Consider the following 104,866-nt stretch of genomic DNA (forward strand, 5'->3'; position numbering starts at 1 on the left):
TTCACTTAAAGGGTAAACGCGCACTACTGCGGCTGCGGCCACGACCAACGGCTGGTCGTGGCTGTACTGAATACGGCCAGACATGCGGCCGGCCGGTGCGGCCAGCAATGTAGTGGCCGCGCCTGGCCGTATCGTCGACCTCTCCACTCACAGTCACTAGATGGATGTCACCGAGGTAGCCGCTGTCGCGTATCTGTATGTTAATCGTGTAAAACGCAAGAGGAAACACTGGGTACATCCTATTTTACGATCTCGGTTGTCAAAAGGAATGTTTTTCTTTTTTTTGCGATATGCGATAACATGAAAAAGAATTTTTCAATTTTATTTCAATTTTATTAGAAAAATGACAGTAAAAAGTATTGATTATTTATTACATAAAATTGGTAATACTATAAGAGGCATAGAGACAGCAATGCGCCTGTGCATAGGAAATGAAGAAAAACTAATTGTAACTTTGAGGTAAGTTTTATTTTTCATAATAACATGACAATATTACTGAACAGACTAATTCAATATCAATTATCTATCGTACACAATATTAATTAAAGAACAGTGGCTTTAACCGCTAGTAAAATTTGTCGTATTAGTTTTAATAAAATTAAAATTAGTTTTTATTTGTAAAGTTACTGGTCTTGAGACTCATCAAAACAGGTAATTAAAGGCGACCTTCCTTCATCAAGAACATAGTTACGTTCACTAGAAACCGAAGTAGACTTAATGATGCCTCAAAAGACTGCATCGTAGGATACGGTTGAGTTGAATATCCTTAACTGTAAGTTTTTGAATTTGAGGTACCAGGTTGGTATCTGTATTGGCTTGAATAACCCTGCGGAGAAGGCGCATTTGACGCGTGAGAGGCTTGCACTTGAGCCTCTTTCAGAACATTGATTAATTGTCGCTTCACACGTAAATTAAGCATTAGAGGAATTTTTTTCAATTCGTTAATTAATGACATCATGAACAATCTATCCTCGTCATTTAATAATTTCATTTCAAGATTAATTTTAGATTCCGAAGATTCTTTCATCACTTCCACTAGTTTTCCGCCTACTTCGTCACGCGGTTTTCTTTTTTTGGTAAGCATGTCTGGTAAGGTCTCGCAGGTGTATCTTGTGTGTTGTGTGAATCTTGAGGGTCCGGTTCTAAACTAGAGTGAGTTGTGGTTGGTAGATTGGTGGAATTTTTAAAAGATGAATTAAAATACACGTAAGGAGTTTTTCTGGCAGCCGCAGAACCAATCTTAACCCCACTTAACCTTCTTTTTTCTCTGTAGTAAGAGACCTTTATGTTCCGCCGCTTGTTCTGTAAACAAAATAGATAAGTATATTTAAAAGTAATTTTTTTCAAGAACATACAAAAATCCACCTTTATAATAACATCATTTTACTCAGGGTTTATTCTTTACAAATTTTCTCTGCGAAATTTTGCTAAATTTTTGGCAATAAATGTACAAAAAAATTCAAATCGAAAATAAAAAAGTGTGTTTTATTCCGACTTTGTAAAAAATTATTGAAGATATAATTTAAATATTTCTTTTTTTTTTTAATTTTACGGGCACAAAATACATAGGGACTAAAACTATCAAATTTATAGTAAATTTTTTAACTAAGTTATAGTACAGTAAGTTATGTAGTAATAGTTTAAGTATAGTAATTTTGTACATTTTTAGTGATTTGTGAATCAGCTACATTAATTTTTCAATAAAATTATTCTATCAATACCGAATTACAGTTATTGAACTAATTTTACAAATTAATGTTTTTGTTTTCAGGTATCTGGCATCAGGAAACTCATTCGTTGATTTGCACCATGCTTTTCGCCTTGGAGAGACAACTATCAGGGAAATTGTAAGAAGAGTTTTGGTGTACGTTAAAAGAAGGATTTGGTGTACCTTAGAAGAATTTTTACCAATACCTACGAAAGAGGACTGGTTACGAATAGCAAAAGGGTTCGAATCTTCAGCAAATTTCCCGAACTGCCTTGGCGCAATATACGGCAAGCACGTAAGAATTATGAAACCACCAAACAGTGCGTCAATTTACCTTAACTATAAAAAATATGTTTCGATCGTATTAATGGCCATTGCTGACGCAAACTATAAGTTTACTTACATAGATGTAAGTTCTTAGGGAAATGTGCCGATTCAACAATATTTGAACAGTCAACTTTTTATAAAAGGTTACTAAATAATCAAGCCGATCTTCCTGAAGATAGGCCAATCTCACATGTAAATTCAACACCTTTGCCGTTTGTATTTGTTGCAGATGATGCGTTTTCCAATTCTCACAGAATTATGTGTCCATATGTTGGCAATCGACTTGATAATGAAAAAAAAAAAAAATTAATTATCGCCAAACTAGAGGTAGACGTTTCGGTAGAGTGTACACTTGGGATAATGGCGAATAAATGGAGGATTTTTTACAGGCCCATAAATGTAGACGTTGACTTCACTATAGACATTGTAAAGGCTTGCTGCTTATTACGTAATTATGTCAGAGTAGGGATGGTGTGAGATTTCGGGAAACGCTCTGTGGATATCCTACCGTACAGGATAATTCGCCACAAATACAAACGAACCGGCGTAGATGCACTTCAAATAACAGAAAGATTTTGCCAGTTACTTTGTAAATGAAGCTGCTTTCGAGTAACAAAAGAGATTTATATGATGAAAAAATGTATTTAAAAATAATAACAAATTGTAAATTTATGAAAATAAACTTATATTCGAATACTCATCTACTGCATTTTTCTCCTTTGGTGTTCTGCATTCGCTGCCGCCAAAAACCATTGCTATTTCTTCCCACATCTTTTTCTTTACATTTTTGTTTGCGTATTCATCAGAAGACAAATCCCATAAAGCAGGCCTTTCTTTCACCTCGAGAATGAATTTTTCAGTATCGAATTCAAGTGATGACATGATTCAATAGTTTTTAAAAATCACAGCAACGCGTACTTCACAGATAGCTGTCTGATCGCAAACTGGCCGTCTAGCGTGCGCGTTGTCCTATAAGATTACATAAAACCTTTGGTCGTAACGACCAGCTGGTCGGTAGTTGGTCGCATAAACAAGGAGTGGCCGTTACGGCCAGATGGCCGCAACAGCCACGTGCGCGTTGATTCATGTTTACTCTATATATTTGTGGCCGCATTCGACCAGCCGCAGTAGTGCGCGTTTGCACTTTCAACTTTCAAATTTGAACTTTTGAACTTTCAAATCACCACATATGTTCCAGCTATGTTTTTTATAATTTATTTTTTCAAGAACGTCTTTCATCACATCGTATGTCTCTTTCAAATTAATACCATAACAGTTAATATCGAAGGATATTTGTTACCGGTGTATAGTAGAACCACTTTTAAACTATACTTGGACGAATCTACGAAAAGGCGCCAGTCCTCAGGTTTATGAACTTGCCCTTATTGCAATATAAACTCATCAATATTTGTGCAATAAACCAAATTATTTTCATCCATAAAGTACTGAGACAGTTCATTTTGTCGGTTTTGAAAGCCCGAAATTTTCATATTTTTTTGAAGTAAATTGCAACCTTGCACTCTTGATCCTAACAGTTCAGCTTGATTTTTTGATAGATTTAAATCCGTAACCAAGTCATTTAATTTACCTTGTCATATAAGATGTGGGTTATTGGAAGATAATTGGAAGATGTGGCTCAAAAACTGGAATAATTTCATTGTGAGGTACAGACCTGATTGCGGATTGCAATAAAGGATATTTTACGGTATGTTTAGATTTTTTAGAAATTCCAGATACACTTGTTAAACAAAGGTAACAATTGGTTACATGATCCTTTGGTTCACGTCAAACCATAGGTATATGATATGATTTAATTCTTTGTCTAGTATTGTTTATTTTTAACTTACAAATTATGTTAAACAAAAAATGAGCTAACAAAAACAACATAGGAGCTTAAAATGCTAACTATTCCTAGAAAAATGAAAAAAATTCCTTTAATTAAATTTGTTTAATTTTTCGTAATTGGTGGGTGACAGAAAGATTCTAGTTCATATTCGTTTTAGCATCAATAAACTGATTAAAATCATGTTTCGCATGTTAGGAAACAAAAATGATGTAATACCTGAAGCCGGATTTATTTATTTTATTTTATTTATATTTCTTGAAAGTATAAGGTTTTTTTTAAGTATGCTAAAATAAGGTTTTGCTATAAATAAACGGTAATAATGACGTTAAAAAATGACGAAATGAGTTATTTATTTATTATAAGCTATAATGATATGATTTTTTTTAACCTGTCGTATTTATTTACGAAAACTATTTTCAAATAGCACGTACGCATTACTTTTGTGGCAACCAGTAGCACGTGTTCCGCATCATGGGTTATCGGAGTGGGGTAGAGGAGGCAACTAGAGGTAGCTTGTAAGGAGGATCCGCCTTTAAATCTTATATAAACTACAGTGCCTCTTCGTTCAAGTTATTTACATTTATTTTAAATATATAACCTCAGGTAAAGACCATTGTTCGCAAAGTTGCTGCAAAAATGACGGATGGCAGACCGGTCACACCAGATACATTTTTTTTCCCTACTCTCCCCGACCGGATATCCAATTAAGTATACTCAGTCGGGGAGAGTGTCCTTTTACTCTCAAAGGAGGCGTCCCCCACCCGCCGGCTATATGTCGGGCACGGCAGGTTGGCCTCCCCGGTCACGGATCTTTTGTTTTATATTGCCTGCCTCTAATCCCCCGCTTTAGAGCCATGGTCCGGCTATGCCGTCCCCCAGCGCCTCAGCAGGGAACCGGGACTCGGTCTTTACGCCTTTGGCCTCTAATCGACAGCGCCGACCCCACAAAGAGCCTAGGCTCCCGCAGGGACGACCCCGCCGACCGGGACTTGGTCTTTTATTTTAACCCAAACTCAAACTCCCCTGGAGTTCACCCCCTTCTCAGGTACCCGCACACCAAGGCGTACAGGCCCTCCATGGAGTGACTGTCCGCCCTACCCTACTGTTTATACTCCCATTCTTCTGTCTTCATCCTCTTTGGCACGCAGGACCTCCCCGGCGAACCTGCGGAACCATTCCCAGTTCTCATTGTTGTACCCCAACCAGTTTATGAGATTTTCTGGTGTAAGACCATTAATTACTATTTGACCTCTATTAACGGCTCATCTTGGACATATGAACAACGTATGTTCGGCATCGTCGTTCTCTGGACAATAGATGCACTGCGGGGTTGCTCTCTTCCCGATCCTATACAGATTCTGACCGAAAGAGCCGTGCCCCGACTGTAATTGTGTCATGCAAAAATTGACATCTGCGAGTCTATTGTTATTCCAGGTTTTAATATTAGGGATTATCTGAAGGTCTATGGGTAGGACCCCGGTCAGTACGCACAGCGCGTAATACGATACCCTACAGTAACTAGCAGCTACACTCAGCAATGCCAGTCTATGGACACTTCTCAACTTCTTTTTATTTCGCTGTATGTTCATTGCCGCCCCCCATATGGGAGCCGCATACAGTACCGCCGAAGTGATAGCCGCGGTTATCAATCTTCGAATAACCATTTTAGGTGTGCCGTGGTTTTGAAATAATCCTCTTAATCCCTTTACAGCAGGAGTAACTCTCCCACAAATCATATCAATATGCTTGCTGAACCTTAAACTTTTGTCCAGAAGTACCCCCAAGTATTTTGTTTCTTTTACTTCATCAATTCTCTGTCCTCTGATATTTAGATTCACACTTCTTAATGGTCTTCTACCCGAGAGGACCAGGCAACAGGATTTATTAGGAGCTATTTCTAATTTGTTATCCTCCATCCACTCATCTATTGTTCTAAGCGCTTGGTTTGCCTTGTTCTCCAGTTCATTAATATCTCTGTCTTCTACTAATATTGCGATATCATCCGCGTATCCTACTATCGATACCCCTTCGGGGTAGTTCAGCCTGAAGATTTTATCGTAGAAAACATTCCATAAGGTTGGGCCAAGGACAGATCCCTGCGGCACCTCTCCGAATATCTGAAATATGGCTTTCCTTTCTAGGGTTTTGACCTCTATGAACCTATTTTGCAGATATTGATCTATCTGATTTACTAAGTATTTACTTATTTGCATGGCTTGAAGCGCCTCAATGATGGCTGTCCAGGGGACCGTACCAAATGCGTTTTTAACATCAAGCATTATGATCATGGGGATTTTTCTAGTCCTCCATGTACCGCTTCTGCAATTTAATGCCCAGTTTTTTACCTTCTCGACTGCGGTCACCGTGGACCGTCCCTTTCTAAATCCGTATTGTTCCGGATGTAGACATTGTTTTTCCTCTATTTCCTCTCTAAGTCTATTTTCTAACAACCTTTCAACTACTTTTCCCATATTATTTATGAGCGTAATCGGTCTATATGCTGTGTTCTCTTGAATTTGTCCTGCCTTTGGGAGGAAGACTGTTCTTGCTTCCTTCCAGCATTCAGGCAAGCTTCTATTTTGTAGGCCGTAGCTGGCTACATCGACTATTTCCCAAGGTAAGATCCTAGCTATTATATTAATGATGGCCGCTGGGATGCCATCTGGGCCGGGGCTTTTCTTATTTTTTAATTTATTTATAGCTTCCATGACCTCATTTTGTGTAAATCTTCCTCCCTGGCATTCTATCACCTCTCTATTATATTGCTCCTCCGTTCTGGGGAATAACTTTCTGATCTGCAACGCAGCCGTTTCTTCATTCAGTGTCGGAGCTTGTCTCCCAAGCCGCTTGGTTACTATTTTGAAAGCCTTATACATTACACCAGATACATTACAACAGATCATGATTACTGAGCTGGTCAGGCTCCCCGAAAGATCTACCAGACATCACCCTGTCTATTGGTGGTCCTCCCTCCGATATTGCGGATCAACGCAGGGTTCTGTAATCCATGAAGAGGCGCGTGCAGAGGCTTAGAACGAGAACATACGGAGCTGATCAAGACCTGAACACGGCGATTACACAATACCGAGCAGCAAGAAAACAGTTAAACTTCATGATTAAGCATACAAAAAGGCAGAACTGGAGGGAGCTATGCAGTGAACTAGATGCTAACCCCTGGGGACGGGCGTACCAGGTAGTCATGAAGAGACTGGGAAGACGGTAGCCCGTCCTTAATAAGGTCGAAGCTACACGACACATTGAAGCGCTTTTCCCGCGGGTTGACACGGGCATCACAGAGCTAATACCTGGTCAACGCGGCAGGTTCACCCAGGATGAAGTGGCGACTGCGGTTAAAAGAATAAAAAGTAAAAAGGATCCAGGATCCGATGGTCTGCCAGCTGCAGTCATAAAGGGTCTGATGTCCGTCATCCCGTGGGAGATGACAGATATTGCTAGCTATGAGGTTTAACATTGCTTGTTTCCTGCTTGCTGGAAAGTATCAAGAACTGTTTTCTTGCCCAAACAACAGTCAGATCCAGGGGATCTCGAATATCGCCCTGTAAGTCTGATTAATAATATGGGCAAAGTCGTGGAGAGGCTCATCGCTAATAGACTAATTGAGGAGTTGGAAAACAACAACCTCCTCCATGAGAATCAGTTTGGCTTCAGGCGGGGGCAGTCAACTATTAACGCCAATGATGAATGTCGTAGGATACGCCGACGACATGTCGCTGCTAGTGGAGGCCAGTACCGTAGATGAAGTGTGGGACAAGGGGAATGTTACTTTAGAATTAGTGAATGAATGGCTTGTCAACAACAGTTTGGAAGTCTCTCCTTTCAAATGCAAGAGTATGCTCTTCACGGGTAGGAGGATACTCAGAAGATTAAATCTGCGCCTGAGAGGAGAGGCAATTGTCGAGATGGAAAGAACTAAATATCTAGGGGTGTTGCTAGATAAACACCTCAGATACTCCAGTCATGTGGCTATGATCTGCGACCGAGTGAAAAAATAGCAATCCGTGCCTTGCGAAGTCTCTTTGCGGGACAAGAAATTCCACGTGCGTCGAAGAGGCGACTTATCGGTTATAACGTCGTCTCTGTTGCACGCAGTCTCGGTATGGGCCGATGCGGTTAATGTTAAGCGCATTAATTAATGTTAAGTCGCTACTGGGCGTAGTTTCGGGGTACCGAACTTTATCGTATGATGCACTGGACGTGCTTTCTTCGATGTCCTCGATTGAATTGCTGATCAAAGGGCAAAAAGTAAAGGCGTCAGGTGTAGCCAAAGATGAGGCCAATTCTATAATACGGGAACAATGGAAAGTGGCATGAGCGGGTTCAGCAATGGCCGCAAGCGCAAGGACCAGAAGAATTATCCCGGATGCTTGGCTGGTTCACTGTCATGGCGAATTAGATTACCACACAACGCAACTCATGTCGGGACATATTGCGTTTGAACAATACCTGCATAGGTTTGGCAGGAAAGAATCACCCATCTGCTGTTATTGCGATGCGGTTGACGATGCCGAACACACTATTTTCGTGTGCAAGCGATAGGAGGAACATCGTGTAAATGCAGGACTGATACATACCCGACCGGAGCAGCTCTCGGAGTGGCTCTTGGCTATGTCCAGGAACTGGCATAATTTTACAATATTTGCAAGAGCAGTCCTTAAAATAAAAGAAGATGATGCAAGACGACTGGGATACTGAGGGTTTTAGTTTATAGCAGGGCTGGGCGGACAGGCCCGTTGCTGAGGGCTCACATGCCCTGGCGTGTGGGTTCCCGTGATGAAGCGGGGACTCCTGGGATCCGTTAGGTGTGGATTAATGAAAAGACCGAGTCCCGGCCGACAGTTTGAGGCTGGCAAAAGGAAAGACCGAGACCCGGTCCCGGCTGGTGGGGGGGGGGGGGGCTGGGAACGACATAGCCGGGCCTGGTTTCTTCCGTCAGAGATTAGAGGCAGGCAGTTAAAAGATCCGGAACCGGGGGGCTGACCTGCTGTGCCGGATTGATAACTGGTGAATGTGGAGGCCCTCTTAGAGTCGCAAGGACACGACCCGAGCCGAGTATACTTAACTGGATGTCCGGCTCGGGGAAGTAGGGGAAAAAAAAAAAATATATATATATATATATATATACAACTTCACATGATAGAGAACGTTTACGCACTTCCATTTATTACATTTGTGGAAATGTTATCCTTCAACAAAATAAGATCAGCATAGATTGTGTTTTTTTTTTTTTTTGTATTTCCCATTCCGGCGTAATTATGTTATTATTATCTATAATTATATTGCGATCTGAATAAAATATATATTAGTTAATTAATTTAATACCTAATAATCAGCATCGTAGATTACATACTAATTAATTTTACAGTAAAACTCGATAAGAATTTAGAAAAAACCATATTTACGTTAAAATTATTATCACTTATCAGTTTCTGAAATTTTAGTCCACTCTGAATCATGTTTGTAACTGAAACAGAAGTAAGACAAAATATTGATGAATTTCAATGGTTTACTTATTATTATATCCATTGTTTTATATAATAATATAATGAGAATAGTGAACAATATAAATTAAAACGGAGAGCAGGTGTGTGTGTGTGCATCTGTGTGTGTGCGCGTGCGTGTATTATAAATAATTAATTTAATATAAGAGAATGATTTCCTAAAACAAGAGAAAATGAATAGAAAGGAAACTGTAAATGATAATATTGAAAAAATAAAATAAAAAAATTAAATGCTAACTAAATTTAAACATCAAAAAGTTGACAAAGTTGCGTTTTCTAAATTTGTTAAGTGTTAAGAGGAACGATTGGCTTCAGAGGTATATCGAGGGATTCAAGGCTGGAATGGGTGAGCGAGAGAGGAAATAGTCCGCCCACATCCGATGCGAGATGGGCTTCCGAGATGGTTTCTACTACTATAGTTCGAAAATCGAATCCGAACGTGTTGTTAAAAGACAAGCCTTCTGGTATCTCATCTGCGGCTTTTAACGGTTAGGTGGTTAAGAAATTGGATGCTAGAAATAAAAGTTTGAGGATTGTCAGTCTTAAAGATAATTCGAAAGATATACGGATTGTGGCCAGTAATATTGATACTGAAGTATTGGTGAATTTGAGGGAATGAGTAAATATCCTATAAAGGTGGTTGCTTTTAAGCCTCTAGCTTCGAATAATAATATATGATGTACCACGTAACTTGAGGAGGATGGTTTTCTAGATGCGATTTGGAATCAAAATGTGATATTGAGGTTTCATGATTATGATGATTTTCGTGATAGATAATTTTTCGGGCTGGCAAAAGAGACAGCGGTTTCATGCATTTTGGAGTGTGAAATGAAGGTATGCATAAGACTTCTTGTGGATGGTTGTGTTTTTGTTGATTTTCAATCGTGTAAGGTGAAAGATTATCTGCAGGTGAGTAGGAGTGTCAGGTGGCTCGAGTTGGGGTATGTAGTCAAAATTTGCAAGGGGAAGAAGCTATGTTCACTTTGCTGTAAAGAGGGTCACCATCCTAAAGATTGTGCAATTAAGAAACCAGGGGGCTTTGTTGTATGTACAAATTGTTCTCGCGTTGGGAAGCTGTCTGATATAATGATTGTCCTGCGTACAAGCGTGTGTGGGATCTATTTCTTGGTAGGATTGATTTATAGGTATATTTAAATGATAGTTGTAATTATGTGTTTGATTAGGTTGTGTTTTTGTTGCAATTCTTTCTTCACTGATTAATGATTTGTAGTATTTTGATGTTGTTAAATGTATGTTTTGATTTTGTGGTGTGGGTGCTTTCGATTTAATACTACTGTGTTTGTTTTAGTGTTTTTGTTTTCATTTGTAGATTATTTTGACCTGTGTACTGTTATTCGTGTTATTTATTATTTATGTTTTAGGTATTTGCCTAGTTTTTTAATTGGTTGTGTTAGTTATTCTGTTGATGAAAGTTGTTTTTGGTTTATGTTTTTGTTGTTTTGTTTGATTTTGTTTTCTTCCTTGTGTATAGTTATTGTTTTTATAGGTTATGTAATTATTTAATATTTTATAGGTTATTACTATTTTTACGACCAGTTAATTATTGGAAAAATAATACTGTTTTATGATTTTTAGGGCTTACGATTTCAATATCGTGAATTATCTACCTTATTGCTTACTTATTTTAAGTAATATATTATAAGTAATAAAACAAACGTACGACGGATAGAGTGTTGGATCTGTGTTTAGAGAACTAACGTTATATTCTTTCGGGTCAAATTCAATAGACCTGAAATTAAAACAAATATAATAATATTAAATGTTATAAACAAGAGAATTTATTATTATAAACTTTTATTTAGGTGGCTTAATATTATTAACACGAGACCGTCTGAACCGAATACGCCCGGACCGAACCAGCTGCCTGGACAAAAACAAAAAAAAATCTTTATAGTGGATTTTTTGGTTTAATAATATTTGCAATATATTAGTGTTAGGCTTAAATTTAATATTTTTAAGAAAACACGTTATCCTAAATAGATATTTAGAAATTAATCAAGCGTATAAAAGTGTCGTTAGAATAACGTCAGAATTTTATCTCAATTTTTTAACATCAAAAAATCATTTTTAAAAGTTGCCAGAAGTAAATGTTTTACAAATACATTTTTTTAAAAGATAAAGATAAATAAAATGAAAATGTATTAAAACGAAAAATAATCTTTTTTTTTAAATGCAGATTTTATAAGGGGAAAAAACGGAAATTATCCATTATATTTTACGGTTCAGTTATAATTCACTTGTGTTTGTTATAACTAATTTAAAAAAATTATTTTATTAAGTTTTAAGTTATTGTAAATGTCTAATATTCAATATTTAACGTTAATAAAGTTGTAAAGAAATTATTTTCTGAAAAAGTTTGTAGATTTTGGTAGGAGATAAGTGCATCAAAAAAAATTATAATGAAATAATAAACCGTACGGTAAGAGGCTCCCATATATCATTTCTTAAGGGTCTCGGCCTTTCACCCGGAGGTCCCGGGTTCGAATCCCGGTCAGGCATGGCATTTTTCACACACGCTACAAATCATTCATCTCTCATCCTCTGTACAGTAGTGCTTAACTGCGGCCCCGGAGGTTAAAAAAAAAAAGATATCATTTCTTGTCAAATTTATTCTTGTCATTTATTCACAAATTTATTCAGTTTCTATCTATTGCAAGGGTGGTTTTTATATTTTTCTTTTTTCGATGCGACTGCGACTGCTCATACTGCAGTAAACCGCACATTTCTATTGCACAAATCCGGCTACACAATTTTTTTTCTGAAATAGCCAAAAGATTCATTTTTTAAATTATTTATCTAAAAATAATTATTTAGCCAAATAATAATTATATGTTTTCGATCGTTATTTAAAGATTTTAAAATTTCTGTTTTTTTTTTTAAATGGAATATCATATAAACATTGAAATTCAGGACAATGATAAATTTCGATTTTTAGGAACTTTTGAAGATTTTACATCACTGCCATAAGTTCATCGCGGCGAATGCAAATATTTGTTTTCTTAAAATATTTCAATAAAATACTTAATATTCTAATAAACACGAGTATACGAACGTGTCAAGCTTCCAGGAGGCAGAGCCCCCTTGGTAGACGGTCGGGCGTGCGACCTGTTTAACATCACTTTTCCGATCGAGCTTGTGAGTTTTATTTCTAATTTATATAAAGTTGAACTTCTCAAATTTACGTTTAATTGTGTAATAAACCGTATTTGCATCAATTTTTTCAGCCTTAAATACTCTACAAAGTCAACTAGAAAATCTTATTTGTTTATTGGTAAATTAACAAATTTTTTAATTCCAGTCCTAAAACAGTGTATTTTCCGACAAAATGTTTTCGTCTTTTACCCCGATTTTCCTAAAATCTAAGTGATGTAGACGTCTGGGACCACTTTTATTCAAGTTTGTAAATCAACAACCATAAGGAAGCACTAAATTTATCTCTCTCTTTGTTCGCCAAGAATTTTAGTACGGTTTAATTTGACAGAGGAAGCAGAAAGCAAATGTTTCGCAAGCCGAAACTTGCTAACGAACCGTTTTCTGACCTATGTTCATATGAACTTTTTTTATTTTTTTTTTTTACTATAAAATCTTCCCCTGAGAGATTACCTTGCAACAAAACATTCTCTCGTTTCTTTCAGGTTTAATAATTCAAGCTCTTTAAAAAAAGGGTACTGTGGGAATCTCTTCGAGCATCTAAATTAAATCTAACGGCATAATGCGGAACTTGTTAAAATTTATTATTCATGCTTGCTAACCTTGACTAGCGAGCATAGGTTAAGTTTGATTAAATTATATTTATAATCTCTCTGTAAATACCTCCAAATACTCATTTGGAAGAAAAATTACATTTTCTAATTGGCAAATATCAGGCAGTTTTTGCCTTCGGGCCGAATTGGAAAGAAAACTTCTTTTTACGGCCCGAACGTAGTATTAAAATTAAAAAAAATTAAATAAAAAACGACTCTTTTAAGTAAACAAAATTTTATTATGGAATTTGTTGTACTTTTATTTAGATCATTAAAGAAAATATAAGTTGAGATGAACATTACTAAATATTTCTCGGCAAGTTTTTAAATTTCCGTATTTTCCATTATTCATATGCTTATTAAAAAAATCCCTTTTGGCACGCCGGAAGGCGGAGGTAGATTTCACCAGTGCTAAGTAGGGGATAAAAAAGATTTCCACCTTAAAGTTAAGAAAAACTTCAAATTTACTCAATACGACAATGATTGTATGTGAAAAAAGTTTCACATGTTTAGCATACGACAAGCCTCATATTCTTACAATTCCAGCGACATTTTGATCATCCCTTGCCGTATTTCAAACATTATTTCAGGTTATTTAAAACATTGTTTCAGACAAAGGTTTTAGGTAATGTTTAGAGGATTAACGACCACTTTAAACCGATTCGATATTATGCTTATTAAGGGAGGTATGATTCATTTTTGTTTTTGAAACCCCATTTTTCAACCCCCTGGGCCAATGGTTGGATATAAAAAAAAATTTACTTAGTTAAGTTTTAGGCCCTTATTTAAAGAATAGTAGGAATTTTAAACGAATTCGATTTTTTACTTGATAAAAAAGTTATAACGATATTTTGTTTTGGTCATCCCTGGCCATAAGGGTTGGTCATGTCAAAAATTGTTACAGACAAAAGTTTTAGGCAGTGTTTAAAGGACTGACGACCATTTTAAACTGATTTGATACTGTGCCTATTAAGGGAGGTATGATTTTTTTGTCTTCAAAACCTAATTTTTTCAACTCCATGAGCCAATGGTTGTTGATATAAAAAACTTTACTTCCATAGATTTTAGGCCCTTATCTAAAGAATAGTAGGACTTTAAACGAATTAAATGTTTTACTTAATAAGAAAGTTATAGCAATATTTTGTTTCTTCGAAAAAGCTCTCCTATTTCCATCCCTATGGTCCGATTTTGGTCATTAACGAACTTGACCGACATTTTGAGACGAGTTATTTTTAATGAATAACTTGAAAGTGATTGGTGCAAAATTACGGCAGTTATCGTGTCCACAATAAAGTAATATATGTGTCCACATATATATCATTTGTCTTGTGTCAAGAAATATATATGTTTATAAACTTTGGAGCTGACGGTGGTTTTGGGGCCTGGGGAATGTGAAACGCGAAGATATGTCGAAATTTTCCGGAAGTCGAATCATGGTATTCATTACAATACGTAGTTTTCTTATGAAATCTACCTAAAAGCTAATATTGAAAAATGTTTCGCGGGCCGTATGTTGGCCAAGCCTGACCTAGGGCCTAACATACAAAAGGGATATTGAGATATTTCTATCTTCAGTTTTACGGTTTCTTAGAGCCGTCCGCTTACATTTAAGTATTTAAATTACCTAAGATAAAATTTGATGACACTCTGAGTTGAAGGTTTAAATTATTTTGAAATTTTTACATTAAATTTACACTTGCAATTGGATTGCCTAGAATGACAGAAGTTATTTTTTCTTTTACTTTTTTTTGTTCTTTTTAAATTCGTTAAAAATTTTTAATTAATAATTTTAAAAACCCACTTACCAACAATTCTTTATATATACGTTCAAGCGCTTTCGGTATAACATTTCATCATCAGGAACTTAACAAATTTATGTTATAATCTTAATAAAATAAAACTAAAACTTCTTCGTCATGTAAATTTGTTTATGTAACGTAATATAATATAACAATGGTCGTCAAATGTTTGAAATTATGTCGACTTAACGTCCTGTTATTATGAATGTTTCCACCGTTAATAAAGTTGTCACGAGCACTACGTTTTCCATCGGTTAGAAATTATTTTTGTACTCTATAAAATACGAAATGTAATTGTTTCATGTTCTATGCGCCTCTCTGTATATGAAACGTTTCATGACATTTCTACATATTCCTTCGAATACCTATCCGTAAAGAAGTACTAGACTAAACAATAGTATTTTTGACAAGAGAAACAGGTTTCGTTTATCTCGATTGTTTTCCATGGGTCAGCAATTTTGATTAGTTTTCTAAAAAAATAAGTGAAATCTCGGAGATAACTCTTCTAATACGTAGAAGTATTAGGTAAAATTCCGAAATCAATCTTACAAAATTGTTACGTGGTGTATTAATTTACCTATGCGAGAGTAAAATGATTCATTGTCTCCTGTTAAAATTTCGCGCCTTTCAACCAAGAACTTTTCTCAATGACTAATTTGTATGATATCTTTATCTACAACATCGCCAAACCTCTTTCTTGTCGGAACATTGGAAATAATTTTTATGATCTCAACGATACTACAAAGTTTCTTGTGAAATTAATTTGGGTTGTACAAATGCACAACTTTTATGAAAGTTGAAGTAGGTTTTATTTTACAAGTGTAACACTTTAAAAAGCGCTTACACGGCCGTCATGTTAATTAATCCGTTTTTAAATACAGAATATCTACAACTAAATAAAGATATATTGCATCATTACATAGATAATGAACAAGGAAGAATGTATTCAATAAATCAAGTCAATGTGTAATGACAGAACAGAAATACAAACATACTAAATGAAATAAAACAGCGACCCATTAGTTCTCTTATCAAATAGCTAATTTCTTCATAAACTGTTATTATTTTAATTATCGTGAATACTATTCAAAACGAACTTATAAACTACATAACATTTTTTTACTGAATTAATATGTTAGAATGATATGACATATTCGCTAAACAGATAAATTATTGTTCTATTTATTATATAGGACACAAAAGAATTAAATAAGACGATATTTAAAATCATTATTTAACTTTCATTATGGTTATTTAAAAATAAATATTAAAATACTTTCCATCAAATTTATCCCTTAATTTCTTCAATTTGAAAAATTGCACTACGACTTCATGGCTTCCGTACACATTCTTGTATGAACTTTATTTTTATTTTCATTTTAGAACCTGCCCTGTAATTCTTCTCGTTTTTTCGTGAAATAACTTGTATAATTATTAGGGGAGAAATCTCAACCTTTTTTCATCCTCAAGCCAATAATGGGTGTACAAAAAAAGAATACCGTGGTTTTAATTTGTAAAGAAATCACTTGGATGAGGGTACAGTGTTGTTTTAAGGCTAGAATTAAAAATACGAGTAAAAAAAGAACAGTTTTGATTGCACGAATGACCGTAGAATCTTTCCGTTTGACAGCGCTACTAGCAAAGATGGCGACCTCTACACATACAAAACTTTCTGTGTTTTGCAGTTGCCTAAATGTGATTCTGTAGGTATAGTTCACCGTGCGTTCCGTAGAAATAAATTCTAATTCTACGAGGGATAACGACATATGTCGATGACATAATCGGTTTGAAACGACCGGATGTCTGTGTAAACGGAAGAGGGCGGGACAACAGAGGGAGTATGAAGAATGCTAAACGTGTCAGGAAATCTGTCCAGCGTAATCACAAATAGTCTATTAAAAAGCCCGGCCGCGAACTAGCGATGTCGGTAATGATTGTGGAATAATTTAAAGAAACCTGTACTTATGTTTACAGCTGTTTTAGGATTTGATGCCTAGAGACTACGCTTTGCAGATTTCACGATCAAAATGATGCAGCATGAAGATAATGGTATTGTGTTCAGTGATGAGTCAACATTTCATTTTAGTTGAAAGATTAAAACTATTAATGACCGTTTCTGGGGGTTAGAAAATCACCATGAATTCTTACAATGGGAATGGAGCTCCCCAGAAATAAATGTTTTCTGTGCAATATCTCAACGGTAAGTTTACAGGCCTGAAGCGAGTGCAAGAGAGGTTGCATATTGGTATACGGTACGTAAATGGATCCTTTCCCCAACTGTAAGAGGTTCAAAGAATTTTATTGGCAACAAGACAGACTGCCTATTTACTGTGTAAATCTGTGTGCGATCGGTTGAATGATGTTTTCTCCTACCGTTGGACGGGTCGGGTTGGACCCGATGATATAGGTTATTTACAGTGAAACCTAAGATCACCTGATCTGACTGCATGATATTTTTTCTCTGTGCTTTTTACAAGATCTTATGTCTGCCTCTGCTAACATTATTTCTTATTTTTTCAATAAATATACTGCATTAATAAACACCACATAATTGAATTTTGTGAGTACATAACAGTTTAAGAACTTCCCAACCTAAATAGGTGTACCTCAATCTCCATCTCAAACAAAACTTTTTAATAAGCTAATATTTTAAGCAAATATTACGTGTTATTAAAAAAATCATTATGTAAGAAAAGATTTAAATACAGTCACATAAAAAAATGTTGTAAACATTCAGAAAACTTTTGCAACTTATAAGTACAGTCTACAAAAAATAATATCAGGTTAGAAAGCTTTTTAATATTTCTTAACTTTACTATTACACCTACTGAATCTCGAATGAAATGGTGTAAGTCTTAAGTTTTCGCTTACAACTGTTCAATATGAGTATCTTTCAACATGTTTCATGCTTGTAGCAAATAGGAGAGTTTGTCTTGTACTTAACCAACATATCCAGAGTAATAGAAGCGACAGCTTGATCTTTTTTTGCCTCTGCTAACTAATGATTTACCAGTTTTGAGGCAAAGGATTGAAGCAGCTGTCGCTGAAGTAAGAAAAAGCTATTAAGATAACAAAATTGGCCTGTCAGAGTTTTATCTAGAGCCTCTTAAGTATGCATTGTATAATTTTTAATTTTAGAAAATTGAATGTTAAATTATCAATTTGTTTATATTTATTAATGTGCAATTTTTGTTAAAAAGAATGGTCGCTTATTATCATCATCATTTCCTACACTGGGTTACATCAGTGAACTGTTTTCATAATATAACTGCAACAGATAAATATCTCATGATTGCTTTCTCTTTAGTCTGTACATTATACACTGCACATTCTACACATAAGTTGAATACATTTTTAAGGTAAATTCTTGAGAGAGATTCTGCATGTCTGTCAGATCTAACTAGTAATGGTAAAATGTAGGCAATAGTAACAAAAATCATTAAAATAAATTTTAAGTGTAGATTATAGGAGGAGGTTAGAATACAAAGCCTGGTTTTATCTTATGGCTATCTTGGGGAGTGCTTAAGATTTTTGTGCAATTCCTGGATAGGAAATAGACATCCTGGATAAGTCCAAGGGTAAAGATCTCTTCACTAAGTTCCACTAATGAAGTAACTGTCTCAATCTGCTAATAGATATTACTGAAATGGCTCTGCAAATGAATCCTGTACTGAAGCAGATAAAAGTTTCCAGTTACCTGTATAGAAGAGAAAGAATCAATAATAAGATAGTGGTAAATGTAACAATCAACCTAAGGAAAGAATGGAATTTAAATTATTTAGTGAATTGTACAAAAGTACAAGTTTGGTTTATTGGTTTAAACTTCTTTCAGTTTTTTGTTATCAGTTATCAAAAGTGTAAAAGATGAAAGAGTTTCATAAAAAACATTTGGCTACTTAAACCAATTATAAGAACTTTCTCTTCTCACTGAGTTTGTATTGTCTTTTGAAGAATATATTGCAAGCAAAATAGATTCTAATATAGTAGGTTATATAAATAATAAATTTAGATAAAAAAAAGAAAATAACATTATCTGACCTGGATGTTCATAATGATTGTCACAATTATTTGTTGAGTTTTAAGAGACTACAAAAACATTACATTGTTTTACTTTTGACTTTTTATATTAATTGCACTAAATAATTTTATGTACAAAAAGTAGTAAAAGATAGGGATATAGTTTTAAAATTTCTTATTTATTTTATTATTTGTACTAATATTATAAAGATGGCAATGAACTTGATTCTACAACAAAAAAACTAGATTCTGAAACAGTACTAGAAGACTGAAAATTCCCACAGCGTGAAAATATCAGAGCATTTGAGACTTCATTACAAATATATCTGAAAATTTATTGCATTACAGATAAATTTTAAGGTACAGTAGTTAATATATCGGATATGGATTTTGTAGAACAATTTTGATTGAGGAAAATGGCAAAAGAGTTGGTTTGAAATTTTTGAAGAGAACAAAAAAAGCAAACACTATTTGAGTCTTGGCAGCTCTTCATAGTGAGATCAAACTGAAATTGATGCTATACCATCCAAGATTGTTACACAGTTTTCTGAATAACTACTGCAATTCTGTTTGATGATGCTTAATTAATTATTATTAATAAATGAGACTGTGCTTATTGGACAGATGAATGAATATCCTTATTCATATCATAATTGAACCAGTCTTCGCAATAAAAATGTTAGTGATAACAATTACCTAAACATGTTAAATGAAGACATAATGCCACAGCTTAGAACGAGGGACAACTTATCTTGCTTCAAATCCTTCTTGGACAACTCCTCTTGCTTCAATTCTTTTATAATAAATCTTTTATAGGCTTTTAAAATATTCTTAATCTAGTCATTTGGCACAAACCAATAGTCATTGATTTTTGTAAACTCCAATATAATCAAAGAAAATTTTCATTAGATCCTTTAAATTAATGACCCAGTTAAATAGTTTTGTGGTCAATCTCTTGTAAAGAAGAGACAGCTACTTATATGAAAAATATATGAAATTTTTTTATGTTGCCGTTTTTATTGTTCCTGCACGAATCACTGAAGGCAATTGGAGAGTAATTCTTTACTCTTATATAATGTCATCTTCTACACAGTAGAGTTAGAAAAAAGACATAAATTACTCAGTGAATCGTACTGGAACTGCCAGTACGATGGCAATCTTCTCATTATGCTTTTGCCCCCGACGGGGAGTCTTATTCTTTAAGACTTTGGGGGTTAGCGTCCCCACGGGCCTAGCCTCTGCAGCTATTCTTCCCACTATACAGTGAGCTGCAGAACACTTTACATTATACACATATACTACACCAAGAACACTACATCAATTACAACATACACACTTACACAATTACACAACAACATCCTACACTGATATTTCTTACATTAACACTCGGTGGTGTTGCGACATCTTACGAAACGCAACCGTAACCCAAGGTGGGAACAAATCGTGCCGATGGGTGAATGGCTCTACGTAGTGAGTCTTGAACGATGTCCTCTGGGCACCAGGGCGAACCCAGTTGTACTTAGCTCTAGCTCCAGTACGCGTGCGCTCTGCTGGAGTGGTCCATTTTTCGCCGGTACTCGTGGGACCAAAATTTCAGTTCCAACAATAAACACAATGATGGTTGGTGGTCCATCTGAAAAAACCACCAATTCAAGTCTTGCGAAGAGACCTCGATCAGCTTCGTCTGACGAGGATAAAAGTCCTACTGAAGGGAATTTCTTAAAATCGAACTATAAAAATATGAGATTCATTGTTCTCAGAAATAGTCAGGAAGGTGGCTCCCTTCAAAAGGTTTCACCTTTCTTAATTAACAAAACCATAACAGGTGTAAGTGGCTCCCCTAAGAATATCAGGAAATTACGTGACGGATCGATTCTGGTTGAAACATTCAACGATGAACAGAGTCGATCTATCTTACGTCTCCGTAATATGGGTTGCATAAATATAAGCGCAGAATGCCACAAAACGCTAAATACGAGCCGGGGTGTAATTTTTTGTAGAGACCTTCTAGATATAGATATCTCTGAAATAGTTGACGAGCTTTGCCACCAAGATGTTGTTGAAGTGAAACGTATAATGAAACGGCAGAATGGAACAGAAGAACCGACACCGTCTCTTATATTAACATTCAGTCTCCCTGTTCCACCAGAAAAGATTAAAGTGGGTTACCTCTCGGTTCGGGTACGACCATTTATACCCAACCCACGGCGATGTTTCAGATGCCAAGGTTTTGGTCATACTACAACATCTTGCACGAAAACTGAGATCTGTGCTCGATGTGGTAAAGAAGGTCACAACGACACTAACTGCGAAGAAAGTGAAAAATGTGCAAACTGCAGTGGTCCACATACAGCCCGCTCCCGAGATTGCCCAACTTTTAAAGAAGAAAAGGCAATTCTCAAAATCTGTACGGAGCAAAAACTATCTTTTCCGGCTGCACATAGAGAATATAAAAAGATAAACAACTCACGGAACCTGGTTAAACCAGACGTATCTTTTGCCACCGCTACAACTAAACAAATTCCTACAAATGCTAATAATCAGCAGTGCGGATCCTGCAATGAGCTTAAAAAACTTGTTCAGATGCTGTCTGATCAAGTAGCTTCACTTACAGCCACTATCTCAGAGCTGACAAAAATGAATAAAAAGTCCTCCGTCGCAGCTAGTGAATCAAACAGTATGATACATACGAAAGTTCCTATTCCCAAAATCGTACCGCCCCCCGACGGGGAGTCTTATTCTTTAAGACTTTGGGGGTTGGCGTCCCCACGGGCCTAGCCTCCGCAGCTTTTCTTCCCACTATACAATGAGCTGCGGAACACTTTACATTTTACACATATACTACACCAAGAACACTACATAAATTACAACATACACACATACACAATTACACAACAACAACCTACACTGATATTTCTTACATTTACACTCGGTGGTGTTGCGACATCTTACGAAACGCAACCGTAACCCAAGGTGGGACCAAATCGTGCCGATGGGTGAATGGCTCTACGTAGTGAGTCTCGAACGATGTCCTCTGGGCACCAGGGCGAACCCAGTTGTATTTAGCTCTAGCTCCAGTACGCGTGCGCTCTGCTGGAGTGGTCCATTTTTCGCCGGTACTCGTGGGACCAAAATTTCAGTTCCAATAATAAACACTATGATGGTTGGTGGTCCATCTGAAAAAACCACCAATTTAAGTCTTGCGAAGAGACCTCGATCAGCTTCGTCTGACGAGGATAAAAGTCCTACTGAACAGAATTTCTTAAAATCAAAATATAAAAATATCAGATTCATTGTACTCAGAAATAGTCAGGAAGGTGGCTCCCTTCAAAAGGTTTCACCTTTCTTAATTAGCAAAACCATAACAGGTGTAAGTGGCTCCCCTAAGAATATCAGGAAATTACGTGACGGATCGATTCTGGTTGAAACATTCAACGATGAACAGAGTCGATCTATCTTACGGCTCCGTAATATGGGTGGCATAAATATAAGTGCAGAATGCCACAAAACGTTAAATACGAGCCGGGGTGTAATCTTTTGTAGAGACCTTCTAGATATAGATATCTCTGAAATAGTTGACGAGCTTTGCCACCAAGATGTTGTTGAAGTAAAACGTATAATGAAACGGCAGAACGGAACAGAAGAACCGACACCGTCTCTTATATTAACATTCAATCTCCCTGTTCCACCAGAGAAGATTAAAGTGGGTTACCTCTCGGTTCGGGTACGACCATTCATACCCAACTCACGGCGATGTTTTAGATGCCAAGGTTTTGGTCATACCACAACATTTTGTACAAAAACAGAGATCTGTGCTCGATGTTCTAAAGAAGGTCACAATGACACTAACTGCGAAGAAAGTGAAAAATGCGCAAACTGCAGTGGTCCACACACAGCCCGCTCCCGAGATTGCCCAACTTTTAAAGAAGAAAAGGCAATTCTCAAAATCTGTACGGAGCAAAAACTATCTTTTCCGGCTGCACGTAGAGAATATAAAAAGATAAACAACTCACGGAACCTGGTTAAACCAGACGTATCTTTTGCCACCGCTACAACTAAACAAATTCCTATAAATGCTAATAATCAGCAGTGTGGATCCTGCAATGAGCTTAAAAAACTTGTTCAGATGCTATCTGATCAAGTAGCTTCACTTACAGCCACTATCTCAGAGCTGACAAAAATGAATAAAAAGTCCTCCGTCGCAGCTAGTGAATCAAACAGTAGGATACATACGAAAGTTCCTATTCCCAAAGCCGTACCGCCACGAATAGCGACTATCACAGCTGGCAGTAAGCCACCTAATAAGCTCCCCATAAAGGGAACCCACATAACTATCTCTTCTGGGATGTCAACTACAGCATCCCAGTCAAATAAATCTCCTCCACCATCACCTCATATACTGGAGGATATGATTGAAGAACCACCCGACCCTAGGGCATCGGAGTTCTTTAAAATAAAAAATACAAAAAAGAAAAACCGAATCACGTACAACTAATATTTATATAGTTTCTGAAATTTATTTTTTTTTTTTATTTGTTTTTTTACACTTATGAACATTATTCAGTGGAATGTTAGAGGTATTCGGTCCCGCATTGAAGATATCAGAGTACTAGCGCACACACATGATCCACTAATCATGTGTTTCCAAGAAACTCACCTTCTACAACATGACCGAATTACACTTAGAGGATACTTCTGCGAGAGATACGACTGCCTAGTAGACAGTAGGGAGAGTGGTGGAGTAGCGATTTTCATGAAGAATGGGGTGTCAGCTACAAGAATTCAACTAACCACTGTCATTCGTGCTATTGCAGTAAAGGTCTCTATTCCCTTCAAATTGCATATCTGCAATCTGTATCTCTCACCGAACACTGAGTTCAGTGCTTTAGATGTCTCAAATCTCCTCACACAAATACCATCTCCATCGTTAATAGTAGGAGACTTTAATGCCCATCATATTTCCTGGGGCTCAACCTTCTGCTCCACTCGAGGAAATACGATAAACAGATTGAGACAAGATTTTGACCTTTGCCTACTGAATAATGGATCACATACATTCATGTCCTTATCAACTGGTACTGTATCTAACTTGGATCTTTCCATATGCTCACCGAATGTACTCCCTCATTTTAATTGGTCGATTTGTGATGACTTTCACGGCAGTGATCATAGACCAATTATTATTAGTTTCGGTGTAGACTGCGAGATTAAAAGAAGGCCACGGAGATGGATTGTTGAAAAGGCAGATTGGAACGGATACTGTAAAGCATTCCAATCTCAGTATGACGATGGAGCGAACATCCTCGACCAGTATTCTTCTTTTACGTCCATGATACTTGAGAATGCCAACAGATATATCCCACAAACATCGGGTAATCCTAGACGTCCTTTCGTTCCATGGTGGAACGATGAATGCAAAAATGCTATTAGGAATCGATGGCAGGCACTACGTAAATTTAATCGTAGGCCTACAACAGAACATCTAAATTTATACCGCAGGGCTAGAGCGGTGTGCCGTCGAGTATTCTTGGACGCTAAGAGGAATTCATGGACGAAATACGTGAGCACTATCTCGCGCACTACTTCCACGTCTACTGTATGGAAGAAAATTCGTGCAATCTTCGGATCACCGAAACAATCTATTCTTGGTCTTATTGATGAAGGAGAACTCCTTTCATCATCCTCGGAAGTGGCAAATAGTCTAGCAAAATCTTTCCGCTCGGTGTCTCTCACCTCATCATATAATTACGATTTTCAACGGTACAAGATACAAATGGAGGTGTTGTCGTTAAACATTGGTGATTCGGTTGGTGAATTAAACACTCCATTCGTATTTAAAGAATTGTTACATGCACTTAAAAATTCACGGGACACTTCCCCTGGACCGGACAACATTCGCCTTTCCATGCTTTCACACCTTCCTAATTCGGCACTACAACAACTTTTGAATATTTTCAACGGTTTATTCTCCGAACAAGTCTTCCCACCCGGCTGGTCAGAAGCATTTATTATACCAGTACTAAAACCTGGTAAAGACCAGACGAACCCCTCAAGCTACCGCCCTATTTCATTAACAAGCGTTTTGTGTAAAATAATGGAGAGAATGATAAACCGCAGACTTACATGGTACTTGGAGAAACATGGCTTTCTATCTCCAGAACAGTGTGGTTTTCGACAAGGACGATCTTCCATTGACCATTTAGTGTCACTAGAAACAGCCATACAAAACGCTTTCCTCAATCGGCAACACCTCGTCGCTATCTTCTTTGATATAAAAAAGGCGTATGACACAGCCTGGCGACGTGGTATTCTTAACACTCTCCAAAAATGGGGAATCAAGGGCAATATGCTTGCTTTTATCCGGGGATTCTTAAATCACCGAACGGCTCGTGTTCGTGTGGATGATTCGCTCTCAGATAGTGTCATCTTGGAGAATGGAGTGCCCCAAGGTAGTGTATTAAGTGCCACCTTATTTTCTGTAGTCATAAATGATATTACCAAATGTGTTCAGGCTCCTGTCTCATGCTCTCTATTTGCTGACGACTTTGCTATCTACATTGCAAGCCGTTCGGCACCTACAGCAGAGAGACTACTGCAGAACACTATATATCACCTTGAAGCTTGGTCCAGGATTACTGGTTTCACATTTTCATCCGAAAAAACAAAATGTGTAGTTTTTTCTCGGCTACGAAACCCTTCTATTCCGCAAATTTTTCTGAACGGTGAGACTATTACTATCTCTAATTACGTTAAGTTTTTAGGTTTAATTTTTGATAGCCGTCTTACTTGGGTCAAACATTTAAAAGAATTGAAAACAAAATGTTCCAAAATTCTAGATATGATGCGAGTCCTTACTAACACCAACTGGGGAGCCGATAGATCATGTATGATACGTTTTTACTATTCCTTTGTTCGCTCCCGGTTAGATTACGGTTGTGTGGCCTACTCATCAGCTCGTCAAACCGTGCTTAAAATGCTGGATAGTGTACATCATGCTTTCCTTCGGCTTGCTACAGGCGCGTTTAGATCTAGTCCTGTCGCAAGCTTACTGGTAGACTGTGGTGAACCATCACTTTGGGATAGACGAGACCAGCTTTTATTATCATATTTTGCTCGTCTCAGAGGACAGCCAAATCACCCGGCTCTTGAGTCAGTCTTTAGAAATCCTAATCTAAGAAAGTATGAGGACCATCCACGTCGTACTGCACCGGTAGGTATCCGTACCTGGCGTCTGCTGCAGCATATAAATGTTGACAAACCGTCATTCTTTCCTATATATCCTTGCTCATATCCTCCGTGGAGAATAAGCCTTATAAATTTTAATTTTGACCTGGCCACATACAATAAACAATCAACACCATCTATTGTGTTTCAGCAAATGTTTCAGTGTGTTCTCTCCAAGATGAAACCAGACGCGGTTGTTTACACTGATGGATCGAAACAAAATGATACAGTTGGGTGTGCATTTGTTGTTAATGGGAGAACTTATATGTTTGGACTACCCGGTATTACGAGTGTGTTTACCGCTGAACTATATGCTATAAATAAGGCTCTAAACATCATTAACCCTAAATATAGAAAAATTCTTATTTGCAGTGACTCGTGTAGTGCTCTCCAAGCCTTAAAAAACTTTTATTCCAAACATCCTATCGTCATTGAAATTTACAACGCAATCGCTGAGTTGAATAATCGTAACACAGAATTAAGTTTTTGCTGGGTCCCTAGCCACGTAGGGATTCCAGGTAATGAACATGCAGATTCCGCTGCCAAAGAAGCATGTAATCAGCCTCCTTTCACCTCCCGAGTTGCTACTTCTGATTTCATTAACTATGTAAAACAATTATTAAGAGCAAGGTGGCAAGGTGACTGGACGGCTACCGTTGATAATAAACTCAGACAGATTAAAGATTCTGTGTTACCATGGGACACCTCATACAGAAAAACTCGGCGTGAGGAAGTAGTCCTTTGTCGATTGCGTATAGGACACACGAGGATCACACACGATTACCTGATGATAAGAGGACAAGCACCCCTATGCACACGATGCAACTGCCCCATGACTGTGCACCATATACTTGTGGATTGCATATGTTATGCGGCGTTGCGTCGTAAATTTAATCTACCAAGAAACATCCGTGGTGTCTTGTGCAATGATAATAAAATTTTAACCCGGTTGTTTTTATTTCTTCGTAGCGCTGGGTTAATGCAAAAAATTTAATATCGTTGCGTATATTTTTTAATGCTAGAAGAGTTTTTAAATAAGTTTTTGATTTTTTTTTATTGTTTATTTTTTATTTTTTATTTTTATTTTATCCGATTTACACGCCTTTTACACTCCTTATCGGAATTGTTAAATTTTATATAGTTATTTTTTATTTATTTTATTTATTTATTTTTTTTATTTTTAATATTTTAAAGACTGTCTGTGATATTAGTTGTAAGATTTTAGTGATGTTAGTTTTAAGTTTTATTTCAACTTTTTAATTTTTATTTTTAACCTAGTTTTAATTATATAATTTGTGTTAGTTCTAAGTTTTATTTCATTTTGTTGTTTTAGTTTTAAGTTTTATATTAGATCTTTTTAGTCTTTTGTTATCCAAGAATGGGCCCTTTACACCCATCTTGGACTTTGTAAAATTCTATTTATTCTTGATTTTATATTAGTTTTTATCTGTGATATTAGTCGTAAGTTTTATTCATCTTTTAGAATAGGTTTAAATACTTTTATTTTTTATATTAAAAAAAAAAAAAAGACTCCGGGCGATGATAACGCGCAAGCGTTTTTCGCCCTAAAAAAAAAAAAAAAAAAAAAAAAAAAATTATGCTTTTGCAAACAGGAAATATCTTGATTCTATCCATAGCTCAGACAACATGGCATCTTGATATGTATCCACAGCTGAGACAACAAGGCAGCATTGAATGGCAACCATGTTCATCTTATTTTAAACCAATCGGCTCTTTTTTTTTTGAGAAATAATAAAGAAAAATGTTTTTGAGAAGAAGCTCAAGTTAGTGAATGAATAAAAAATGTTTTTCTCAGAAGCATTTATAGACAGAATTGAATATGTCTTATAATTACATTACAGTGTTTTGTAAATGTTAGAGGAATGTTGCAAAGTTGATTGAAGACATTTCTAGTACTTAAATATAATATAATAAAATAACATTTAAATAAACCATATTGTATACCTACTATTGAGCCACCTGCACATTAATGATTGGTTTAGTGTTATGTGGGAAAATTAGATTTAAGAACAGTTGAATAAATAATTAGTAAGCTGATATACCACCTGTATTAATTTGTTTTTGGCATTGAGTTTCCCGTTATCAAAGGTGACTTCTAATCAAATTATTTCTGTTTAAGTAGTTATTCTAACTACATTAAATTTTATACTTTCACAAATTTCTATGTAATTATAAGTTTGTAAAATTTTCTCTTATATTATTATTTGATTGTAAAGGAGTTAACTGTACCGCACTCTGTGTATAGAATGAATAAATATAGAATTTTTTTTTATTCTGGTTCTATGGCCTAAACATGGTTCTATACTATATGTTTTTTCTTTATAAAATATTACATATTGAAATCATATTTATTATTATTACAACCAATAATATTCTAAAGCGATCACTAAATGCCCTTAAAGACACGTTTTAATAAACTTTAATAAACTATAATTTAGAAAAAATTATTTTAATTAAGCTGCAACCTTGACTTTTGTTAAATGTTACATAAATTACTATCTAAGCTATAATTTTTATTATTATCTAACTTATTTTTCATTAATAACAAATTATGATAATAATTATGATTATGATAATAATTTTTGAAAATTATTGTTAGTTTTTTCACCTTTATTATTAACAACATTAAGTACTGCTTGATATTAACAGTTAGCATCAAGCAGAACAATTAACAGTTGAAGTTGTACATACTCTTTCTCTTACTTTTCACTCAATAATACACCCCTTACATATCTTCTGAATTGTGATATTATTTTTGGTGTTAAATTTAATCCAACTTGTAGATCATCAGTTAATTTTTACTGGTATGTAATTTAATTTTCTATAAAATTATATCAACATAAATAATTAATCATATCAATTTGGATAAATGGTATTGGTAATTTCCTGTTAATATTTGTGATGCTCAGAGAAAAAAGCTCGGTCAGGTGACATTCATTTAATTTTGAGAAATATATAATCAAATTGATTATATTTGTAAATATAATAAACAAATAATTCTATATCTGGTAAAAAAATTTAAAGTAATAACATTAAAATTTATTATTATGCAGATTTTTTTTTTCTTTTATATATATATATATATATGTTGATGAAAAATTAACTGAAGCTGGCTGATTGAACATTTTTTGCCCTGCATTCACTTGTACTTTTATTTATACATTTGTTTGGAAAAGAACAAGAACACAAAACAATACTAAAAAATTTTTGTAACTCCATTAATAAGCCAAAGAAAGCCTTCATTATTACACTTGTTAAACGATTGATCTGGTTCAAAAGGTTTGTGGTCAATCACTTGCAAAAAGTCTGCTGCTTGAAGGGAAAAAATGGGAAATTTTACTGTAGATTTAATTTTCCCATCATTGCTTTTGGATAATTTTTACTTGTTTTCTGCACAGAACAACTGGAAAAATTATGTAAATCATTCAGTCAATTCTTTTTCTATGGCAGCATTGAAACATCACTTTATGTTGACACAAAACACCTTGAACTACACACTTGTTCTATCTTTCCTTTAACAAATTGGCAATTTCAAAAACTATTAAAGATACCACCATCATTTGGCTTATTTTTTCCTTAATATATTTTAACATCTAGTTTCAAAAATGCCAACTCAAAATATTTTTAATTTATTACTTGGTTTAGAATTCCTCTGAGCCCATCTTTTGTAAATTATTTTATTGCTAGAATATATCCTGTGTTAATACTGTGTGATACCTTTTTTTTGTTTGGTTATCAAAGGGAATATGGCTTATTACAATCTTGGAATTCTGGACATTATTGTGATTCTTTTTTGTCTTTTATTTGCTGCATTTATTGGAGTATATTATCACTATGTATCTAGAGATATGGAATCATTACAGGTATGTTTTTGAAGTTTAATGTGTAGCAATAATTATAAATATAATTATAAATTTTAGAATAATAATAATCTATAATATTACTAATCTAATTACATATAGAAAGAAATATAAGTTGATCCCCTCATGATTTAAAGCTGGTGCTTTAAATATTTCTTCGTGTAAGATGAAAAAAAAATTTATCAAACTAATGAAAGAAATTTTAAGTAAATTTATTTCTCTTTTATACATTCACGAACACCATTTTTTCCCCAAAACATTCACACTTATTTTTAAAAATTAACAGTATTAATTTTTCTTCAGCAAACAGTACAACTTCTTTTGTATAAATCAACATCATGTTTTGTAATACTTTCTTTCTACATCTCAATATAATTTGTATGTACTTAGTTACGTGCTCAAATAATTTTCATTAATACCTTCCGCATTGTGAAGTATTTTGTAGTTATTTTTTTTATTTAGTGTCATAAAATATTTAATTTACCCTCATTTTATATATTTAAATCTATTCAAAATTATTAATTATAATTTATTATAATACCTGGACTTTAACCATTACTAATTTTATATTTATTAATTAACAGGTACTTTGTGATATTGCTCTGATTAACGTTTTACTATGGATTCCTTTAATCTATTTAGGTAAATGTCGCAAACCTCTCGGTTTGGTCTAGTGGTGAACTCGTCATTGTAAATCAGCTGATTTCAAAGTTGAGAGTTCTAAGGTTCAAATCCTAGTAAAGACAGTTTACTTTTATATGGATTTGAATACTAGATCATGGATACCAGTATAATTTGGTGGTTGGATTTCAATTAACCACATATGAAAGGAAGAGTCAACCTGATATCATCCTCTGAAGTAATACCTTATGGTGGGTCCGGAAGCTAAACAAAAAAAATGGTACTTGTTGCAGGCTTTCTTTTTTGAATTATTATTTACTAATCAGAATAAAATAATTTTATAATTTAATTTGTCTTATAACACTAACTTTTGTTACCTGAAAACTATGTCATTAAACCAATTCTCAAGCTTCGGAATTTTTTTTTAGGAGGAGATTGGGCAACAACCACTTTTTGTTTCTATAGTCCAGTATTTTACCTGTTTTTATATTTTCAAGGTATTAATTGTTTCTTTTTAGTTAATAAAAAAATTATAGCAATAAATTATATTAATTCTAAACAGAGTTAATTTAATAGTTAAATTTAGGTAGAATTAAATTCCTAGAGCCAAATAGTTTTTCTTCCAAAAATCCACCCATTATTTGCAGGCAAATTTTCCAGTCAGCTTTTTATAAACTTATAGTAACAGTAATCTTTTAAAAGTTTGTTATGATAAGCCATCAGACTCTAAGTCTGAAATCAAAGGGGATGTATAAAATTATAATTTTTAGGTTTGTGTTTTTTTAATAATTTATTAATTTTATAATAATGAGTACATTTGTAATCCTTAATTAGCCATTAAGAGTTTTAATTACCCCAGCAGTGTACCTAATACTGATATCAATAATATGTTTTTTACATTTTTAAAGATTTACCCTTGTTAATAATGTAATTGTTGCATCATTTAGACAGTATGTTTTTTTTTATTTTTGTGTATTGTCAGTTGCTATATTCCAAAACTAGACAGTTGGAAGAAAGTACACCAATTTGCTTAACCATAATGTTTTGTAGAAATAGGTTTATTGAATATGTCTGTGGTTATTAGCATTTTATATTTTCCTTGAGAGCCTATAATTTATAGGATGCTAGCTGCAAAATATTCCAGGTGTGCTGATACAATACATTGTAAGGATTCAACATACTATCTGAACCACAACTTTACTCTTTCTAAAGAAAATTTTGTAATCTGGATGTCTAACTAATTAATGAAGAATGTGTGTTATGAGTAAGTATAATAATTTTAAATTAAATATTATTATTTTTTACTTGTTTTATCACTTTTGTTGTATAAAATACTGTTATTATTATTAATAGTGTTGTTATAAACTAGCATACTAGGAGGCATTACTAGTTTCATACCAATTTAGAATACCTAACCCATGTCAGATCTGTGTTGGAGTTACTCTGTGGTTTAAGATTATGACAGAAAGATTATTAGTTCAAAGATTTGTTTAAAACTTTTAATTGTTTATTATCCATTTAACAAAGTTTTTTTACAACAAACATAGAATAAACTGTTTTTCAATAGCAATCTTATCTTTTTTCACAGATTTCTAAAGAAAAATACAGTTTGGGACTGATTTTTTTTTCAGATTAGATTTCATAAAAACCAAAAAATTTAGCTCTTAACTTGGGTCAAAATAATTAAATTTTTTTTCATCAGATTAGGGAAAAGCTCTGACAGCACCACTTGCCAGCACAGATGGCAGTGTCGGGCTCACACTGACTACAAACCCTTCCCCTTGGAAACAAGCAAAGACCAGACACACTGAAAAGCATACTCACTCTCCAGAGGGGCTTGCAGGATTGTTAGCCAGAAGAAGACAGCAGAATGGCGGAGTCCAAAAGGATCAACAAGAAACACTCATCCATGACCAACTGTAGACAAATGTTCCTTCCTTCTACAGGCTGACTCTTTACCGCAAGCTTGTCTCTCCCCCCAGTGATAATACTCATCGCTGTGGTGCAAAGAGTATATTACCTGACAGAAGGATGCAGCAGGAAGAAAGAAGAGACCCGTGGGCCTCAATGGAGAATACGCACCTATGTCGATATGAGGACATGTGCTCCCTGCTTCTCCAGGCTGTATTTCTGTCCTATTCTTCATCCTCCTTCCAGGAGATGATGCTCCACACCATCTCAGAGAATTACAATCTGGATAGATTTTTCCAATGGCACAGAAATCAGTGCAAAATCTTTCTCCAGCCGACATTAAAAACATTTCCAAACCTATATTTATATAAACTTTCTTCTTTATTTTCACCAGTAGAACAAGTCCTGAAAGTTTGTTACAGTTTTAGTGAATCACTCTGTATATATATATACATCTATGAGCTACTGTTAGATTGCATCATATAGAAATCTTTCTTCCAATTACGAAATAAGATGTTAGTAGAGTTTACATGGAATGTTAATAGTAATTTTAAGAATTTATAATGTTTTAGGATTATCTTCTGGCAAATAAAAAAGGAAGCATATGGAGTGTGTCATTATCAATAACAGCAACATATTTTACTGCAGCAGCAATATTATCTGGTCCATCAGAATCATACACATTTGGTAGTCAGTTAGTAATGATTTATCTTGCAAATGTTTTGTTATTACCAGTGATTATTTACTTATATTTTCCTGTTTTCTATAAAATGCAACTTATATCTCCATATCAGGTGGGTGAATTTATAAAAAATAAGGTAAACCTTATAAATTATTTTAATATCTGCATTTAGGAAATTTATATTTGATATTTGTCTTAAGATTTTGATAGTTTAGAATAAAATAGGATTTATTTGTTTGAATCCATTTATAAAGAGAGTTAAGTATTTTAATAAAATAAAAATACCATACTTCCTTGTTAGATTTTAGGCTAAAACAGTAGCTTAGATTTTAAAATCTTAGGCTGAAACAAGCTATATTTACATAATGCTCAGATAAATTTAGTAACTGTATGAACCAAATTTAATTTTGATTGAGCTGCATTAGAAAATAAATTATTAATAAAATACATTTTTTCACAGATAACACAATTCACTTGTAATACTCTTCTTAGATATATTATAAATCACAATGTTAATTTCAGTACCTCATCAGAGATGAGGATGATGTAAATGAGATGTAGTTTTGTATAGAATCTTCGACCTGTTTTATGAACAGGAATAGTTGGCTTGAGTTTGTACCATGTGGGATGTTATAATTGAACTCAAATGTCATATATAACATCTCTCTGGGCTATGGGGCTGTTTATTGAACACAAGTTGAAGAGTCTGCAATTTACACATTAGAAATAGTAGTTTCTTCAATTGTAATTTCCTACTTCTATGTACTCATTAAAAATAGAAAAAGCAGGTTCTAACAAAAATAATTTTTTTTTTAAATTACAATATTTCTCTTCCGTGGTAAAATTACTTCACAATTAATTTTTTTATTATTAATCTTTGGACAACTAAACCAAAAGTGAGATAAATTATCAGAGTCCCTTTGGTTACAATTACAAAGTTACAGTCAAAATCCTTGGAGAATTTACAAATACACCTCTGGTAAAATAAACTAAACTTTTATAGATGAGCTAATCTCAACTAACTGATTATTCATGAGTTCAAAATATTAACATCATACATAAATAATCTTTTCCATCTTCTAATTCACTAATCTTTTCAAATAACATCTTAAATCTTAATAATTTTTTGCACTTCTTGCATAATTTTTTGTAACATGATAATCTCATATTTTTTAAACTTTTTTTTTTAAGTTATAAAGAGTAAGAGAAAGTGAATAATTTTTATTTTTACAAATAAAAAATGAGGAAACGAAATCTGAGTCTTAATAAATAATTTATGTATTATATTCAATCTACGAAACAAATTATCGTAATACGAAACTAACCTTCTGACAAAATATCAATGGATTCTGGTGATCCAAAATGTCGAATAATGTGCCGTCTCGGTTAGGTTTAATTATTCTAAATATTCTATTATTCGCTGGTTCATTCGAATAAATAAAACTGTTTATTCCGTTTATAATACAAATTATTTTTATTATGGTCGTTGAACTTGTAATTTATAAAACTTTTATTTGTTTACTGGTAAATCAACAAAGTTATTTTATTCAAAACTTAATAAAGTGTATTATTGGACAAATTTTTTCCCCCGTTTTTCTTAAAATCTAAGTAGTGAGATAGAGTTCTGGGAGAACTTTTATTGGATTTCTTAGATAAAAAACCATAAGGAAGCACAAAATTTACTCCTCGATTTGTACCCTAAGAATTTTAGTACGATTTAAATTCACAGAGCGAGCAGCAAACAGAACAAAATGTTTTGCGAGCCAAAACTCGCAAACGAACCGTTTTTTGTGGTACGTTTATGCGAATATTTTTTTATTTCTAGCTATAGAATCATCTCCTGAGAGATTTCTGTGCCATTTTGGAATCATCCTGTTTTATACAATTATTTAAAGAGTCTCCGGGTTAAAGGTACCCAAAAGTAATGGCTTCTATTTAGAAAACCAGTCGTCATAATTTCTGACAAGTAGGTTCAATCGACAGGAAATATCTACAAGATTTCTTCTGTATACTCTAAAGGTCAGCAAAATACGCATGCACAGGCAAGCCGGCTCACAATGCAATTGCAGTCAGTCGAGATGTGGATTCCGCAACAGAAAGTTTAATGCGTGTTTTGGTTAACAGCGTTTCAATCTGTGACTCATATTCAACGGCATGTACAAATTGAATGGAATATCCCAAGTCTATCCGTCAGTGAGATACGACTTTAAGAAAGAGTAGAAGTTTGGTTTTACAAACAGAAAATCATCCAAAAGATTCAGTTAAAGACTAGACTGCGGCTCATGTACGCGATGCATTCACTGTCAGTCCTGAAAAGTCAATTAGGCGGGCTAGTTACGAATTGCAAATTCCTTGTTGCATTGATCACGACATTGTTGATAAGCGGCTTCATTTGCGAGTGTATAAGTTACGACTCCTTTACGTTAATGAACTATATAACCTACAATATCGGTTTAATGCAGAAGTAATGCTTTGTAACAAAAGAATCCTAAGTATCTTGATACGGTGTTATTTAGTGATGAGGTGAGTTTCATACGTACGGGAAAGTTAACAGACACAATTTTAGAATTTGGGGAACTGAAAACCCCTTACAATAATAAAAAATGAAAGGGACTCACCGAAAATAAATGCCTGGTTAGGACTGCACAAAAATGGCGTCATCAGTCCATATTTTATCATGGACCCCCACTGTGCCGGACACAGATACCTTGACATGCTTTGAGGATTAGCTGTTCCTTAAATTCCTGCAGGTTATACTTTTACAAAAAGACGATGCTCCACTACACCTTCATCAAGATTTTACTATCTTTCTTGAACAACAGTTTCCCCAGGTGTTGGATTGGACGGGGAGGTCCAACTAACTGCATGGCCATCTAGATCTTCAGATATCACTCTTTTGGATTTTTTCTTGGGGATTTACTTAAAAGTTGTGTGACCCAAAGAAAAGTTTGAAATTTGGATAATTTAAAATAGAGAATTGTTGAATAATTCATTGGTCTAATTATGCCGTAGATGCTCCTAAACACCTACAAGAGTTAAGATTATCGTCTGGACATCTGCCGAGCTACAAAAGGTGCACACATTGAACTTGACTAACCTACATTAAAACTTGGTGAGTTGCTGTGTTTATTATAAAAATTTTATTAAATTATTTTAACTGGTTTTCTTAATATAAACACTGTTACTTTTGGACACCTTTAGCCCAGATGTCTTTTATATAAGAGGTGCGACAATAAAGTAATGAGACTGATGTGAAAAAAAATGTTGCTTGCCGTTTTAGTCATGTTTAGTGTTGTTTCCTTCAAAGTAGTTCCCCTCTGATTGCACACACTTATTCCAGCGCTTCTGCCATTGATGGTAACATTTCTGGAACTCATCTTCTGTAATCCTCCAAGACCCTCGTCGCAGCTTTTTGGACATCTTTTGTTGTTTGAAAATGGTGTCCCTTGACCGCCATTTTGACTCTTGGAAATAGAAAAAAGTCGCACGGAGCGATATCTGGTGAATAAGGTGACTGTGGTAGTACTGAAATTTGTTTTGAGGTTAAAAATTGCTGTACTGACAGAACAGTATGGGATGGCACATTATCGTGATGCAGAATCCAATTATCAGCATTGTTGGCACGGACACGAAGAAGTCGTTTACGAAGTCTTTCTAAAATTTCTTTGTAGAAATATTGGTTAACTGTTTGTCCAGGAGGCACCCACTCTTTATGAACAATTCCTTTGGAATCGAAGAAGCACACAAGCATGCATTTCACTTTTGACTTTGACATGCGAGCTTTTTTTGGTCTGGGTGATCCCTTTGAGCACCATTGCGAACTTTGGCGTTTTGTCTTTGGATCGTACTGAAAAAACCAACCTTCATCACCAGTGATAACACGGCTCACAAATCTGGATTGATTTCTGTTTGCTCTAACAGATCGGCTGCCACATTTTCCGTGTTTCTCGCTGTTATGGAGATTTTTGGGGACCATTTTTGCACAAATCTTTCTCAGCTTTTTTTTGTGTAATGAGTCATTGACTAAAAATAGATATCTAATTAATGGCTCCCTTAAATAAAATTTGAAAATTCGGTGAAAGTTTTATTGGTTTCTGTCTCTCAGTTGCTATCAATTCACAGATTGATTTAGAATGAGTTTCTAGAGAGCCTTTCTCTATTTTTAATAGCTTGCACAATTTATATTATACATGATCAATTTTATGTACTCTAGTCTACCCTTTTCTTTATGGTTCTTCCTTTCAATTATCTTTTCAGTAATGGAGAATAACCTGATAAAATGCACATGTTTTAAATTAAGAGATGTTTTTGTAGATGGTAGACTAAAATAGTTACATAAATTTAATTCATTTTATTTATTAAAGTATAAAAAGTTGGATATTGGTCGTATTTAATTTTATTCATTATTTATTGAATTTGTAGTAATAATAGAAAATGGTACAGAACTGAATTTTGTAAATACGTAACAGATTACGAATTTCCCTAAACCAAATGGGCGTATCTCAATTTTCTTCTGAAAGAAAACTTTTTTAACAATCTAACTTAATAAGTAAATAGTACCTGTTTATATACATTTTAATGTTACATGTTGTCGTCTTTTTGGTCTTTTTCCTTCTTTTCTCACCCTTTCTACTTTGTTTTATTACAACTTGTTAAATTTCCACTTCAGTTTAAGCCATTTTTTTAGTTTTATTTTGAAGTTGTTTTTTATTGAAGAGTAGTGCTAACCAAAGGTGCAGTCAGAAGGCTGAATATACCTGTTATAGTTCACTAAAGTGTAACACAATAATTATTGTACAAGCTAGTAGTAGAATTAATAGCCACAGATTAATCTGAATGTTGGCAATTAGCCAGAGCAGTAAGAGAAGGTTGGAAACTTTGGAGATGATCATTAAAATACTCAGTGGAGTTTTAAGGTTAGAGAACATTAGTAATTAGACTATAAAGAAGAGATTGGGAGTTGAGGGCTCAGTTCATAGAGTGGAAATGTGCCAATTAATGTGGTATGGCCATCATATTAGAAGATATTGGTTTATTGCCTGGAAAGACATAGAAAAGGAGGTAATCTCAGGAAGACATGTGTAGAGGGTGTGATAAAGATAATTCAGGATAGGGAAATGAAGATGGTGATTTGGTTCACATGGGACTCTTGCATTTAGGTACAGAGTGCAGCAGGAGGAATTGGTCGAACACTCCCCCACCCAAAAAAAATGAAGTAAGACTGAAGTTTTCAAATTGGATTATTACTGATGACATCTTATAATACTGTAGTGCAATATAAAATATGTTTGGTTTTTTAATCATTTTTAATCTATTTTTTTGGCATTATGAAATGGCACTAAATATTGTTAGTAGAATCTGGTGAAAATAGTCTTTGAAGTTGTGGTAAACTTTGCCTGAATAATCATATACATTCATTAATTTTTGAGGGAGACTATTAAATCTTCTTTTTTTATATTCTTAACTACTTAGAATTTAAGATGATGTTGACAATTTTCTGGTTTTTGTTTGCGTTTTATTGTTAAAAATGCTAATTATTTAAAAAAAACATTGTAAATTGTATGATTTTAGCTTAAAGTCAATACATTAAATTATGAAAATTTTCTTGATTTGATTTCAGATTTTATGTTTCCCATATAATGTTAATATCGTGTAAATAATTTTTTTTTCAGTATCTGGAAAAAAGATTTAATTACAGTATGAGAATTTTTGCCTCTTCATTTTCTTGTCTAGTCTCAACATTAACTTCTGGTATCACATTATATATTCCAGCAATGGCAGTAGAAACTATGACTGGCTTTCCTGTGGAATGGATAATTGTGATAATAAGTGTTACTTGTACGTTTTATGCGACAATCAGCGGTATAAGAGGTGTTATCATGACAGATGCATTTCAGGTTAGTCTTAAGATGTCTAGTATTTTTATGTACAGTGTATATGTATCTAAAAAAAGGTGTATTGTTTGTTTTTAAAGGGGGACTGGATAGCCATGTTTCTGGTTTTGTTTAATCACAAGGGCATTTAAAATCATTTAAATTTAATTAAATTTTTTATATTGTTACTGATCCATGACAGTTCAGTGGTCATCAAACAGTATAATTTCAGCAATAAGACTGCACTATTATTATAATGATGTGAGAGCTTTGAATTCAGGAATTCATTTCCATTTGATTTCATATATAGTTTTATATCATGATCATCTATCTAATTTATCATTTAACATGAAAACTATTCTTAATTGTTTTAAATGATCTTTATGTATTTTTACTTAAACAAAATGAATGTTACTTATGCTTATGTTATAAAATGAATAAACTTTAATTACTTATGTTGGTATTTAAACTGAGATCAAAAGCTGTAATATATTTTTCTGTTTATGAGATTTTTGAGTAGTAGTCTAGTATTAATAGCTGAAAACTGTTGCAGAATTCATGTAAATAAAAAATAAAAATGGACAAATTAGATCATAACAGTGAAGATTCTTCAGTAAACTATTACAAATTTAATCCATTTTTCTTATTACATCTCTTATTCTATCATGATCTTTTTTTTCTATTGAATTTGGTACATAATGTGAGATCCAGATATGAAATGAGTAAAAAATTTGAATTTGGTTACAAGGAAGGCAAACATTTTTAATTTTTAGGTTTTAACATTTATTAATAGTAAATGAATTGTTTCAGTAAAAGTAATATTAATTTTAATCTAGTAAAGATTTTGATTTAATCTTTCAGGCAATAATATTTTTTGGGACATTGATACTTATTTTAGTAGTTGCTACAGCTGAAAAAGGTGGAGTTTTATCTGTTTTGGAATCAGCATACAAAGGAGGGCGAATGCAGTATTTTATGTAAATATATTATTAGTCAACTAATTAAGAAATTTTGTTTTTCAATAATTGTATTTCTGTTTGTTTGATCATTTATTTTGAAAAATTTATATGATCTTGTTACAAATAAAATTAATCATTTTTTACAAATTATATGTTAAAATACATAGCTGTAATAACCAAATATACATGAGACTCAGTCTGTGCATACATGTGTGCACACATTTACATGTGGTTTGATTGTGAATGGAATATAATTATACAAAGGTGATAAATAAATGTAAAAGTAAATATTAAATAATATCAAATGGACATTGTGAGGCCCTTTCATGTGTTGACAGGATTTTTTTTTAGAACAGAATTTTCAGAAGAATTCATTGGTAAGCATGATAAAATAAAAAATGGATTGTTTTCTAAACATGTTGAATGAACTTCCAGGAACTTTTTTCTGAGCGATTAGATAGTTCCTTCATTAGTGTAGGAGGTGTATGGGTTGTAGGAGAACAACTTTGTTACTAGTCTGCTAATTGCAGGTTAGTTAGTAATCAGACTTTTAGTAGTTAGCAGTAACACACCAATAATTAATCAATATATAGTTAATTCAAAGCTTCTTTCTTAAACACAATACCATATATTTATAAAGTAAGTCATCATTAAATTTAATATAAAAGTGTCAAATTAAATTAATAATCTCAAAAATTAAATGTGGTTCAAAGGAGCAAGAATTCTAACCAGCAGTCCTTTTTTTGATTACCCATAAACTTAATTTATCTAATCGTCATCATCATTTGATGTTTTACCCAGCAACAGGTCCCTTATCCACCACTCATTTATTTCTTCATTAATTTCTGTCTCAAGACTTTCCTTTGTCCTCAAATAGTTTTCCAGTCTTCACCTCATCTATTAATTTCATTCTTCTTCTTCCTTACTTCCTTTCTCCTTCTTCTGACCTTTACAATGCAGTTGTAAAGATTCCACACCCTCTAATCACATGTCCTAACCAATCACTTTTTGTGTATACTTCTCGCATAAGTGTTCTTTCTTTAATCCTGTTCATTACTTATTCATTCCTCATGTTATCCACCCATCTTATTTTCTCCATCTTTCTCTATATCCACACCTCAAAAGCTTTAATCTAGTCCCTCATTTTCTTTTTCAATGTCCATGTTTTACTCTCATACAACAAGATGTTCCATACGTAACATTCGATTAATCTATTCCTTAACTCAAGTTTAGAATTTTACTACATAGTAATATGTTTTTTACTGAAAACTTCCTTTGCCATTGTTATCCATCCTTTTATTTCCAGTGTGGAATTTCCATTCCAAGTAAAGGAAATAGAGAAAAATTTCCGAGAGAAATTTCCAAAAAGTATTTATTTGGTTTCACTATTCTGAACTATGTTAATTACTATTTATTTGCTTTCTATATTTATTTGATAAAACTAAATTTAATTAATTTAAAATTACTCACTAAGAATGACATTTCTCTGAAGTTTTAATTTTCATTTCTTAAAAAAAAAATATAATAATAAAATAAATAAACAATGCAACAAAACAAAAATAAACATAATTTTATAAAAATCTATTTTTTTGTTGATATTTAATACATTAACCAAACTGACAGAAATTCATGATAAAGAACAAATGTGAATAAATACATATCAAGCTGCATTTCATGTGCAAAAACAGTGAAACAATTTTTCAGAATAGATCATTTTTCTGTCAGAAGAAATTATTTTAGTTTGAACAAGTATAGATAATAAAATAACCAACAAATTTTTGAAGATTATAATTAAAATTTAACATATAAAACAGTACTATAAATATAGGATTGTGTTTGTGAAATGAACAACCATAAAATATAATTAAATAAGTGATGGTGGTAATTGAAAAAAAAAAGTTTTTGTACATGTGTAATGTTTTCAGATTGAAAACTGGTTTAATATGTTTAACTGGTGAACAAAATCCTCTTGCCTTGTTAAATTTATTAATGATCATGACAAAGAGTGAATAAACTTAAAGAGAAAAAAACTTGCTAAAAAGTATACCAAAAGTGGATTTGAATGATTTTTTGTGGCTTCTGCATTTAATTGTTTATAATTCTAAAATTATAAAACATTTTCATGCTTTTAAAAAACATATTTTATTTTAATTTTTCTAACTGGCGTCAGTAAGGGGGAAAATGCCTTCCAATTATGACTAAAACCCTCTTATTTAAGCCCAGAAAAGTTTGGAAAACGAGTATAAATTATTTAAAGAAAAAGGTTTTGTGAATATACTATACACTTTTGAAGATTTAAAATTGTAATTTATTCAAAATACAATTAAAATATTTTCCTTTAAAGAAAAGATACTTACAAAATGTTTTTAAAAACTGAATTTTCCACATCACATTCAACTTGGACTTACAAAAATAATATCATTAATGTCTTCTGAATTATGATTTCTTTTGTACATATCATATCTTATGTATTTTTTTAATACCATTTCATGTATTTATATTTTAAATAATTAATGTGAACATTCACATTTATTTTTTATTTTATAATTAATTATATATTTTAAAATGATATTTTAATTAAGGTTTTACCATGGTCTCTGGTGATCCATCAGCATGCAAATATTGGGTTGGTAGTTCCTTTTTTATCTATAGAGTAACATATTCCTACTCCTGACATGATTTATATAATTTTTTATTTACATACTAATCAGAATAAAAAGATTATTTTTTATGATAAAAAAGTTTTTAATTTAGTTTTTCAATTACAGTTTTGATACTGATCCAACTATTAGATATACATTCTGGAATACAATGATCGGTGGTGGATTAGGCCAGTTATCTTTCTGTGTTGTGACAGAAACACAAGTTCAACGTTACATGACATTAAAAAGTAAGAAAGAGGCTGTTCAGTCTATTGTTATTTCAACATTCATGATATTTATTATTGCCATCCTAAGTCAATATGCAGGACTTGCTTTGTTCGCCATTTATGAATATTGTGATCCAGTGGAGTAAGTATTATTATTATTTTTTTTAATTTATCAACATTGATTGCTGTAGTCATTAGCTCTTGCCCCAAACAAAACAGAATGAAAAAATCACATCCTCCCCAATAAAAAACTATCAACTTAATGAAAAATTAGTCTTGTAAAGCAATTCAAACCTGTAATTAGAGTTATTACAAGCATTAATGATCAATAAGATATCAAAAACACAATATGGCAAGGGTGTATAGCGGCCTTGCCACTTAAAAACAGCCGTCCAATTCTAAAGTAATGATTTTAAATCATTTAAATGGTTGCAAAGAACCCACAATTATTTATAACAAATACTTAAAAATAAGTCTGTTAGTATTTAAAAAATTACAAAATGTACAAAAACAACAGTTCATTTGTCATGTTTATATAAAACTTAAAAAGATATGTTTATTGCCTAGGCTTTCCCTTAGGCCACCCTTTTTTGTTTTTTTCTCCCTACCCTCCTGAGAGCTTCCTGACAGAGTGCTTAAGGCCTCAGAGATGGTATCTACATTCATCTTCGATATTAGGGGGTCTGCAGCTGGCATCAGGTAATAACAATGCAGCTAAAGTACTCACTCTCTCATTTAAAGGCCTCCATGCTTTTGGGGGGCTCAATAATAGGTCTTTTTCAGTTTTCATTAATTCGTCATCTTCTTTCCTTATTCCCTGAGTTGGGATTCTCTCAGTCTGTGCTTTAATTTGTGGTATTTCAGGCTTCCTCTGGAGTTTCACTTCATATTCCTTCACCTTAGAACTGGTGGAAGACTCATTCCTCAATGGAGAAGAACTCTTTTATTTAATGATATCAGTCAGTCATTTATGGTACGTTTGACCATGTTGGTTAGAGTTTTTTTGTTTTTTTTGGAGGGCGAAAAACGTCTGTACGTTATCATCGCCCGGATTTTTTTTTTTAATTAAAAAAATAAATAAAAGTAATTAAAACTAGTACGTAAAACTAAAACTTAAAATAATAATAATAAAAAAATTATAATAAAAAAATAAAAGCAAAACAATTAAGCAAAGTCCGAGATGGGTGTAAAAGGCCCATTCTCGGATAACAAAATAAAAACCTATTAAAAACTTTCCTAGAATAAGAAATATACTCGACAATATTAAATTTTTTGGGTTAACCCTACACTACGCAGAAAAAAAAAATCCGGTTTAAAACGTCATTGTCATTACACAAGACACCACGGATGTTTCTGGGTAATTTAAACTTATGACGCAACGCCGCATAACATATGCAGTCCACGAGTATGTGGTGCACAGTCATGCGGCAGGCATCGCATAGGGGTGCTTGTTTTCTTGTCATCAGGTGTTCATGTGTGACCTTCGTGTGTCCTATCCGCAACCGACAGAGGACTACTTCCTCACGCCGAGATTTTCTACAGGAGGAGTCACATGGCAACACAGACTTTTTAATCTGCCGGAGTTTATTATCTACAGTAGCCGTCCAGTCACCTTGCCACTTTGCTCTTAGTGATTGTTTTACATAATTAATAAAATCAGAAGTAGCAACTCGGGTGGTGAAAGGATGGTGATCACATGCTTCTTTGGGAGCGGAATCTGCATGTTCATTACCTGGAATCCCTACGTGGCTAGGGACCAGCAAAAACTTACTTCTGTGTTGCGATTATTTAACACAGCGATTGCGTTGTAAATTTCAATGACGATAGGATTGGAATAAAATTTTGTAAGGCTTGTAGAGCACTACACGAGTCACTGCAAATAAGAATTTTTCTATATTTAGGGTTAATGATGTTTAGAACCTTATTTATAGCGTATAGTTCAGCGGTAAACACACTCGTAATACCGGGTAGACCAAACATATAAGTTCTTTCATTGACAACAAATGTACAACCAACGGTATCGTTTTGTTTCGATCCATCAGTGTATACAACCGCGTCTGGTTTCATCTTGGAGAGAACACACTGAAACATTTGCTGGAAGACAATAGGTAGTGTTGATTGATTATTGTATGTCGTAAGGTCAAAAGTAAAATTTATAAGGTTTATTCTCCACGGAGGATATGAGCAAGGATACGTAGTAAAGAATGACGGTGTGTCAACATTTATATGCTGCAGCAGACGCCGGGTACGGACACCTACAGGTGCCGACGTGGATGGTCCTCATACTTTCCTAGATTAGGATTTCTAAAGACTGATTCAAGAACCGGGTGAGATTTGGCTGTCAAAATAAGATAATAAAAGCTGGTCTCGTTTTTCCCAAAGTGATGGTTCACCACAATCTACAAGTAAGCTTGCGACAGGACTTAATATATAAACGTACCTGTGGCAAGCCGAAGGAAAGCATGATGTACACTATCCAGCATTTTAAGCACGGTTTGACGAGCTGAAGAGTAGGCGACACAACCATAATCTAAACGGGAGCGAACAAAGGAATTGTAAAAACGTATCATACTACACATTTTGTTTTTTCGGATGAAACTGTGAAACCAGTAATCCTGGACCAAGCTTCAAAGTGGAATATAGTGTTCTGCAGTAGTCTCTCTGCTGTGGGTGTTGATCGGCTTGCAATGTAAATAAGAAAGTCGTCAGCAAATTGAGAACATGAGACAGGAGTCTGCACACATTTGGTAATACTGTTTATGGCTACAGAAAATAAGGTGGCACTTAATACACTACCTTGAGGCACTCCATTCTCCAAGATGACACTACCTGAGAGCGAATCGTCTACACGAACACGAGCCGTTAAATCGATAACCGATAAAAGCAAGCATATTTTCCTTGATTCCCATTCTTTGAGGGTGTTAAGAATACCACGTCGCCAGGCTGTGTCATATCGAAGAAGATAGCGACGTGGTGTTGGCGATTGAGGAAAGCGTTTTGTATGGCTGTTTCTATTGACACTAGATGGTCAATGGAAGATCGTCCTTGTCGGAAACCACACTGTTCTGGCGATAGAAAGCTATGTTTCTCCAAGTACCATGTAAGCCAGCGGTTTACCATTCTCCCCATTATTTTACACAAAACGCTTTTTAATGAAATATGGTAGCTTGAGGTGTTGGATTGGTTTTTACCAGGTTTTGGTACTGGTATAATAAATGCTTCTGGCCAGCCAGGTGGGAAGATTTGTTCAGAGAATAAACCGTTGAAAATATTCAAAAGTTGTTGTAGTGCCGAATTAGGAAGGTGTGAAAGCATGGAGAGGCGAATGTTGTCCGGTCCAGGGGAAGTGTCACATGAGTTTTTAAGTGCATGTAACAATTCCTTAAATACGAATGGGGTGTTAAATTCACCAACCGAATCACCAATGTTTAACGATAATACTTTTATCTGTATCTTGTACCTTTTAAAATCGTTATTATACGATGAGGTGAGAGACACCGAGTGAAAAGATTTTGCTAGAGTATTTGCCACAGCCGAAGGTGATGAAAGGAGTTCTCCTTCATCAAATAGATTGTTTCGGTGATCCGAAAATTGCACGGAAGTTTTTCCACACAGTAGACGGGGTAGTAGTGCGTGAGATAGTGTTCACGTATTTCGTCCATGAAATTCTCTTAGGGTTCAAGAATACACGACGGCATACCGCTCTAGCCCTGCGGTATAAATTTAGATGTTCAGGTGTAGGCGTACGATTAAATTTGCGTAGTGCCTGCCGTCGATTCCTAATAGCATATTTGCAATCATCATTCCACCATGGAACGGAATGACGTCTAGGATTACCCGATGTTTGTGGAATATATCTGTTGGCATTCTCAAGTATCATGGATGTAAAAGAGGAACATTGGTCAAGGATGTTCGCACCATCGTCACACTGTGATTGGAATGCTTTATGGTGTCCATCCCAATCCGCCTTTTCAACCATCCATCTCCGTGGCCTTCTTTTAATCTCGCAATCTACACCGAAACTAATAATAATTGGTCTGTGATCACTGCCATGAAAGTCATCATAAACGGACCAATTAAAATGAGGGAGTAAATTCGCTGAGCATATGGAGAGATCAATGTTAGATACAGTACCAGATGATAAGGACATGAATGTGTGTGAACCATTATTCAGTAGACAAAGGTCCAAGTCTTGTCTCAATCTGTTTATCATATTTCCTCGAGTGGAGCAGAAGGTTGAGCCCCAGGAAATGTGGTGGGCATTGAAGTCTCCTACTATTAACGATGGAGATGGTATTTGCGTGAGGAGATTTGAGACTTCTAAAGCACTGAACTCAGTGTTCGGTGAGAGATACAGATTGCAGATATGCAATTTGAAGGGGCTAGAGACCTTTATTGCAATAGCAGGAATGAGAGTGGTTAGTTGAATTCTTGTAGCCGACACCCCATAATTCATGAAAATAGCCACGCCACCACTCACCCTACTGTCTACTAGGCAGTCGTATCTCTTACAGAAGTATCCTCTGAATGTAATTGGGTCATGTTGTAGAAGGTAAGTTTCTTGGAAACACATGATTAGTGGATCATGTGCGTGCGCCAGTACTCTAATATCTTCAATGCGGGACCGAATATCTCTAACATTCCACTGAATAATGTTCAGTGTAAAAAAAAAATAAATAAATAAAAAAAAAATAATTAAATTTCGGAAATTATATAAAAATTAGCTGTATGTGTTTCGGTTGTATGTGTTTTTTATTTTAAAGAACTCCGATGCCCAAGGGTCGGGTGGTTCTTCAACCATATCCTCCAGTATATGAGGTGATGGTGGAGGAGATTTATTTGAATGGGATGCTGCAGTTGACATCCCAGGGGGGGTGGTTTTGTTGGATCCCTTTACGGGGAGCTTATTAGGTGGTTTACTGCCAGCTGTGATAGTCGCTACTCGTGCCGGTAGGACTTTGGGAACAGCAACTTTCGTATGTATCACACTGTTGGATTCACTAACAGCGACGCAAGACTTTTTATTCATCTTTGCTAGCTCTGAAATAGTGGCTGTAAGTGAAGCTACTTGATCAGAAAGCATCTGAACAAATTTTTTAAGCTCATTGCAGGATCCGCACTGCTGATTATTAATATTTGTAGGAATTTGTTTCGATGTAGCGGTGGCAAAAAATACATCTGGTTTAACCAGGTTCCGTGAATTGTTTATCTTTTTATATTCTCTGCGTGCAGCCAGGAAAGATAGCTTTTGCTAGGTACAGATTTTGAGAATTGCCTTTTCTTCTTTAAAAGTTGGGCAATCTCGGGACCGCTGCAGTTTGCACATTTTTCACTTTCTGCAGTTAGTGTCATTGTGACCTTCTTTACCACATCGAGCACAGATCTCAGTTTTCATGCAAGATGTTGTAGTGTGACCAAAACCTTGGCATCTGAAACAACGCCGTGGTTGGATACGAATGATCGTACCCTGACCGAGAGGTAACCCACTTTAATCTTCTCTGGTGGAACAGAAAGATTGAATGTTAGTATAAGAGACGGTGTCGGTTCTTCTGTTCCGCTCTGTCTTTCCATTATACGTTTCACTTCAACAACATCTTGGTGGCAAAGCTCGTCAACTATTTCAGAGATATCTATATCTAGAAGGTCTCTACAAAAGATTACACCCCGGCTCGTATTTAACGATTTGTGTCATTCTGCACTTATATTTATACCACCCATATTACAGAGACGTAAGATAGATCGACTCTGTTCGTCGTTTAATGTTTCGATCAGAATCGATCCATCACGTAATTTCCTGATGTTCTTCGGGGAGCCACTTGCACCTGTTACAGTTTTGTTTATTAAGAAATGTGAAACCTTTTGGCGGGACCCACCTTCCTGACTATTTCGGAGAACAACGAATCTAATATTTTTAGAGTTCAAGTCTAAAGATTTGCAGTTCTCTTCGGTAGGACTTTTATCCTCGTCAGACAAAGCTGATCAAGGTCTCTTCACAACACTTAATTTGGTGGTTTTTTCAGATGGACCACCAACCATCTTGGAATTTAATATAGGAACAGAAATTTTGGTCCCACGAGTACCGGCGAAAAATGGACCACTCCAGCAGAGCGCACGCGTACTGGAGCTAGAGCTAAGTACAACTGGGTTCGCCCTGGTGCCCAGAGGACATCGTTCGAGACTCACTACGTAGAGCCATTCACCCATCGGCACGATTTGTTCCTACCTTGGGTTACGGTTGAGTTTCGGAAGATGTCGCAACACCACCGAGTGTTAATGTAAAAAATATCAGTGTAGGATGTTGTTGTGTAAGTGTGTAGGTTGTAATTTATGTAGTGTTCTTGGTGTAGTATATGTGTATAATGTAAAGTGTTCTGCAGCTCATTGTATAGTGGGAAGAAAAGCTGCAGAGGCTTATCCCGTGGGGACGCCAACCCCCAAAGTCTTAAAGAATAAGAATAAGTTGGGGGTTGGTGCTAGATCAGAGATTACATCTTCTGGTTTAAAGAAAGTTGCAGGAGTCGCAGCAATCTGATCATAAGATGTTACCTTCAGTGATTTGCTAAGCAAAATTTTTTTTTATCCTTGAAGTAGCTGAACTTTTATGTGGTTTTTAGCTCAAGATTTGCTACTTCCTCCTTATAAATTGGACAGTTTCACAATATCAGAGAGTGATGACAAAGGCAGTTGAAACAAATTGTTAGCTCCCTGCACAGTATGCGCTGCAGTATGACCAAATTTTTACAAGTACTGCAAAAACCAGGATGAACAGCTTTTTATTCTTTCAGTACATTTGGGTGTATTAAACAGGACATGCGACGTGGAAGGTAGAACTTCTACGTTGCGTCGTCCTTCAATCGTTGACATGCAATAACTCCTTGTTGATGAAGTTCCTCTTCATGCAATTCAAAAGCTCTGAAGATCTTCTGTGCAGTTCAGCAAGTTGCTGCACACAACTATTCCTTTTGAGATATTTAACATACCATGCAGTACAACCTCAATGTTGATGACCCCAATCTTTTTGTTTTTGTATAGCAGTGACTGTGGATCATTGACGGTTTCAACAAACAGTTCCATAGATGTCTATTTTGCTTCTTTTACAGGTCTTCCTGCAGCTTCCATAATGCTTCGGGCTATCACGAACGAACTGATTTTACTAAAAACTCCTTCTTTACATTTTATCACCAAATATTTGGGAATACCTGCACTACTTTTTGGTTTAAACTTGGTTCGATCAAAACTTGCTTCTATCTGTCTTTTCTACATTCGTAGACCCATCACTTGTGAAGACAAAGGCTCTCCAAGACAAGAGTTTTTACGTGTACCCTCATGATTGTGGAAAGTAGATGTTTTCATAAATAAAGTGATGCCAGTAAATATGTCATTAGATGTGGGCGCAAAGGAGATTGGGTATGTCCCGGATCACTGACCTTACCTGGATTTCCCCAATCAGCCACCTCAGATTTAAGCTGAGCCAGGGAGTAAGGTATTGTCTAATCTGCTACACTGACGTCACAGGGCTCACACCTAACAGTGAGGAATCCAATACTCTTACCAGAGGTTTAGTCCTTGTCAAGGGCTGAAGAGATTGATTAGACTGATTTTTTTTCAACGACGGCGCAACTTGTCGGCATAACAAGCTCACATCAGCTCACCCCCAACTCAATTTCCACTAGTGTAAAAGGGAATAAGCATTCCTGTCCACACTCCACTCAGTGAAACTGAGAAGCACACCAGCTTGAACAACTTGGGACTGTCAGTCCCATTCTCCACAGAGTACTCCTGAGTAGAACCATTGTCCCTTTGGCCGACATAAGTGCTGAAGTACCATGTCATTGCCTGTCCCAGACATGTGTGTAGGTGTAACTGCAAGGACGTGAGGTTGGATTTTATCCAGGACTATTCTTAATATTATTATTATTATCATATTAGAATATTGTTCTATTTGCAATTATAACAGAGGCATAACAGATAATCACAATGGGTCGATACATAGGAAGCACTTTGTCATTTACGACATCATGGCCTGATTTTCCACCATGACACATATAGAAGTAGGTCTATTTTTTATTTATTGTTTATCTTTAAGGCTGTGCATGTTTACCTTGATGTTGATACCTTTGGATTCCAGTTTCTCATTCTCTATGTGAGAAGCAAGAATCATTGGCTTTTTCAGTTTAGTTGACGAAGTAACTTTGTTCCTTTGGTGAGATGTATTCAGCTTTTGAACGAAATATATGATAAGATTGTTGTATTAATTAAAAACTAGATTACTATAATATAAAAACTCGGCTATTTGTGTTATGTGATTTATTTATTTTCATTCTTTTTGAGAGCATTCACTTTACGAAGTGTTTGTTGTTTTTATATGTTTTTGATTTAATTTTTTTACCTGGAATATATTATTATAATTCATAGCACTGGACATTTGGTTAGATACATTAATAATTTGTGAGTAGGTTTTTCTTCAACTTCAAACATTTTTACTCCTTTTTCCCATTCTCAATGTAAGGTCAAGCATGATTTACTAAAGTATTTTCATCTACTACTCTGGTGTGCTTGCTTCTGCATGTAGATAGGTCATTCCTGTGAAAAATAATAATTATTATTGTTATTGGAGTTATTGTTGTTAAAAAATTATTAATTCTCTCTCACCTGTGGTTGCAGGTTGAGTTTTTTCTTACAGGTACTGGTGAAACTCTATTTCACACAAAGTTTTTAAATTCATTTCGTTTCTAAGTTTTAATGCAGTGTTAAGTTTAGTTATAGGACTTTGTATTACCTGGGCATGATGGCTGCATACAAGATGCTTTGTTAGTGCTAGTTGCGGCAAACCATTTTATGGCAAGCAGAAGACATTACCCTGTAAGGCCCATATGGTAAAATCTTTCACCCTGAGTGTATACACATGGAATCTGATGAATTTGATATATATATATATATATATATGTATGCTAAATGGGCATTTATAAATGGGGTGACTGGCTGTAATGGATGGATCTTTGTAATGGATGAACTGAAATCCCTAGAAATGACAACACACGTGTCTGTGAGCGATTGATTTGTGATGAAAGAAATTCTGAAGTTAATGGAGTTTTATTGGCTTCAGATTCTATCTCTTCTGTTCCTTGTTCTCTTACCTCTTCTCCTCTTCTATCTTTGTGGTTAAAAGAGATGTGGTTGTGAGACACCAAAAATAAGGAAGTGACTTTTTTGTCATTTTGAATCCCTTTTTGATAGATTGCTTGATACATTTTAAATTTTGAATGGCAAAGTTAATGCATTAGTGAACTGTGTTACCAATACAGGAAATAATAAATCCTGAGAATTTCGACATCATTGAGTTGTGAAAGGAAAATAAAGCGTTGCGTAATAGATTGAATGTGGCTCTGATTAGTGAAAATTGTTAATTTTAAATGAGCATGTAAGTAGGGTAGTCTCCAAGTCTAGAAGTAGTCTTGGTTTGTTTCTTTGGGTTGGTCAGCATTTCCAGTATGCAAATATCACCTTGCAATTATATAAGACTGGTTAGACCTACTCTTTCAATATTGTGCTGTCATATGAAATTATGATAGACTACCTGAAGTAGTATAGAACCAGTACAGAAGCGACTATTTTATGTGTTGTGTCAATGCTATATCTCTTCCTTTGAAAAATACAAGGATGAGTGCTATTTTTGGAAGATACAGGTGCTCAAGGTCAGGCACACTGTGCAAGGACTTGCCTTTGCTCATAAAACTGTTAACGGGGTTATTGAGTTTGATCTGAGAAATATGAGCTTATATATTCTTTTTATTCTTTCTAGTAGGTACTACGTGCTTAAATGGTATAATGACTGCAGGACCCCTTTTTCAAGATGTATTAGCAGGCTAAACAAGTGTGGTTGGCTGATTATTATATTTCATGTTGTATATTTGAATAGGCTTTCTTACTGGTATTTTGTTATGTTTTTTTTTTGTATTGTTAGTGACTTGAATGTTAGTATTTTAGTATTTTATGGCTTGGTGCATTATCAAGTCCTTTAATTTACAGTATATTGTAGATAATATTACATTTTTATTCAATTTAGGTTCTGACATTCCCATGTTATATACATTCTCTGATAGGATTAGTGCATGCATACACCAAGGTTTTCTTTACTGTTCTATGCACTTTCTTCACATTAGAGTAGGTCACTCAGCTTCAGTTAGAGTTTGAGTTTGTTCATGGAGCTGGAATGGCTGTAAGGTTAGATGTGGCCATCAAAAAAAAGAAAAACAAGATAAATCATTGATAAAAAAGTTGAAGCTTTATGAAAACAAAAACACCATGAACATTTTTATAGAACACTGTGTAAAATTAGTAATAAATTAGAAAAAAAAAGTGATATATGGATTTTATTTTTTTGTATTCAGTTACATTTTTTTTTTTTTCCAGCAAATATAGTTACTCTTTGTAGTTATACAGTACATTATTTAAGGGAAAATACGGGTCAAATTTTGCATGTCAGGCTTTATGCAGATCTTGACATTTCATCACTCCCTCTAACCAAACAAAAAAATACATTTTTAACATTGAAAAATTCAGAAATGTAAATATGTAGGTATATATAAAAACTGTGTTTTGCTTGATATTTCCAGATTGGATAGATTAATTCTGATGAAATTTGGCACTATGAATTTTGTAATTGAGGCATTGATTCTATTTGATTTTGGTCATAATCGATCAAGGGGTCAGAGAGATATGAGCCTTAAGGGGTCTTGTACCTCAAGATTTTACTTAAAGGTTAGGTAAATTTTTTCATATAATTTAATGCCCCTTGCGTAGCAAAGATATTTTCTGATGGTCTTATTGAAACCCCCATTAAGGGTTGGAGAAGGAAAACCTTTTTTCTTGTACTAGTTAAATGATTCTGTTATTCTTATTTATATATTGCTTTAGTTATATATTCAAGTAATTTCATTTAGGAGTGGAGAATAATCCTAAATGTTTTACTTTTCTCATGAGTTCTCATTTTGCTAGATATGTCTTCAGACTGAATTAACCAAGTTTTATGAAATTTTGTGTGATGACTTTTGATTATGAGTCATTGATACCATCTAATTTTAGTTGTAATTGGTTGAGGAGGTGCAAAGATTCAGTCAACATGGGTCATGTATCTCAAAATTTTACTAGAGCAGAACAATTTCTTGCATAATGTTTTACTTGCATACTTACAAACATTATATTCCACTTAATTTTCTGGCAGAAAAAATTTGTCTAACAAACCTGAATATAAACAAAGTGGGAAATGGTTTAAGGATAAAAAATATTTAAATGGTTTATATAAACTAGAGATTTACATTATGTACAGTACTAGAGAGTTGGGGAAATTGAAGGCTATCCTAAATTTTGAACTGCATTTTGAATATGTTATTTCTAAATTAGAATGTATAGGACACATTCACAAGCATTTTGGAACTAGCTTTTGCCAACAAAAAGAAATGGAAGGAAAGACTCTGAAAGATGGTAAACTTTTTATTTAGAAACATTTTTATTTATAAAGAAACATTTTATGGATCTGCTATATGACTTATAACAAAAAAATTGAGGTAATATGAGGAAAGTATGCATGGGCTCTCCTTTTACATAACATTTCTTCAGATGAGCTTCCTCAACACGACTTCTACCCAAAAACTGAGGAAACTTAATGAAAATTTTTGTTGGTGGATCTTACTGACAGAGTAATTCACTCAATTAATTATTTATTGTATAATCATTTGATTTGGAACAGATACTGCCAAAAACTGTATTTGTGGGTATAGATACTATGATTTTGGAAGTGTGAGATACAGTTTGAGCTTATAATCAGGAAGGTATTACAAAGTGTTGGGTTTTAAAACAATAAGGAATACATCTCAATATGAAAAATATTGAGAGTAACAAATCTATGTGGCTGAGAAAGCACAATAGGAACAAATGAAGAAAACAAGATGGCTAGGAATGTCAAAATACCAGATAGAAGAATCAGCGGATCCTGATGGAGCTGGGTTATTTTAAATTAGATATGCCAAAAAAATATTGTATTGTAACTTAAAAGTGTTTTTCTAAAAAGGTAGTTTTATTAGATAAAGGATCCTTTATTTCAACAACCAACTTAAATTCTACTTTGGCTGGAAATTTTTTGTATTTATGCTGCACAAAGGCAGGTTATTATGGAAGTGAAGTTTTGCAGTTCACTGAGAAATACAAAAACAGAAAATGTTTATTAAGCTTTTGACGTAGATTTTTCCACTAAAATTTTTAAATTATTAAAAAATCAATGAAGTAATTCTACAAATAACCTAACAAAAATAACCTGAACTAAATAACCTGACAAAATTTCAGCTATGAAGCTTTCATTGTTTCTGAGGAAAGCACTTTTTCTTTCTTTTTTCTTTTTCCTGCTTAGCCTTTGGTAATTATCATTCAGATAATGCTTCAGAGGATGAATGAGGATGATATGTATGAGTGTAAATGAAGTGTAGTCTTGTACAGTCTCAGTTCAACCATTCCTAAGATGTGGTTAATTGATACCCAACCACCAAAGAACACTGATATCCATGATTTAGTATTCAAATCCGTGTAAAAATAACTGACTTTACTAGGACTTTAACGCTGGAACTCTCGACTTCCAAATCAGTTGATTTGGGAAGACGCATTTACCACTAGGCCAACCTGGTGGGTTCTGAGGAAGGTTAAATTTGTCAAATTTAACATGGGACTTTGACAAGGACATGGGGCATTGACAAGGTTTTTAAACATTCTTATATAACTATTCAAAATGTGTTAAGGAAATGTGTCATTTTCTAACTTCAATTATTACAGGTAATTACACAAGAAGATAGGATTGTTCAGAAGAATTTTTAGCTATTACCATGCTTGATCCTTTGTATCCTCTAAGTAATGGTCTCATACTGAAAAATAGATCATTTTAATGTTGGTGTGTGTGCTAATTTTCTTCTTTTTTTTCCTTTGCTGAGTAGTTTTTTAATAGTCAACTCCTTTGAAGCTAGCTGTAAAAAACAACAAAAATGCCAATCATTTAATTAGGCTTATTATAGTCTGAAGTTTTGTCTGTGTGTATCAATAGTCATATTTATTAAATGGCATTTATTGCGTTATGATTAACTAACTGGTTAACGCCTATATATATATATCGTTTGTTGCTGTGTGACAATATGGAGTCATTTTTATTCTGTAATTTTAGATAACCTTTTAATGAAAGTATAAAGTAGATTTTCTTAGGTTCTCATTTGTTAATAATAATATTATTATTATCATGAGTTATTTTGTGAAATTATATGAAAAATTGTTTATTTATAAATAATTTTCATACTTCCTTTCAGATCAGGACAGATAAAAAAATATGATGAAATTGTAGTATTATACGTTTTGAAGAATTTATCCTTTATTCCTGGCATTGTTGGATTGTTTATTTCTGGAATCATTGCTGGAAGTCTCAGTACTATTTCATCAAATTTAAATTCCATGGCTGCGATGATTGTTGAAGATTTTATAAAGGTATCCTTTTATTTAAATAATATATATATAATTTTTTTTTCTCTGTGTGTATGTTTTCAGATTCAGAGTATAAAAGGGGGTATTGGCCAAACCAAACTTCAGGGACTGATTCAGGACATAAGAATAAACAAAAAGAGATTAAATGACCTAAGTTATCTCACTTCATTTTCCATCTTATTTGCCATTTTGTGCTAGTTAAAGATTATCCAGTGTGATAATTTTGTGCCTGTTTTCACTTCTAATTGAATTAAAAATGAGTAATAATTTCTATTATTAATAATAAAAAAATAAAAAAAAACATTAAATCGTCAGAAAACATAATTCACTTTTAAAAAATTTCAGTTGTACCTCAGTTGATTATCAACTGATTTGAACAAGTGAGGTATAATTTTGTTCACAATCAAGGGCTCAAAATTTTATACAAAAAACATAATTCATAAAAATAATATTTACAGAGCTGTTAATGATTAAAAATTTGAATGGTCACTATTTTGGAATTTTCAAAGGTAAAATTTTCAAACTTATTTATTTTGTATTATCATTTTATTTAAATATAATATCTTTTCGTTTATTTAATTCATTGATTCTAACTAAAGCGCGCGCGCATACCGCATTTAATTCGTGCGCGTGTAGCGATACTAACGGCGACGATAGGCACTAAATAAACTAATGTAATTTCACAACTTACGTAGAAGAAATTTTGCTTGTACGAGCGGTAATTGGTGCAGCCGCGAAGCTTAACGTACCAAGAACCAAGTAACCGGGTGATCGAGTTTGAGACTCGGCCACACCGCATCACTTTTTTAAACTTTAAATATTATTCACACACACACACACACACACAAACACTGACATCTGGAAAATTTCCGTCCTGTTTTTTGGTTTTCTTAGTTGTCAAAACGTCAAGATATGGCAAAATTGGATGCGTATGCCCAAACTGGACCGATTACAATACTTTCCCGTCTAGAGCTGTAACTCTGCTATAGTGCTATTTAATGGGAAAGTAAAGTACAAAATGGCAGACAGTGGGAAAATGAAGCAAGATAAGGCATTTGTCCAAATGAACTGTTCTGTTTATTTCACTGTCTGAATCAATCCTTTAATTTTAGTTAAAATCTCCCGGGACACTCAGTATATATATTTCTTAAACTTTCTATCTGTGACTATCTCATGATCCATTTACTTAATAATAATCTAAATATTCTAAATTCCATAAATTAATTGATGTTAACTATTTTTACATACATTAAGCTGTGATGCTTCAATGACTTATAAATACAGGTACATCTACTGTCCCTGTGAAATTTTGTTTATTTTCATAGATGTACGTTCTTATTGATTAATAAGTAAGTAATTCTATTAAATAGCGTATTTATTGGAAATTTTTGGAGGAAAAAAATAGAAAATTTAAAAAATATAAACTTTAAATTTTAAAAATTTTTGGGAAAATCATATTTTAAATATGGTTACTAAATATGAAATATGGGAAAATATACAATGTCAATAAATTTAGATATTTGGGAGAAATAATCAGTTGTTCAGATAAAGAAGTCAGTCAAATAATTAAAAAATTCAGTTGGCCTACTAACTGACAAAAGATAATTACAAAAAAAGAACATCTCAGTAAAAACCAAAATCAGATATCACAATATGTTAATCAAATCAATGGCCTCTGTTAGCATTCAGAATGCATCTTCAGTTTGAATCAGGTGAAAAAATGTAATAGAAAAGGAAATGAAAATTTTAAGAAAACTCCTAGGTACAATATTTCAAAGAAAATATAGTACAAACATCTTTTCAGAAGAGAAAAGCCAAAAACAAGTAAAAAGAACGAACTACTGGAAGAGTAGGAAAGAAAATGCCTAGAAGAAAGAGAAATGAATGAAAATTGTTGCTTTATGTGGTCCCCAGTTAGCCAAACTCAAAAAAAATATTGATATATAGGTGTAACAAAAAACTGTTCTGGGCTATGCATTTGCGGATTCTACACCTAAAAAAAATGTTCTATGAAAAAATGATGATTTTTGCCTTTATTTTCCTTCTTCTCACAATTTTTGTTTTGTGATTTTACTTCCTTGTATGAAGTAAAGCAAGTATTATGATCGTGAAAAATTTTGGTTTTCAGATTTCAACGGAAATATCCCTTTTCACCATTCCTGGATCCATTTGACTAGTTTCGGCATGATGTCTGTACGTACATACATATGTATCTCAATACATATTACATGTTAATACATATTTGAGTTATATGCATAACTCAAAAACGATTAGCCACAGGATGTTGAAATTTTGGATTTAGAACTGTTGAACATCTATCTGTTGTGCACCTCCCCTTTTGATTTCAATCAACTAAACAAAAAGCTCAAAATCCAAAAAATTTGGACTTTTGACTTTTTTTTACTGCAGCCCTCGTTGAGAGCTTTTCAACAATATATCATAAGTGGTACTTATTTCATTGGTTCCAGAGTTATAGCCAAATAAAATTTTAATTAATGAAATATTTATGTCATAGAAGGGGAAGGTAAATCGGTTCGAATCTGACTTTATTTCCTTTTTTTTAAATATATTTTTTTTTAATTTAAATATATTGATTTATTAATAATTGTTAACCTCTGATTGTCAAGAAGTTTGACAATAAATAATAATTCAATAATAACAATAATAAAAAAATTTAAATCAGAAGCTATTAACGAAATAAAATTTTATGTACTTTTCATTTGAAAAAAATGTGTATATGTAATTTAATAGGCGTACAAGTAAGCCATGTGATGTCCACATCAGAATTGATGAAACATCTGATTATTCGTTTTTGTTTTCATTTTGTTGATGTTTATATCATATTAATTTAAAAAACACAGTATTAGATAGATATAAGACTTACATTTATTTAAAGAGTAATAAAGGAACTTTTACTCTTTCAGGTAAGATTGTTGAATTAATAATTGTATAAATATTTGATGTTAATAAAAACCAATATTTTACCAATTTTGTAACTATCCACTTTATTAAAGAATTGGATGATCGTATCCCACATTCAAATGAAATACATTTAAATGAAGTGCAGCAGAAAATGTGTATATGTAATTTAATAGGCTTAAGGAAGTCATGCAGTGTCCACATCAGATTTTTTTTAAATTTATTTTTCAAAATCTGATTGAGAAATAATTACAATGTTTAGTTCACATGTTTAGCACCAACTTTTTTAATAAATGAAAAATTGCGGTATAAGATATAATATGGTTTAATATAAATATATATATATATTTTATTAATTTTTTCAGCCAATTCATCTGAAATGTTTTAAATCAAATTGTCCAGAGAGTAAAGCTTTATTTTATGCTAAATTTGTTGTAATTATTAGCAGTATATTTTCCGTAGTTGCAGCACTATCAATAAGACATACAACTAGTCTTGCACAGATTGTTGTCGTAGTGAAATTGTGTTCCTCTTCACCATTGTTAGCTTTATTCACATTAGGAATGTTTGTACATTTTTGTAATGCAAAGGTAAGTAATAAATATTTTATACTTTTATAGACTGTGGTTAATTTTGTTTTAAGCATCAAATATTTTTAAAAAATCAGTATAACACCTTAATATGTTATTTTTCTGTTGTCAATACTGATATTTCATGTTCAAACTGTATTTTTTGGAGGTCTGACTTCTTTTCAATGATTCTTGGTGTAAACTTTTGTGATATCATAGTTAATAGTAATGATATTTTTATATTTTAGATATCATATCTTTGATTTATTTTAAAACTATTCTGTTTTTAAGAATTTTCTTAAATAAATGTTTTTTTTTTTCTAGCAAATATACAAAGAAAATGTTAAGTTTTTAGTTTGTTTAACAAATAATTCCGATCACTATCTCAGTAATAATTTAAATATACTAAATTAGTAATTTTTTATTTCTTATGGAGTTAAAAGAAGCATATTAAACTAAAACACATTCTTGTTTGTAATATTAATCAGATGGGAAGTTGTTTTAACCTAATTCATGAATTTATTTATTTATTAAGGATCTAGAAACTGAAGTATGGTATGCAACGGTAACAAAAGATGGATCTTTCATTGATTTATTTAATGGACTCAGTGATTAGTTGTTTATGTAATTATTTTTAACTTAGTGTCTCACAGATCATAGAAATGTGATATATTAGTATTATGTGGTTACATTCTTACTTAGTTTCATAGATTATGATATATTAAGAAAAAAATTTGGGGTTATTATTACCCATTCCTGAATGAAGTTTTCCAAACACAAAGCTAAAATGATGTACAAACGTAATGGTGATCTAATTAGTATAAGAATGTGATTTAAATATAGACATTGCAAAAAAGAAAAAAAGTTTTTTGAACCCATCCTTTATGAGGGTTTGTTTGATTAAGACAGAGTACCATCAGAAAGTATTTTAGCTATATAATGGCCTATAAACTATGTGAAAAAATGTATGTATTTTTAAGTAAAATTTTTTAGAATGAAACCCATAAGGTCCATATCCTTGTGCCCATTAACCGATTGTAACCAAAATTAAATTATGACATCAGTGCTCTTAATACAGAATCATCATTCAAAATTTCATCCTTATCAGTCCATCCAACCTGGAGATATCAACTAAAAACAGGCCAACCTACATTAATCCTTCCTAAATGTATTATACAATGCTATTATAATTGTGGTTTTGGTTAAAAGGGACTTCAACAAAAACTGAATATAATAAAATCTAGACTTTATTTTGAATATAGTAAAGCTTTACATAGTATTTTTATTATACCATACACTGTACTTCTGACTATATACTTGAAAGTGAATAAAATATAGTAATATCAATTTTTATCAGATCAAATAAATAGAACTATTTTAATATACACAGCATTATCTTTGCACAGAAAAAAAACTATATTATGGTTCTGTAACTAATTATTTCCTTACTATTTATAAGACCTTATCTCTATCTATTCAAAAAAATTATAAAGATTTTCTAAAAAATGAAAAATAATAATGAAAATACTCTTCTGTTGATTTGTTTTTAAATAATACCAGTTAATTAAATAAACCTGAATTATCTCCATGTCTTCATCCTTCTTTGATGTGTAAAAATTAAAGTATGGAAGTCTTTAGTTAGAAGTATGGAAATCCCTCAACAACTTTAAAACTGTTCCAGATACTGTAACTTTACAAGTAACAAATGCAATAACTCTACTGTAACAAATATTGTTCATCATAATTTTTGCAGAACTCTAAGTCCTTGATCATAGTCATCTTCATTATCTTCATTAATTTTGAAAGGTTTGAAATTTTCACTTTTTAATGCTTGAATCACTGAACTTCAGTTAAAGTTATGTTCCTGTGCTGCTGTTTAAGTTGAGGAATGATAATTCTCAGTAAATTCTTGCATAATCTCTAACGATTTGTTTTTATTTGTAGAAGATTTAGGCTGCCCTGGTTTTCTCGTATTATTAATGCTACCTATTTCTTGAAATTGTTTGATGGTTATTGAAACATTACCTTTTGAAATAGGGTCATTATTTAATGTTGCATTGAACGATTCACAAACTTCATTATATGACCTAACTTTATTACCAAAGCCTCTCATCATTAAAATTGTAATCCTCTACTCTTCACTAAGTGACATGTTGATAGCAGTATTAGGAGGTAGCACAGAAAAAGACAGCACAGAAAAAATTAATTCAGTAATAAAACAACAGAAAATGTAACGAATATGCAAATAACAAAAATTGGCTTACAAATGTGTTAGGTAGATGAAATCAATTAGTCAACCGATTACCATATATTCTCATAAGAAACTAAGAGTAGTAATGAAACATTCTAAACTGAATATTGTACAACAATGAAGTAAGCTTCATTTTTGCAACAATGGTACGAGACTATCAATGATCAGGTGACATTATTTTAATTTATTTACTCATTAAATTGGAAAAAAAATAATTTTTGTGTTAAAATAAAATTAATTTTTTAAAATTTAAATTTAAATTTTTAAATAAATTTTAATTTAATACAGTGTAATTTCTTTTTATTTAATTTTGTTATTTGAACTTAATAAATTTAGTAATTTTCAAAATCCAAAACTTATCCCGCCACTATTTTGGTTACATACATCATACCAATTTTTTATTAATATCATTTTTCTGGTCTTAAAGAGATATTTAAAGTGATGTATCACACAAAAGGTGTTTTTATTTAAAATATTTAAATTACAATCCCTAGACCACCCACCACGAAGAGGTTGAAATTTTATTTCTCATCAGAAAGGTAGTTGATTGATACCTTATCCTGAAAGTTACAGTATTCTATCTGGAACGGTTTTAAAGTTGTTGAGGGGTTTCCATACTTTTGATTCACTCTCTATGTAATTTATCACTATATGCACAGTTATCAATTAACAACTGAATTTTTTTTAAATAAAAAAATTTTTTCTTAATTAATCATTTGTTACATTAATATAATTGGTTCAATTATTTTTTCAAATAATTACATAACACCATTAGAAAGTATTTTGGCTACTTAAATAGCATTGAATTATTTATGTACATACTGTTGTCATATACTGTGCTTCCCATCAATGAGCGTGAAGCTAGTTGGTAAGTTGTCGGGGAAGCTTGCAGTTCACATATGCTCCTGCACATGTATTCTTCCACCAAGCCAGCTGAGCGTGCAACACCTCACCTCAGTGGCAGTGATACCCTATCATGCACCAGCAGCTTTATAAGGAACAACATGGTAGTGCAAAAACATTCACTCTCGGACCACCACCAGAAGAAGAACAAGAAGAAGGAAGACATCCAATGACCAGCCCAAGGTGGGATCTCTCGGCAGATGCCAACATTCTTGTCAGAGAAGCAGGATTGGCTGTTTTTAAGGCTATCATTACAGAAACCTAAACAGCCCTTTTCAGGGCTAACAAGGTGCATAAGATGCCATGTGCTGTCTGAGCAATTTGGCAACAATATATACATACATTCATATACCTTTTCAGAATTTTTCAATGCTAAAATTGTATTTTTATGGTTGAGGGGACATGAAAGTTTGCTAATGTTCATTACAGATATCATATCAACCAGTTGCTACTGTCCATCCTCTCCATGAATTTTATATATTGTTAATGTAACTGAATAACTATTATCAGAATAGAATTATATATTTTTTCTAGTATATCTGTTTTCTTATCTAAAAAAGAGTCAGGCAGGATTATAACAGAGATACGGTAGTTGTAAAGTAGAGATATTAGATTTAATAGTTCAATATAAAAATGCTGTTAAAATAAATTTTTGTTACAGGGTGCCATTATTGGTTTCGTTTCAAGCCTAATTTTGTCAATTTGGGTAGCTTCTGGAACCCCTAAACCACCACCCCAAAGGTTACCTACGTCTGTAGAAAACTGCAATTACAGTGATTTAAGTAATTTAGTGATCTCTTCTTTGAGTAATTCAACTCTTTCCCAAGTGCCAGACAAGTATGTATATTAATCATTTTAAGTATTATTTAAGTAGTTTTAGATTTTATAACTTTTAAACACATGAACGCACCAAATTTTTCTTTAGTTGCGTAATATGTGTTTTATGTTTAATTGTTCAATGACATCCTTAAAAAATTCTATTAAAAATACATTTTTCTCATGAGAAAATTGCAAGCCAAGGATTTTTTTTGTGCTCATTATGTTGTATATGTTTTTTTTTTATTAAATTATTTTTAAAATTACTGAATAATTAAAATTTATTTGCTAAATTTGTTATTAATGAGTAAGCAGTGTGTTATTCAAGATGCTTACTGCTATTCTTCTACAGGTACAAGTATATGATAGCTAAAACTTACCTAATGTTTACAGAGTAATATACTAAGTATTTTATTACTAGGTAGATGACTGCCATGTTTTTATGTATTCATAAAAAATCATTGAAAAAATTTAATGATTCCCTTAGAATCATTAATCTTTTCAGTGTATGAGTAAAATGTATAAATCAACATTTGAGTGATGTTCTTTTTTTTATTGGTATAAAAATAGAAAAAAACATGTTTTTCAGAAGATTTTTGAAACAGAACAATTTAAATATCTATAAATAATAACCCAATGATGATAAAGATTATATATTTGACCTTGTGTAATTAACCATTATTTATCACTATGTCAAATTCCACTATGATGAAATAATTTTTAAAATACCCTTACTTTTCCAAAAGAAGTACATTCCATGATCTGATGAGCATTTTGATATCATTCATATAAATCTACGTTCATCATTTTATTTTAATTTTTAATTATTACAGTTGAATCTGTGTAGCATTGATAATTATAACAATATGAAATTTAACACAAAATCGTCAATCCATTAGACCTTGGAATGCAATTCTTTTACAAAAAAAACATGGGCATTTTCAAAATCATTTAATCAAATTCGTACTTGGCAGATTGAAAAATAATCTGCATATGAATAACATGTTAGAAATAACATTTTTATAGTTGATGATTATTTCTTTATAGCTGTATAAATTTTCCTTTTCTGAAAACCTTAAAAAATCCATAATTTTGTGTTTCTTCACACCAATGAGAACTGTTTCTGTAAATGGAGGATTGCTTTTTGGAGGATTCTGTAAATGGAGCATCTGTTCTGCATGTAACCTGTTTTTCTAAATACAATTTGATATTGGCTTTTAATTTTTTAAAGATTACAGGTACATGTTTTCATTTTATTCTTAAGAAAATAACACGATTTAAAAAAAAATGATTATTTTTCTATAAGAATCATCCATGATAGTTTATTTGTGCCTTGACTTTATAGTATTCTTATACAAGAGAATTACTTTTTTCTCCTGTAACTCCTATTATGGTTTGTTAGTAACAGAAGAGATGTTTCAAGAGTAGACGAGCATAAGTTTACACAAGTCTATATAAAATATAAACAAATATAAATAAAATATAAACAATGTATAAAATTATCACAAAACATAAGCTTGCTTATATTTTTTGATACCATTTTTTTATTTGGTTAATTGTTCCATTTTACTTTTAATTCAAAATATTTATAGTAACTTGGGTCACTGACTGAAATGGAAATAAATATATTAAACATTTATGGCAGTATAGATAAAATAATAATTTTTCCATAGAAGTAATCTTTACACTGCATTATTTTGTTATTGAAATGTTTATATTAATTTATTACTTATCCTAGATTTTCTTAAAACTGTGATTTATGGCTGTAATAGACATACTCTACAGAGCTGTGGAGTTGGTTAATTTGTGCTTTAAAGGGATTAGGGAATTAATTTCCATTACACAGAATGTCCCAATAAAATGTAACTATTTTTCATAACCTTACATCAGTAGGTATACTTAAATGAAAAAGTAATAAGTATACATTTTATTGTAAAATTTTATAATATATTAAATTCTAGACTAAATGCTTTAAGTTGCCACCATCTTACTGAATACACTTTTCTACCTTTATAACTATGTTTCTTGCAACTGTTTTCAGAGTTTGTGACTGGATATTTAATATTGCTTCAATAATAACCTTCATTTAGTTATCCCAGTACTTGCATTTTGTTGATTTAGGTCTTTTCTTTGAGATCACCCAAAAGAAAATACCTGGCAGTTTCAAATCCGAAGATGTTGGTGGTCATAAACCATGACCAGAGTTGTCACTAAAGAAATCATTAATATAATCAATTGTTTAAATTTGCATAGTGTGTTGCTGCAATGTCATGTTTTAATCAACAGCATCGATCTTCCTCTTCCAAGATTGCAAATATTCTGATATTACTCTGTATTAATAGTATACATAAAATCTTTATTTTATGATTTGTCTACTAGATGCCCTTCTTCTGTAGGTGAAGTGGTTTTTCATGATGTTTATGGGGATTTCAGCACTCCAAACCCCAAATCCTACTGTTTTGACTGTTTATGTAGCTATTGAAATGGAATCACACCTTGACAAAGAAAGATAGCGAGTTCATAATATAAATCTCCTCATCTACAAATCTATGAAACCAATGATAATATTTTTGCAGTCTTTCTTTACTGAGATTAACAAGTTGACGACTTTATTTGAATTTGATGTAGTTGTAGGTTTAACTGTTTTGTCTTCTGATAAACGGTTGATTTCGGCAAATTAATTTCAACTGACAAGATCTAACTGATTTTTTGATGAGGTAGTTAATTGACTATTTATTTGAGTGTGTCTGCATTTAATACAGCCCTCAATGTTTTGTGTCCCTAATCATTAACAGAACCTTTCCTTATCTCTCTGAATTTAGTCACTAATCTCAATACTGATATCTCGTTAGGAACTGGTCTATATTCAGCGAAAAGTCACTGATATCGTACGCAGTAAAATTTAATAATAAAAACATGTTCCTTTTGAGAAAATAATATTTCTCATGAACAATGCCCTAAGCGCTCTGTTCATTCTTTCTTTCAACTCAAAATAGTCTACTGGATTGGTATGATGTTCAGATGTTGGTCAAATCCATTCCAGTAAATCATAAGGGAGTAGGATAGTCAATTTAAATTCTATGGAAGGCTGATTGAGGGGTTACATTTTTTATTAGATACGTGTAGGAATCAGCTGATTTGGATAAAAATTAGCCATCACATTATTTATATTTTCTAACTCATCAGCACTGATCAATAAACATCTACAGAGAAAAATGTACTGATTGATGTTGCTTTAAAAGTAATCATAATCCATTGATGAATAGAAAGAAAGCTGAAATAAAATAACGTTTCACTTTCAGTACTATGTGTTATAATTCAGTGGACTTTGTATCTGATTTGTAACAATTTATTTGGCCCAGTAAAAAAGGATAAAGAAAACCACTTCGCTCCTTTGTGTGAATTTTCCTTTATGCATGGTGTGGGATGTTAGCTTATCTAGTATGATTAAACTAATCAAATTACTGGGTTTTATATCAGGTCATCTGGAGGATCCATTATGGTTATGGGACTAATATTTATTTCTTCTTTTTTACAGTCAAGATTACTTTATTTTTTATGAAATGAGCTTCATGTGGTATTCATTATTTGGATTTATTCCATGTATTGTAATTGGAATAATAGTTAGTTTAGTTACAAATTCTGAAAGAAGATTTAATAGTGATAATTTTGAACTATTAACTCCTCCATTAGCAAATTATTTATACAAAACAAGACAAAAACAGAATCAGTATGGTATTAATGTAAGTATGTGTGTTTTATAAACAGTTACTAATTTAATCTAATTTGATAGATTTTTCCAACAATGATTTTTCCATCTATTCTAAAATTGTTTTTAAAAGTATCTCATAGTAATCTCAAACGATTTGAGAATTTATTTCCAACAAAGTTCCAACTAAAAAACTATAACACATCTTTTCATCTTAATTTACAAGTCAAAGATTTTATATCAACTCCTTATATGAGTGTTTTTAGTTTCGGTTTCGTGCACAGAAGGAGATTTGGGTTGTTCTATTTTCTCTGGAAAATATTGTAGATATTTTCTTTAGTACACGGTACATGGAGTTTCTATTTTTACATTAAGTGTGACATTAGTTAAAAAAATAGAATGAATATAGGAAAAGAATGATTCATTCAACCATTGAGGAATTAAAAAAAAAATAGAATTTTTCAAAATACTTGCTCAAACTTCTTTTAAAAAAATCAACATAGGTTTAAGCAATCTACTTAGCACATGACATTCCTAATGCATTACACTTTAAATAAAATGAATGCATTATAGTTGTAAAAAAGTTGCTTTTTAATGAGACAGGAATGATAGATCACAAAATTTAGCATGTTTTAAAACTTTGAATGAAAATTCTCATTACCACATTTCTTTGGAAGAATAGCTTGAATGTTACTTTCTTCATTCATTATTCAGTCATAGCTTTCTGCCATTAGTGCAGGTCCTGTCATGGCTGTTGCTCTCCACTTTGTTCTATCCTTTGCTAACCTCTTTGTTTCAGCATATTTTTCCTTTTCTATAATCTCATTCATCATCTGAGATCTCTTCCTTCCCTTCCATTCGCCAAGCGTTCTAACATCTAGTAATCACTTTCTGAATGAGAAGAACACCTTCTTCTCATTTAATGTCCTAGCCAGTTCCTTTTTCTATTGTCAATATCATTTATCATTTTAGTTTCTTAAACTGAAATTAAATTGCAAATTATATTTTCATTTTGTTATGTTCAAAGTATCAGTATATAATGGCTAAGTAATTACAGTCAACTGGGCTGGTCTAGCGGTTTAACTCTTCATCACAAATCAGTTGTTTAACAGCTGATTTTCAAAGTCAAAGTTCTGAAGTTCAAATCCCAGTAAAAGTTAGTTGCTTTTATACACATTTGAATACTAGATAATGAATACTGGGGTACTTAGGTGGCTGAGGTTCAATAAACCACACGTCTCAGGAATGATCTGCCTGGGTCTCTACCAGACTACATCTCATTTACATGTCATAAATATCATCCTTATCTCATGAGCTTTGGGGAGTTGCTTAGTGTTCACTAGTTAAAATGATTGAAATGTACATATTAGGGGAAAAAGAAAAAGTAATTATGAATGATCAGTTGTTATGAACTTATCACTACTAATGATCGTAACTAATCATCACTATTAGTTCATAACTAATGAATGACATTAGTTATGAACTAATATCAAACGAAAATATTTATATTCATGTATCTTATTTTCACTTCCTGTTTTCAAGTCAAAATCATATTTTATTATTATTTTGTTAAATAAAAATTAACTAGGCTAAGTAGAAATAATAATGTGCATTATATAATAAGCATATTCATTATGTAAACAAAATATATTACTACATACTCATAGCATGATGTGCACAATTAACATCTGTGGCAAGACAGATGTAGAACACCAAACCAAAGATATAATTTTGGGCACTTAAAATTTAAAATGTGGAAGTTACATTGTAACTTTTGTAGACATTTCATCTTAATTTGTTTTGTATTATGTCTTAGAAAGATTAATAAATTACAAAATCATCATTCACTAATTTCTTAAATTTAATTTTAAGAAAGAATATTGTAAAAACTGAAAATAAAATTATTTACGAAATCAAATTTTCTATATTAAATCTTTATGTTATGCACACATTCAGTTGTATATATTATAAAATACTAATACTATATATTAAAATAATAGGTACCTAGTTTTTTAGGGTGCCTAGATTAGATTCTGGTCATACATTATAATTACTATGTGTCCATCAGGTCTACTATGCATCCATTATGAAATAAATAATGCATTTATACTGGTATCTTCTGCTGTGCATGATGTATAATGCACTACAACATATAACAAATGCATTTAACTGACAAAATTTAACAGAATTATGTATTTTAGCGATTAGCAATATTAAGATTGAATTATTCAATGCTAATTAATTTTTCAGATGGTTGAAATGACTGAGAAGGATGAAACAGGTGATGCATCAACAGTAATGTTAAAATAAGTATTATGGTACATAATAAATTTATCTGAATCCATTGTGTCTGTTATTCATAGCATACTTACTCATTTATCAATACGTACTCATATAATTACTCAAAACCAAGCCAATGTTCAAAATATTATTGGAATGAGACTATGTAGCAGTTCAGATGCATTTATGTAGAATTCTAATAAATATAAAAACATTACTCATAATAACAATGTAAGTTAAAAATTTAGTGTATTTTGAAAAATCTTTCTATTTTACTATTTTTTGCACATATTTTTTGCTCCTTCTTTTTAGAACTTAGTTTTCAATATATTTTTAATTATAATAATTTTAATCCAAGAATTTCACAATTCATTTTTATGACTGGGAAATCTTTAGTGATTCTCATAATGGAGGAACTATTTAAACTTAAGGACCATCAGAAACATTTTTTAACTTTTTTAAAAATGACTACAGAACAATTTTTAAACAGGGAAAGTTGTAAAATATAGTCTGAGCTATCTTTTTCTTTATGTTAAGTAAATAAAATTTTTGTTTTATTTTGATGATCAGTACATAATGATATATTATATGATGGCCATTCAGAAAATTCTCAGCCTGACGAAGAAAACACAATAATTCAGAAATACATAAAAAACTTTCAATGTAGTCACCTTGCAATTCAATACATTTAGATTAATGACATTACAACTTTTTAATACTCTCAGTATAATGAGATTTCCAACTCTGCAAAATAAGTCGTTATCACAGACCTGTCCTGTTAAAATAACAATTAATGAATTTTATTCAAAGAAGAATGAATTATCTACTTTAAAAAAAATAAGAGAACAACTTCAGTCATCTATTGATTTTAAAAGCAGTGAATCAACTTTATCTGTTATTTTGAAAGAGTTAGGTTTCAAATGGTGTAAAGCTGAAAATTACAGAAAATCTTTAATTGAGAAAACCAATATCAATTGGAAGAGAATTGAATATTTGCAGGCAGTGGCTAAGTACAGACAAAGCAATGCTACAATTGTCTATTTATTTATTTTTATTATTATTTTCTCATTTTTTTCTATTTTTTTATTTCAAACTTTATTAAACACCTCCAAGGCAACTGGTCCTCGCAATTAAGCAAAACTCAGTCACCTTGGAGTGTTGTGGCAGCAGTCTACTTTCCCTGTTTGTCCTCATCTAGAGGCTTTCTCATTGGGGTCCCCCAATCTTATTGAAGCACACCGACTTCCTCTTCTGGACAGCTGACACACCCCTCCACCAGAGGGTACTCTTCCGACAATTCCCAAAATTGTTTATTTGGATGAAACATACATTACGTTTTAAGTTCGTATTGTTTGACAAAGTTGTGGTCTGATGGTATTGTTGAGGGACTTCATGTGATGATTAATAAAGGTGACCATTTTTAATAGTAATTCATGCTGGAGGAGAAATCAGTTTTATTCCGAATGCATTACTAACTTGGAAAGCCAATTCGAAAAGTGGTGACTACCATGACATTATGAATACAGACAATTTCATGAAATGGGCATGTGAAAAATTTATTCCAAATCTTCCACCAATATCAGTAGTAGTTGTTGATAATGCCCTTTATCACAGTACAGGTATTGATAAAGCACCAAATTCTAACCAAAAGAAAAGATGTGACCAATATGCTGGAGAAAACCCATATTCTGTATAGTTAAAAAATACTGAAACCACAGTTATATCAATTAGTAAAGTTACATAAAACTAAAGTATAAAAATATCACTTGGATGAACTTTTGAAAAAACATGGGTATCATTTGACTCCCACCGTACCATCCTGATTTGAATCTGATTGAGATGGTATAGTCAGGTGTAAAAAGACGTGTGGTGAGTTATAACACAACATTTTCTTTTAGAAATGTTGAAAAATTAACTACAGAGAAAATTAATTCCATGAATGAAGATGACTGGAAAATCTACTGTGAAAAGTAAAAAAATATTGAAAAAGAGTATGAAAAACTGGAACCGCTGATAGATGAAATGACAGAACATTATATTATATGTGTAGACTCTGTGTAAGTGAACATAAAACTGACAGTGATAATGATTTGGTTAGTGAGGATAGTGAACTTGCTAGAAATTTGAATTAGATGCATGAAGAAAATTCGAGTAAGCTTTGGTTTATTATTAAAAATTAATAATTTGGTACAAATAAAGGTTATAAAAAGAATTAATTACATTTTGTTTATAATTAGTAAATGTAAATATGATAGTTATTACTGCGTACAATGTGATAATAAATTAAAATAAAGTACTAAATAAAGTGAAATTCTAAAATAAGTGCTTCTAATCTTTTTAATTGCAAACCCTTTCATCAGATCCTTAAAACTGATCTTATGTAATTCATCAACTTCTATATATAGTAGAGATAAGGCACTCATCCTGCCTTTTTGAATAGTTGTCTGATAGAATATTTGATGTACTTCAAATGAAATAATTATTTAAAAAAAAAATAAAATAAAAATTTCCCTTTTGGCGTGCCGGAAGGCAAAGGTAGATTTCACCGGTGCTAAATAGAGGATAAAAAAAACTTCCAAATTTAAGAAAAACTTAAAAATTACTCAATACGACAATGGTTGCATGTGAAAAAAAGTTTTTTATGTACAGCATACGACAAACCCCATCTTACAATTCCAGCAATATTTTTGTCATCCCTTGCCGTAAAGGTTGGTCATATCAAAAATTGTTTCAGACGAAAGTTTTCGGTAATGTTTAGAGGACTAACGACCACTTTAAACCGATTCGATACTGTGCCTGTTAAGGTAGTTATAATTTTTTTTGTCTTCAAAACCCCATTTTTTTCCAACTTCTGGACCAATGTTGGTTATATCATAAAACTTTACTAGATAGGTTTTGGCCCTCCAAAGAATAGTAGGAATTTTAAACGAATTCGATATTTTACTTAAGAAAGTTATAGCGTTATTATTATTTTTTTCAAAAAAGTCACCCCATGTTCCAATTTTGCCCGTTAACAAACTCGACTGAGATTTTTGGTGGAATTATTATTTTTGGAAAACAATTTGAAAGTGATTAGTGCAAGATTACTGCAGTTATGTCCACAAGGAAGTGAAATATGTATATATATATATTTTTTTTTTTTGAAGGGGGACGAAAAACGCCTGCACGTTATCACCGCCCGGAATTTTTTTTTAATAAAAAATAAAAGAAAATAAAGCTAATCTAAAAGATGAATAAAACTTACAACTAATACCATAGATAAAATCTAAAATAAAACCAAAAGTGAATAGAATTTAACAAAGTCCGAGATGGGTGTAAAGGGCCCATTCTCGGATAACAAAAAGACTAAAAATAAAATTAAAAACCATAAAAGATCTAACATAAAAAATATAAACGACAATATTAATTTTTTGTATTAACCCAGTACTACGCAAAAATTCAAATATCGGGTTGAAAATTACATTATCATTGTACAAGACACCACGGATGTTTCTGGGTAGATTAAATTTACGACGCAACGCCGCATAATGTATGCAATCTATGAGTATGTGGTGCACAGTCTTGCGGCAGTCGCATCGTGCGCATAGGGGTACGTGTCCTCCTGACATCAGGTACTCGTGTGTGTCCCTCGTATGTCCTATCCGTAATCGACAGAGGACTACTTCCTCACGCCGATTTTTCTGCATGAGGAGTCCCATGGCAACACAGTATCTTTAATCTGCCGGAGTTTATTATCAACGGTAGCCGTCCAGTCACCTTGCTCTTCGTGATTGTTTTACATAATTAATAAAATCAGAAGTAGCAACTCGGGTGATGAAAGGAAGCTGATTACATACTTCTTTGGCAGCGGAATGCAAGTTAGTTACCTCGAATCCCTGCGTGGCTAGGGACACAGCAAAAACTTACTTCTGTGTTGCGATTATTAAACTCAGCGATTGCGTTGTAAATTTCAATGACGATAGGATTTTTGGAATAAAAGTTTTTTAAGGATTGGAGAGCACTACACGAGTCACTGCAAATAAGAATTTTTCTATATTTAGGGTTAATGATATTTAGAGCCTTATTTATAGCGTATAGTTCAGCGGTAAACACACTCGTAATACCGGGTAGACCAAACATATAAGTTCTTTCATTGACAACAAACGCACAACCAACGGTATCGTTCTGTTTCGATCCATCAGTGTATACCACCGCGTCTGGGTTCATCTTGGAGAGAACACACTGAAACATTTGCTGGAAGACAGTAGGTAGTGCTGATTGTTTATTGTATGTCGTAAGGTGAAAAGTAAAATTTATAAGGTTTATTCTCCGATACGATGGAAAGAATGAAGGTATGTTATAATTTATTTGCTGCAGCAGACGTCGGGTACGGACACCCACAAGTGCAGTACAATATGGATGGTCCTCAAACTTTCCTAACTTAGGATTTCTAAGGACTGAGTCAAAAACCGGGTGATTTGGCTGTCCTTTGAGACGAGCAAAATAAGATAATCTCGTCTATCCCAAAGTGATCTTTCACCACAGTCTACAAGTAAGCTTGCGATAGGGCTTGACTTAAACGCGCCTGTGGCAAGCCGAAGGAAAGCATGATGTACACCATCCAGCAGTTTAAGCCCGGTTTGACGAGCTGAAGAGTAGGCGACACAACCATAATCTAAACGGGAGCGAACAAAGGAATAGTAAAAACGTATCATACATGACCGATCGGCTCCCCAGTTGGTGTTACTAAGGACTCGCATCATATCTAAAAGTTTGGAACATTTAAAAAAAATTATTTTATATGTTTCACCCAAGTAAGACGGCTATTAAAAAAATAACCTAAAAACTTGACGGAAGGAGAGACAGCAATAAGCTCTCCGTTCAGAAAAACTTGCGAATAGAAGGGTTTCGTAGCCAAGTAAAGACACATTTTGTTTTGTCGGTCTTAATACACTACCTTGAGGCACTCCATTCTCCAAGATGACACTATCTCAGAGCGAATCGTCCACCCGAACACGAGCTGTTCGGTGATTTAAGAATCCCCGGATAAAAGCAAGCATATTGCCCTTGATTCCCCATTCCTTCAGGGTGTTAAGAATACCACGTCGCCAGGCCGTGTCGTACGCCTGTTTTATATCAAAGAAGAGAGCAACGAGATGCTGGCGGTTTATGAAAGCGTTTTGTATTGCTGTTTCCATTGACACTAAATGGTCAATGGAAGATCGTCCCTGTCGGAAACCACACTGTTCTGAAGATACAAAGCCATATCTCTTCAAGTACCACGTAAGCCTGCGGTTTAACATTCTCTCCATTATTTTACACAAAACGCTTGTTAAAGAAATAGGGCGGTAGCTTGAAGGGTCGGTTTTGTCTTTACCAGGTTTTAGTACTGGTATAATAAATGCTTCTGACCAGCCGGGTGGGAAGACTTGTTTGGAGAATAAACCATTGTAAATATTCAAAAGATGTTGTAGTACCGAATTAGGAAGGTGTGAAGCATACCACGGCGAATGTTGTCCGCTCCAGGGGAAATGTCACGTAAGTTTTTAAGCGCGTGTACTAATTCTTGAAATACTAATGGGGCGTTTAATTCACCAACCGAATTACCAACGTTTAACGATAATACTTCTATTTGTATCTTGTACCGTTGAAAATTGTTATTATACGATGAAGTGAGAGACACCGAGTGAAAAGATTTTGCTAGAGTATTTGCCACTGCCGAAGGTAATGAAAGGAGTTCTCCTTCATCACTAAGACCGAGAATAGATTGTTTCGGTGATCCGAAAATTGCACGAATTTTTTTCCACACAGTATACGTGGGAGTAGTGCCTTAGATAGTGTTCACGTATTTCGTCCATGAACTCCTCTTAGCATTCAAGAATACCCGACGGCATACCGCTCTAGCCCTGCGGTATAAATTTAGATGTTCAGCTGTAGGCCTACGTTTAAATTTGCGTAGTGCCTGCCGTCGATTCCTAATAGCATATTTGCAATCATCATTCCCGACGTCTTTAGGTAGGACGTCCGTATGTAATCCTAGACGTCCTTTGCAAATGACGTCTAGGATTACCCGTTGTTTGTGGGATATATCTGTTGGCATTCTCAAGAATCATGTATGTAAAAGATCAATATTGGTCGAGGATGTTCACACCATCTTCATGCCGCAATTAGAATGCTTTATGGTATCCATTCCAATCCGCCTTTTCAACAATCCATCTCCGTGGCCTTCTTTTAATCTCTCAGTCTACACAGAAACCAATAATAATTGGTCTGTGATCACTGCCGTGAAAGTCATCACAAATAGACCAATTAAAATGAGGGATTAAATTCGCTGATCATATGGAGAGATCGATGTTAGATACAGTACCGGATGATAAGGACATGAATGTGTGTGATCCATTATTCAGTAGACAAAGGTCCAAGTCTTGTCTCACTCTGTTTATAATATTTCCTCCAGTGGAGCAGAAGGTTGAGCCTCAGGAAATGTGGCGGGCATTGAAGTCTCCTACTATTAACGATGGAAATCGTATTTGCGTGAGGAGATTTGAGACATCTAGAGCACTTAACTCAGTGTTCGGTGAGAGATACAGATTTCACATATGCAATTTGAAGGGGCTAAAGACCTTTATTGCAATAGCAGGAATGAGAGTGGTTAGTTGAATTCTTGGAGCCGACACCCCATTCTTCATGAAAATAGCCACTATACCACTCTCCCTACTGTCTACTAGGCAGTCGTATCTCTCACAGAAGTATGGTCTGAGTGTAATTGGGTCATGTTGTAGAAGGTGAGTTTTTTGGAAACACATGATTAGTGGATCATGTGCGTGCGCCAGTACTCTATCTTCAATTCGGGACCGAATACCTCGAACATTCCACTAAATAATGTTCATAAAACTAAAAAAAATATAAATAAATAATAAAATAAATAAATTTAGGAAACTATATAAAAATTAGTTGAATGTGATTCGGTTTTTCCTTTTTGTATTTTTTATTTTAGAGAACTCCGATGCCTTGGGGTAAAGTGGTTCTTCAACCATATCCTCCAGTATATGAGGTGATGGTGGAGGAGATTTATTAGAATGGGATGCCGCAGTTGACATCCCAGAGGGGGTGGTTATGTGGGTTCTTTTTACGGGGAACTTATTAGGTGGCTTACTGCCAGCTGTGATAGTCACTGCCCATACCGGTAAGACTTTGGGAACAGCAACTTTCATATGTATCACACTGTTGGATTCACTAACTTGACTTTTTATTCATCTTTGTCAGCTCTGAAATAGTGGCTGTAAGTGAAGATACTTGATCAGAAAGCATCTGAACAAATTTTTTAAGCTCATTGCAGGATCCGCACTGCTGATTATTAACATTTGTAGGAATTTGTTTCGATGTAGCGGTGGCAAAAGATACATCTGGTTTAACCAGGTTCCGTGAATTGTTTATCTTTTTATATTCTCTGCGTGCAGCCAGGAAAGATAACTTTTGCTAGGTACAGATTTTGAGAATTGCCTTTTCTTCTTTAAAGGTTGGGCAATCTCGGGAGCAGGCTGTATGTGAACCACAGCAGTTCGCACATTTTTCACCTTCTTTGCAGTTAATGTCATTGTGACCTTCTTTAGCACATCTAGCACATATCTCCGTTCTCGAGGAAGATGTTGTAGTGTGACCATATCCTTGGCATCTGAAACACCGCCGTGGGTTGGGTATGAATGTCGTACCCGAACCGAGAGGTAACCCACTTAATCTTCTGTGGTGGAACAGGGAGATTGAATGTCAGTATAAGAGACGGTGTCGGTTCTTCTGTTCCGCTCTGTCTTTTCATTATACGCTTCACTTCTATAATATCTTGAGCACGAAGTTCATCAGCAATTTCGTTTATATCCATTTCCAGAAAATCGCAGCAAAAAATTACACCCCGGCTGATACTTGGAGTCTTGTGGCATGTCGCATTTATGTTTGTGCCACCCATATTGCTGAGACGTAACAGGGAGCTAGTCTGCTCATCATTAAATGTTTCTATCAGAATTGTGCCGTCTCGTAATTTTCTTATGTTCTTCGGAGAACCAATACAACCGGTGACACATTTGTTAATCAGGAAAGGTGAGACCTTTAGAAGGGAGCCACCCTCCTGATTATTCCGAAGAACAATAAAACAAACATTCTTATATTTGACATTACCCTTGTCTACTGTAGTAACAGTATGCTCGTCAGACGAAGCTGACCGAGGCCTTTTCACTAGACTAAAATTGGTGGGTTTTTCAGATAGACTACCAACCATCATAGAATTTATTGTTGGAACTGAAATTTTGGTCCCACAAATACCGGCGATATAACAGACTACTCCAGCAGAGCGCACGCGTATTGGAGCTAGAGCTAAATACAACTGAGTTTGCCCTGGTGCCCAGAGGACATCGTTCGAGACTCACTGCGTAGAGCCATTCACCCATTGGCATGATAGTTCCCATCTTAGGTTACGGTTGTGTTTCGTAAGATATCGCAACACCACCGAGTGCAAATGTAAGTGAAAATTGTGTAGGATGTTGTTGTGTAAATATATATGTTGTAATTTGTGTAGTGTTCTTGTTGTAGTATATGTGTATGGTGTAAAGTATTCTGCAACTCAGTATGTAGTGAGAAGAAAAGCAGCAGAGGCTAGGCCCGTGGGGACGCCAACCCCCAAAATCTTGAATAAGACTCCCCATCGGAGAGAAATATATATATATATATATATATATAAATGTATATATAAACTTTTGAGCTGACGATAGTTTTGGGATGTGGAGAATGTGAAGTATGTCAAAAGTTTCCAGAAGTTGAATCAAGGTACCCATTACAATAGGTAGCTTTCTTATGAAATCTATGTAAAGGTGGAACCCACATCAACTCTATGTAATGTGATGTATGGAATTATAAGATTCCCACTGTCCCTACTGGTGTTGCATACTACATATAATGTATATTGATCTCAATGATTTAAAACAAGATATCTCGAGTTCTAATGATTTAATTAACACAATGACATTAACTGCAAAGAAGGTGAAAAATGTGCGAACTGCTGTGGTTCACATACAGCCTGCTCCCGAGATTGCCCAACCTTTAAAGAAGAAAAGGCAATTCTCAAAATCTGTACCTAGCAAAAGTTATCTTTCCTGGCTGCACGCAGAGAATATAAAAAGATAAACAATTCACGGAACCTGGTTAAACCAGATGTATCTTTTGCCACCGCTACATCGAAACAAATTCCTACAAATGTTAATAATCAGCAGTGCGGATCCTGCAATGAGCTTAAAAAATTTGTTCAGATGCTTTCTGATCAAGTATCTTCACTTACAGCCACTATTTCAGAGCTGACAAAGATGAATAAAAAGTCAAGTTAGTGAATCCAACAGTGTGATACATATGAAAGTTGCTGTTCCCAAAGTCTTACCGGTATGGGCAGTGACTATCACAGCTGGCAGTAAGCCACCTAATAAGTTCCCCGTAAAAAGAACCCACATAACCACCCCCTCTGGGATGTCAACTGCGGCATCCCATTCTAATAAATCTCCTCCACCATCACCTCATATACTGGAGGATATGGTTGAAGAACCACTTTACCCCAAGGCATCGGAGTTCTCTAAAATAAAAAATACAAAAAGGAAAAACCGAATCACATTCAACTAATTTTTATATAGTTTCCTAAATTTATTTATTTTATTATTTATTTATATTTTTTTTAGTTTTATGAACATTATTTAGTGGAATGTTCGAGGTATTCGGTCCCGAATTGAAGATAGAGTACTGGCGCACGCACATGATCCACTAATCATGTGTTTCCAAAAAACTCACCTTCTACAACATGACCCAATTACACTCAGACCATACTTCTGTGAGAGATACGACTGCCTAGTAGACAGTAGGGAGAGTGGTATAGTGGCTATTTTCATGAAGAATGGGGTGTCGGCTCCAAGAATTCAACTAACCACTCTCATTCCTGCTATTGCAATAAAGGTCTTTAGCCCCTTCAAATTGCATATGTGAAATCTGTATCTCTCACCGAACACTGAGTTAAGTGCTCTAGATGTCTCAAATCTCCTCACGCAAATACGATTTCCATCGTTAATAGTAGGAGACTTCAATGCCCGCCACATTTCCTGAGGCTCAACCTTCTGCTCCACTGGAGGAAATATTATAAACAGAGTGAGACAAGACTTGGACCTTTGTCTACTGAATAATGGATCACACACATTCATGTCCTTATCATCCGGTACTGTATCTAACATCGATCTCTCCATATGATCAGCGAATTTAATCCCTCATTTTAATTGGTCTATTTGTGATGACTTTCACGGCAGTGATCACAGACCAATTATTATTGGTTTCTGTGTAGACTGAGAGATTAAAAGAAGGCCACGGAGATGGATTGTTGAAAAGGCGGATTGGAATGGATACCATAAAGCATTCTAATTGCGGCATGAAGATGGTGTGAACATCCTCGACCAATATTGATCTTTTACATACATGATTCTTGAGAATGCCAACAGATATATCCCACAAACAACGGGTAATCCTAGACGTCATTTGCAAAGGACGTCTAGGATTACATACGGACGTCCTACCTAAAGACGTCGGGAATGATGATTGCAAATATGCTATTAGGAATCGACGGCAGGCACTACGCAAATTTAAACGTAGGCCTACAGCTGAACATCTAAATTTATACCGCAGGGCTAGAGCGGTATGCCGTCGGGTATTCTTGAATGCTAAGAGGAGTTCATGGACGAAATACGTGAACACTATCTAAGGCACTACTCCCACGTATACTGTGTGGAAAAAAATTCGTGCAATTTTCGGATCACCGAAACAATCTATTCTCGGTCTTAGTGATGAAGGAGAACTCCTTTCATTACCTTCGGCAGTGGCAAATACTCTAGCAAAATCTTTTCACTCGGTGTCTCTCACTTCATCGTATAATAACAATTTTCAACGGTACAAGATACAAATAGAAGTATTATCGTTAAACGTTGGTAATTCGGTTGGTGAATTAAACGCCCCATTAGTATTTCAAGAATTAGTACACGCGCTTAAAAACTTACGTGACATTTCCCCTGGAGCGGACAACATTCGCCGTGGTATGCTTCACACCTTCCTAATTCGGTACTACAACATCTTTTGAATATTTACAATGGTTTATTCTCCAAACAAGTCTTCCCACCCGGCTGGTCAGAAGCATTTATTATACCAGTACTAAAACCTGGTAAAGACAAAACCGACCCTTCAAGCTACCGCCCTATTTCTTTAACAAGCGTTTTGTGTAAAATAATGGAGAGAATGTTAAACCGCAGGCTTACGTGGTACTTGAAGAGATATGGCTTTGTATCTTCAGAACAGTGTGGTTTCCGACAGGGACGATCTTCCATTGACCATTTAGTGTCAATGGAAACAGCAATACAAAACGCTTTCATAAACCGCCAGCATCTCGTTGCTCTCTTCTTTGATATAAAACAGGCGTACGACACGGCCTGGCGACGTGGTATTCTTAACACCCTGAAGGAATGGGGAATCAAGGGCAATATGCTTGCTTTTATCCGGGGATTCTTAAATCACCGAACAGCTCGTGTTCGGGTGGACGATTCGCTCTGAGATAGTGTCATCTTGGAGAATGGAGTGCCTCAAGGTAGTGTATTAAGACCGACAAAACAAAATGTGTCTTTACTTGGCTACGAAACCCTTCTATTCGCAAGTTTTTCTGAACGGAGAGCTTATTGCTGTCTCTCCTTCCGTCAAGTTTTTAGGTTATTTTTTTAATAGCCGTCTTACTTGGGTGAAACATATAAAATAATTTTTTTTAAATGTTCCAAACTTTTAGATATGATGCGAGTCCTTAGTAACACCAACTGGGGAGCCGATCGGTCATGTATGATACGTTTTTACTATTCCTTTGTTCGCTCCCGTTTAGATTATGGTTGTGTCGCCTACTCTTCAGCTCGTCAAACCGGGCTTAAACTGCTGGATGGTGTACATCATGCTTTCCTTCGGCTTGCCACAGGCGCGTTTAAGTCAAGCCCTATCGCAAGCTTACTTGTAGACTGTGGTGAAAGATCACTTTGGGATAGACGAGATTATCTTATTTTGCTCGTCTCAAAGGACAGCCAAATCACCCGGTTTTTGACTCAGTCCTTAGAAATCCTAAGTTAGGAAAGTTTGAGGACCATCCATATTGTACTGCACTTGTGGGTGTCCGTACCCGACGTCTGCTGCAGCAAATAAATTATAACATACCTTCATTCTTTCCATCGTATCGGAGAATAAACCTTATAAATTTTACTTTTCACCTTACGACATACAATAAACAATCAGCACTACCTACTGTCTTCCAGCAAATGTTTCAGTGTGTTCTCTCCAAGATGAACCCAGACGCGGTGGTATACACTGATGGATCGAAACAGAACGATACCGTTGGTTGTGCGTTTGTTGTCAATGAAAGAACTTATATGTTTGGTCTACCCGGTATTACGAGTGTGTTTACCGCTGAACTATACGCTATAAATAAGGCTCTAAATATCATTAACCCTAAATATAGAAAAATTCTTATTTGCAGTGACTCGTGTAGTGCTCTCCAATCCTTAAAAAACTTTTATTCCAAAAATCCTATCGTCATTGAAATTTACAACGCAATCGCTGAGTTTAATAATCGCAACACAGAAGTAAGTTTTTGCTGTGTCCCTAGCCACGCAGGGATTCGAGGTAACTAACTTGCATTCCGCTGCCAAAGAAGTATGTAATCAGCTTCCTTTCATCACCCGAGTTGCTACTTCTGATTTTATTAATTATGTAAAACAATCACGAAGAGCAAGGTGACTGGACGGCTACCGTTGATAATAAACTCCGGCAGATTAAAGATACTGTGTTGCCATGGGACTCCTCATGCAGAAAAATCGGCGTGAGGAAGTAGTCCTCTGTCGATTACGGATAGGACATACGAGGGACACACACGAGTACCTGATGTCAGGAGGACACGTACCCCTATGCGCACGATGCGACTGCCGCAAGACTGTGCACCACATACTCATAGATTGCATACATTATGCGGCGTTGCGTCGTAAATTTAATCTACCCAGAAACATCCGTGGTGTCTTGTACAATGATAATGTAATTTTCAACCCGATATTTGAATTTTTGCGTAGTACTGGGTTAATACAAAAAATTAATATTGTCGTTTATATTTTTTATGTTAGATCTTTTATGGTTTTTAATTTTATTTTTAGTCTTTTTGTTATCCGAGAATGGGCCCTTTACACCCATCTCGGACTTTGTTAAATTCTATTCACTTTTGGTTTTATTTTAGATTTTATCTATGGTATTAGTTGTAAGTTTTATTCATCTTTTAGATTAGCTTTATTTTCTTTTATTTTTTATTAAAAAAAAATTCCGGGCGGTGATAACGTGCAGGCGTTTTTCGTCCCCCTTCAAAAAAAAAAAATATATATATATACATATTTCACTTCCTTGTGGACATAACTGCAGTAATCTTGCACTAATCACTTTCAAATTGTTTTCCAAAAATAATAATTCCACCAAAAATCTCAGTCGAGTTTGTTAACGGGCAAAATTGGAACATGGGGTGACTTTTTTGAAAAAAATAATAATAACGCTATAACTTTCTTAAGTAAAATATCGAATTCGTTTAAAATTCCTACTATTCTTTGGAGGGCCAAAACCTATCTAGTAAAGTTTTATGATATAACCAACATTGGTCCAGAAGTTGGAAAAAAATGGGGTTTTGAAGACAAAAAAAATTATAACTACCTTAACAGGCACAGTATCGAATCGGTTTAAAGTGGTCGTTAGTCCTCTAAACATTACCGAAAACTTTCGTCTGAAACAATTTTTGATATGACCAACCTTTACGGCAAGGGATGACAAAAATATTGCTGGAATTGTAAGATGGGGTTTGTCGTATGCTGTACATAAAAAACTTTTTTTCACATGCAACCATTGTCGTATTGAGTAATTTTTAAGTTTTTCTTAAATTTGGAAGTTTTTTTTATCCCCTATTTAGCACCGGTGAAATCTACCTTTGCCTTCCGGCACGCCAAAAGGGAAATTTTTATTTTATTTTTTTTTTAAATAATTATTTCATTTGAAGTACATCAAATATTCTATCAGACAACTATTCAAAAAGGCAGGATGAGTGCCTTATCTCTACTATATATAGAAGTTGATGAATTACATAAGATCAGTTTTAAGGATCTGATGAAAGGGTTTGCAATTAAAAAGATTAGAAGCACTTATTTTAGAATTTCACTTTATTTAGTACTTTATTTTAAGCACTTTAAAGTGGAAGTATACAAAAATGAACATTATTGTTAGTTTTGTTTCATTTTGAAAAATAAAAATTTATTTTATGGTTTATTGTGTTTTTTATATTTTGAATTACATATGTATGGGACACCAAAATCTATTGAATGTTAAGGGTCTCTATCGGTCTTGATAGTCAAACTACAGTCAAAATTACTTGTTTCTAAAAGATTAACTAAAACCGAATATTACTGTTATGCATAAAAGAAAATTGCTAATAGTTTATAAAGGGAAAGTGTTTGATATTACGCTTATGCTCAATGCGCTTTGATAAAATTTGGTAGATGATCGATGGCCCATTGTTAGCTTTACAATTAACTTTTCTTATCACTTCTTATTTGTTCAAATTTTGAGGCATTTTTTAATAGCATTAATTATATTGTTTATTTTGATTTATTTGTACCTCTCTTATCTTTATATTGTTTAATAATTACTAATTATAATTAGGACTGTTAAAAAGCCATAGCTCTTCGTTTGAGACATACAGAAAATCTTTCGACATACAAATTAGCACAGGAAAGCAAATTTGTGGTTTTAAAGAAAAGTATTACATTTTTTATTATTTTTAAACACAATTTCGTATTTTATTTTTAAAAAAAAATTTAAAAAAAATTAATTTCAATAAAACAATTTCAGCAATCTCTTATATAAAAGAGAATGTCCTGACTGATTCACTGACTTATAATCAACGTACAACCAAAACTATTATAGGTAGAGACTTGAAATTTTCAGGGTACATTCGTATCTTTAAGTAGGCGGGCACTGAGAAAGTATTTTGCGAAATTTTGATTTTAAGGGGTTCAAATCGATAAAAAACTACATTTCATGTTAACAGCGCTATCTCTTGGACGCAAAAGCAACATACGCTATACTAAATATTTTACGATTCCATTGCAATGTTTCGGATATGTGTGTTCGCTATAGACTAAAATACTACTGGACCGATTTACGCACGGGGAAGAAGGGAGAAAAGGAAAAATCGGAAAAGGGAAATAGGAAAAAAATCGAAAAAAGTGAAAGGAAAGAAGGGGAAAATATAAAAAAGAAAAGAGGAAGGGGGAAAAGGAAATGAGGAAGAGGAAAGGGATTAAATAAATTTAATTAAAATTAAAATAATATTAAAGTAAATTTTAAATAAATAAATAATTAAATTAAAAAATCATAATATGTAAAGCAATAATAAATAATTGAAGATATCAGATGCAAGAAAATTGGTTGAGATTAAAAGCGTAGTAAAGTATGGAAATGAAGTAATTCATTACTTCTGTCAAATATGTAATATTAATACATTGTGTGCGCGCGCACAGAGCCGAGTGTGTGAATGCTCCAGAAAAATGCCGTTAAATTTTACAGCGGTATTTCTTTGTTTAAAATAATGAAAAAAGTTCATAATAAATGTGTCCGGAAAAGGCTTTGTTTTTAAATTAGGAATAACAAAGAATTTTACTGTGATTTTTTCTTAGCGGCAAAATCGACCTGTACCGAAATTCATCGAAAACCGGGGAAGAAGGGAGAAAGGGAAAAATCGGAAAAGGGAAATAGGGAAAATCGGAAAAGGTAAAAGGGTAAAGAGGAAAATGGAAAAAAAGAGGAAAACGAGGAAAAGGAAAAACGGGAAAAGAAATGGAAAGGGAAAAGAGAAAAAATAAAAGAGGAAATCGGAAGGGGGAGGGGAAATGGGAGAAGAGGAAGGGAAAAGGGTAGTAAGGGAAAGAGAAATGGGAGAAGGAAAGGGAAACGGGAGAAAACAGGAAGGGAGAGCGAAGCGAGCCATGTCCGTCTGATTGTGACGGAAAGCGCAAGTAACCATAGTCACGGGCGTAGCCGCGATGGGGATGCTAGATTTGGGATTATAATAAATTTTTTGTTTATCTTTATTGGATTTTTATATTGAACTATTTTAACTCATTCATAAAACGGATTGGTCTATCAAATATTGTTCAATTTTCCTATCTTCCTTTTTTGTTTTCCTTTATTTAAGTTTTGGGCAACAATTCATTGTTTATCTATATTCCTTCAATATATTTCATAAAAAATGTTTATTTTCCGTTTTATCAGGATTTAAAGAAAATCTAAATATAATATTGTCGATTAAATATTTTTTATTTATAAAAAAATAAGTTTACTATTAAAAAACATTGCGAGTTAAGATACATCTATATTGTGAAGTCGCGAAGGGGTACAGTCGCTAGTACAACAAAAAATGTATAACTTGTATGAAAATTTATGTACCCTCTGCAGATAAAACCTAGTTCAGGGTTTTACTATCATAATAACATTTTATAAAGTAAAACAGTAATTCTGAGGTATACCAGCAAATTAAAATAGTAATAATTTATAAATTTTGAAATCTTAAAATTGTAATTTTTTCTAACAATTTTTACAGTAATTACATTAGAACATTCGTTCTTAAAGTGGGCCCTAGTGATCTTCAGGGAGGTGGTAGAAGGCACAGAAAAATTGGAGCCTTCAGGTGGTCTAGGAAGGCGATGGCTAATTAAAAACAATTAGGGGAAAAATGATGTTTTCCAGATATTTCAAACTAAAATTAAATATCTACTACACTAGTAAAAAAAAAAAATTAAAGGAACACCTACATTTTATGATGAAAATGATTGTGTTCAAACTACTGTAACTTTGCAACCAATAGGCTTAGAGAGACGAATAAAAAAAAATTAAAGCTTGAATACTCTACTTTTTGACAGTATATTTCAGATTTCAAAAATTCGAAAAAACCAATCCCGCGACTGTACCCTGGATTATGTTCGATTGTTCAACGATTTCTGATAGCTTTCCCATCGTCGTATTTTTCTGAACGTGGATTTAGTGCTGTAACAGCGTTGCTAACCTAAAACAGAAATCGGCTGCATGTTTCCGAACGCGACTCTTTTTAAGTAAATTTGAGCCTGATATTAACAAAATCGTGAAAGCACATCACATTCATCCGTGACATTAATGTAAGTGTAATTTTTCAATTGAAAGCATTGTTTTAATTATTGTATTGTTATATTGAATATGCTATCACTATTGTTATTGTAACTTTTTTGAAAGCAATTTTAATAAAAAAATACTTTCAAATATGATTAAATATGCATTTTAAATTCTCTCAATTAAAATGTAAGTTTCAACTCAGAAATAGAATATGCCACTTTAAAAACAATAATTGTAATTGCTGTTTTTAATAACGCATCTTAAAAGCAACAATTATAATTATTATTTTTAACAGATGACATGTTTAAACATTTTGGGGCGCTAGAAAATGTTTGATTCTCAATGTGAGCGGTGGGCGAAATGGATAAAATTAAATGATTTGTAGCGTGTAAAAATGCCATACCTGACAGGGATTCGAACCCGGGACCTCCGGATGAAAGGCCGAGACGCTACCACTCGCGCCACGATTATTCTATTTTGAACGTCTGTTACAGAGGTAGGCGCCACACCATTCCGACCAATCACAGCGCCGGATTCAATGCGGTTGCGCATGCGCAACACGTAGACCGTTACAGCTACCCCCACCACCACAACCGCTGCAGACTACATAAAACTTAACACTAAGGGCTCCTCCACATGGTAGCGTTTGCTAACGCGCGGTTGCAAACGCTATCATGTGGACGAGCCCTAATAACAAACATAGGAATGTGCTAAATTATCATAATGCAAAACTCTCTCCCTCTCATCCTCTCTCTCTCGCTCTGTGTGTGTGTGTGTGTGTGTTCAGAAACTTCCACTAATATATCCCGTAAACATTCATTCAGCATTAAGATATTGTTTATATGACGCCTGCATATAAAAAATAAAAAATCTAGGTGTATATATATATATATATATATATATATATATATGTGTGTGTGTGTGTGCGTTAAAAGATTCCCACGATCGACAGTAGCGTTACGCAACAAACACATACTATACTCTAACTGTGTATTATTACAAATAAAGTATTAAATTTACACCCAGGAATTAAATATTAATGACGAACAGAAAGTTTGAAACAATTAATTAATATGTGTTAAGCTAAAAAAATCCTCTTAACGCCCCCTCCCCCAACATTTAATATAAATGTGATATATAACATGTATCATTGTAACAGAAGAAACATTTTTAGTTTATGCTTTTTTTTTAATTTTATTTAATCGATTAAGAAATAAAAAACTTGAGTTTATTTAAATGTTGAGTTTAAAATAACTTGAGTATATGTTGAAATAAAAAACTTGAGTTTATTAATAAGTTTATTTAAATGATTGTATGAAAAGTAAATTTGTATATATAATAGAATTATCTTACAAATTTATTTGCACTAAAAAATTATTTCTTTAAATTTTATAGATTGTAAAAATAATTAAAGGTATAAATACATGCCAGACCGTATTCAAAGCGACCGCACATGCGCATCACGTAGACCATTACTGCTGCCACCACCATTAAGTAAGTATGGACGTACCTTGAGGATGATCCTGGTCGTCGTGGCCGTTGCACCAAGAGGCGTCACCCGCTACTCCAGCACCCGGACGTAGATCGTTCACCAGAAGGCGGCTGCGTGTGTGTTCGCGTGCGTGCGTTGACGTAGCGACACCGAGTTGATGACAGTGCTAAGTGTGACGCGTGACTGAAGAACAGCTGACGAACATGACCTAAGGTTGAGCTGGCGGCTACGACACTAGCGCTCCTAGCGACCACCAGTAGAAATAGTAACGCAGTACCAGCTGTGTGTGTGTACAGACTGACACCCTACCGACCAATCGCAACGTTGGATTCAAAGCGGTCGCGCATACGCAACACAGATACAAGGCCTTTCGTATCCCCTCCTACAATGCCTACGCATCCGGTCGACCTCGAACATGTTTGAACTGGAAAACTTCCATACACAAACATGACTAGTTTGACCTTGACGTCACACACACACACACACACACACACGACACGATCAATAGGAACACAACCATCTAAAGTTCCACACCCAAACCGACGTTGAAGCCACGTGTCATTTTACGAGTATCCTTGAACAGTGTTAATCGTGTAATTCTAAGAAACGACCATGCATACTCAGCACTTTTAATAGCGTATGTAACCGGAAACGGCATATCATGTTACATAAACAAAGAAACGACTACTATCGTATAATTCTAAGAAAAAAAACTTGACGTCACAACCGTATAAATTGCCACACCCAAACCGACGTTGAAATCACGTGTCGGTTACGAGTAACCTTGAACAGTGTTAATCGTGTAATTCTAAGAAACGACCATGCATATCAGGACTTTTTATAACGTAAGTAACCGGAAACGACATATCATGTTACACAAAGTGTTTATCGTGTATTTTTATAAAAAAACGAATAATATCGTGTAATTCCAAGAAACTATCACGCATTCTCAGTACTTTTAATAGCGTAAGTAATTGGAAAGAGCCTATTTTTTTACGAATGTGTCTTCCCCGAAACAAACCCTGGTCGTCGAGACGACCGCGGTGGAAGGCGGCGTCTACGCCAAGTTTTTTCACTTTAAATGTTATTTATTTATTTAATTCAAACCGACCGCTACACAACAGCTGTTCACCAGCGGTACTAACCTTTAAATTATTATAAATAATACTCAAAGCGAATATATTACTCAAGTTGGTATCCCTGTGGAATTTCAAATATCCTGCTAAGGGAAAAGGGAAATTCCCACAGGGAAATTCCAATATGACAGTAATGGTCCACGGCGTCCATGACGTCACAATCGAAGGTGGCCGACCGCCGCCATCTTGAATTCGTGACGTCATTCCAATATGGTGGACTGTCCACTATCTTGGATTTTGACGCGTATCCCTATTTCCGTATTACCATAAATAGATAGAATTTAGATTTAATTTAAATTATCCATAATTTTATTTTGTACTTCAAAAAAGTTACGCAAGAAATATTACATAAAATATAGAATTCAGGAAGAGATTTTAACTAACAGTATATATATATATATATCGGAGAGGCGAGGAGATTTGTCAGGGATTCAACGTTTTGTGTTTCACTCACTTTTATTATTACAAGTGGAGAATATATAAGACTATAATAAAGCTCAACCAATAAAAATGAGTAGACAACTCGTACAATGAAACAATTACAAATGATAACTATCACCCATCAATAACTCAGCAGTACACGAATCATAATATAAGATTAATTTAATTTAGAACTCAAACAATACTAAAACAACTTGCGATAGACCGAGGCTCAGGGAAATAACGAATTCGCGATCACCAGGACGTCTGTTCGATCTGGGTTCCAAAGCAAGCCTACCCTTTCTCCATATTCTCAAATAATATACCTACTGCATATTTCCTTTTCCTTATTAATTTTATGATACCCCTATCGTCCTGGGATCCCGACTACGTTGACAACCATGTGCCTACCTAGGCCTAAGCCTACCGCAATAAAACAATTTAAACCTTATTTTACAAAATATTACAAGTAATAGTACATTTCTTAAAACTACTAAAAATACCGATATTCTAAAGAATATTCTCATCGTTTTGTCGGAAGATACTCCACTGTACTTTATTCTCCGACACGGCCATTCTGACAATCACACGCCCTCGGGTGTATCTAAAACATTGAGTTACAGTGGTATTTTAATTTTTTTTTTCAACTGACCTCGGTCATTATAAAGCATTTTACAATAGTTAAAGTACAAAAGATAGATTCAGAAGTCCTCTCGAGTAACAGAAATCCATTAATTATTCATTATCCTAAATAGTCATCGTACAGTACTCAAGAGATCGAAAAGCCATCAATCATTATTCCTTATCATTTAACTGTCAAATAAGATTTAATTTCCTCCACCAATAGACCTCTGCACTATCTCTAGGCTACCCTGTATGCCACATACAGTATCATACATATTCTGTAGTTGCCACAACTACCTGCCCGACACATCATCAGGTGCCCATCGCGCCCTGATCAAACTAACATTAGCCATTAATTTAGTTTGCAGTTACGACTACACACTGATGCATGTGCGAAAAATAAAAATTCCAGGTCCACGACCTGCTGCCAGCCATTAGTGCATTGCGTCATTGGTGGTCTCTTTTTAAACCATAGTCCCTGTTTCAGGACCAACATCAACAGTCTCCTCGGCACAACTTTCATTGTCCGAGGAAACATCCAACTCATTAGGAATATAATTCTCAGGCATTTCTCTCAACTTATCATGACTATACTTATAACTTCTACTACTACTTAAAGATTTTAGTGTGTCGGTATCAAGTAATTTTGTTACTACGAATGGACCTCTAAATTTCCTATCGAGTTTCGTTTAATTACGTTCTTCGTTCTTAATCAAAACGTGATCTCCTATTTTAAACTTATTAACCTTCGCTTTATTTTTATCAAATCTAATCTTCTCATAATTAGCATTTTCCTCTATACTTTCAATCGCTCGTTGTCTTACATTAGAGATTTTCATTTTCGTTGTCATCAACTAACAACCCGTAAGGTCTTGCCTTCTTACCAATTAATAATTCTAACGCACTAGATTTGGTAATACGATTCGCGGTTGAGTTTAAAGCTAGCTGAACTTCACCAATGGCGTCTTGCCATGGACGATTATTAGACTCAACAGCAGTGAACATATTTTTTAACGTACTCATTACACGCTCTACTTGACCATTTGCCCTACTAGTACCTGTAGCTATTAAATGTAGATTAATATTTAAAGATTTACAAAAGTCTTTAAAATCTTTCCCAGTAAAACATCTACCTTGATCGGCAATCACACGAGCGGGAACTCCCAATATAAATATTGAAGCCTTTAAAGCTTTAATAACACTATTACAGTCAATTTTTCTGGTGTGATGTAAATAAACATATTTGGTAAAACCATCTATAATAACAATAATGTATTCTTTAGTATTATTTTTACCGCTCAATTTACCTGTAATATCTATATGCACAGTATGCCAAGGTATGCGGGTCTTAGGGATGGGATGTAATTCAGCTTGAATTTTACCTGACTGAGCTTTAGAGAGTTTACAAGTAATACAATTGTCAACAAATTTACGTACGTATTTAGACATACCTTCAAACCAGTAATACTCATAAACCTTATCGAGTGTTTTATCCCAACCTAAGTGCATAACAGACTCATGTACATGGTTAATGACGGACCACCGAAATGCTCTGGGTACAATCGGCAAACAAAGGGTTTCGCCTTTTCTCTGTATTTTCCGGTATAGCGTACCGGCTTTAATTTCATAAGATTTTAAGAGATCTTCCGATAGCTCATCGCTTTGCAATTTGGTGACTATTTCCGAAATTTCCGAGTCACGCTGTTGTTCAGCAAGAAGCCAATCAACCGATAGTTCCGCGAGGTTAACGCGTTTCTCTTAAATTTTATTAACCTGTTTTGGTAAATCGGACAAAGGGTTTCGAGAGAAGAAATCCGCGTGCGACATACGTTTGCCTTCTCTATAAACTATATCGAACTGAAAAGCCTGTAAATAAGCCCGCCACCTATGGACTCTATCATTAAGATCAATCTTATTTTGAGAAGATTTCAATGAATTACAATCAGTTACAACAGTAAATTGTCGTCCATGCAAGTAATGCCGAAAATGTTTAATAGATTTAACAACGGCCATAGTTTCGAGTTCGTAAGAATGATACCTGGACTCGGCTGGGCTTGTCCTTTTACTAAAGTATTCAATAACTTTATTTTTACCTGAGGTAAGAGCATATAATGGTTTCGTGATTTGTGAAAACTTAGGGACAAACCGTCGGAAATAAGATGCAAGGCCAATAAACTGTCTAAGCTGAGTAACGGTCCTTGGAGCGGGTAACATTGTTAAAGGGTTTATTTTACGAGGGTTTGGACGAACTTGTCCTTCTTGAATCTCATACCCAAGGTATGAAACAGATGTTTTGAGAAAAGAACATTTTGAAAAATTAAATGAGAATCCCGCATCTATAAGAATTTTTAATACCACTCGAAGTCTTTCAAACGCTTCTTCTATCGTATCTGCAATTATCAAAATTTATAATTTCGAATTTACTACATTCATTTACTACTTTAGATTTACAGATTTTAAAATTATTTTGAGAAATATTTACTTCAAAACCCAAGCTCAAAATTTCTCGACCAATTAAAATATTGTAACTCAAATATTCATCTGGGACAACGTGAAAAAGAATCTCTAATGTAAACAAATCCATAATTACAATAGATAAAATTTGCATGCTACAATTTACTACAACATTTCCGATGCCTTTCAAAATTATTAATTCATTAATTCTACGTCCAGAAAACTTAATCGCTATCGATTCCTTTATTAATGAGCATTCCGCTCCTGAATCAAAACAATATGGAAACGACTCACCAAGATGGTTTAGAATACCAGTAGGAGCTGCAACTGTGCAAAGGTTCACACGGCGTTCGACGCTACCAGTCTCCTTGTTGTTCCCTGGACCGCTACGGCTGCTACCTGGAGCCGTACAGTTTGGCGCAATATGACCAGCTACCCCACATTTGAAACACGTCACATTGCGCGATGAAGAGGATTTTCTAATAGACACAGTTCTGCTGCAGAGCACCAAGCAACAGAATCCGATCCCGCACTCTCTGGATTAAATCGTGGTAACGCAACACTTTTCTTTGTCGATAATGGCTTTTGCATACAACACTTCATAAACTCAAACAATGTATTCCACTGATCAGGTGATGGACCAGATGGAGACGATCCCACTTCTGATATCGGAGAGGCGAGGAGATTTGTCAGGGATTCAACGTTTTGTGTTTCACTCACTTTTATTATTACAAGTGGAGAATATATAAGACTATAATAAAGCTCAACCAATAAAAATGAGTAGACAACTCGTACAATGAAACAATTACAAATGATAACTATCACCCATCAATAACTCAGCAGTACACGAATCATAATATAAGATTAATTTAATTTAGAACTCAAACAATACTAAAACAACTTGCGATAGACCGAGGCTCAGGGAAATAACGAATTCGCGATCACCAGGACGTCTGTTCGATCTGGGTTCCAAAGCAAGACTACCCTTTCTCCATATTCTCAAATAATATACCTACTGCATATTTCCTTTTCCTTATTAATTTTATGATACCCCTATCGTCCTGGGATCCCGACTACGTTGACAACCATGTGCCTACCTAGGCCTAAGCCTACCGCAATAAAACAATTTAAACCTTATTTTACAAAATATTACAAGTAATAGTACATTTCTTAAAACTACTAAAAATACCGATATTCTAAAGAATATTCTCATCGTTTTGTCGGAAGATACTCCACTGTACTTTATTCTCCGACATATATATATATATATATTAAACTTTGTGTGGGTAGAAACTAAATTTCGATTTCACTTATTGTCGAAACATAAATGGCTTAAGCTTTCAAATCTATTGATCAGATGGAAAAACAATTCGTAATATGGAATTTAATAAAAGAATAATAAAAATAGATTAAATTAAAATTTGTAGATTGATTTCTCCAATCTGTTTTACAGCTATTGCCGGGTCTAAGAATATGTGTGTGTGCGCGCCCGCACGTGATTACAACTTTAACCACTGCTTCCGGCTTGCCAACCTGATGTAATTGCCGACGTTATGTAATGTAAATGTAAATGTAGCGGTAACCAAATAGGTTGAACAGACTCAGGTCGACCACTCCGGCAACGTGCGATTAATTGAAACCCAATTACTAAAGGACACCAGTATCCAGTGGCGGCTTGTAGCTAACTTAGTGGGGATACTGCTCCAGAAAACGTTTTTCTGGGCCTTTTCACGTCCATGGTTAAAGTTTTCTTTAAAATAAAAGAACTGAAATAATAGATGGATCAAATAGAATAGCTGGAACCAGTATAATAATCTAATTCTACACTTTATCACATTTAAGAATATGGTACAAGGTTTTTAAGCACATTGTGCTTAAAACCCGTATTCGGTTTAACCGAATAACTTAATAAAATGTCCGCTTAAAAACACTACAGTCCAACGTTGCATAATTTAAATTTCTATGTACACAGAAACAAATAACACATAATTAATTTTTACTAATTATCTCTTTCGCCCTTCCAGCGTGTTTTTGGACAGATTTGGGGATCAAAGAACCCTTGCTTTCCGCCATCTTCTGCTACCGAAAAAACAACTAAACAACTTTCATATTCCTTCCACCGACTAAACTAGAAAAGGGAACGAAGAAGGAACGTTCCATACAGACGCGGAGTAAGAAAGCAGTCTAAAATCTTGGATTTTGCCGCCGTATCCCTATTTCCGTACTACTGTTGAGATAGGCCTATTATTTGTAAGAAATATGCGTATTATTACATAACACAGTTCTTGAGCAGAATCCATATAATAATCATGAACATAGATTTATGAAAAAAATTAATCCATTGTAACTAAGTTGAAATGGCAATTATAAAAAGTGTGTACAGTTATTAAGAGTTTAGTATATACATAGTATTACCCACCGCGTTGGTCTAGTGGTGAACGCGCCTTCCCAATTCAGTTGATTTGGAAATCGAGAGTTCCAGGGTTTTGGTGCACAGGATTGAAGCAGCTATCGCTGTAGTAAGAATAAGCTTTTATGATACAAAAGTGGGCTGTCAGAGTTTTATCTAGAGCCCTTAACTTAAAAATGAATCATGTAATTTTTTATTATAGAAGATTGAATGTTAAATTATCATTCTGTTCATATTTATTAATGTGCAATTTTTATTAAAAAAGAATGGTCGCTTATCATCATTTCTTACACAGGGTTAAGTCAGTGAACTGTGTTTTCCTCGGTCTGCCTCTATCACGTCTTCCCCAAGGAGCATAAACTAGAGCTCGTTTCGGGATTCGACTTCTTCAATACGATCCATGTGCTCCGTCCATTTACTTCTACGAGTATATAAATCAATCGTTTTATTAACGGAGAAATTATTCAAATCTATCCAAATAACTTCATTTCTTATTATATCCATACGACTTAATCCCTGCAATCCTCTCAAGAAATCCATATCTGCTGTAATCTTGAGATTTCATCATCCAGGCTTCACTTCCATAAGGTAAAATCGGCGCTGCGGTTACTTTATAAACTTTTAACTGGTTTTCGATGCTAGCCATATTTCTGTGATTCTTCCGAATAATTCCACACATTACTCGAAATTTATTCGACTTATTATTTATATCATTGTCTTTATCAAAAGTTAAACGACATTCTAGGTTAGTAAAGGCTCGAAGGATTACTTCACTTATTCTTGAAAAATAACAATATCCACTTTTACCAAATCAGACAACGGATCTGTTTTCGCAAACTTTAATAATTCGGCTTACAAGAAAAGCCCTTATTTTGCTTCTTTCGCTATTTTTAATACTGTCGAATCTTTTGAAAAGTCTTACCACCTTTTTATTTAAAATACAATCAAAATTTTTTTTTAAAGAAACAGTATTATTTTTTCGATAATTTTTTAAATAATACTAATTAAAAAAAAAAAGATGATTTATTTCCATCCCGTGTATGTGCTGTGTAAGTTACATGTGCTCAAAATAATTTTCAATAACGGTTTCTTCATTGTGAATTATCTTTTAGAGTAATTTTCTATATTTATTTAACATTATTTTACGTGTTTTATGTCTAAATAATTGAAATGAACTTTAAACGCGTGTATAATTTTATCTTATAATTTGTTTTTATAAATATAATTACCTATATTGGTGTGATTTGTATAGTGGTGCATTAAGTTAAGATAAGAATAAAAATTTATTTATTTACCTAATGAAATAAAACATCTAGAAATTTCACTTTACGAGAAACGGTTACATCTATTTCGTATCGGCAATTTTCAGATCAGCAATTTTACATCTATCCGAGAAGTACAATGCGACAGTCGGTTGCCGGTAAACTACTTAGCTAACCCGACTTCACTGAAAAAAATTATGATTAAAATATAGTTAATCAAATGTAAGCATTTGGTTTTATTTTAATAATATAATCGATTAAAAAATTTTTATCTTTTGCAAATTCAAATACTTTATGAACATATTAACCGCCTGTGTTTTGGTGTTCATTTAATTTATAATAATTTATTTTTATAGGGGATAGTACAAGGTCATTGATGTAGCTAATTATATTCATAAGTGTGAATAATAAAAATGCTGTAATATTATCTTTTTTCTGGTCTTCAACGATTCTTAAGAAATGTTATACATAAAAAGATATTATTACATTCACTTCCGGTACGTTATGTTAATATGTTTTGTACCTCGTGTTAGTAGTTACTGGGTGAACGGTCTTATTGCGGTTACATTATTTACGAGTATGTATCTTAACATACTAAGTGATTAATTGCTTGAACGTGTTTTTATATATAAATCGAGTATATACAAGGTAGGAACAAGATAAGATGGGATAAGATTTTCAGTCGCATAATTTACAAACCGGCTCACATTTTTCGTTTGTTTGTGAAGAAACCTAAAACGTAATTTCAGTGATAGGTATGTAAATTTGTATGTAAATTTTTTTTACTATAAAAATAGTTAACGGTAAATTTTATTGCCGTTCGAATAAAATTATTGAAAGTAAAATTAACGACAATGATTAAGTAAAAATTTTGAAAAGTTTGTTTTTCTTAGAACAAAATTAAATTCTGTATTACGATATAAATATTCTAAAAAAACAAAGATTTTATTTTAAAAAGCCGTCGATCAATACTTCGGCTTAGGAGAAAGGGCTTTATTACGGTACCGTTGCCGTTTTTAATAAATTACCGAACAAAGTAAAACGTTTTTTCACTAATTTATTTAAAATACAATTAAAAGATTTTCTTTTGTACAAAAACATATACTTCTATTAATGAATTTTAAATAATACCACGTTAAGATTATTTTTAAAAACGCTGCATTTTTTTATTCGGTTCAACGTGTAGAAAAATATGAGCTTAAATAATTTTTATTAGTTTCTTCTGAATTGAAAATTATTTTATAGTTATCCATTAAATTTGAAGTGAAGGTACATCTCAAAATATTGAGTATCACTAATTTCTTTGAACGCTCGTATGTCAAATTTTCATTCCTAAACTTTTTGTTGATTATAGGTAAATATGAAAAAGGTTTTTTTTTAATTTTTTGAAATTTTATCACAACTTTAAGAAAAGTCCAGTTCAGATTCTTTATATGTTTGCTTAGGTTTTATTAGTTAGGTTTCCACTGTAACTTTAACTAATGTTAATCCATGTTACAGTCGGTAGCGTAATCATAAATGAAAAATTTTTAGAATTTCTTATCGGTAAACAAAAAATAAATGACAGAAACGATTGGAAGATCAGATAATAATTTCTCTTTCCCACTTTGAAAATCTTATACTATTCTAAATTAGATCAAACCTAAAAAATACTTAAGATGTTTCTCCCCAAAACTCATTACTTTAAAAATAAAATTTTGGTTTAAACTTCCTTCTTAAATTGTTGAAAATAAAATCTACTATTATTAGCACACTGAAACAATCTCCACAGTAAAAAATCAAGAACATTTTTGGGTACATTAGGAGAAAAGAAGTGTTTCCTTTTATTGAGTTTAATGATAAATATTTTTATATAAAATGTAAAAAAAAAATTATTAAACCACCAAAAATGAAAAATGAATAAATAAGAAAAAATATCAAAATTATTTGGGATTGAAGTAAAGAAGGAGCTGTAGATCAGGGATACCGGTGTTCTTTGGTGGTTGGGTTTCAATTAACCACACATCTCAAGAATGGTCGACCTGAGAATCTACAAGACTATATATCATCCTCATTCATCCTCTGAAGTAATAGGTGATCCCGGGGGTTAAACAGTAAAATAAAAAAAGAAAGTAGTTGGGGTTGCATCTCCACTATTCTTCTTCTCTTCGTAGGGATGGCAATGGATTTACTTTTTCTGCCTCCTTGCCAAGGAATTTGCTAATAATTTCTTTAACAAGTTCTTTATTGATGCTTGAGACGCCAGCTTTAAGAAACTATGAAACTGTTTCAAATTTTCAATAAATTTAATTAATCCTTTAATTTTTTGTTAATTGATATTATTTTGTCATTGAATTTTTGAACAATACTGATTAAAATATTAAAACATTTGAATTTTCAGGATCCATTGCAATGTATGTATAAATATATTTGTTCAAATAATTTTCAATAACACCTTTTGAATTGTGATTAATTTTTTATATTTTGTCTCTTCATGTATTACATGTGTTTATTTTTTAAACAATTAATAATATACTTTAATCACATTTATTTTTTATTTTATAGTTAATTGAGTTATTTATGATGTTGTTCTGATGAAGGTTTTACCATGGTTTTCCTTGATCATCCAGGCAAATATTAGGGCAGTTCCTTTTCTTATACGCTGAATTGTATATCTACTCATTCCTGATATGATTTGCATAACATGTTATTAGATAACAATCAGAATAAAAAATTTATTTATTTGTAATAAATATTTCAGTTCCTACTCGGAAATTAAATCTAAGACTTTTCTTGTAGTTGGCAAGCACAAGATACACTGGGGTGGCCGATTAAAAATTTTATTACTTATATATGATCCTTGAATAATCTTTATAAATAGATTAAATATCACCAAACAAGAAATGAATAATTATATTTATGCTTTTTCTACAATCCTGCACAATCATTAATAAAAAATAAAATTATTAAAATGTAGATAAAAAAATAAACTTGTCAACCTTATATAAACATACTGCTAGTTGCAGATTTATACAGCCATTTTCAAAACCTATCTTGTCTTGTTAATTTTTGTTATTCTTTATATGTGTAATTATTAATTTTTTTCTAAGTATTCTAATCTTTTTTCTCATCTGTTTAATTTTAGAATTTGTAAAATTATTTTGAGTAATTTAAATACTATGTTTTTATTTATAGGAAATGTGTAACATCCAAGGATTTAGAAAATGTATGAGGATTTTTCTAAAATTTTTTTTTGGTATTACTGCTTTACACTAAGTGCTATATAACTTGTGATGTTACTATTGTAAAAAAATTGTACAGAAAATTTTATTACAACATTAGAATCAACATTTTTTTTTTGTGTAAAATATTTAATGCAATAGTATTATATCTATTCTTCCTGATGATGTGACGTATATGATGTATTAATGTACTGATCAGAACAAAAAATTGATTTGCTTATTAATTTACTTCTTTGATTTATCAAAGTAATGCAATGATTAATGTAGTCGAAATTATAAAATAATACATCGGTATGCATGGTATATCACTTCACTTTCACTAATGTAAAACCTAAGCAGAACTCATAAGGTATAAAGGTTGAAATTTATGTATTAGATGGCTATTTTTTATATTACATTAAATATAAAAATTTTTATTATTATTATTCAAATACCTGAAAAAATCACTACACCAAAGATTATATCATTATAAAATTTTATTTCTACCCACTGAAAACTCCAGACATGGATAATTTCACGTTTTCTTTGGTTGGTTAAAATTTCTGGAGAAGCAGATCATGATTCATGCAATCAAACACATTTGATATGTCTCAAAAGACACCAAGACACAGCTGCTACCCATCAACTTTATCAACAATTTTTGTTAAAAATTCATTTACCACTTTAATAGTATTCTTATCTTTATGGAAACCAAACTGGGTATGATACAAAATATATTATTTTCAAAGTAACAGAGTATCTGGGAAACCTAGCCTTCTCAAAGACCTTTGATAATGCAGGAAGAATTGCAATTATTAAAAGCAGTTTTGAACATTTTTGATAACTGGAATATTTTGCTCGAATATTGGTTTAAAGAATTCAAAAGACCACCAGTTACACTATCAACAGGAAAGGGTTGCTAGAATTCATTATTGCTCTCCAACAAAAATATCTTCTCCCTCACCATTCTCTAGAAAGTCTTAATTTTATTATTTCATTTTTCAATTTTATTATGACTATTATAACACCTATATTTTGTTATATTAGTACATCTTTTAAATTTTTCCTTATAAACTGTTACGTACTTATTAAAATAAAAAAAACATTACTAAATACCCTACTCATTTCACACAACTCCCTCTTCCTAGCACCCGGTACCCAGATGCTTGTCATCACCCAGCCTTTGTCATCATTTTTATCATTATATTTCTTTTTGGTAATTGGAAAGGCAATATTAAAATAATTTTTTTAGAATTTTAAAATAGATGGTATTCATGTCTTCTGATTGAAAAATCAGTTGATATACAGAATTCCAGTTTTCTATTGCAGTAGTGTTCTAGTGTGTCAATATAATATCTGGAGAAAGGTCTAATAGTTCTTAGCTTCAATTGTGTATTATTCTTAGTGGTTCATTTATGGTCATCTAAGGGAAAGACAGCATGATGTTCTGTATGATCAGAAAGACAATTCTCAATGGTCATACTAAAATTTTTCCCAGATCATGGCTGACAAAAAAGTTATCAATACAAGTACGAAATTTTACTATAAATCTTGTTGGATCAATAAATACTGGGGACAAAAGTGAAGAGCCCAGTAACTCACATTTATTAGAATTGTTCAAAAGAATGTGAATATTATAATTACTCTCCAAAATAATTTTATATGGTTTTTCACCAGCAATATCCTAATAACTCCGATAATTTTCTATAAAAGATTTTAAAAGGAAATTTTGCATTAATTGGGAATCTGTATAAGCATATAATAATTACATTGAGAGTTCTAACTTGGACATAGCAACATTCAAAATATATTTCTGTATATTATCTTTCACATTCTCTTAAACCTTCTGCTGAGCCAAAATCAGTTGACAGATGCACACTCACCTCTTATAGATTTATTCTACTTCTAACACTTCTAAAAAATTATCCATTTCATCTTTCATTAAAGCTAGTTTATGATTATACTAGAGAACCAGGAGATTCACAAGAGTCATCTGTAGTGGTAAGATTAATATTCAGCTATTGAATCCAAACGAAACAATTCAGCTGTAGGAAGATCACTTACAAAGAGTCTCGTCAACAGTATAAAATAACACTTCAGCATCATTACAAAGATCAATCAGATTACTTAGGGGTACTAAAATCACACTGTTGATCGATTTCAACAAGTGCTGCCCTAAATATATTTCCTCTACCAGTTTAAATGGAAGCCTATTGTGATAAAATCTATAATAGGTGTATATCAATTAGTTTTATATTATTCCTCGACACAGAAGTCCTAATATGATTATTTATGGTAGAAATCTTCCTGTTTTAAACAGAATTTTCATGTAGTATTACTATATGGTAATGTTGCTAATTTAGATTAGTATGTTTAGAAGAAAGAATCGGTCCTTAGTGTCATTATCACCACCAATGTTATTCATACCACCAATTAAAGTTTAACATCCCTTATTCTGCAGCAGGGCTGATCAATGTAGTCCAAGGTTGTACTAGGGTACATGCAGCCAGTAGGAGATAAATGAGACCGACAGCTCCGTGATGCTATACCAGTTCTAATTTCAATTTTATAGCTATCAATGAGTCTGTTTAGTGCCAAAATATTGTCACTAAGATTTAAAAATCTTGTCTCAAATTCCGAACATAATTTTTTATTAAACAATTTATCTAGATGTAAGCTGTCAATTTTTGTAGTTTCCAAGGATAAATCATATTGATTAGGTGCAAGTGACAGATCCTTTGCATTTTTTTAAGAGTCTCTGTAATGAAATTAAATTAGCATAGTCCTCACAACCATGCTTGTCAATTAAGGATGATAATTCACTGTGTATTTGTGTAGCATTTTTTGCTATACCATCATCAACAACATCCTTCCAATCAACAAGAACAGAACATGCCACCATTTTATTACTTCCTATGAAACTGTTTAAATCAATTTTGTTTTAGATGTTCTTAATATTAATAATCGTAACAAATCTAGTTTCAATGTTACATATAAAATAGTTACTGCAGATAAAATGGTAAATTTCATCAGACAATATCAATGTCGGATAGGTTTTAGTATAGTATAGGTTTTAGTATCCATTAGTATTTCAATTAAACAAAACAAAATATTATTACTATTATACACAAACAATCAGAGAGCAAAAGTTCCATAGACAATTTTGTTAATAGTTATACCCTGATTGTAAATAGAAATTTTGTCCTTAGGCACTAGATAAGACAATAGTAATGTGAAAAACACTTGAATACTCCAAGTGTTTAATTTTAAATTAAAGGAAGCTTTTTGGAGGAGAACAGGACAAAACCTCTCAGAAGATATTACGATATATATTTTTAATTTTTTTCAGAAGGTTGAAGACACTAAAAAAAACAAAAAAACAGTTCCAATATTCCTATATTTAAATTTTTGTTAATTAAAGGTGGTTAATGGTGTGAGCCCTTTGGGAGCAAGAAAGCATAAACAACTTCTATATGATATTCAATTGTTTTGAGGTAAACACATTTAAAGAAGAAAAATCTGATTATTAAAATATTTTAATTTGTTTAAAATTAGCTGATTGGAAAAAGAGAGAGCCTTTGGGAGCAAGGAATCTGGTACTTGTAGTTTCAAACATTTTGAAAAAAAAATGTTTGAATAACTTTTGTTTGAAAATTTCAATTAATTTTGATGGCTGGGGTGAACCCATAGAGAGCAAAAAAACTTTATCCTCTGATTTTTATGTGTTTATTTTTTCTGAAAGTTAAATTCATTTTGAAAGAGAACAATTTAAAAATTACAATATTTCATTTTTTGTAAATTTAAGAAGCCCATGGTGGTGACAGAATTTTGTAATTCAGTTTAGTTCCTTTTTATATTTTTACTTTCCTGCTGTGGTGGCAGGCGAGACTGAAACTCTCTCCTTCACCTATGTGGTATTTTTTAGTTTTTTTGAAAGTAGAACATATTTTGAAAAAAAAAAATTTTTTAGTTCAGCATTTAATTACTTTACAGAAATAAAATTTGTAGAGGTATCCGTGGATAGTTATGATCCAGTAATGGTATGTTTCTGATCCCATAGAATCAGATTTCAAAGTTGGTGAATGTGTAGTAAATGGTTCTCTCACAATCAGATTTTATTTTTTATCAGACATTTATTTGTCTGATATGTTATTACCATGAATTGGTACCAGTGTGAGTGAAAATGAGGGTGTGCAGTTTGACACTCAGGAGAGAGTATGCTTTTAAACAATGGACAAGTTTATTTGCTATCAGTTTAGTAGCTTTTAAGCAATGAAACAAAGAAATAAATCAAAAAGCTGACAATTATTTGTGATATTCTTTTTATTTTTATGTTCAAAATTCTATGAGTAATGTATAATAATGTCATCAATGGGTACATACGTACTTATCAAGCTAAATGTTTTAACCTGAACTGTTCAACTGTACTTGCATTTGCAATCATTTCTGTTTAGAAACAATGACGTTTCATAATACAACTGCAATAAATAAATATCTCATGATCGCTCTGAGTCTTTAGTCTGTACATAATACACTGCACATTCTACAGTATGTTGAATACATTTTTAAGATAAAGTGTTGAGACAGATTCTATATAATGTCTCTGATCTAACTAGGCTTTAGTGAGTAAAATGGAGGCAATAGTAACAAACAAGCATCAAA

At 33.4% G+C, this 104,866-nt stretch overlaps 1 protein-coding gene and 1 long non-coding RNA gene across 2 annotated transcripts; one reads left to right on the plus strand and one right to left on the minus strand.

The window, feature by feature from the left end:
- The first annotated feature begins 28,925 nt into the window (after window positions 1–28,925).
- On the plus strand, window positions 28,926–70,151 carry LOC142322260 (putative sodium-dependent multivitamin transporter). Its single transcript, XM_075361147.1, has 11 exons — window positions 28,926–29,029; window positions 29,967–30,088; window positions 33,190–33,411; window positions 38,972–39,196; window positions 40,034–40,149; window positions 42,900–43,142; window positions 56,344–56,518; window positions 59,800–60,024; window positions 63,819–63,994; window positions 67,512–67,716; window positions 69,933–70,151. The coding sequence occupies exons 2-11, from the start codon at window positions 29,972–29,974 to the stop codon at window positions 69,990–69,992; spliced, it is 1,764 nt and encodes a 587-aa protein (XP_075217262.1). The 5' UTR covers window positions 28,926–29,029; window positions 29,967–29,971; the 3' UTR covers window positions 69,993–70,151.
- LOC142322315 (uncharacterized) lies at window positions 51,322–88,856 on the minus strand. The gene is made up of 3 exons (XR_012755820.1): window positions 88,717–88,856; window positions 55,872–56,010; window positions 51,322–51,583 (listed from the first exon to the last, which is right to left on the minus strand). It is a non-coding gene; the product is annotated as an uncharacterized LOC142322315 (long non-coding RNA).
- Window positions 88,857–104,866: the final 16,010 nt, after the last annotated feature.

Source organism: Lycorma delicatula, chromosome 1, assembly GCF_047948215.1.
Source record: "Lycorma delicatula isolate Av1 chromosome 1, ASM4794821v1, whole genome shotgun sequence".
Classification (NCBI taxonomy): domain Eukaryota; kingdom Metazoa; phylum Arthropoda; class Insecta; order Hemiptera; family Fulgoridae; genus Lycorma; species Lycorma delicatula.

Excerpts from the sequence above, each read along its gene's own strand:
- LOC142322260 (XM_075361147.1), top strand. The coding sequence starts at position 29,972 with ATGGCTTATTACAATCTTGGAATTCTGGACATTATTGTGATTCTTTTT. Across the intron at positions 43,143-56,343 it reads GAATATTGTGATCCAGTGGA|ATCAGGACAGATAAAAAAAT; the intron begins GTAAGTATTATT and ends ACTTCCTTTCAG. Across the intron at positions 56,519-59,799 it reads TTGTTGAAGATTTTATAAAG|CCAATTCATCTGAAATGTTT; the intron begins GTATCCTTTTAT and ends TAATTTTTTCAG.